Source organism: Equus caballus, chromosome 27 (assembly GCF_041296265.1).
Source record: "Equus caballus isolate H_3958 breed thoroughbred chromosome 27, TB-T2T, whole genome shotgun sequence".
Classification (NCBI taxonomy): Eukaryota; Metazoa; Chordata; class Mammalia; order Perissodactyla; family Equidae; genus Equus; species Equus caballus.
This window is the reverse complement of record NC_091710.1, coordinates 32,995,696-33,114,237: the sequence shown is the minus strand read 5'-3', so window position 1 is coordinate 33,114,237 and position 118,542 is coordinate 32,995,696. Positions and strand designations below refer to the sequence as shown.

Sequence of the window (118,542 nt, the reverse complement as noted above, 5' to 3'; positions counted from 1 at the left end):
CCTGGCCACATATGTGGCAGCCTAGAAGTGTCAGAGCATTACTGCCCCAAGAGCAGCCCTTGACCAAAGAAGGACAGGAATAGTTGGATAAACACCTCCGCTTCCTTGCTCCTTGATGGGCCAATGCTGCAGTCTACACAGTTTCTCAAAGGGTCCCCAGCAGAATGGAGCCTCAACTGCCCACAGCAGTACCTCACTCATTGATGCAGCTTTATGGGCCGTCTTAGGAGGGTTACCTGGAAGACAGACCCTGAAGTGAAAACGTGCCTGCAGGAAGTTTATTGGGGAATCCCCTTGAGACAAACACCTGTGAGGGAGAGAGGAAGCAGGAGAGAGTTGTTGAACTGCAGTGCAATTACAGCCTCAGAAGATCCCACAGGAAGCTCTGGAGTTAGGCCAGCCCTTCAGAGTTGACCCACTTGAGACCAGGATGGAGGACAGGCCGTTATAGCCACATGTTGACTTGTCAATGGATGTGGGCTGCCCCTAGGGAAGAACGTGAGGTGAGGCTGCTCTCCTCTGCTGAGACAGGTCCCTGGGGAGGGACTCAGCTAAGAGCCATCAGACACCATACCCCAGCAGCTAGGAGGATAGCAGGCCTGCAGGGGGATCTGGGCAGTGCAACACAACATCCACTGTGTAGGCTTTCCTCCCTTCCCTCCCTTCTCACTCTCTCACCATCTTGAGGTCATTTCCCAAATGAACCACCTCCCAAATGAACCCAAATTCTTGTCTCAGGGTCTGTTTTTGGGGAAACCCCAACAAAAAGAGGAATCGTCTGATCTGCGCTTTTGTTTAAGAAACCCAATCTGGTAGCAGTGCGTAAAATAGATCGGAGGGCTGAGAGACAGACTAAATAGACCACAGAAAAGATGATATCGGTTGTCCAGGGAAGAGGGATTCAATGAAGAGGATGCCTAGGGGAAACAAGAAAAGGGATGGAAGTGAAATGGCCATCAGTGAAAATAAGGCATGCAGAAAAAGGAATAGTATGCAGGTGAGAGAAGTTACTTTGGTTTCAGAAATTGTGCACTTGAGGTGCTGGTGTGCTATCTGGGTGGAATTTTCCACCAGGCAGGTGGATATTCAGGTCAAGAGATACAAACTGAAGAGTTGGGTATATGGCAGTGGTAGTTGAAACAATGGAAAAGATTGTTAAGGGAGAGAGTACAGAAATGGAGAAATCAACTAACAATCTCTGAGTATCTACAGTGTGCCAGACACTATGCTAGGCTGAGGGCAAGTCCTTAGGAAAGACCAACATTTACAAGATTAAAAAAGGAGGCAGATTGTTGAGAACAGCACTCAGCAATGGCGAATACCAGGTCCACCAAATACCACTCTTCCTTTCTCCACCACTGCAGACATCACTAGTTGATCACGACGATTTTCTCCACAGTGCTTGAACTTGCCTGCCAATCCTTCCCAAGGCTCTGCTCCAGGAAGGAGCAGTAATTAATGAGACTTGGCCCTTGAGTGAAAAACTGTTTGCTATCCTTGGAGTCATGGAAGCTAAGAGAAGAAAGGCTTGCACAAAAGAGAGGGTGAGTGGGAGGCATTTTCAATTCTAGAGAGGCAGAAGAGAACAAAGCCTGAAAAAAGCCAGCTGGGCTGAGGAAATAAAAGTCTTGTGGACCGTGGAGAACAGCTTCAGGAGAGCAGCAGGATAGCACTCCGAGGGCAGGATGGCAAGCAGATGCTGGCATTTCCACCTGCTGCCTGCTCAAGGGAGCACTGTACCAGGAGCCGGGAAGTTTAGGCTGTAATCGCCGAGTTCTTAGTAACCCACTGTGATGCCATAATCTTTATCTCGAGAAATAAAAATAATTAGGTTTGGAGAAGCAGTTAACAATTACGTTTTCTCTCTGTGGATAAAACTTTACTTAATTTTCCAAACCTGTTTTAAGGATACAATAAAATCTTATTTCCAAGATGCATTAGGTTGGCCCATATGCAGTATGCATTTGGTTTGCATATTCCACAACTGCATTTGGAGGACATTGGAAAAGCTTTCAAAAAATCCCCAAATGCAAGTGGCTGCCGATGCTGGAAAAGCATTTGTCAACAATATCTTCTGCTTTCTATATTTAAGACATTTGGCATAGAACACATGAGACAAAACCAGAGATGGCCTGGCGATGGCTTGGCAGAAGGAAATGGACAATGCAAAGGATTCAGTCCCAGGAATCATCTTGGCTCTGGCTTTAGCTTGGGTTTGACCCAGGGTGAGTTGCTTAACTTCTGTAGTGTTTTGTGTCTTCGTCTGGAAAATGTGAGTCCTGGCCCTGGGTGCTCTAGCTGAGAGAAAGTCTATGATTCATCTCTGGCCAATCCACCTTTACCCTCAAATTCATCAGACGCAGTCCTCATCAATAATTTATGTACACCTGCAGGTCAGTTCTGCATAGCATCAAATTTCCCTTCCTTGTTCTGCTTCCAGTTGAATTAAAACTCCCTGTCCCCTGCCATCTCATGACACCACCCAAAGTCTGTGAGTTTTAGGGGTCAGAGTTGCTGACATCTAAGGTGCTTTCAAAGCCCAGCATTTCCAGGAAGGCACCATCAATGTTAAGTGCTGGCAGATCTCTGGATTTCTTAGTATTCTCAAAAATGTGCAAGCTCCCTCGTGCTGTGTGCCCACGAGCAATTTGGATATACCTGCAGATCTGGTTACTGTATCAACTGGGCCACATCCAAAGGCCACAACACTCTGCTTCCTGCATTTCAAGTGTGTTCTTACTGAAAATTCTGAGGAATACCTAAAGAATTAAGCCAACTTCTGGTCAAAACCACTAAAGTCATTGGGTAAACTTGAAGGAAGAACACCGTATTGGATTGTTAGTATTACTCCAAATAATGAATCAGAGATAAGGATTTTGTGTCGGCCCATGCATTTCTTTGAATGTTGTGCAGTAAAGAGCTATGAAAGGACCCAGAGCAAAGGGGAAGCATCCAGACTCCATCCAGAAATGAGCATCCTTCAGAGCTGATACCTTAGCCCAGGGAGAGGTAAGCTCTGGGCACTTGCCTCCTGGACTTGTCTTTGGCTTCTCTGCTCTTTCCATTCTCATTTCCAGAGTCTGCTTCTTCTGTCCATCCCTCAAAGGCTGGTGTTCCTCAGGATCCTTCATCATTGTATTTATTCTTCAAAGGCTCACTCATTTTCTGGACTTAAAAATGTGACTGTTGCTGATGAGACTTCTGCATCCTCCTGGTCCCTGAGCATCCCCACTGGGAGCAGAGACACAGGTGGAAAAAGCATGAGTCCACCTGCCCTCCCCCCACCCCCAGTACGTGCTTAAGCTCAGTGAGCAGCACCATCATCTACCCCGTGGCCTGAGCTAGAAACCTGGATCCACCTCAGACTTCTCTCTTACCCCCAACAGGTGGTCAAATCCTTTCTGAGCCACTTCCCTTTTCCCTGGCGCCACCTTCTCTCCATGTCAACTACTGCTGCCTCAATTTGGATGTCCATCGTCTCTTTCCTGAACTATTTCCATACCTTTAGCTGATCTTGCCACCCCCACTTCGCCCTCTGCACGGCACTCAGAATGATCTTTCTCGAACGAAAATCAGATCATGGCTTTCTTTTGCTGTGCCCTTCTTTGGCTCTGTAAATGCGGTCCTTTATTTCCACGCCCGGAAACTTCTTGCATCTTCCTGTGGCTGCGTCACACCTGTAGGCCTCATCTGCTGCTACCTCTGCCCACGTAGCCTCTTCCTTTGTCTGTCTGGTGGGATTTTATTTATTCTCAAGACCCAACTCAAGTTGTACCTCCTCTGTGAAGACAACCTTCACCCCAGCCCACCCTCTTCTCCAAAAGCCACACTTTCCCTTGTTCTGACCTCCAGCACTTACTGGGGTTCCTCATGCAATTGCAATGGTTGGGACCAGAATCATCTGAAGACTTCGTCACTCACACGTCTGGCACTTGGGCTGGGAAGACTCTCAGCTGGGACCACTCAGGAGGCATCTCTTTCTTTCTCTGTGGTCTCCATGTCAGAGTAGACTGACTTCTCACATGGCAGCTCAGAGGTCCAAAGGTTCATGGAGAGAGAGAGGCAGAGAGAGAACCAGGCAGAAGCCATTTAGCCTGTTACGACCCACCCTCAGAAGTCTTGCAGTGTCACTTCCACAACATTCCATTGGTCCAAGCCATCACAAAGGCCTGCCCAAGTGAGAGAGGACGTAGACTCCTCCTCTTGATGGGAGAATGGCAAGGTTCTGGAAGAACATGCAAATCTGGAAGTGTTGTGAGTATTTTTGGAAAATACCATCTGCCACACTGTTAACAAATCTTCATCCTACTGTGAGTTCTTGGTTATCAGCATTTCATTGAATGAGCACCCTGGCAAATAATGCTTCTGCGTATCTGTGACAGATGGACTTTGATGCTGGAGAAGGCCCTCCAGAGTCACAGCAAGATACCCACACACCTGCTGAATCACCAGAGAGCCTGAGAATTTCAGAGTCACCTACGGATGATATTCAATTGCTCATTATTTGGAACTGAAAGAATTAGGGAGACATTTGGATTCTCAGTCAGCTCTGTTACAAACTAGCTCTGCGACCTTGGGCAACCTGTGGGATGCGGGTTCCTCATACGACAACTGGGAGCTGACCTAAATCCTGCCTGGAGTCATTCTGTGGTTAGACTGGTATAAACCTGATTTTGCCAAGTCCCAACAGTTATTATACAGATATTTTCCACAGTGTGCCTCTTAACATGGATTGCTTGTGGCCATCTCCTCTTGGTGGGGACCAAAGGAACCACGTGACTGTCAACCATGGACACCTGGCCTAGGCAGAAGCAGGGAGAAGTCAACCCAAGGTGGAGGAGCCACTGGAGGGAGAAAAATGTGAAGAGAACAAAAATAGAGAAGAGGCAGACTGATTAAAAGGTCGTTGAAGTTGGTGTTGGCTCAGCATCACCAGGGTGGGTGACCTCGCTGGGCTCCTTAGCAAGACAAGGCAACTTTAATAAACCTTGCTTCAGCTTGTCTTTCTCTCTTTTTTTCCCCAAGACAGGTGTTTCGACTCTTCTAGGGTACAGTATTTAACATAAATACACAAGGTTTGCCAGGCCAACTTATCCCGTGGAGGGGACCCTAGGGTGGTCGGAATTCAATTAGAATTTTCTTCCTGACTTGGCTTGAGTTGATACTGGCCACATCTGGTTGAAATGAGAGGCATATTTTTCTGTTGTGCAAATGGATAATAACACAAACAAAGCTGAAGAATTCAAAATCAACAGTGCATAAGAACGTAGGTGGTTCAAAATTCTCCTGGGATCTTAGGAAAAAAATTAATTTCTTTCTTGTCACTTAAAGCAGAATCAGGGTGTGTTTTTCGGGTTCTACCTTTTAGCCGGACCATACAGAGGGCCAGGAAAATAACTCTATAGAGAAAGAGTCCAAGGACCATAGTTTTAGAAGAGTAGCGGCTGTCTTCTAAAGTTGGCTTTGCAGCTTCGGTCGATTCTGCTGAGTGCTGCTTATAAGCATCCTCAACCTTTCCCACGGATTATTCATTTCAAACAGAAGATATTGGATGCTTTCCAGTAGGCCAGGTACTGGGGGCGTAATCACTAATATCATGTTCTCCCCTCCCAAGTTTATGATGTCCTTTTTATATTAGAAAGTAATACAGGTATATTAAGAAAAAATTGGGGGAAAAAACCCACCATTCTAATATAGAACTGCTGTTAGTATTTTTATGTATTTTTTTCCTGGGCACATAAAATATGTATGTGGTTGTAATAATACTGAATACAAAATTTGTATCCTACTTTCTCGGAAAAAGACCCGTTTATGAACACCAGCAGCTCGGATGCTCAAAGCTGAGAGAGGAGTTTCTCCAGAGCGTGTGGATAAGTCAGTGCAAAGGAAGGCCTTGGGGTGTTTTGAGAAATCACCTTCAGGGTTTTGTTTGTTTGTTGTTCTAAGATGTCCACCATCCCCCTCCCTCCTTCTCTACAACGCAAACCCAAAGCAATGTTGTCCAGGGTGAAAGAGCTGAGGATGCCCTGACACTGCAGGGGCTCGCACTGCCCACCGAGGCACAGTTTCTAAGGAGCTGGCTGCCAAGCGGAGTTCCCAGTGCTTCGTAAGGACACAGAGGACCTGGCTGGGTTGCAGGCAAACAGCACCCAGCGGTTGGAAGCTCTGCCTTCCTCTTCTTTTTTTCTCTCTCTCCCTTTTTTTAACATTTCTTTAGTGCTGCCCAGGGGGAGGTTATTATGTGAAGCTCCAGTCCTACTCCGTTGTATCTTTCAGGACTGCCTGAAGGAGTGCTGCCTCTGACACTAAAGAAGCCTTTTTCGCTTTGTTCAGATATCGGTTGTCAATAAATAAAATAATGAGTCTAAAAATAGCTTCGTGCTGTCAGGTTGTACGGGACCAGCTCCAAACCCTGAAAACAGTGCCAAACCCTTGCCACAGAGACCACGGCCTGTGAAGAAAGGGACCCCAACACCTCCGCCCAGAGCTTGTCTTCCTTTGTGGTCCTCATTTGATAACAGAGGTCCCCAGTAACCGATCCAGGTTTATGGGGCTTAGAGCTTGTGCACTCTGGGAGCCTTCCATACAGGAAAGCAAATAAATGAATAACACAAAACTCTGTGCGGGGATTTGGAAGGGTCCCAGGCAAGTGATAGGGCCCTTCGCTTAACTTCATTAGGTTCACGGTGAACCCACCCCTGGCGGTCACCTCCACAGCTCTGCCCTGGGGGAGGAGGTCTCCTCCTCTCTAATCTGCCCCAAGTGAGAGGGGGTCGGGATGGGGTGGGAGAAGACCCTGGTCCTGGCCCTTAGTGCTGAACACTTTTCCCCCAGGCAGGCTGGTATCTGCAAAATGAATGTAGGTAAAAAGGACAGGAAGAGATAGAGAAAACAAAGATGATGTAAAAATTGTTTGGATTCTAAGGTAAAATGTCTGAGTCTACATACAGGAGTAGATGCACAGAAGGACTTGAAATACTAACCCTGAAACCTCTTAACTACAAAAGCTACATCACGGCCCTGAAGAGCGTATCTAAGTTTTTATAAGCCTCGTCCCCTGGGCTTCCTGGTCCTGTGGTGTGATGGGCATCCCCGAATGCCGTGGTCTGAGGGAGGAGTTGGCCACTCCTGGCATCACTACAAATTCCTTTCCTTATCAGAACTCAAAACATTTTTGGATTTAAACCTCACAGAGGTTCCAACCCTTCAGGTGAGTTTCCGGCTGAGGTCGTCATGTGTTAAATGGACTGGTATAATAGGTAAGGTGCTTACAACAGGGCCCAGCACCTCGTCAGTGCTGAGTTTGTCAATATTATTACTAGTAGTCCAAGGGTGGCTGGCCTTGGGGATTAACAAAAGGCTTCCAATGGAAGTCCAGCTCCATTCATCAGCCCTGAGTTCCCTTTCCCACATAGCGAGAGTTGTGCCTTTAACTGTCCATCCACGAAGGGTGCAGAGCCCCAGGGGCTGAGACCATATACTGACACACACAACAAGCCATCCAAACACATGGTTGGGAGTGGAGGCTGTGACCTTTCAGAGGCTCTGTGCTTCCTAACAAAACCTAGGATCCGCTCTAACCAGGTGATTCCTATAGGGCTTACCCAGCCATATAACATTAGAGATTTCCTTTCTGAGACTATCAGGCTTCTTCTAAATCTAATGTAAGGCATTATCGCAGCATTTATTGAACTCCTACTATGTGCAAGGCTGTGGGCTAGAGGACAGGTGAGGTATAGGAGATCATTGTCACAAGACCTAAATTTCTCCTCTTTCATTTCTGATTTTATTTATTTGAGTCTTCTCTCTCTCTTTTTTTTTTTTTTAAGTGAGTCTGGCTAAGGGTTTGTCAATTTTGCTTATCTTTTCAAAGAACCAGCTCTTAGTTTCATTCATCCTTTCTATTGTTTTTTTTTTGTCTCTATTTTGTTTATTTCTGCTCTGATTTTTATTGTTTCCTTCCTTCTACTGGCTTTAGGCTTTTTTTTTTTTTCTAGTTCTTTTAGGTGCCCTGTTAGACTGTTTATTTGAAATTTTTCTTGTTTGTTAAGGTAGGCCTATATTACTATAAACTTCTCTCTTACTACCACTTTTGCTGCATCCCATAAGTTTTGGTATGTTGTGTTTTCATTTTCATTTGTCTCCAGGTACTTTTTGATTTCTCCTTTGATTTCTTCATTGATCCAATGGTTGTTCAGTAACAAATCTAAATTATTGTACACCTATTAAGTACCAGGCACCATACAATGTGCTTTGGGTCCATGAGCTCATTTTATGCTCAGAGCAGTCTTTAAGGTAGAAATGATTGACCCCATTGGATAAAAGGAGAAACAGAATCGAAGAGGTTAAATAGTTTTTTCAAGGTCATATTCTAATGGCTACTGGAGGTAGAATTCAAACCCTTATCCACTGCTTTAGACTGCACTTTTCTTCTTTTGCAACCACTATAGGTTACATCCCTGTCCTTAAAGGGATCATAGCCTTGGAGAAACAATCAGTTACTAGCGATCTTGTGGCTTGAGCATCCCTATGTGTCCTTAATTAGAAAGATTTTGAATCAAAATAAGTAACTAGATGTTATTATTTCCTGAATTGAAAAGCATATGGGATTATAGATGTTTCCTTGTCATTTAGAATCATTTTTATTATAGAAGTAATTTGCGTTCATTGAAGAAAATCTTTCAAATGAAGAAATTTATTAATACAAAAATAGTTAGCCATAATTGGTTTGTCCAAAGATAATAATTGTTAAAATTTTGGTGTACACCTTCTCATCTTATTTATACCTGATAATTTGTTCATAAAGTTGGGATCCTATGGCATTTTTGGCTTTATAATCTACTTTTCTAACTTAACATTATATCATGAATATTTTTCTGATATAGTTAAAGAACAGTTTGAATATTTAAATATTCTGTAAAACACAATTTTGATGATTTCCTGATATTTCATCATATGGTTAGATCATAATTTATTGATCTATTCCTTAATTTCTTTGTTACTAGAGACAGGGCCTTCATAAAGGAGTGTGCATTTTGTGTATTGTACAAAGGCTTCTGCCTGGGGGTAGGGGGTTTGGGGGGAGGCTGAAATGCACCTGGCACTCTGCTCCTTGGGGCATGCACATCCACAGGCTGCAGGGTGGGGGTCGGGGGAGGGGCAAACAGGGCAGAGAACATCTTTTTCTAGTTAGCACAAAGGCTTTGAGAGGCCAGCCAGCACCTTGATGATAGATAATACTCTGCTGAATTGAATAGAGAAAATTCTTGTGTGTTATCTGTTATTGGCAATTTCTATCACCAGAATCTGCTATCACTTACAATGACTTCTGTGCCTTTTTCAAATGAATAAGTTAAAAGTTTATATTACTGTAATTTATTTGCTTAACTATGAATTCCATTGCACAACTTTTTTTTTTTTTACAGAGCTAGTTATTCAGAATTATGGTTCTGCAGGTAATGAGAGATTTTTCTATTTCCCTTTTATTTCCACAATATGGTGTGTGGGTCTTTTAAATGTGATAGAATATATAACCATTAAAGATCATTTTTAGCAATGGCAATTATTATTGATTGAAAATATACTAACACAGTCTACCCAATAATGCCAAATCCTAGGTTTATTTAATTCCAGGGAACTGATGGGACTTTTGCACATTTGAGAGATGTGATTGTAATGCTGAATAGTGCTGAACTTTCCCCCAAACTGGTCTTGGCAGGGCAGAAGGTCATCACCGTTTTATAGTGTCCTGCTCCATTATAGGAGATAATGCAGAATTGTAAAGGGGAAAACTAGTGGTGGTGATGATGATTCTTTTTAGATTAAGCATTAAAATGACACTTATTTTGGAAATGTTTCTCTAGCTGCCTTCACCACAGGAAACTTGTTGGACTATAAATTACTTAATACATTTTGCATGTCCCTGAGTTTTGGCGAATGTACCGATCTCTTTATTAGAACAGCCATTTACATGATATAAATCTGCTCTGAGCCCAGCTCGGAGACCAGACACCGTGGTTTGGAGTTACTGCTGCTGCCCGGCCAGCATCCGGAAGCAGGCCTCCGAGGGGCTGCAGCTGACAGGTTTAATCCTCTGCTTTGGAGCAGAGAGAGGCTGCAAACGTGCAGACCAGGGCTTGGTGCTTGCCTAGGGTCAGACTTTCATCTTCAACCAAGAAATGCCAGGGAAATAGAGATGAACCATGACTTGATAGAAGGTTAAAGTGTGGACACTTGCCAGTAGACTGTAATAACGACAGCAACTTCATCTTAATTTTCCCATTAGGGAGGGTGAGTTTTAGACACTCTTAACAGCTAAAGAAACACGTGGCAGTAGCAATAGTCCATGAATCAGGGTGGAATCATGTAGTTCTTTGAAGAGCCTCAGTGCAATTTTAGCTCAATGTACACTGCAATAATAAATGTTGGCTTTCATATAGAAAATTGATGTAAGGCCAGCATTCTAAGTACTGTTCAATTGTTTTAACAGTTAGGTGAACGTGTGCGTGTGTGATGGGTCGGCCTCACTATAGCTTGTCAGGGGTAGGTATACAGAAATTCGTTTGTTTTCTTTCTTTCTTTTTTGTCTTTGTAAGGTTTGTGTGTCTGTGTAGTGCGTGGACCTGTGTCTTGGGTCTAGTTTTGAAATACTGGACACAGTGGGAAGGGTAAGCAGCAAGGTAAAATTTAGAGTCACTGACGAGCTGGGTGACTTTGGTGGGTCACGCCAGCTCTTGGATCCTCAGTTTCTGCATCTATAAAATAGGGATGCAGGATATCAGGAGGATTAAAATGTCGACGTTCTATAGCAGTGTGGGTCGCCATTAACACAGGGACAAGAGCACATCACCAAAACCACAAGACAAGACTGGGAATAGGTTCCTGCCACCCCCGCCTCCCAGCACTCGCTGTTGTCATGTACTCAACATACTGAGAGCCAGGAAACCTGAGCTCTGTCACATGGTTACTACCTATTAAGACTAAGAAACTTATGGAAACCCCAAAACCTACTTGGGGCTCAGTTTTCTCAATAATAAAACAAGGGGGAGAGAATGAAGGCTGTTCAGGGTCGTTCTGGAGATAAACTTCTCTGAGTCTAGAAATAAAGGCAGGGAGGAAACAAATGGGAGTTGCTTCCTCGCCTTTGGGGATCAGAAGTGATAATGACTTAGCGCTCAGCACTTTGGCCAATTCTGCTGGCTTTTCCCCAGCCAGTTTTCTTCCCCTCTCTGGTTTTGACCTTTTGATTTTGAGCTGTCAGGCAGTTGATCAACGATACACTTTGTATGGCTCATTTTGTCAATATAAGGTGCTAAAGAGCCACTTTTTCTTTTCCTGTAAACAAGCGCTTGTTTATGAGCCCAAAGGGGATTGATAAAAAGTATTGTGTTCTCTCTCAAACTAACACACACACACACACACGCACACACACACACAGAGTCATGATGTACTTGAGGTCCAAGAAAGAAGATGAGTTTTATTTACTTCAAATCTGCTACTCAGGCCCTTCCCTTGGGCAGGGTCACTGGGCTACACCCCAAGCCCAGAGTGACAGGCACTGTCCCTTACTCCTCTTTCTTAAAAAACATTCAAATTCTATTTCAAACTTTCTGCCCTTAATGATACCCCAGGGGCCTATGCAAGGCTTTAACAGTGTGCACTTACCAGTGCTTTGCCCTGGGTTAACTGTGTGTGTGTGTGTATGTGTTTGTTTTTCCAATCACAGAAAGTGGAGGGTAAGTAACTCACCTTAAGTTCATCCTAAACTGAAGGTCATTTACTCATGATCTCAGGAACAGAAAATCCTTTGTCTGTTTTTCTCCTTTGACCATGGACAATGTTGCCATCTGATGGGACATTTCGGTTGTGATGGTGCGTTAAATAGCTTTTGCTCTAACTCTGTCCATCCACCTGGGGATGCAGAAGGCCAGACCACATCCCTGGAGAGCCTCCTGGCCTCACGCCCTGCTTTCAGCCTGCCTTTCAACCACGTGGGCCCCATGGCAGTCTGTCTTCTTGAATGCCTCCAGGAGCCCAGATGCCACCATCTTTTCTCATCACCTGCTGCAACGTTGAATGGGAACTTGTGTTTCTGAAGTGAAGATTTGGAAGAAAATGTTATTTTCCCTAACACCAAAAAGTACCTCTGAGGACTTAGAGGTCAATGTGTGGATGAATATCCAGGTCTCTGATCCATGGATATTCATATCCACATATGTACCGAGTGTCTGATAAGATAAAAAATAGGGCAGGTGAGTAAAAGACTTAGGACCTTTCCACATGAGGACCATTTTTAAAAATCAAAAGGTGTTTGAAAAAAATGTAAAAAGGCAAGACTCAATTGCCTAACTACAAATCCAAAATTTGCACTGGAAAATAGATGGTAAGTTTTCCCGGCAACCGTAAGTCAGTCTCCTTAATAAAACTCGTTAATCCACATGCCCCCTACTCCTGACTGTAGCATTTACAATAAGACCTTTTATTCCAATTATGAACATAGGATATTGGAAAATATATTTGGCAAGCAAAACTTGTAATACTGTGCTCAAGAATTCTCTTATTAAAATGCACACAAACTCATACTGGAGATTTATTAGTCTTTTGTCTCGTTGCATTAAGTTCTTAAGCTGATTTTTGATATTACTCCTGTGGCATTTTAAGGCTTTTGTGCTTAGACTGCACATTTTTTTCCAAGCATAGATATTTCAAGATGAAGTAGGTAGCATTTTATAGAATTTCAAAGAGATAGGGTGGCTAAATGATGAATGAAGGTAGTTACAATCTAACAGGAATAAAATAGGCCAAGATTTTTCTCCTGAAACTGGATTTTTTTTTACACTTTTTTACAATAACGTGTTTTAATATTTTCTCCTCTTTGGGACAATGTATGTATAGCAGACTATGCTTTTCTCCTTATTTTTCTTGACTTAGGGTCAGAGTGACAACTGGAAATGAACGGGATCGCAAACCCTGGTTCCTTTGCTCCCTGCGTTCTTTCCTATCTGCTGGCATCTGTGTTACATTACTTCTGAGGACAAGTCAATGGCTTCCTTAAAGCTCTTCCTCTGTCTCCTTTATGTTCAATTTCCTTCCTTTTGCATGTCATTTCTTAATGGCTTTGAAATTTCAGTGTTATTTGCTCTCATCCCTTGACCAGCCTGCAGTGTTTCCGGAGGTAATCTGATGAAGTGGTTTGAATAGCTCAATTCGGAGAATAGCTAACAGGCAGAAGAAAGGATGGGTATGAGTAACAGAGACGGCTCAGTAAATCAACATATGTAGTGGGGGAGGAGACAGGTGTCAGGAAACATTGACCCGCCAGGACTAGGATTGTGGGGTATTAAGTATAGGCGTTCTTAGAACTGAGACAAGAATGTGGAATGAGAATCCATTGTGCTCTCTCTGGCAATCTTGGGGGTAGGGAGCCATCAATTTCTTGTTTCACTTTTATTACTTTTGGAAAGAGGAAGCGTTGTCTGTGTTTTTTGTGGTGCTATAAAATCAAATTCATATTGCCCTGAGCCCCTACTAGAGGCTACACGGCGAAGTAGAGGTGCAGCTGGGGACACTGAAGAGCACTAGCTATGGATAGGAGTGGTTGAAAAAGCAACTGGAAACCACAGTGGAATTGCTAACACAAGGTGGCTTGGCATCAGTTACCTGGTGAATGCTTGAGACCCGGAACAGGCCTTCTGAGGTCAGTGCGAGCAAGGAGGAGAGAGGCGCTGGGGCTCTGAGGATGGGAGAACATAGGTGACAAAGAGGAGAACTGAGACATTCCACGGAAAAGAGTGGCAGTGGCAGAGTAGATAGAGCCCCACCCAGCAGTCAGGGGACCTGGCTTTGCATCTCCTCTCCAGATCTCTCCTCCAGCTTCCTGTGTGGCACGGGGCAAGCAACATAACCTTTCTGAATTTTCATTTCCTCAACTGTAAATGGGGCATTTAATGACTCATCCATTCAAGGAATGTTTGTTGAGCACCTGCTGCGTAGCAGACGCTAGAAGTACGGCAGTGAGCAGCAGAGATAGGATTTACGCCTTCAAAGGGTTAGTCTTCCGGTGGAAAATCACAGGTCGTCAGGAGCCAACAATATTGGGAATTGAGTTCTATGACAAGGAAGTGGTAGGGGCCATGGGAATACCAAGGAGTAGAGGCTTCCTAGAAGAGGAAATGAGAGTGAAAGGTAAGTAGAGGTTGGCTATCAAAGGTGAGATGAGGGAAGGCCCTTCTGAACAGAGGGGCAACGCTCTTATTTGAGGGGAACATCGAGTTCAAAATGGTAGAATTACAGAGCTCTGACAGCGCCGTATTAGGAAGATCCAGCAAGTGCTACCACGAACAGTAGTGCTACTAACTAGCTGTATGAACTTGAACAACTTTCTTTACTTCACAAAACCTAGTTTCTGAATCTGTCAAATGGGATAATAAGGGCCCGTACCTCATTGGATAGCACGTGGATTAAATGAGACCATGTATGTCAAGCCTGGAGAAATGTTGATCACTGAATTATCATTATTACTACATCTTCCAAGCCACAGGGACCCTGTGAGTCACCAGACTCCTTGTCACCAGTGCCACTGCACACCTTCCCCACTCACTGCGGCCCTCTCTTGAGGGCAGAAAGTCCCCATAAGGCCAGTTTTCTAAGAAAGTGCCATGGGGCTAATTTGTGAGCAGTTGCTTGTACTGGCTTAGCTTTTCTCCCTATTTCTAGGGGTTACTGCTGGAGGTTCATTTCTCCTCAGTACTTCTCATATTTCTACACCTAGGCATTTCCTATGTGGAATCCAGGGAAAATGTTGGTATATGTGGCTCCATCCCTATGGATAACATGGCTTTCTATCTCTATTATTTTGACATAATGACTGATGAATAATGAGGATGACTAGGAAGCCTCGGAAAATAATGTGCTTTCGGCTGTTTAAAATTATTTTGGTCCTCTCGTTTCTCCTTGGCACTAAGGATAGCATTATTTTCTTATCCTCCATCCTTCCGCAAAGTACAAATCTTGCTTTTAGAACATGGAAAAGTCAATTTAGGCTTTAAATGTGTCCTTCTAATTCTTTAGTTATAGCAGAAGTAACTTCTCAGATGGTCCTATCAGAGAAACGCCACGCTCTAAAGATCTACTTAATTCTGCAGTGACTACTTCCTGTGTATTTGTTGAAAATTTGGCTCAGTTTTTAATTGAGTAAATACATTTTGAGGAACTGCAGACATGCTGGAAGTTTGGGCAATTTTGAGAATCAAATCATATGAAAAACTTAAGGGTCTTCAAGGATGTATTCACCTCTGGCCGTATTTCCAGTCCTGCCTCCCTGTCTTACCCCTCACCTGACCTGGAGTAGTTCTTACTTTACTCTTAAACCACAATCCAGAAGCAGCAGATCTGTGGAATGGTGTAATAGCAAAAGGGATTCACAATCATTTGTGCTTTTCATCAGTGACTTCAACAGCAATAATTCAGAATACACTCCATGCTTCAGTAATGCAGATCTGAAGGAAGCGGGAACTCAGACCGACCGACTGATTTGAGGCTGTGTGGTTCAGTCCAAAATTTAGCCGTGCATGGAATTTCATTAAACATGGAGCGCATGGTTTTGATACAATCCCCACTTTGTCCTCCACCCACACCACTGCTTTCTAAATGAGTTTGGTTGAGAGCAATCTATTAATCCTTCAACGATGAGAAAGAAAAGCAATGGAAAATCTGGCAAAATGAATTGTATATGAGTCAATGCTTGGACTCCTGGAAGTGGAAGACGTGCAGAAAGAAAAAACCCGTCTTTCAGCAAATTGAGAGCATTGATTGAGCTCTGCAAGGAAGAATTTCTTTTTAATTTTTCTTTTTTGATAGATGTCGGAGATATTGAAGTAAAGACAATAAATAAATAACATTGAGCAAGGAATCATTTCTACCAATGGCGGCATTAAAACTTTTACTGTGACTGCGTGTGGAATAGGCAAGTTGGAAGCTTATGAGTGGTTGCTCTCTTAAAACCTGTTCTAGTGGGAGCTGGCAGGGGACACAGGGCTGGGAGCTTCATCTGGCACAAAAGAGTGCGAACCCTATCTCAGAACCAAAGCTAACTTCCCCACGTGATCTTGTTTTCCGTCTCAGTCTCCATGCTCAGTCCTCACTGGCAGCCTCCCTTTTGATCCATTTGGTTGCTTGCAGTGGGTCCTGCACCCTGGCCCAGAGGCCCCACGTGGCATAGGCAGGTCTCTGTAGAAGGTGGCGCTTAGCTTTTCTTTGTTTTCAGTTTCCATCCCTCCCCCATGTTATTTTTATGACCTGTGCTCTTTCGTTCAGTTCTACCCAAATCCTACAGGTGCCGTGTTTCTGATTCTGTTCCAAGGACCCCTAATGTTGTCCCCTAACAATTAGGTTCATTTGTGGCTGATTGTGCCTCTGCACTTGGAATAAACATTTCATTTCACCTTTCAGGCTCTGACAGATCGGAGCCACCGTCCTCAATTACTTGTTTTATGCTGTAATCAGCATTACCAGGCAGCTTTTCTGAAAGATGGACATGTACTTGGATACAGATCTCTTACCCTCTGGAAGATTGTTGTTTCAAAACTTTATATCTGGAATCCAACCTGGAGATTCTGATTCAGTGGGTCTGGCATGGGGCCCAAGAATTTGTAGTTTTAACAAGTATCGTGGGTGATTCTTATCATCAGAGAGGCCTGGAAACACTGCTTTATTGTCTACTTGACTTTCCTGCTCTCATTCCCACCCCAATCACATAGACCTGCCCAGTACTGGCTGCGCATGCCTGCTGGCTTTGTAACGAAGCTATATGCTTCCCTCTGGTAGTTGGAATATAACATGGCAATTCTGAGCCCTTGTAACTTTTTAAAAATGGGATTTTGCCAGATCAGTCTTCCCACATCGACACCTTCAATTCGTTTCTTCCTTTATGAGCTTCTAATTGTTAAACAACTATGACGTCTACGTTTTTGTTTTTTTAATTTGGAATTTGGTTCATTAGAAAAACCTGATTCCTACCAGCTATGCAAAGTAGTGATGGAAGTTCTTGCTTTTTTATTTGTTCTTTTCAATTAAAAATTTGGAGGAAGGGGGGAAAACAGGGAGTGGTTTCATGGATATAGGGGTTCAATTTGCAAGATGAAAAGAGTTCTGGAGGCTGGTTGCACAGCAATGTGAATATACTGCCACTACAGAACTGCGCACTTAAAAATGGTTAAGATGGTAAATTTTATGTTACGCGCATTTACCACAATTTCCAAAAAGTTTTGGGGGAAGTATACACAGGTTTATTGTCCAGATAAAGGACAGAAATGAATATGTGTGGCTCCGGTGTGGCCAGGGACTGTGCTAAGACCTTTTTCACTTTTTCGTTTTATTAGATTATTTAGTCCTTAAACGACCCTGTGCCTGTTACACAGATAAGGAAATGAAAGGCCACTGAACTCAAAGGCCAGGCCTGCTCAGTGGCAGAGCCCAGGGTTCTGACCCAGCTCTGCTTAGCTTCACACTCACGCACTCTCTGGATGTAAATTTCTGCCCTGCCAGGTTTCCCTGACTCTTTCTAGAGCCTCGCAGAAGGCTGAGTCACATGCAGCCCTCCCAGGCTGGATCGGCCCTTCCTCAGACACATCTCTATGTAGTGTGCCTCTCCCCTGGGGTGTCCACTCTGGGTCCCCCCATCTTGCAAGTTGGTAAGATTTAATGTTGGAAACATGGAAAGTTTAACGCTTACCTTTAACAATTCTTCAGGTATGAGGGACTCTCTAAGGAGATTAGCTAAGGATGACAGAAGCCCTGGTTTGCGATGATGTATATACAGTTTACCAACACCCTTAGCCAATACTGTGTGCATAACCAGTGCCCGCCAAAGCCAAAGCACCCTGGGACTCGCTGTTGTGCAGGTGACAGTTCCAGGTGCCAGGCACCACTGGCACACCCTTAGCCTGCAATGGCTGAAGGCAATGGCTCTCTCAGGTCCCATGGGGACCTTTCTCTCCGTTGTCATGGCTGTCACAGCTACACCTCCTCTCTGTCCCCTGCGGTTGGAGCTGGAATGCTCTTGTTGACATACCAGAGCTTTGCCCCTAACTGGAAAAACTTCTGTGCGTCTGAGCGCAGTCACATCAAGTTTCTAATTCCAAGTCTGGTTTCATTAACTGTATTCCAATTACTCTAGGGACTGCTTTCCCTAATTTACTCCTACTCGGCTCTGTGCAACGGCTAGAACTTCTCTTAGGTACTTCCGCATCGGGACGCTCTTTGTGTCTTCTTTCTGTTGGCGCTGCAGTGGTGAAGGGCTAGTCTGCAATCTGGCCCCGCCCCTCCCCGAACAGAGAAAACCTCTCAGGCTGCGGGCTTCCTGGAGAACCCATTCCACTGGACAGAAAGTTTGACAAGTCTGCGTCTCACCGTCAAACATGACCTTCTATTTCTATCCACTTAACAGCTGTTTTCTGCCTGCCAACTAATGTTCTGCTGTGATTTCATCTTCGTAGAGTATAAACCACTTTACCTCTCCCAGTGCCAATTACTCATTTATTAAATGAAGGTCCCTTCTAGCCTGAGCGTTCCAGATTGCACTAATTTTCCTCTCTATTCCCAAACTCAGCAGCCCTGGGAGCGCCTCTCCTCACTTCAGAGACAGAGAACGTGCGCTCCCAGCAATGTTGACACAGGCCCTCCTGTGGCCTCTCTGACAGGGCCCCGGATCACAGCCTGGCAATTCAGTTTCTCGGAGCCAAGCTGGCTCGAGCCTTCTTGATGGGGTGGAGGCTGGAGCTTTGTTTTAGGAGGAGGCTCAGAGTGACCGAATTAAAGCCCAGGATAATACGGGACTTACTCAGAGCGACTGGACTCACGGGAGCCCGGATTCTCCAAGCTGTCCCAGTGTCCTTCAAGTCCCTACTTGTATACTGAGGTTACAGTAATACCACGAACACCTAAACTTGCCTGCACGGAACTTCTATCTTCTGCCGCCAATCAATGTGTTTCTTAGACAACTTTTTCCTCGGTCCCAGCTGGCTTTTGAGGAGTAATTTTTTTTCCCACGGAGCGTTAAGAAACGCTTCCTCAGCAAATTGAGAATAAGGAGGTATATGAAATGTTCTCTCTGACTGTCTCAGTGACTCATTCCAAAATGTCAGTTTAGAAGGCTTTGTAATTCAGATGGAAGCTTCAGGAAAATGACAACATATAAAAGTCTACAGGATCGTTCCAGAGCATTCAAAACTGAAAACTGCCAGAGCCCGCAGACCTTAAAGACGTGTGTTGGCAATGGATGGACCTGTGTCACAGATGCCAAATCCACGGGAAATACTCAAGATGGAGTCACTTCTCAGCCGAAGAATGTTGGAGAGCACTTGGCCTTTAGATGATGGGCGTGCCTGCAATGAAAGAGCATTAAATTTTAAAATCAAATCTTATTTTCCATTAACGTATTTATTTATTGAGTCCTTGTTGATTCTGTATTGATTTATTGATGGCAAATTTCATTCTTTCACATATTTATTTATTCATTCAGAAGTCGTCTCTGAGCGCCTATCCACTGTGTGTCAGGCTCTTGGTGAAGCTCTGGCATTAGAGCAGTGAACAAGAGAGATGCACTCTCTGACCTCTCAGAGCTTGCGTTTGAGAGGAGGATAATAAACTGACTAATAATGAATTGAGTAATTATGGATTGTGAAAAATGCCATGAAGCAAAGAAATAACATGGCATAATATTAATAGTCAAGCTAGGAATCACTGAAATCATAATTTGCCCACTCTTTGGTTTTCTGACGCTCAATTTTCCTTCCCATTGCACTTCCAGACCAATGGTTCTCTAACTCAAGCTCAAGTAACTATTGTTAGAAAATAACCCAGCGTATGTCTAAGGGGGCTGCTTTGCGATTGCAGATAAACAGGCCTCCTCACTAACTTCTCCTACTTAGTATCTGCCTTACATTTTGGAATTCTTCTAGGTAGGTTATAATTTTTTTGAAAATCACACGATGCACATTTTTTATTTATACTTTTGATATATGTATAAGTTACGGTTCAAGACAATTAAAAAGGGGTTTACATTTGACATAGCTCCGTTCAAATTCACGATGTTAATTCTCTGAAATCATAAATAAATAATAATAAAATAACCAACATCTGAACTGTGGACTTTCAGAGAACTTTATGATCTCCCCGTGGCAGATGACATCTTGTTCCACTTGCCCCTCCCTTCTGTCCTTTGCTCTGGCCCAGTTTTCCAGAACTCCCAGTTCTGATCTGGTTTTTCCTACTGATTCAGTGGATGCTGAGCAAAGTGTTTACCTTCTGTGTCTTTTTATCTCTAATTTGCCTCATTCGTCTGAATGTCGCCTGGTTTAGATGAGTCAAACCTTTAAAAACCCATATAAGGGTTTCTGCTAATTTTCTCTATCTTAGAATACAAGTTAGAATTGCTTGTGTGTTTTAGTACTGTCTTCAATGTTTTTTGCTGCAAAATAATTAAAAATTAATGAGATTTGTATGAATAAAATTCAACAATAGGGCTCCCTACCAAAAGCCCACACCAAGACAATGAATTCTAACTCGTGTTTAAAACAACCAGTCTGGTATTGAGAACACCGAGTGGCTCTTTTCAAGTGGAAGAAAGACAGGAGAGGTTTTCTATATTAATGAGCAGCTCTACTTTAATTCTATTGGGAGGGATGCCCATGGCATCTGAGCCTGTGTTATATTGGTTTGCAACATCTGTCACTGGCTTACATAGCTATTAATCTTTCATTTCATATTCAGACTTATCAGTATTCATTAAAAACTCTCTATTTGGGCAAGTCCTTCTGGGAAAAGTACCCTATCTTGGCATCTTAGATTTTTTTTTTCTTAAAAAGAAAAAATTCAATTTTAAACACGTTTTTCACCTGGCAGAAGGCAGCATCCGGCAGCAGGAGGTGGGAGCTAGTCATACGTGCAGATGACCGAGCAGCTCGTCTCAGGGGGAAGTTTAGTGTCGGTGGGAGAGGGGTTCAAAATTAAAATGTAAATTCACCATTTCCATTTTGATTCCTCACCTACAAGAAAATTTAGAACCTGGTGCAAATTGCATTCCATTAACACCGCCCACGAGTCTTGCATATTTTGGGGGGAGGTTGTAGAAAACCGGAGCCGGAGTGCCTGGATGCTTAGAACAGCGACTCATCGACTCACCTTCTGGGAGTCCAGGCACACACACAGCGTCTGAAGGTCTCAACAGAAAGCTAGGATGTCCTGCCCCAGCAAAAAATCGAATGATTTTCCATATCTGTAGCAGAAAAGTAATACAGCAGGGATTTCTTCCACCAGACTCTGTTTGCAGCTCTAGCGCATATTAAAAATGCAAGAAATGTGCAATGTGACCCATTGCTGCTTATTTCACATTTATAAAAGATGAATATTCCTAACGTTACCTGTATAGTAACTTCCATATATTATCATACTCATAGTCTCTCAATGATTCAGAGAGGAATTAGCGTACACTGAATTTTTTCATGTAGGCAAGGATATTAGAATAAATCTATCAGATTTAGTACAAATTGAGCCCACAGCCAAAACAATCTATATAAAGAAAAACCAAATACTGGGTCTAAATTAAAACTCTTTTCCTTTTGATGGAATGGTACCACCAGGCCTTCTGCCTCCAAGGAATGAGAATATAGAGAATAAACTTCTGAAATCTCTAAATCCCAGCAGAAATGCAGTCTTGCAGGAGAATGTGACAGTGCAGCAAGATGCCTGGGGAGGGAGAAGCTCTGCTTGTGGCTCTTGGAGCTCTCCCTCAGCGCTCTTTCCTGTCTTTGGAGGCTCCAGCAAGGTGAGCAGCTGCCCAGGAAACAGAATCATTTTTCCCCGTCCTGAAGGCCTGATTCTTCGTGTCCTCTCAGAGAACACCTGAGGGTTTCTGTCTGACTACAGACTTTGGCCAGCAGAATTTTTCCAAGTCGGCGGGGGGAGAGTCTGGGAGCCATATTCTGCTCCCTACCGCACCATTCTCAGAAGTCTTGACGAGTGGCCTGGATCTAGTACCATAAGCATGTGTTTTGTCAGCCGCCATTTTGAAGAGATTGACCCTCATCTAGACTGAGTTGCAGCCTAAAGCTGAAGGTGACCAGAAAGCAAGAAGAAATACAGTGAGGGAAAAAGACAAGAATTTTGCTTGTCCCTTTGTGTAAACTTTCCCCTTTCCTTTCCCTGGCTTTACCAATACCTAAACTTCTGAGTTCATTTAATTGCCCCGTGACTGGATTCCGTCGATGGTGTGTGTCATGGATTTAACCACCTTGTCTGGACTCAGCCTCAGGGAGCCTAGACATACTGTTCTAAGTGCTGTGACGTGCAGGCGTATCCCAGCCCAGCAAATTCCCAAGCTCAAAACCACATGGAAAGGGCAAGAGGGCAAGGGTATACTGTCTACGCACAGAAAAGTATTGCTTTGAGCATTTTTTGTTCTTTTTAAACTTTCATTCTGGAATAATTTCAGGGTTTAAAAAAATACAAAAAAGTACTGTATATCCTTCACCCACAGCCCCCAAATTTAACATGTTACGTAGTCCCAATTATGTGAGTACCTAAGTACAAGGATCAAAATCGGGAAATTAACCTTGGTACAGGGCGATCGTCTAATCTCCAGACATTCCAATTTTGCCAGGTGTCCCGGTTTTCTTCTTTTCCTGGTCCAGGATGCAATGGAGGATCTCACCTGTCCTTTCATTTCCCATCTCCTTAATTTCCTTGAATCTGCAGTGGTTCCTCACTCTTTCTTTGTCTTTCATGGCTTTGATGATTTTGCTGAGTACAGGCCAGTCATTTTGTAGACTATCCCTCAGTTTAGGTTTGTCTGAGGGTTCCTCAGGATGAAATTCAGGTTCTGCATCTTTGGAACGCATATCAGGGTATCAAAACATCCCATTACCGGTGACTACCCCCTCACATCTTTACTTAATGCTCAATTCTAGAATATATATAAACTAGTTTAACATCTTACTTTGTTCAATGCCTGGACTTAGTTACAAAAGTGAGAACTTACATGTGAACTTAAAAATGTTATTTAAAAAATCTTCGTCTTTCCTTCTCATATTGTCACCCTTAGTAACTCTACAGTAATGCAAATTTTACCTTTTATTCTTCCAGAGACATTGTAAGCTGTCTTATTTCCTACTTAGGATTCTATGTTTATTAAAGACTTTTTTCAATAACTCTTATAGGAGGAGAATTGGGATGGAATAAAAATATATTATCTTTTCTTTGATTTTCCTTAGAACACCCAAAACAGACCAAAAGGAGACTGTTACCCAGTCCATGTGTTTTCTTTCAATACAGTCATTTTGTCTTTTCATCCAGTTTAACTTTCTACTTAATAGAATAGGGAACCATCAGAGCTCCCAACATGCAAAGCATGGACTTCTGTCCGGTTTCTGAGCAAGTTAAGACAGTGAGAATGTGAAGGCTTTGTGGAGACCTGGAGATTTATGGAGATTACCCAGAGCAAGGATGCTATCCACATGTTAAAGAAAAGACAGCATTGACAAATGCAGCTTTCTTAGTATTTCTCAGTACCCTAATACCCTAAAATTGTTGGTCTGGGCCCTTTAAGATAGGCTGTGGAACAACATTGCTGCCACATCTATCATCACTGGGGAGCAGCTGAGATGAAATGAAATATTGTCAACGCAGTTTTTGCTCTGCAGAAAAGAGCCCACAGACCTCTACTCTGTGCCTCTATTTCACTTAAGCCTAGCATGCCAATAACAGATCTAAGTCAAGGCAGTTGACAACCTGGTTTGATTGCTCCAAGAAATTCATGAAGATCCTACATTTATTCAGTGCAGAGTTGATCATTTTCTGCAGGACCACCTCTGGCTAAAATAGGAACGAGTAAGAAGATTGTTTATAGAATGTATGAGCCTACCATCTCATATGCCCCAGGTATTTGTGCTATGTTTCTAACAATTAGCACAAGTAAGCAAAATCATTCGACACAAATGGGTTAAAATCATTGCCAAAACAAAGACTCTTATGCTATTAAAAAAAAAATTTAGTTGCATATCTGCTATAAGATTGCACTTTAAAAGTGAAAAGTCACTGTAAGGTTTAAAATAAAGAGACAGGAGAAGATATCCCAATGAAGTATAACAAACCCAGCAGGATGGCGAGATTCCCACACAATGTAAAATTAAGGACAAAAGGATCTAAATGGCACAAGATGACATTAAAAATAATAAAAGATACAATCACACAAAACCTATTACAGTCATAAAACTTCACGCACCATCATAGCAAAATGTATACAAGGCAATAAAACTATTAGAAAGCTTATGAGAATTTAATAGCTCTCAGTATTAATGGTAGATTTTAATATTACTCTTTCAGTATTAAACAGATTAAGTAGTTTAAAAATAAATAAGACCATAAATGTTTTGAATATATAATAAAATTAATTGTAGACATATAAAATTTTGTTGTTTACAGAGTTTTATCAAGTCCTCAATGAACATTTGCAAAAGTTGATCACGTACAAAGCCACAAAGAGAATCTCAATAAAATGCAAAAATTAGTAGTATTTTAGGGTATATTATTATTTGATTGTAGTATAATAAACTGGAAACTATTAGAAGATGACAAAAATGACCTAACAACTTAAAAATTATAGCAAAACCACCTTTTATCACACCTGTTGAATAAATGAGGAAATCAAAACTAAAATCCAGACTACTTAGAGATAATAAAAATGGAAATAGCACACTTCAGTACCTGCAGGTATTGATACAGCCAAAACCATACTCAGAAAAAAATTCATAACCTTAAATTATCTTGTGATCAAACAAGAAAGATGGAAAATTAACTAAAACTGAAATCAAGAAGGTATAAAAAATGATCAAAGTAAAGTTGGAAGAATAAATTAATAATTAGAAAAAAATATTTAAAATTGGTAGAACCATATAGCTGGTTTTTGAAAATATCAAGAGAGAAACTGATGGTAAGACTGGCCAAGAAAACACTTCACAAGATATATGCATACGATGTTAAGAATGAGAAAGGGAAATATGACTACAGATATAGCAGAGTTTAAAATTATGGGAGAAAGATATTTATACCATAATGGTTGACAATCCAGATAAAATGAATAATTTAAAGGAAATTTTAAAATATCAAAGTTGACAAACTAATGTACAAAACTTAAATGTACCAATAATGACAGATGGACAATTTTGTTAAAAATTTACTTCCAGATGTTATTAAACTTTGTCAGAGCATAAGAAAAGATGGACACTCACCAAGTCAACTTTTTAGGCTATCATAACCCAGGTTCAAAACCCACTAAAGATAGTAAAAATTGTAGACCAAATAAATTATAAATATATATGTGCAATTATCCTAAATAAAGTATTAGCAATTTAACCTAGCAGTTGATTAAAAAAATAGCATGTCATGATTCAAGCAACTTTTCTTTCAGGAATTTAAGAATTGTTCAGAATTAAGAGATTTATTAGTTATGTCTTACTTACAGATGCCTGTGGTGGGCATCCTCTAAGATGGCCCCCACTGATCCCTGCCTTCTGGTGTGCACACATTCTGTAGTCCCCTCTTCGTGAGTAACTTGCTTCTAACCAAGAGAATTCAGCAACATTGAGGGAATGTCATTTCCTGGATTAAATTACAAAAGATTCTTGTTAGCAGACTCTTCCCCTTGCTGACTTTGATGAAGCAAGTTGCCATGTTGGGGAGGTCCACATGACAAGGAACTGAGGATGGTCCTGGCCAAGAGCTAACTAGGAACCGAGGCTCTCAGAACAAAAGCCCGAAATGACCTGAATCCTGCCAGCAACCATGTACGTGAGCTTGGAAGCAGATCCTTCTCCAGTGGAGCCTTCACATGAGACCCCAGCCCTAGCCAACACCTTGATCACAGCCTCATAAGAGACCCTGAGCAGAGGACCCTGCTGAATCATGCCCAGATTCCTGACTCATAGAGACTGTGAAACAATAAATGTATGTTGTGTTAAGTGGCTAAGTTGGTGGTAATTTGTTAGGTAGCACTAGATAACTAACACTGATGCCTAGCAATCATTGGACAAAATTGATCAGCCATTTTTGCAAAGGGAACCTCCGTTTACTGGGCCTCATCTTTCCATAAAGGAATTTCTAACAGTAATGTGTCCTTTCTATCTTCCTCCCATGGGAATGTCTGGTGAGCTTTGGAGAAAAGACAGATTTCTTGCCTCTGCCCCTTCTGATCTATTTTAGATGTGCTTACTTGCAAGAGAGGCTCCTTTCTGGAATGCTTTCCTCCATGTGGTATTATATTTACTAGGGCAGCTGTGCCTCTGTGCAGGAAGCTTGCCATTACCTGCCTTTACCTGGGTGAATTTATTTCTAGGGGGAAGAATTAGGAAGCCACCTGAATCCATGCATCTACGTCACGTTCTCCAATTAGTCTTGCCATTAAACGGGTGTTTTGATCTTCATCAGCCTAATTCTTGTGTTCAGAATTGGTTCTAGACTCAAGATGGGGAACAGATAGGGTGTTATTCATTGGTGCCCTAAAACCCCAGCTAATGCTGATAAAAATTCTTAGTATACTAGGAATGGAAGGAATCTTCCTTAATATGGCAAAGAGCATCGAGAAGAAACCAATAGCAACCATTGATTAAACAGTCAATTAATAAAGGAATTCCTATAAAAGTGAGGAACAAGGCAAGAATGCCTCCTTATTACTAGCATCCAATCTGGTTATGGAGACTATAGTCAACAAAATAAGGGAGAAAACAAAATAAGATATACATAGGTTGCAAAGGAAGACATAAATATGATTATTTTCTAGAGACATATTTTCATACAGAGAAAATCAACCAAAAAATATTAAAACCAATAAGTATGGTCGCTAAAATGTAGAGAAAAAATGTATGCAAAAGCCAGTTGCTTTTCTTCATACAGTAATTATCCGTTAGAAAATTTAATGGAAAAAAGATTCATTCGCAATAACAATGAAACCATAAAATACCTACAATAGCCTTTAAAAGAAATGTGAAAAATCTGTTGGAGAAACCCATAAAACTTCTCTGATGGAAATAAGAAGAAGACAGACTTAAATAAATGGAGAGGAAGTATCGGAGGTCAGTGGCAGGGTACTCTGCTAGGACGATGTTTACCGTATTTCTCATTAGTTAACCAGTAGAGCAGATAATAGCACTATAGGATTCTTCAGGAAGTGATCAGAAAGTACCACAAACACGGCATCTAATTTCCATGGTAAACAACTTTCCGAACTACTCAATATTGTTCAACAGTTTTTATAGTTTTGGGATTTGGGCAAGAGCTCTGTCACACCTAGCCGCTTGACAATGTCATCAGTCTCCAATGATCCTTCCTCAACCCTAAAGGGCGGGACAGCCTCATCCTCACTGAGACGCTGGCGCAAAGCAGAAATCATCTACTCTATGTACCTTCTTTTGCTGGAAAATGGCTGTGTAGAATCGCGTGTGAAGCAAAGAAAGGGTTAACCAGGTTCGGCAAGCAACATTTTCTCCCGAAGTTCAAGAGTGGTTCTCATGGAGTCAGAAAGCTGGTAAGGCATCTGTCCTTTGAGCCGCATCATCTATGTGAATCCACAGCAGCTTCCAACAGCCCTGAACTGCTCTATAGAGCCAGTGCCAACAACATATTACTCCTCACTTAGTGGGTCTTTGCGCTCCAAGACTGCAACCTCTGTTTACTAGATTATCTCCTTTGGGTGATGCATGTTTTATTCACAGCAGCGGTGAACGTGCAAGACCTAAACTTCAAGCAAGCAGGGTCCATAATGTGTGAAGGTTCTATGGGAATCGAATGTATAATAAATCAGGCTTCCAAACATATTCCTTTGGAGTCAGCCCGGCTCTGCTCTTTCTCTCACTCCCCAGTGCAATCTGTAAGTACGTCCTGTAGGCTCTACCTTCAAAATATGTTCAGAGTTCCACCGCCTCTTCACCACTTCTGTCCTGCCCCAAACCACCATTACATCTTGCCTAGATTATTGCAGGAGCCTCCAACTGTTGTCCCTGCTGCCACCCAGGCCACCTTCCTTTTAAATGAAGGCCATGGCATGTGGCTTCTTTGCTTTAAATCCTCCAATAGCTTGTCCTTTGCTCAAAGCAAAAGCCAAAATTCATATGATGGCCCATAAGTAGAGTGACCATATAATTTATTCTTCAAACAGGGACATTTCAAGAGTGAAATGGGGACTTATTACAAATTGGCCCAGAACAATAGGCATAAACAGGGCTATCTCAGGCAAATGAGGTGGTTGGTCACCCTGCCTATAAAGCTTTGCATGATCTGTCCCCTTTCCTGCTATGTGTCAGCCCTCAACATCCACCAGTACCACCTTCCTCTTGCTGCTCTGCCCAAACAGGCCTCCTTGCTGTTCTTTGAACATGCTAAGCATGCTCACACCTCAGGGCCTTTGCACTTGCTCTTCCCTCTAGTTGGAAAGTTCTTCCTCCAGATAAGGGCATGTCTTAACCTTTCCTTTTTTCTAGACTCTGCTCAAATATCCCCTTAGTAGAGAGATGCTCCTTGACCATCTTGTAAATTACAGCAATCTCATTTCCACTCCCCACCCCCAAGGCTCCTTATCCCCCTCACCCTGCTGAATTTTTCTGCTGCTTTATCACCATCTGTCATGTCAGATATTTATCTCTCATTGTTTATGGTCTGTTTTCTCTTGTAAAAATGTAAGCTCCATGAAAGCAGGGAATTTATTTTGCTCATGATTATATCTCTAGCCCCCAGAACAGTGCCCAGCATGTAGGGAGCACTAAATGACCATGGATTGATGGAAAGAGTGAGTGGTGGAAGGGAAGAGCCATGTGGAAATCATGGCATTCTCTGTGGAATAGCATGACATTTATGTTCAATCCCATCAAATGAAGTAGGAATAACTTATCAGCAGAAAATATGGCCACATTATCTTTGTAACAAAAAATCATAGACACATATGTCCATAAGCAACATCATGAACAAAGACAGAACCCAGCAAACTATTATACCCATCCCCGTGACGCAGCGACTAAGTTTGCACGTTCTGCTTTGGTGGCCCGGGGTTTGCCAGTTTGGATCCCAGATGTGGACCTGTGCACCACTTGTCAAGCCATGCTGTGGTAGGCATCCCACATATAAAGCAGAGGAAGATGGGCACGGATGTTAGCTCAGGGCCAGTCTTCCTCAGCAAAAAGAGGAGGATTGGTGGCAGATGTTAGCTCAGGGTTAATCTTCCTAAAAAAAATAAAAGAAAGATGGACTGTTTCAAGCTTTTTATGTTTGTATTTGCTTGTATCTTGATTTTGTTTTCCTTTTCTTCTTGCAAGTGCTAAAGTTCTTATAAAAGGAATGTTGGAGAAAAACATATAATTTTGAACATTTTCTCCATTAGCTTGACTGTTTCGGAAGAAAGAAAGTCATTATCAGATTTCAGTCACAGAACATTCTGGAGTGTTCTGCTGGCTTGGAGCTTAAGAATTGGTGTACTAAATCACAACCAGTCCAACATGAATAGCCTTTCGAGATCTTCTTCTTCATCACACAGATAGGAAAATTGGGATCCTTGATGGTTGTGACTTGCCTGAGGAGGCAGGCCTCCAGTAAAGGTTTACTGATACGCCCTTTGACAGTAGTATTTGAGAATGCAACTATCTCCACATCCTTGCCGACACTGAGAATTGTATAAAATATTAGTCAATTTAATAAACGAAGATTGGCATCTCATTCCTTATAATTTTGTTATATTGTAATTTTAATTCATTTACTTACTGAGGAGATTGAGTACTTTTCCCACACATGTTTACTATTGGTGTTTTTTCTTTTGTGAATTTCTATGAATCTCTTGTGTCAATTTAATTATAGTATTAGTCTTTTTGTTCTTGAATTATCAGAACTCTTTCTATATGTAAAAGCTCTTATTGTGTTGTTGATGGTACTTTTGTTTCGCTTACTTTTTGATACAAAGAAGATGGGCACATAAATAATTTCCTGTATATTTTCTTACCTTTGATTTTTATATTTAGAAAGCTTTCTACACCTATGTGTGTGTGGGGGAGGGGTTGTATGTGTGTTTGTGCGTGTATGTGTATCTTTGCTGTTCCTGCTCTCACTAAGTGAGGCAAAAGTCACGTGGGTAATAGTTTGTCACACACACACCACCCTGTGCCTGTCAGTCAGTCAGGGAGTGAATCACACTCGCTTTCTTCGCGCGTGTCAGATTGGTGTGAAATGAATGCTGTCAGCAGAAGGTGTCCCGCTGTGGCAGCCCTAGTCCCCTGTGCTGGGAGGCAGCCAATTCCAGAAACAGGAATGATGGGGCTCATCAATGCATGCTTTTTTACCTCTCTTGTCCTTTCCACTTATCCTGCCATTATCCCAATTCAATTTCCTCCCCTTGCTAAATCGCCAAACCAGTTTGTAGGAATTAGGATTGATGTGTCCTGAGAAAAGGCAGCTACAAACTATACTGTAAGTTTTCCAAAGACAAGACTGTATTTTATTCATTTTTGAATCTTCAAAACCTAAAACACTCTAGATTATTACCTAAAGTGACATAATTTCGAACTTTGAAACAAATAAGGAATTTCCTTGAGAATGCTAACTAATGACTTCATTCGTATACTTGACCCAATTGTAATCAAAGTTGAGAGATTTGAGTCTGATGCAAAACAAGAGTAGGAAATAAACAGCAGAACAGCAACAGAAGGATGTTTTGGGAATCTCTTTCTCTAAAACAAATCAAGGAATATGACTCTTTTGGATTGCTTCTGCTTCCTTTTTTGGTCTTTACATGGGACATAGACCAGTTCATTTAGTAGGATTCTTCTGGATTTCTGATACTATCAAATTTGATAAGAAGCACTGAGTGAGACAAGATGCATTACAAGTGGTCATTCAGTCTTTGCAGTGTCCTTTTCCTATCTGAGCACATGGCCTCCATGTATGGGCCTAGTCCTGCTGCTGTCCTTCCCCCGGCAATGACCTTGATCATAGACAGCAGGGATTCTAGTACTTACAGAGATTCTAGAAGGTTCTAATACTTACATCAGATCCATTTTTGCTGGAGACTCTGCCTTTCTTTTGCGCCAGGGTCTCATGACCGGCATTTGCTCTGTTTTCTCTTTCTCTGTATCACTATCTTGCAAAACCTGGGGTCTTGCAGTCTGTTTAGAAGTAGGGCCCTGTGTTGCGCTCCACAGGAGTCCTGAGCTCCACCCTCTTCTCCATTCAAGGGTTGGGTCTATGCTTCCTGCTGCATTGCTTATCTAATGGCTGCCTGCTGGAAAGAGTCAGGAACCCTCCTCCCCACCCTACTGGGGAAAGGATACCCATGCCTCATGTCAATCACAGCCAGCCCCAACACCAAACATATTGCTTGCCAGCATTGGGCCTTGGCCTGGTTTATCATGTTCTCTCTACCACTCCAGGCTGTTTCCCCACATTTGTAGCTTGTTCCCCTCCCTCTCCCAGGGGCCAGGTCCAGGCTAGTTGTGGCCCCTTCCAAACTGCTCCATATGGCCGTGGCTAACTGGACTCTACTTAGCCATGCCCCGAGATACAGCTGTGGAAAACAAACTGAAAAACATGACATCAGTAAACAAAAGAAACTGACTGAGAGGATGCACAGTCTATAATGAGCAAGACGGTTTGCCTTTGGCCTTCACACTGAGCTCTTACAATTAGCCACCATTTGGAACACCGCTTGTATCTCCTCCATTTCTTGATCAAGATCTATTTGTCTTTCATTACAGGTCTTCTAAAGAACAGCTCAGCAGAATAAAAGGATAAGCAATTTAGAATGTGTAAATGATGCCAATTTTTTGGCGAGGCAGGGGAGATGGATCACAAGGCTGGCCTCTGCAGTTGCGAAATCTCAAAGTAAGATTTATTTCCTCCTAAGCTGATGAAGCTGGCTCTGTTTACTTGTGTGTCTGTAATTGCTCATGCCCCTTCAGCACTTGCAAACAACAAACTCTGGTTATTATAAGCAGAAAAGGAACTTATTGGTAGAGTACGGGATAGCTCACAGAATTAACAGGGAGGATGGAGAATCTGACAAGAACCAAGGGGAGCTGAATGGTTGGCACAGGCTAGATCACCACATAATGGGTACGGGCTGGGTTGGGTGCTTCTGCCACCACTACTGCTTGCATGGGTACCACTGGACCCTGAATGCTTCCAGTGGTGCCACCAAAATGAGTTCCAAATTGTCCCTGCTCAAAGGAGTCACTGCTCCAGACTCAAAATCTTAGGCAAGAGTAAATCACGGTTGTATTTTAGCCATAACCTCATATCCCAGCTGCTTTCCATGAAGGCTCACACAGAGGTAGAACTTGAGAAGGGGTTCAAATGGTGAGCAGCCAAAACATGGCAAGTGCTTATATTTCTCCTAACAACTTGCTTGAGAATACACGTCGTTGATTACTTTTCATGAAGGGAGATAGTGGGTGGGATAAAGCTTACTTTGCCTAGACAGGGAATCAAGCGGCTAGTCTTGATCCCTGAGAATCCAATGAGACAGATTCCTACACTCCTGCGTGAAGAGGAGCAGGGAAGTAGAAAATCTCTAGAAGGAGGTAGAGGCCTTGAGTTTCTGAACCCAACTCTGCCATCTAATTGCTTAGATAAGTTCTTTAATTTCTCTGGGTCTCAATGTTCTGACCTGTAAAATGGGGAGAATTAAGTGAGTCCCTAGGATGAAGCCTCGCACATACTAGATGCTCAATCAATGGTCACCATCCTTATTGCTGTTGCTCTAATTTTTATCACTTCAGTCCATTTCCCTGGACCACGCGGTCATATCAGCCTCTCCCCTCTCCTACAAGGGGCTGTCTGTCTGCCCTGTAGCTGCCAGGTAGAGTGTCCTGCTCAGACGCCTGGAGTGGCTTGAGAATGTTGGCTCCTTTGTGGAGAAGAGGTATAAGGTGAAGGGATAAAAAGTCAGCGAGTGATACATTGAAATATAATCTCTCCACTAGAACATTTGGATAGTTTGGAGATTGTGGTCAGAAAATGGTCAGTTAGTGGACCAGAAATGGTCAGTTATTTAGAGAAATAAAGGCATTTTTCTCTTCTCCCTTCCTCTAAACTCCCCCCCAAAACATTGAAAAATAGGCATAAAAACTCCATTTGCCACCAAAAAAAGGAAGAAAAAGAAACTGAGTCAGTAAAGCAAACCCACTAGACCAAGTTGAAGTCATATGCTCGTGCTATTAGTAATATTACTAAGTATTAATTCATACTGAGATTATTAATATTGTAAAATATTGATATGAGTAAAAGGACACAGATCAATAAGTCATTTGAGTTAATATAGTTAGCAAATGGCAGAAAAAAAATTCAAACCCAAGTCATCCAATTCCACAACCTGAGCTCTCAACCTATACTGTGCCACTTCTCTGAATGCGTCTCATTGAACTTGAGCATTCCCAAAACGTCTGAGTCACAACCTGAAAGATATATCCAGTAGCCACTTAATTAGATGGCCAGGTCACGGAAAAGACAGGGCACATCACTGCAGAGAGCAGTCGATGATACCCCTGAACAGGAGGGAGGTAGCAGAGAAGGAACAACCATGCTGATGACCCATTTCCTTTGTCCCAGGCCTTGTCTTCTGGCCAAAGGAAAGTGTCAGTGTGTGGGCCAAGGTGGTGGGGTAGCCTTAGCTACATCACAGTGTGGAAGACCTTCGGCCAAGGGCATTTATGGTGAACCAGACTCTTTTCCTGACCCTAGAACCCTGAAGACAGATGTGCTCCCTAGAAAAAAGGAGACGACAGATAGAGTGAGGGTGTTTGAGATGTCCAACCAGAGCTGGAGCTGTGGGCTGAACATCCCATCTCATTTCACCTTAATTTTTATTTTTTTAAAGATTTTATTTTTTTTCCTTTTTCTCCCCAAAGCCCCCCAGTACATAGTTGTATATTCTTCGTTGTGGGTCCTTCTTCTAGTTATGGCATGCGGGACGCTGCCTCAGCGTGGTTTAATGAGCAGTGCCATGTCTGCGCCCAGGATTCGAACCAATGAAACACTGGGCCGCCTGCAGTGGAGCGCGCGAACTTAACCACTCGGCCACCGGGCCAGCCCCACCTTAATTTTTTTTTTTTTTTAAAGAAAGTGGCCAGAAGTGAGACAAGGGCATGGTCTTTAACACTTGTCTAATTCCGGAGTTGACATAAATCAGCTGGCCCCAGAAGCTTTTCAGCGCATTAGAGAAAATTATCTTTTGACACAGGAAGGATGCAAAGTGGAAAAACGTTCATAAAATATATTGGAATCATCCTTCCCCAGCTTGTCCAAACTGCATCCTCTTCTCAATTTCAGGTTCTCGAGAACTTATTCTTAAATTTCTGCGCGTGCCTCAACCCACGCAGGGAAGCCGCTTCTCTCTTTATAAGGATGAGAAATGAACTAGAGTTGGAGGCGGAATTCACAGAAGCAGGAGGCCTCCTGTGTGTCTGTGCTTGGCATGGAAGGAGCCTGAGTGGGAGAATTGATATCTCACATCAAGAGAGATTTCCTGAAAGCTGTGAAGATGCCATCTGCAGTCCTCCAGCACCTTGACCACTTTGAAGGCGGCATCTTCTGCTCTTGGAAATACTGCATCAGCTGCCCAATTAACTGGAGGGAACAATTAGCCACTAACTTCATTGTTCTGAGAGAGTTCCTATGGGATGTGTTCCTTGGCCAAAGCCACATCACAAGGGGAACAGCTGCTGACTTTTTGGGCAGGGGTCGGGGGGCGATGAGGTGGGTGTACTCACCATCAAAGGCTGCCACATATCAATAGATGTTCTCAAGAGTGTTGGAGATAATCATCTAATTAGATAACTAACCCTCGAATGGCAGAGAAGAGGGAAGTTGAAACAGAAACTGGAATCTGCCTCACACTCACACTGATGGGCTTAGTGTCTGTCCTCCCCTAGATGGTCAGCCCCATGAGGTCAGGGCCCATGACTGTCTCAGTGTCATTATACCTCAGTGCTTCTCAGAGGGTGTTATAGATTTAAATGTGTCTCTTCCAGATTCATATGTCAAAGTCCTCATCTCTGTGAATGGGACCTTATTTGGAAGTAGGGTCATTGCAGATGTAAACAGTTAAGATGTCATATTGGAGTAGAGCGGGCCCCTAATTCAATATGACTGGTGTGCTTGTCAAAAGGGGAACGTTTGGACATAGATCCACATACACGGAGAACACCATGTGAAGTTACGTTGCCACAAGCCAAGGAATTACCAGAATCTGGAAGAGAGACCTGGAGTAGATCCTTTCCTAGAGCCTTCAGAGGGAGCATGGCCCTGCCTTACTCTTGGATTTGCAGCCTTCAGAACTATGAGACAATAAATTTCTGTTGTTTAAATCACATAGTTCTTAGTACTTTATTACGGCAGCCCTAGCAAACCAATATGAAGGGCCTGGCACGGAGAATGATGAACATTTGTTTAAATGAAAGTATAAAGAATTGTCTTCTTCCTTACTAGCTGTGCGATCCTGATGAATGAATTTTATTCCACAATATGAAATGGAAGAAATGTCACTTATTTTATTTCTTTAAATCAAACGTATTCTGCTCCCCGTTCCACCATGTTGGCATTGGTAGTAACTTTAATGTTATGATGTTTCCTCCTCTGCTCCACATCCTAGAGTGTTGTGAAAAGGTCCTTGGCATCTTAGACCATCCACAACCTTGGGAGGGGACTTCTGTTCTTTGAGCACATGGAGAACCAAGCCTGCGCCAAGCTGGGATTCTCACTGAGGCTGGTATCCTGGCCTCCCCAAGAACACCGCAGAAGTATGCTCCTATGGGGTTCTGCCATTCCTCCACGGTGTAGCAAGTTTCGGTTGATTGTCACAGCTCTTGAGACCAAGTCTCTCCTCACCACCCCTTGCTCCCAAATTCTGTTCCTATTTTAAGTTTGAGGAAGGCTTTGCTCTTATATCTTCTTCCCTTCTCCTCTTTCCAAGGCACTCACCTCTCCCCTCACTCCCCACCCCCCAGAGATATCTGAACTAGCTTAGGCTTTCCAAAACCAAAAACAGCAAGCTGTGCTTTCCCTTGGCAAGACAAATGCTTCTGAGGCAAGTGAATGCAATGGCTGAGCTGCCATCTTCACTGGGAATGGCAAACTTCAGTGTGAATGAAACACGAATTAATATCTGAGGTAGATTGTGTTATTGTTCCCAATTATTCACTCCTTCCTTCTAGAAGAGGGTAAGACATCCCTGCCCAGAGCTATATGAGCTGCTGTGCTCCCTTGTGAAAAATAGATATTCCTTCCCCCACTGATGTCAGGCTTGGTCTGAGACTTGCTTTGGCCAATGAGATGTGAGCAGATATGACATGGTACCCATCTAAACGCTGTTTCCACTAACTCCTCTTACTTTTTTCCCTCTGCTGTGAGAATAGTATGCTCCAAAAAGAGCCTCTCCTTCAGCCTTGATTCATGTGGAACAGACCCATAGCCAACTTGCAGCCTGGTAGTCTGGAGCCAACCCACAGCTGATGTGTAACAAGAATGAAAAATAAATGTTTGTTATTGTAAACTACCAAAATTTGGAGGCTAGGGTTGTTTGTTATCATAGTATAATCTAGCAAAATCTTACTAGTAAAATATTAAATAATTATCTATCCACATTGAAAAAGCTGCTTCCCTTCTCTGAGCCTCCATTTCATTACAGGTAAAGTTGATTGGTTGGGCCACTTGATATCTTAGATCTTTTCTAGTTCTTATCTTCTAGGATTCTAAATCAATACGACCAGATCCTTCTCCGTAGGGCTCATCCATGAAGGCATCTGCTAACCTCTTTCTCTCTCCTCCCCATTGCAACATTTGTTCTAACTTAAATGTCTATGACAAAACAGGGAAACAACATGGTAGAGGGGAAAGAACTATGGCTAAGGACACTTGCAGACTCAGTTCTAATCCCAGTAACCAATTACTATCTGTTAGACCATTGGTAAGAGTTAAGTCTACCTACCCTCATTTTCCCAACTGTGGAATAATGATAGGATTGTGATGATAATATAAGATAATACATGTAAAGTTTCTAATACAGGCCTTGTCACATATTAGATATTCAATAAATGTTAATTCTCTTCTTCCTTTTAAATGTCTTTAAGAGTTTCTTCACCCAAGAGGATTTGTAACTTAATGGAAATCAATGGCCTAAGACAAAAGGAAGAAATTCTAAAAATTCATTTCAGATATCAGCTGTAGATAGAGAAGGCAATGTTAGGAATTCCCGAGTCCCATACATTACACATGTCGGGGGATGTGTCATCTATCTCTTCCACTTACTCCCCGTGGTCAAACTTGTTGTGACTAGGATGGGGAAGCGTAATTCTGTCCCAAGGATAAGCAGTGAATAGTTGCAACAGAAATACACCTACTGCAAGGGGTCCACACCCCTTTCTTAAGGAAGCTTAGAGAACTAAATAACTCAAGAAACAGGGAGTGGTGAGGTAGATTAAATGCTGTTAGGAGGTTGAGTAAGATGAGGTCAGAGAAGGGACCGTTGGGTTTGGAAATATAGAGGTCTTTTGTTTCATCAGTAAGTCATTCTTCTAAGCTGACATATTAAGTACATATGAATGTACGCTCTGTGCTAGAAGCACATCGTAGCAACACTACTGTCAGCTTGCCCCCTGAAGAACAATCTCACTACTTCTGTATCCTGAAAATGGAGCTGATTAAAGATGCTCTGGAGCAGCTTGTGGGTCCAATAATCAAAGGTATTTGGCTACAAAAATAGAAAGTGTTAAATTGATTAAACAAGGAGGCCATTGCCCTGAGCAGGTTCTAATACCTCAGCAGCCTATTAAGCAGACTAAAACCTAAGCCTGTAAACGCTCAAGGTTAAGGAATCAAAACCTAAGGACAACCAATCACAAACAGCCAGCAGGCTTCTCCAAACCAGACAAACGATTAAGCTGCAGCCAATCAAATGATTTTCTTGCTTTGCTTGTGATTTTTCTCTATAAAAGTCTTCGCCCAGCTCCAGTGGGTGGAACGCTCTTAACCACTTCCAGTTTGGCGCTGCTCGGTTTGAATCAATGTTTACTCAAATAAACTCTTAAAATTTTTAATATGCCTGTTTACCTTTTAACAAAGGTAATTTTGATTTGCCCAGTCGTAATTATATACATGCTTTGGGAGGAATTGTTGGCCAAACAAACAGTCACAACTATACTTTCTGACCAAATTAGTTTAAGGGATTTTTCTAAAGACAAAAGAAAGCATTGATGAATAAGTTTACATTTCATGGAAGATGCTCTACCCTCCTTCTTCCTATTAGTCAGATTTTCCTGGACCAACCCTCACACTCCCCCCGGACCTAAGTGTTTGCTTGTTTGAGAAGAAGCTGTGCATGCATTTACAAAGTTGGGGGTGTGGATGGCTCTGGTGAAGCAATAGCCATGGTGTGGAGCTGAAATGCTGACTTCACGTATTTTTGATTTAGGACAATTATAGGAGTCATTTTGATATTTGTCAAGGTACCTGAAAAACCTGAAGTTTCTCCATCTGATTTCTATCTACCTTGACACCTTGAAAGAATTGTTCTTTGAAAATGTAAATCCTGACGCTTTGATTTTTTTTATATTTTAGACTATTAGGGATGGTAAGGAGATCTTCAGGGTATTTGGGTTCAACATTCAAAAAGAAAGTAAGAATCTCTACAACCCTGACAAATTTAGCCTCCCTCTGAATATATCTGGAGATAAGGGAGCTCATTGTCTCACTGCCCGAGGGACAAAACCAACTTTCAACTGATGGAATTCTAATTTTAAGGAAGTCCTTTCTGATGTTTAATTAAACTTGCCTCCTTGTAACTTCCATCAAGTAATCTATGATGTGGATAACGTGTGCATATTAGTCAGGGTTCTCTTGAAACAGAAATAGGGTATATATGGGAGTGTATATATATGTAGATGAGAAGATTTATTATAGGAATTAACTCATGCAGTTACTGAGGCCCAGAAGTACCACAATCTGCCATCTGCAAGCTGGAGACCCATGAACGCCAATGGTATAATTCAGTCTGAGTCCAAAGGCCTGAGAACCAGGAATTCTGATGTCTGATGTCTGATGGAGAAGACCAACATTCCACCTCAAGAAGAGAGAGTAAGAATTTTCCCTTCCTCCGCCTTTTTGTTCTTTTGGGGCCCTCAGTGGTCTGGAGGATGCCCACTCACACTGGTGACGGCAGATCTTTACTCAGTCTACTGATTCAAACACCAGTCTCTTCCAGAAACACCCTCACAGACACACACCAGCTATCTGGGCATCCCTTAGCCCAGTGAAATTGACACAAAGAGTAAACCATCACAGTGTGGTATAAAAAATGTACTTGGTCTTTATCCCTGGCCCCTGGCACAGAGCTCCTAAGACCTTCTGGAATTTCCTGGATGATAGGAGTGTGTTTTGCTTTTCGTAATAAGCCTCTTTCTATCACACCTGTGTTAATGCTAATGAGGTGACTTAAGGTGGGACCCCTAGATAACTTCAGAATGCGGGGGTCCAGTCAAACACCAAGCCAACATTAGAGGGTTGAAACTTTCAGCCCCACCACCCTGACCCCTGGTGGGGGAGAGTGGATGGAGATTGAGCTCAATCACCAACAGCCAATGATTAATTAATCACGTCTATGCACTGAAACCTCTATAAACACCCACAAATGACAGGATTTGGGGAGATTCCAAGTCAGTGAGCACATCCATGTACTGGGAGGGAAGAGTACCCCAACTCCATGAAGACAGAGGCTTCTGCACTCCGGACCCTTTCGAGCCTCACCCTATATACCTCTTCATCTGGTTCTTCATTTGCATCCTTTTAATAAGTTGTAATAGCAAGTATGGCATTTTTCTGAGTTTTGTTAGTCATTCTAGCAAATTATGAAAGCTGAGGCGGGTAGTTGAGGGAACCTCTGAATTTTTAGCCAAGTCAGAGAGAACTGCAGGTCTGGTACTGGCATCTGAAGTGAGGGCAGTCTGGGGGAACTGAGATCCTTTAACTTGTGGGATCTGATGCTAACTCCTGGTAGTGTCAGAATTGAATTGAATTGTTGGACACCCGGTTGGTATCCAGAGAATCAAAGAATAGGATGAATCTGTTCCATCTTTCACATGAGAATCCTTCGAATATTCTTTAGCCTTCTCTTAGGTTGAACATCTTTAGGTCTCCAAACTTGAGATAATTGATCAACAGCTCATCATCCATATCATCCTTCTCCATCACTCATCAGAAACTCTAGCTTGTCAAAGTCCATATTAAAAGGCTATATTTAAAATTTAGCACATTTCTCTAGTTGCGGCCTAAAGAGGACATTATAAGTACCCTAGGCAGGTTAATAATTTTATGCCCCTTCAGATGGACATGCCCTAAATATTTGTCTGTTACTTGGAGTCAGGCTGGGAATGTCAGCCAGCAGAGCTCTGGTCCCCTTTTATTGCTGATCAGTTCAGTTCTTGCCCAACCGTGTGCACCCTACCCAGAAAACACAAATCCTATAGATAAAGGCAACTACCTCCTGGAAAGCCAGTTCGTGATGCTCAATTATAACTCAAACATGTCCTCAGAGAGCTCAGATCTCATGCCAGTGAGTTTATCAGAAAGTGTCAAGGAGTTCAACCAAGAATTCTGGTAAACGACGTTTTCTCCATGTTCTTACACATCCCATGACATTGGAGCCCTGGACATCGGCATGGCTGACACACTCCTTAATCCAGTCCTCGATCTGACCACTTATTTTCTGTGTCCTGGGTTACTATATTGATTGTGTCAATTTTTAAAAATCCTAACACAGTATGGCTCTTAGGAGACTGTAGTTAACTTAAAGACAGATTTTTTTTTTACATGAATTGTCAACCAGTCTCCTTCATTCTATATTTATGTGTTTGACTTATGAGCATGAATAAAGAATTTTACATTTAGCCCAGTTGACTTTTGCTTTGTAAGATTCAATGAACCATTTTAATTTTGCCAAAAGCATTTTGAATTTTTATTCAAATTAGTCAGTATAGGATATTCTAGGCAATTGCATTGTCTCGCTGACAAAGACTTGGAGGTGGAAATTCGACCACTCTGTTAGGGAGATTTCTCTCTTTAAATTCTAGACCTGTGCTATCAAAACAGTAGTCACTGGCCTCACATGGCTTTTGAACACTTGAAATGGGGCTAGTTCAATCCAGATGTGCTATAAGTGTAAAATGCATACCAGATTTCAAAGGACAGGTACAAAAAAAGGAATGTGAAATACCTCACTAATTTTTTAAAATATTGATTACGTGTTGAAATGATAATATTTGGGGTGTATTGAATTAATTAGAATGCATTATTAAAATTTCTTTTGCTGGTTTCCTTTTACTGGTTCAAATGTGGCTAGTAGAAAATTTAAAATTACATTTGTGGCATGCATTTGTGACTTATAATATTTGTTTTAGACAGTGTTGCTCTAGACAGAGCTTGAAGAGTTGCTTAGACAGAGGTTGAAGAGACCTCTAGCTTCCCTCTGTTGTAACTGGATAATTGGAACAAACTCGGGTTGGGCGGCAGGCAGCGGAAATTTCAATACAAGGCCCAATGTGGTGTTATGTGAGTGGAGGTGGTATGTGAATGGAGGTGGGAGTGGGAGGCAGAATTGGGCAGCCAGAGAGCAGCCTGTATGTACGTAGCGTGTATGTAGGAGGCTTGAAAAAGCACAGGAGATGAGGCACAGTGTCTGGCAAGGCAGGGAGAGGACACCCAAATTGAACAGCAATTTTCTACAATTCCATGCAATATGCTGGATGTTGGGTCAAATGACAGTTTATCCACATGACTCACCCCACAGTTTTGCCCCAAATCCATCCAATCAGGAAAGCCTAGGTTGCTTCAGTCTAGCCTTGTACCTCCTTAACTAAGCCCAGCCATTCTTTTCCAGCAGAGGGAGGAAAGAGGAAGTAGAGATTTGTGCTCTGTGGCATCCCCTCTTCTCCACCCACGCAGAGCAGACTTTCACCATTGGTGAGCCCAATGTGTGGTAAGCATGCTGTATCTCATACAAACAGAGAAAGCAAAATCCAGCTAGAGTTAACGTAGCTAAACGCCAGCACCCACACCTCTGTGCTGAATTTTTAAAGTAGGAAGGCAACCAAGTAGGCAGTGACACTCAGTGTTCCACCTGTTTCCATTAACCGTCAATTCCCTTGCAAACAGGAGGTATTAGTCCCATTTAAGATGGGAGCCATGAGTGTGGCAGACATTCACATTGGCAGCTAAGGGCTGAACATGGCCTTCAGACATATTTTGTTTAGTTTTTACAACGTTTTAAAAAATTGACCCAACCTTGGAAAATCAGAACATCTCATATTCAACTCGAGAGTTTGAGCTTCCCTTGAAAATGCCTAGGATAATGCTGGGTCAGTATTCCCACAGGGTAACAATGGGCAGAAGTGGAGTACCAATAGCCCCATTATCCCAGGCCTGTGTTCGCCCCTGCCAGGATCCCCGGGGCATATGCACAAACACCACCAAATCCACATATTGGAGTCATCTAGCCGGTTCATGAAGTCATCTGTGTTCACCACCCCTCGGTCTTCCTACTTGGAAAGCTAGAAGGGGTATGCTATCGAGAAAATAGCATGACACAGGTTTTTCCATGATGACTTTATTGCCAGGACATATGAGTTAAGTGAGAGTGGAGGTTCCAGAAGGGAGAGATTAGGATGCTGGATGTTGCTGCTAACTGGATGTGTTTCCAAGAGGTGGAGCAGAAAGAGGAGGACAAAGTATAGAGTTGGGGAGAGGGAATTCTCACTCATCGTCCGAGTTCCTCTATAATTCACCTCTGCTGCCCACCCAGGAGAGCTAGGAACAAGGGAACCTAGTTAGCCACTAGCCGAAAACCATGCAATTGTTTCAGCTTCCTTACGTGAGCAGACTTACCATTTAGAAGGATGTATTTTTCCTACTAGTAAAAGGAAAACACAGTGTAGCAAGAGCATGGGGTCTGCATGTGTGAGAACGGGTTGCACAATGGCTGGCTGGCCTAGCCCGCTGAATGGAGGCACACCCTGCTCTCCAGGAGATAAAGAGCAGGCAGATCACGTCCTCATGTGCTCACACATCCGAGGTTTAAAGAGCAGGTTAGTACCATACCCCCGTGTAGACTCCCGGGACAGAGGAGCAAGAAAAAGTCTTCCCTGTTTAAAGCAATCACCCCCTATGGTATTCCACATACTCGACTTTTATTGTAAAGTAACAGAATTTTAAAAAAATAGCAGAAAAGGGTATGGTAACCCAAACACAGCAGCAGCTTTTTTTTATTTAAGCAAATTGGATCAAAAGATATTGCTTAAGAAAGACCTGCGTTTCCTACACATTCCTGAGGTAGCATCTAGATAGCTTTTGTAAACTTGAGTCTACTCTGGTTGCTGATTTTGGCCTAGATTTCTTTTCGAGAAAGAAAAGACTTTTGAAAGTCCCTCAGCCCGTGGTGTGTTTTCTCTCCTGAGCAATGACTAATTCAGGAGGCCAATTTTAGCCACACTGGGAAGGGTCAGGTCTCACATGTTCTGTAATGACCAGTTTATTTTGAGGACCAAACTGAACCTTTTTAAATGACCGTGCCCCTAGCTGAGATCTAGTTTCTCGCTGACAGTGATCATAGTGTGAGCTGGCCATTAAGTCATATGTTTGTGTGCCTATTCATTTGAAGCGGGGAAGGGACTGAAAGAAAGACCTGTTAGAAACTGAGGGATTGACTGAAATTTGACTTGCATTTTCTTATAAATGTGTTCAGTGATTTTCCCCTGAATCCCATATCTGATAAATGCAATCTAAAACAAACCAGTGAAAAACAAACAAAAATAGCTAGTCCATTTTACTCTTGTCCTTCTGTTCTTTTTTATTTTATTTTTTTATTTTTTTGAGGAAGATTAGCCCTGAGCTAACATCCACCACCAATCCTCCTCTTTTTGCTGAGGAAGATTGGCCCTGAGCTTACATCCATGCCCATCTTCCTCTACTTTATATGTGGGATGCCTACTACAGCATGGCTTGAGAAGAGGTGTGTACATCCACACCTGGGATCCGAACCGGTGAACTTGGCCGCTGAAGCAGAACGCGCAAACTTAACTACTGTGCCACCAGGCCGGCTCTTTGTCCTTCCATTCTTGAAGTTGCTCTTCTCCATTTTCCTTGCCCTGAGTCCAGCCTACAAGGATGTTCTGAATTCACATCTGTTACTGCAGCCTTTAGATCTGAAAGGGTCAAATTTTTTCCTTTAGGGCGCTACCTGGGCATTTCTATACCATCACCCCATGATCGCCTTTGCTCTGCTCTGTAAAATTCATGATGTTTATCTTTGAACTTGCATATGTATCGTCTGCTCATCTAAACTCTAAGCTCTTTGAGATGAGTGGGTATATCTTGTACCTTTTTGTGTCGGCCACAGTTCTCTGGACAATGCTATGCACAGATTAGGTTCTCAGAAACAATTTGCTGAAGGAATGGCACAGTGACTGATTTGGAGCACAGAATGTTCATGAAATGGTGATTATCTTTGCTCCTGTTACAGGTGAATTCAAGGGACTGGATTATTTATTCAAACAGTAACTCAGAACCAGAAAATCACCTGTCTAGAGCAGGTCTTCTCAATCCACAACCCGACAGATGATATCCTCCACAATGGTGTCATGGCTTATATTTTACTTTTCCTGGTTCTATTCCCTTATCTGTGCTCTCACAAATACACACACCCCACACACGTACCACATACACCTCTTTGTGCTTCTATATTCTTCCTTATCTTCCTTTCTCTAGAAATATTCAATTTTATAAAAGCTAAACTCAGTGCCTTAGGTCAAACCCATCGAGTTGGTATTTCCCAGGACCACAAATGTAAGGGGTAGATTAGTAAGGTCAAAATATTATTTTTTAGTATTTTAACTAAACAGATATCTAGAATTCAAGAGTACCAAGGCTTCATGCATTGCATACATTGCTTTACCTCTTACACTAATACAAATTTTATAAGCATTTGAAAAGCCAAGAAAGGAGAGACCTCTTGGGAAGGGAAAATCGATTGCAGCATCCTCTGACGGCACCCTGGGCTGTCTGGGCATTGTGAACAATGGAGGCAATTGAAGGATTCACATGAGTAGCTGATCTTCACATCTTTACAAGGCATCTTCTGGAATAGCCCAGTGCTGGGGTTTCAGTGAGTCCTGAGACTTCCTTCCTTTGGCACAATTTTCCCATCACGATGGGCCCTGGTTCAAGATCTCAATATTACACATGCCCAGGCAACTTTCATGTTTATTCTCAATGTTTTTTTTAAAATAAAATAAACTTGTTCACTCTCCTCCCCACCAAAAAAAGAAAAAAAAAAAAACCCACTATTACTTCAGAGTGCCTCTTATAGGCTGAATTGTGTCCTCCGCAATTTCATACGTTGAAATGCTAACCCCCAAGTACCTCAGAAGGTGACTGTATTTGGGGAGAGGGTTATAAACAGGTAATTATGGTAAAATGAGGTCATGTGGGTGGACCCTAAACCAATGTAACTGATGTCCTTATGAGACAGATGTACAGAAGGACAATCACGTGACGACACACAAGATGGCCATCTACAAGTCAAGAAGAGAGGCCTCCAAAGAAATAAGCCTGTTGACACCTTGATCTCGGACTCCTAGCCTCCAGACCTTTAAGAAAACAAATCTCTGTTGTTTAAGCTTCCCCAACTGTGGTCCTTTGTTTGGCACCCTGAGCAGACTAAGACAACGCTCCTCCTACTCATTTTCTCCACATCTCTGAGACATATATGCATTTTGCAGGTAAAAAGGACCCCATGAAAGGATACATCCAAACAGGGATAAGTGGGGATTGTAACAATCAGTTTTTCCAAAGTCCTATACAACACTGTTTTTCATTCTACATTTTAAAAAATTCTTATTTTAAACAACAAGCTTGATTCCTGTGGAACAGCAGTTCTTGACCCCAGCTTCATGTTGCAATCAACTAGAGAGATTTGGAGGAAAGTTACTGATATCTGGGCTCCATCTCCAGAGATTCTGAATGACTGGTCTGCGTTGGGTGCCCTACTCCACCCCAGATGATTCTAATGCATAGAAGAGGTGAGAAAAATTGCTTTAAAAATCAGTTGATTGGACAAACTCTGAGAATTGAAAGTTTACAAAGAGAATCATTCTATTTCTATCTTTTATGTGTGAAGTGTGAAGAAGATTGGCCCTGAGTTAACATCTGTTGCCAATCTTCTTCTTTTTACTTGAGGAAGATTCTCGCTGAGCGACATCCCTGCCAAGCTTCCTCCATTTTATGTGGGATGTCGCCACAGCGTGGCTTGTGGAGCAGTGCTAGGTCTGCTCCCCAGATCAGAAGCCGTGAACACCCAGCCGCCAAAGCAGAGTGCAGGAACCCAACCACTATGCCATTGGCCGGCCCCTATTTCTATCTTTTAAAAGACTCATATTTCATAAATCAGTTTATATTACTCCACCAATATAAAATGTATTTCTTCCTCCAAATGTCTCTCCAATCTTTCAGTCCCCAGATCACAGGGAGTCGAGATTGCACCATTTAGTGAGAACAGAAACTATTTACTAATTGCCTCACCACTGATCAATGCAAGTTACAAAATGGCAGCTAGAGTTTTAGGGAGTATTTAGAAATCCTCAAGTTCCAGGAAGCATCTATGTCTAGAAGAAACTCCATTTGGATAGCGGTGCTCCGCATCACCCCAATTAGCAATGCAGCCGCACAAGCCCTGGGGAGAACTGGCTTAATTTGGAGAAGCCGGGTTGAGGGCCAGTTCTCCGGAACCTGGCGGCAAGGGAAGGTGCCATGGCTGCCAATTAGCCGGACCTGCCTTCAACCCGTCGCTGCTTAGTGGCAGCCTTTTAATGTTTGTTGGTTTTTCATTAAAGCTTGATCCGATTCTGCGGATTTCTAATGTCCTTTTATTTGATAAGTCAATCCCAGCCTGGCAGTGTCACATACACAAGATGTTTAAACAAAGAGTCTTGGCAGAAAGTGACTTTCAAAATCAGCTCTGTAGTTCTAGAAGACAATAAGAAAAAAGAAAAAAAGGAAGAGAATAGTGGAGAGAGTTGCAAGGCCCTTCCTTGAGGCTGTGAAATATCTGAGGGGCTGAGAGGCGTGGCTGCTCATGGGCCATGGGGTGGGGAGGGGGTCGGGAGACGGTGGGGAGGAGGGCGTCTCATGCAGTTTTCCCCAAAGGACAAAAATCTTAATGCTATCTTTTTCTACAATAGCTTTGAGATTATTACCACGGGTCTTTAAGGAAAGGAAAATGAACAAGAAGGTAGCTTCTCCTGTCGGAGGAGAGAGAATTTACAATAGTACATCAAAGCTTCATTTTGATCGTCATCGGCAGGCGCCACCACAGCGGCCAGGTTGGACAAAATTGCTTCAACTGGCCTCTTGAATTCTGATTGGCTAGGCAATGTAACCTGGCTAACCAATCAGATCGAGTCTCTCTGGGGCAACTCCAGACTAGCTTGAAACGGAACCTCACGATTGGCAAGCTTCCCACTGTCGATTCATCTTGTATTTAACGAGGTATGCTGGCTATAATTTCTGGCAGGAGCTAATAATGGAAGTGCTTGCTAACAGCCTCATTGATAACTTGCCCCATGCGGGACTGTTCTTCCATCTGTTAGAGCCAATGTTGTTTCTGCTGTGACAAAGTGGACTGCCTAGGGCTGATGATCTAAGGAGTTGTATCACCTGCCAAGATGGCCAAGGGCACAAAAAAGCTTAAGACCCTCTGTCTAATCCTCTAAGGGCTGGGTAGTGCTTTGTTTAATGTGGCTCAGTTCTTACAGCTTGAAAAATCCTGTTCCCAGGGGTTCAACAGCAGTGTCTATTAATGCCAGCCTTATTTTATATATATATATATGATTTTATATATGTGTAATATATATGTATGTATGAAATCACTATACATATCTTGATATATACATATATCTCAATGTACATATATATCTTGAGATATATATACACATAAATATACTTGAAAAAACAATAGTGTCTATTAATGCCAGCTTTATATATAATATATAATTATATAAAAATATATAATTATAATAAATATATATAATAAGCAAGACTTTTCAAGTTAATATATATGTGTGTGTATATATATTTCTTTATTTAAAAGAAATATATATATCTGTCAACTTCAAAAGTCCTGCCCCCAGGGGTTCAACAACAGTGTCTGTGAATGCCCTTCTTTACAGGCTGTTTCCCTGCTGTTCCCTCTGCCTGAAATGTGTTTCCCTCAGATATCTACGTGGCTCGCTCTCCAACTTCTTCAGGTCTTTACTCAAAAATCGCCTTCTCCCAGGCACACAATCTAAAATTTCAACCCCTCCCTCACTGCCCACATTTCATCTTATAATTTTCTCTCCTAATCACTTAACACTGTTGAATGTACTACTCATTTTACATTATTTATCTTTTATTGTCTGTCTTCCCTCACTAGACTATAAACTCCATGAGGGCAGGGATTTTTTGTAGCTAACACATAGGAGGCAGTCAGTAAATATTTGCTCAAAGAACACAACAGTCATATATTTATTGAGGACGTGCTGTGTTCGAGGCCCCGTGCTCTTTGCGATGGGACATACAAAGCCCTCTAAGACAGCCTGTGCTTTCTAGAAGCTCGCCACCAGTTGATGAGGAAATGAGAGTTGACAGTACAAAACAGTTACGGCAAGTGTCAAACGAATGGTCCAGATAATAATATGAGCAGATTCAGAGGAGGGAGAGACTCCGAAGAACCTATGTAGTCAGGGAGGGCACTGTGGGTAAGGTGGGCCTTGAACTTGACCTTAAAAGAAGAGAAAGGTGTTAGATGAGTGTTAAAGAAGTGGGAGGGTGTTTTGGGTGGGAGCTTTGCCTCCTTCAGTAGCTTTGTAGATAAGACACACAGCTTTGCCAGTGTAAAAGCCAAAAGGAGCGCTCTGCTCACGCCCCAGCCTCCCCCATGGGCTCGTTGCCATCTGGCCATCCTCAAAATAAATGTGCATGCGCCTCCTGAGTGTCCTGGTCACCTCCAGGCTTGGAAAGCTGTATGACTGCTGCTTCTGTCATTGAACGACCAAGGGAAACATTCGTGCTTCCCTAATGCTGGCCTCCCGGGGGGAGTGTGTTTTAGGAGATGGGCAGTCTGATTGAGTCAAACGGTACACACATCACGGGCCAGTTAATCCTGGGACTTTACCTATCAATGAGGTAAGGATATCTCATTTAAAGGCATTTCTGGGTAGCAAGTAGTTCAGTATCACTGAAGTTTACAGATGACTAACGTCTGTTGTTTTGAAAAACCAAAGCTTAAGAACCTATTGGGTGCATCTCTTGAGGAACCGAATTATAAAAATACAGAGGTGTCCTCGGGGTGATTAAGGTTGGCTGGATAGTGAGTTGCTCACTAAAGCCCCTCTGAGCTCTATGGGTTTCTTAGTTCTGCCTGTTTTAATAGCTTTTTGGTTTTTTGTCTCTATCATCAGTTTCAGCCTGTGAGGTATCATTTCTCATTCTCAACTTTTGTTTCTAATTATCTACACACTGGGAATCCAGATGAAGTACTGTATTTTAATTATTACTTTAAAAGTACATAGGCTTTGGTCAAGGTCTTGGGAATACTCTTCTGAGCCAAAGATGTGCCCTTCGGTGCCCGGGATGTGGGTCATCTCTGTCAGTCACTCTCCCTGTTAGCCGCCCGGAGGCCCTTTTCCTTGAATCCTGATATCTAGCTGTGGTCAAGATGAGTGAGGTTGTCAGACTGCTAATTCCTGGACACATGAACTATTACTAAGGTTTTTGTTTGGTTTAGTTTCATTTCTTAGATATGAGGAAACCAAGGCCCATAGAGATTAAGTAACTTTGCTGACGGTCGCAGAACAGGTCTAAGGAGCACTGCCAGTTTCTAACCTGGACAGTCTGGCTGGAGAGTCTACGCTTTAACTTCAAAATGCTGCTTTTCCTGTATAAGGTTATTATTAAGCCCAGTTATAATGTGATGCTACGTAACAAGTGATACCTACATTAATCGTTCAACATATACGTAGTAAGTTTCACCCCGAGGCTATAGACGTGCACACAACACGGAATGTGCCTGTGGCCACGTTCCAAGCTAATGACAGAGAAAAGACTGGCTGCTTCTCTAGGCTGCATCTTTGTTTTGTGGTTATTTTTTCTGGTACAATTCTTTTCTGAAATGTTTTCCTTCTTAAGTACATTCCTCCTGGGTATCTCCTGGTTATTTTTCAATATTTGATATTCTTTAAAATATGTGTCTCTGATTCGTTTCCAAAGCGCCTCCCTCTGGAACAACTACAGATTAAATAACGGCAGTGTATATAGTAAATTCTTCCTGCTCATATTAAGTTCTGCACAGCTTCAATTAACATTAACGCAATGTTAAATATTCTGTTTCATGTTATCATCTAGTAAGTAATAGAGGAGGAATAAGTTTTTAAGGCTGAGACTTCGTAGCTATATTTAAGAATTCCTCAGATTTTATCATGTCTACCTGTGTTACTCCACTTGAATGACAGCTAAGCCATCCTGGGAAAGATAGTGATCAGATAGATTGTCAATGGGGACAGCCTCACAAACCCCACAGATGTGGAGAAGACAGCACAGAACACTGAGAGACCGCCTCAGGTTCTGTGGCTTACAGAAGTGGGCAAGGCTCTAGTATACTGAAGTCTCTTTATAGGTACATCCATTTTTTTTTTCCGGGGAACCTGATCCAAGATAGTAGTATTTATTTTGTTAGTAAATTTTGGCTATGTTCTTATTACAAAAATAATGCATATTCATTGTTGAAAGTAAGAAAATCCATAGAGTAAAAAGGACAAAATAAATAATTCTAGACTCCAAGGGTGACCATTGTTGACTTTGGCAAATATCCTCCCATTCAGAAATAGATCTGCGGTAACTGTTACACTGACGGTTTTAATCCAATATGCCACCATGGAATAAGATAGATCCTTTGCTGTCCCCCAGGTCAGTTAGGTTCTGATGACACCTCAGCAGGTTAGACTCTGGTCAACTAGTTTCCCCTGAGGGCAGGCGTTGTTAAGGAGAACAGACTGCACTTGCATATTTCAAATGCTTCCTTTACCTCTCCGCCTTGCTAGAAGCACGAAGGGACTTTTCTCTGACATTTACTGTGGGAACCTGGTCGAGCTCCTGGAGTTAAGTCTCACAATACTGTAGGGGCCCCCCATGACTGGGTCCCTCTGGAATTTTTAACTCTCAGAGTTGTCCACACTGAGCCTCCAGCAATTCCTCAACTACAGCTCAGGTTTTCCTACCCCAGGACTGGGTTCCCAGCCATTTCCACCTGTAAGTCTCTGTTCCTAGAAGCTGTGACTCCCTGTCTTCTCCTATCCGTCTCCCCAATCTTGCGGACTGGATTTGCCCTGTGTTCTTCCATCTCTTATGGATCCAAGAAGAGGTGTTGACTTTTCAGTCTGTTCACCTTTTTAGCTGTTGTTAGGTTGGCACGACAACTTTCAACCTCCTTACACATGGGACCTAAAACCAGAGCCTGCCCCCAATTTTCAAGAGAGAAAATAAAATACACTTTTTAAACTTTAATTTGAATGAATTAGGATTCCTGGGAGAGTGTTCCAACATTTCTTGAGATAGTTGGTGTTGCAAATCTAGGGTTGGAGATTTCAGGTTTGAGATCTTGGGTGAGAAAAGAGTGATCTATGGAAAGGGAAGAAATTCTAGAGGTTGGGGAGAAGGAAGATTGAGAAGCGAGGGGGTGGTCAGTGAAAGTACACAAACTCCCCACAAAATGGGATCTCTATAGGAATATGAGTTTTTGTTCTTTAAAAAAAATTTTTATTGAGATATAATTGACATGTTACATTGTATTAGTTTTAGATGTGCAGTGTAATGATTTGATATATGTATATATTGCAAAATGATCACCATAATGAGTCTCATTAACATCCATCACCACACATAGTTACAAATTTGTGTGTGTGTGATGAGAACTTTTAAGATCTATTCTCTTAGCAACTTCCAAATATACAATACAGTGTTATTAACTAAAGTCACCATGCTGTACATTACATCCCCAGAACTTATTTGTCATATAAATGGAAGTTTATACCTTTTGACCACATTCACCATTTTGCCCACCCTCCACTTCCCACCTCTGGCAAACACCAATCTGTTCTCTGTATCTGTCAGTTCATTTTTCTAAAGATTGTACTTGTAAGTGAGATCATACAGTGTTTGTCTTTCTCTGTCTAACTTGTTTCACTTAGCATAATGTGCTCAAGGTCCATCCATGTTGTTGCAAAAGGCAGGATTTGCTTCTTTCTTATAGCTGAGTAGTGTTGCATTGTATATATGTATATATACACCACATCTTCTTTATCCATTCATCTGTCAGTGGGCACTTAGGTTGTTTCCATGTCTTGGCTATTGTGAATAGGTTCAATGAACATGGGAGTGCAGACGTCTTTTCAAGATAGTGTTTTTGTTTCCTTCAGATAAATACCCAGAAGTGGATTGCTGGATCATATGGTAGTTTATTTTTAACTTTTTGAGGAACCCTCATACTGTTTTCCATATTGACTAAATCAATTTACATTCCCACCAACAGTGCACAAGGGTTCCCTTTTCTTCACGTCCTCTTCTACACTTGTTGTTTCTTGTCTTTTTGAAAATAGCCATTCTAACAGGTGTAACATGATATCTCATTGTGATTTTGATTTGCATTTTCCTGATGGTTAGTGATGTTGAGCACCTTTTCACGTACCTGTTGGCCATTTGTATGTCTTCTTTGGAAAAATGTCTATTCAGTTTCTCTGCCCATTTTTAATTGGATTGTTTGGTTTTTTCCTATTGAGCTGTATGAGTTCCTTATATATTTTGGATATTAACCCCTTATCAGATATATGATTTGCAAACATTTTCTCCCATTACATAGGTTGCCTTTCATTTTGTTGATGGTTTCCTTTGCTGTGCAGAAGCTTTTTAGTTTGATATAATCCCACTTGTTTATTTTCGCTTTTGTTGACTAGTTTTTATTCTCTTTTGTCTGCTTTTGCCACATTGTGACTGATTCTTCTTTTGTAAAAGACAGGGCACTGGCTGCTTAATTATGAAAGCATGACCACAACACAAACTCAGCAGGAAGCTTGTGGGGATACTGCTTCCGTTTAGGGTTAGGCCCACCAGTTAGGGCTTCTCTCTCTCTTTCTTTTTTTTTTTAATTAATTAATTTGTTATTGAGGTAACACTCTCCACTTTCAACTAAACGTATGTTAATATTATAACAGATATTTAAGAAGGGTACGATGATAATGGGAGACTCCTTTCATACAAACCCAATCTCCTCCAGATCTGGAATCTCAATTAGAAAGAGTAGACTTTAATAAAAAGTTTACTAAAAATGTTAAATTACTAGGTAGTAGAGGCTTTCTTACTCTTTTCTTTTTTTCTAGGCTCTGACCTCATGGGAGAAAAGATCTCCTATTTGGAGACAGTCCTGCAGCGCAAAAGATTCTCTCTCTCTTCTTTGGTGGGCCCTTAGAAACCTTCAGGTTATTTGAATCTTAAAGTAAACCGTGTTGTGCAATATGTAAGCAATCAGGGAGATTTTTCAATGGAAATTATACAATTTTATGGGACTTGGTCTACACTTTCTTCCTTTTTAGTACAAGACAATTCAATAGGTCCATTCATTCCTCTCCTAACACACATTCTCTTGCATAAACAGTTTCAAATAAGTCATTTGCATAAAGATACATGCACCCCTATGTTCATCGCAGCATTATTCACAGTAGCCAAGACTTGGAAGCAACTTAGGTACCCATCAAGGGACGAATGCATAAAGACGATGTGGTATATATATGCAATGGAATGCTACTCAGCCATAAGAAATTATGAAATCTGGCCATTTGTGACAATCTGGATGGAACTAGAGGGGATTATGCTAAGTGAAATAAGTCAGAGGAAGAAAGTCAAATACTGTATGATCTCGCTCATAAGTAGAAGATAAAAACGACGACAAACAAACACAGATTGGATTGTTGGTTACCAGAGGGAAAGGGGGGAGGGCAGAGGGAGAAAGGGGTGATTAGGCAGGTGTGTGTGGTGATGGATGGTAATTAGTCTTTAGGTGGTGAACATGATGTAATCTACACAGAAATCAAAATATATAACGATGTACACCTGAAATTTATATAATGTTATAAATCAATGTTACTGCAGGTAAAAAAATAATCAGCCATTTACCATTTAGCAAGTGTTTTCTCCTCTCCTGTGATTTGCTTCTGTTTCATTTAAAATAAACTCTCCACTTGCTTGGAAGGTATGACTAAGATTCAAACTCAGCCCTCTTGGCCTGTTCAGTTTTGCTGTAAAAGATGAATTGCAAAGTAATAACTGAGCAGAGCCAAAATAGTCAATGCAATTACCTTTTGGTACATTTTTGTGCTAATGATATTTGAATCAATATGACTAAAGAACAAAAATAAATGTCAAAGCAAATACCAAAGAATGAGTAACCTACTGCAAGGTTGCTAGAATCATAAGCCGTTCCCTGTGCTCTAAGATTGCTCCAAGAACCATGTCAATATACTAATCTCATGGTAATGAAAAAGTCTAAAAAGCCAGTACTTGTTTTGTCAAAGGCACAAATGTAAATCCAACTTGGTTTATGAAGAAGTTGACACAAAGTTCTGATGGTGCTCAAGCTGGGGCGGTCAGCAATTATTCTTAAAAGGAGATTTCTATCAAGAACTTTCTTCTAAAACTCAAAATACTCTGGAATCATTAAAGTTGGAAAGGATTTAAGAAATTATCAAATTCCTTCATTTGGAAGCTGTGGCTCACAAAATTTAAGCAACTTGTCCATGGTCACATTGCTGGCCTGTGCCTCTTGCTTAGCCCAGTGATCTTTAAATTTGCTTATCTTGACACTCTTGTGTTAAGTGTCATGCCAATTCTCTCTCTTCCATTTTGTTATCAAAGAGCTCCTCCCTTAAAAACTACTGTGAATGTTGGGGAGGGAAGAGGTCTTAAATATTCTGATGCAGGGTCGGTGAGCCTAGGAGTCGAAAGAAAGATTTCTTGGGCTCTTAAGATCTAGCAGTAGTGCTCTTTTATTTAGAGAATAGCGTGGAATAGCATGGGGACAGGACCCATGGACAGGCAGAGCTGCTGCGTGGGGACAGGACCCATGGGCAGTCAGAGATGCTGCTGGCATGGGGAGCTGCTGCTGCTGCTGCTGGCATGGGACAGGACCCATGGGCAGGCAGAGCTGCTGCCGGCATGTTGCTGCTGCCACTTCTGCTGCCGGCATGGGGAGCTGCTGCTGCCGCCGCTGGCGTGGGGACAGGACCCGTGGGCAGTCAGAGCTGCTGCATGGGGACAGGACCCACGGGCAGGAGGAGCTGCTGCTGCTGTCCCCGCTACTGCTGCAAACATGGGTGGAGAGTAAGGTTAAATTTAAGGCATAGGTATGTGAGTTATCCCTTTACAAGACAAAAAAAGTTAAAATGGTACCAGTACCAGTAAGGTCCGGCCATTGGGTGGTCCCACAACTTTTAGATAAGAATCAAACCGGATTGAGTAAATGGCAGAAGTCACCGCTTAAATATTATCTTCAGCTGAAGACAAAGGAGGATTTTGGGGGTGGGGGGAGTGGGGGGGGGGTCAGTTACATGAGGTTGCCAGACAGTAAACAACTTAAGTCCTTGCCTTCCCCATTAAGAGTTTCCAGAGATAAGGCCATCCCCCTTCTTCCTGGCACGGAGAAGAGGCATCTTTACAGATAGAGGTGTCCCTTAGAAATGTAAATGTTTCCCAACAAAGGGCAAGCAAATTCCACTCCTGGGGCCTGCTTCTCATCTGCAGTTTTAAAATTAACCAGCCTAAAAATCCTCATCAATTCTACATTATAATGTAAGTTAGTGTTGGAATAGATGTCCCCTTGGCTCTGTCACATAAATGAGTAAGGTGAATTCTACCCAGAGACTCCAGGCCACAGGCCTTTCAGTGACGCCAAATTGGCAGGAGAGCCTTTGTAGGAACTTGATAAGGGCTCACAAGGTGTTCAGTGAAAATGACACAGTCCAACACTGGGGGCCTCAGAATACAGGACCACCACAGCCTACACAGGGACAAAACAAACCAAGGAAAAATAGTATCCACCATCCTTTAAATAAGAAGGCCAGGCCCATATCAAAAGCCAGAGGATAGAGATAGAAAAACTTGGATTCCAAAGACGGGAAAATGGAGAAGTCTATCAGAAAAATGGGTAAGGAAGGTGACACCAAAGGTGACCAGATGTTGTCAAAAGGCTGGGAGTGAAGGACAGGCACTTGATCCCAAGCAGGTTGGGTAAATGGGGTGGGCCAGCGGGTAAACCTTTAACCCAAAGGATTATGTAGGACCTAGTGGAGAAATCTTGGTCCCAAAGTAGAGTCCTAACTCTAGCCATGATTTGTCTCATTCATTTACTCGTGTAATATTTATGAATACCCACTGTGTGCCACGCACTGTCTTAGGTACTGGGGGATGTCAATGACCAGACATAGTAGGAACTTCTGTCAGAGAGACAGACACCAAATAAATCACTACACAATCATTTATTTACCTTTGTGGCAAAAATTAGGAAAGGAAAGCACAGCATACAGTGAGAATTCATAAAAGAGGCCACTAACTTTGCTTGAAGACAAAGGGAAAATTGTAGTATAAGCTTTTAAAATGGAAACAGATATTGAATGAAAGTTGGTTAATTTGCTTTTTCTGTCTATAGCTGTACGAACTGTTATTAATCAGTAATATCAGATAAAAGCATGTGCCTGAACTGACCATGTATACTAGAAACCCAGTGATGGGGGCCAGAGAAAGGGGTTCCACTGGGGGAGCCAGAGAACACAGGAGCAGTTGAGTTCCCCACCCTGTGGGATGACAAGCAAGAATGAGGCTCCCTCTGGCTTTTGCTTACAGCCTGTAAGGAAATAGATTGCTAGACTTGAATAAGGCTGCATTTCAGCATGAAGTCAGTCAGTCTGACCTCAGTGCCCCAGTTCTGATTCCTGCCCTGCATTTGGTGTCCCTGTACTGAGGACCACTGTGCACCCAACTTTCTTAATCCTTAGCCCCAGGAACCTACTTTCTCTGAACTGTTTCCAGATTTTGGATATTGCTCACATATGTGCTGGATCTTTGCTGTAAGGATCCGGACCAGACAAAGCCTGGGCTCTTATGAGGTAGTAAGTGTGTCTTGCTTATCACAGACATGTGGACTGATCCTTCCGTTATGACTTATCTTTGGATTCATGCTCCCACAGTCAAACCCCATAGCTGTGTAGAATTCCCAAGGATGCCCACACTTGTAAGGTCAGATGCTGGAACACCATGCCTTAACATCTAAACTGGATTCTTTAGGATCTCATGACTACGTGTGACTTGGCCCATAGTCACCAAGCCCTGCCCCTAGCATGAGGTCCTGATGAGGCCCCCACTACTAGCTGAAACTGCGACATCAGAAATGGTTGACCAGAGTCCACAGGTTGCATGTGAAACTCTCTCTGTGTTGTCAGAGGCTGATTCTGAGATACCCATGTGTGAATGAGAGGGTGTTGAAATAGACTGAAGCATTCCATTTGATGGTGAGCCCTGCAAAAAGCACGTGTGCCATGTGGTTGCCCAAATGCCTTGCGCTGCCCTAAGAGAAATCTAGAATGAGGAGTTATAACCCTACACTGCTTGGAACAGTGCATATGACATATCAGATCATATCTGGAGTGCTCTGTACCATGGTGAACAGAGCATTTAAAAAAGGATTTAGGCAAACTGGAAAGAGTGATCAGACTAGCGAAGGGGTGCAATCATTCATGCGAGAGAAGCTGAAGCTGAAGGAAATGGGAGGCTGGCCCGAAGGAAAGAAAACTGGGAACTGCTTTCAAATGGTAAAAGGGCTGCGGCAGGGGGGTTAGACTTGCTCTGAGTTGTCACAAGGGTGGACGGAAAAGCAAAAAGAAGACAGATTTTCAAATCAATAGGAGCAGAGTTTTCTAATAGTCTAATTTTAATAGGCTGTACAGAGACAGCTCCCCGGTCGCTGCAGGTGTTGGAGCATAGAAGGGACGACGAATGGAGGGATGGAGTAGAGAGGACTCATGCATCTGATGGGTACTTGGTCTAGAAGATTTTCAAGATCCCTTCTGATCCAAGGATTCTGATTCTAGACTCTATGGTCTGACCCATCAAACTGCCACTCAAACCTTGATTCCCATCCATATTTACCGAGGTTTTCCTGACAATCCAGCTGAGAGATGTTACCTCCATAGAAAGTTAGCTTGACACTGGGAGCCTTGCAGTGAGCTGAGAGTAGTGTGAGGTCTCCTCCAGCTCTGGGTGGTGCAGCCCTGCAGCTTCAGCTGACAGACCTTGGTCCTCAGGGTCCATGCCAAAGACCGAATACGCATTTCTGATTGGTCATTTGAAGTTAACCCAAATGCATACTTTAGGGACACATTTTTTCCTGGGTGTGTGTGATTTCCAAATGGGGACTTGTGTTCTGTAGAGACTGACGCTCCGGCTCTGAGGATTCTCCTCTGCTCTATTGAACTAAACCTGGCTAGAGTTGAGAATAGCCACTGTCTAGTCACTTCAAATGGGAAATTTATTTTCTTCAAGATCATGAAAAGTAACCTGGAATGTGTTTTGCTAAAAACAAAATGAAACAAAAACATAAACCCAGCTGTTTTGCCCAAAAAATCTCTTCACTGGATATGAGAATCTTTAGGGGAGGTTTTAGGGATTTTAAGACTTAGAAAGGATAGTGAGAGAAGGAATAGAGAGAACTCACATAAAAAGAGATTGAAACGTGGAGATAACTTTCAAGAGAAGAATGCCAGTCTTGTCGAGGGAAAGCACACAGGGCTGTCCCTGTAATCGTGTTTACACGGGCCAGCACTAATAACACTTATGCTAGCTTTCCCCCTGCTAAATCTGTAACCTGAATCAACATTTAACCTAAGTAATACTGAGCACACAAAACAAATCCTTTCCTGGTGTAAACTGTGCCTGGCTGAGTTAGTAACAAACACAATTAGCTGAAAGGTCATGGGATTAGGGGAAGATGGTGATGAAAATCAAGTCAGAGTTAGCAGCTCTGGGTACACCAAGGCTGGGGTGCTGATTCCAAAAAAGAAAGGGACTAGTTCTCGTTTCTCTCAAGCTATCTGTGGATACGTTTCCTGGACCTTTTCCCCTAAGTCTACCGAAAGAAGCGTACACTCTTAGCCCCTGCCCAGGTGAAGCCCTAGCTGAAAGGAGACGTCGCTGGTCGTTCTGGAGATCTTTTGACCCACACTGGCAGAGTCAGGACCAGTGTGGCTTTGAAGGAAACTATGAATGTGCCAAGTTTGTCCAGAGGATACTGATGACGATGATGCTACTATTTACTAAGAGCTTGTTGTATGCCGGGCGCCTTGCTAAACACAGTAAGTATAGTATCTCATGAAATCCTTACAACCAACCTGTAGGGCAGATATTATAGTTCTCATTTTCCAGTGGAGGAAGTGGAAATTCAGAGAATTTAAGTTTCCTGTAAGGTCACTCAGCCGATGAGTGGTGGCCTGAGCCTGTGGCTCTCAGGTCATCTCCACCACAAAGACCAGCAGCCTTCCCCCAGCTCCCTGCCCTCCAGGCTCCTTGCTGTGGTGCTTCCCAGGCTGGCTCTACCCTGTTCTTAGCTCTCAACCCCTAAGAGGGCTCTGTGGCAAAGGAGAAAGAGCCTATGAGTTAGAGCCAGACAGGCTGGGTTAAAAACCCAGCCACCACCTACAGTTCTGTGATCTTGGATCTTGGGCAAATTACTTAGTCTCTTACAGCCTCAATTTCCTCATCTATAAGATGTCTTCTTTTGCATAGTAGGCAGTTTTTTCAGGCATCAGATTCTGAAATGAACAAGTAAGCAGAAAACAAAGTTAAGTGTGTCCTTAATAAGCCCTTAGGGAGGTGCCACTTGGAGCCCCCAGTAAGTGACAGGTAGCTTTCTCCACTGGGGATGCAGAGGTGATCAAGACAGGCAAGGTCCCTGCTCTAACGGGGCATAGCCGTTTGGTGGAAAGTGAGCATCATCACACATTGCGATATTAAGCGCTATTTGAAGACTTCGACAGGGAATCATGAGGAAAAGCTCCTCTGAGGAGATGGCATTTCAGCGGAGATTTGAGTGACAAGGAGGAGCCTCCAGGCAAAGGTGAAAGGAAAGAGCATCCAGGCAGAGGGAGCAGTTAGGATCAAGCTCCTGGGGAGAGAATGAGCCAGAGCGGAGCAGCTAAGGGGCGAGCGTGGCAAGACGAGGCTGCCAGTTAGGCGGAGAATTACATCATTTAGGGCTTGTTTGTTTTCCAAGTGTTCTGAGCAGGGGTAGGTTGTGAGCTGGATCCCCTTTTCAAGCTGTCTCTGGTGCTGTGGGGAGGCTGGATGGCAGGGTGGGAGGAGGAAAAGCAGGGACAGCCGTTAGGAAGTTGGCCATGGCGCAGGTGTGAAATGCTGGCGGTGCAGAGTTGGGATGGCAGTGGAGATGGGAAGTAGCAGCAGGTTCAGTGTCTGCTCTGGAAGGAGAGTTGATGGGGATAGCTGGTGGGTTGGATGTGGGGTGTCGGGACAAGAGACGGATCAAAAATAACTCAAGGTTAACCATTATTTGCCGCTAAGTCCAACACAGGTTGGTTTCCAATGCCCAGGTTTTTCGCCAGTGCCGATAAAGCTTCTTTAGTGGAACACCCGGTGAGGTAGTTGTCTTCCAAGGGAGGGCCATATAGAATGGGGGAGGAATGTGTATCTCTAAACACTAGTATCTCTCTCAGCCTAGGGAGCTGCTCACACTAGGAAGGGCTCACAGGACAAGACCAGGGAATGCATGCTTCCCTCATTGCACTTACTTGGGGGCGTATACTCTTCTACTGGAATGGCAGGGATCCCCTGGTGTCCATGGTATGTAAATTTAATTTTATTCTCCATCTCTCTTTTCCTCTCATTTTAAATTGAGATCAGTTCAATGTGCCTGATAAACATACAGTGACTCCATAATAATGAGGATGACACCCTGCGTCAGCTCGCGTCTTCGTTAGAACTCAGAGTGCATTGCTTGGCACGTGTTAGCCAGTTGTTCAATGTTGTTCCTCCTCTGTTTTCTTTTTCTAACCCCAATATTTTCTTCCCACCTGCCCCAGTCAAAGTACCTGTTCAAGCTCTCATTCCCTCAGGAGTCTGCTCTTGTAAAATCTTATAAAATAATTCACATCAAATCATTGATGAGTGTTTATGAATCCTTTCTTAGGTGAAATAAATAAATCTGTAGTTAATGAGCGCCTTCTGAAAACACCATGCTTCAACCCAAAGTGGAATTGTAGTTGTGGAAATGTAGGCATTGTGGGATTGTTAGAGAAGAGGATTGTGGGGAGGGAGGCCTTTCGGTGCTTAGGCATCACTGCACGCTGGGCCAACAGCCCCATCCGTAGGGATGCAACAGAAACAATAGTCCCACTGCAGCAATGCTCTTTGGGAGCCAAGGCCTCCTTGGTCTGGGTGTGCAGAAGAAATGTCCTGGAAAGGAAGAGAACTTGGTAGTGCTTTCTTAGGAGAAATAAAACTTCAACGGGAGTGAAAATTTGAGCAGAATAAAAGGCAAGTAAGGCTGGCAAACTTGAGGCCTCCTGTGGTGAGCTTGAGCCTCTGCAGAGGTCTAGGTTTCCAGCCGACCAACTTGCTCTCAGTTAAAAATCAGTCTGGCCCTTCCATATTTTCTTTCACCATCCTTCCATCCTCACTCAAGCCCTAGGAAGAAAAAGCTACTATCCTGGCTTCTAGTTTGTATTTTGGTAACTACCTGAGAAGATGTGCTGTCTGCTTGGTCCTCATGTGTAAAATGGGCATAATAATGCCCTCATCCCATTTTGTGGTTGTTATGAAGGTTACATGAGGCTCCACACAGTGCTGGCCCATTGGGCGAATCCACTAAAAGTTGGGTTCCTGCCTCCTTACCAAGGAACCTATGACTAGTTTCTAGTAATTTGTTCATTCAGTGACTATTTATTGAGTACCTACTGTGTACCAGGCCCTGTTCTAAGTACTATAGGATACTGTAGAGCTAACAGTGAATGAGACAAAGTTCCTGTCCTTATAGAGCAAGGACCTGATAAGTAAATAACTAATATAAGCTCAGATTATCAATGAAGATAATCAGATAAGACAATGGGGTAGAGAACTATGGGGTTGGGGGCAGGAGTGGCCACAGAAGACCTCTCTGGGGCGATGAGCTTTGTGCTGAGATCCAGGATTCAGGAAGACTCTCTGTCCTAGCTTCATGATTTACTACACCAATGATCACATTCAAATAAAACTTTGATTAAAACAGAAGCTCAGGGAATGATTTTTTGATTAACTGAATTTTCTAGTCTCAACTCTTAAGCTCTTTTTGTTTTGACTATTGTTATGCGAGAACATTTATAAGTACTAATGTATTCAGTTCATGTTCCTGATGAAGTAACGTAGCAGAAAGAAGTATAGTAGAAAGAACTAAAAGAGTCTTGAAAGATCCGAAGGTCATTGTTTGGAGCCTAATTTACTGCTTCAGATATTGATGCTGTTAAAAAGAAAGTGTGGGCCAAATTGGATACAGATTCCACTTATAACCTAGAAGTTCTTTTTAAAATAAATCAGTGTTACTTTTTACCTAATAAGCAAATTGTAGGGAAAATTATGAGATATCTTGTATTCTCCTGGCTCTTGGTGTCTGAGTTCTTCTTCTCTTTCTCTTGGTCCTCTTGGTCCATATCCTCAAACATCCATGAGTTCACATTTGGTTTTGGTTAACAAATCCATGGTCAAAAAGTCATTTGAGTGTAGGCTAGAAAAAGTGATGGACACTAGCTATTGTGTTAGTTTCCTATGGCTGCTGTAACAAATTACCACAAGCTTAGTGGCTTAAAACAGTATGATGTATTCTCTTATAGTTCTGGAGGTCAGAATTCTGATGTGGGTCATATTTGGCCAAGATCAAGGTGTCGGCAGGGCTGCGTCCCTGTGGAGGCCCCGGGAAAGACTTTGCTTCCTTGCCTTTTCCAGTTTCTGGAGGCTGCCTGCATTCCGTGACTCGCAATCCCCTCTTCCTTTCTCACGGCTGGCAGCATAACATCTTCAAATCTTTGGCTACAAGCCCTGCTTTCATTGTCACATCCCCTCCTGTGATTCTGAACTTCCCTCTTACCTCCCTCTTCTAGCAATCGCTATTATCACACTGGGTCCCTTGGCTAGTCTAAGATCATCCTCTTATCTCGAGATCCTTAATTTAATTTTTTGCACTTTTTCCATGTGAGATAGCATTAGTCAGAGGTCCCAGGCACCGCAGTCACAGGTTCCATTAAGACGTGGACATCTTTGGTGCTGGTAGTGGTGGTGGGGGGGCATTATTCTACCTAACACAGCTGTTACCCATCCAAGGGAGATTTGTTAACAGAGGACCAAGCCAGGATTCACATGCAAAACTTTTCACGCTAAGCCGGTGTTTTAAACCAGTCCTCTAGAGTTTCCCATAAGTGATCAAAGCAATAAATATAGTGACTCCAGGACCGACCCATTACCAGATCATGTTTCAGGCCACAGGTCCTGACTGGGGGGTTGGAAACCTTAGCCTCTGGATCCAAGTTGCATTTCCGTATCAAGCTAGTCTGGGGGCCCAGGTGTAACTTGCAATCTCAGTAGACCCTGGAGTCCCCACGGACCACATAAGGTTAAACCCAGGACCAGGCAGAGTGAAGGCATTTCTGGGGTGGCTGGCAGGGCTCTTTGCATAGTTTTACGCAGGAAACCAGAAGTTAAACTTATGTATCTGATCCCTTAGATCCTTGCAGCCCTGCAGAGACCACTGCTTTGTGTAGACAAAGCTAAAGCCAGAACTGGGACTGAGTTACAACCAGGGAACCATGGTGTGGCAGCTGGATTGCTGAAGACATTGAGCCAAGACAGAGCCACCCTTCAGTCCCTGGGGAATCTGGATCATCTCTATATTCAGGGCCAATGTAGGCCAGCCAGTCAGCTCTGCATCCTCAGGCAAAGGAACTGGAAAAAGAAGCCACAGACCATGCTTGCATGTGTGTATGTGAATTGACCTTATCTTAGGGATGAAAAAAAATCTCTGTATATACTTTTAGATAAGGATGGGCCTTTAGATAAGAATGGTCTGTAATTCAGACCAAAGTGTCTCCTCTGTTTTTCTTATATAATCAAATCAAGTCAAATATGTTTAATCCTGAAACTAAGGAAGAGGCAATAAATTGGAAAACTCTTTGGCCAGCTCTCAATTTTGGTATGCATTTTTTTTAAAAAACCCAAATTTTAGTCTTTTCGTTCATACAGGAATCTCAAGTTTCCTGTATGATTTGCAGCTTTCCCAAGATTATAGTGTATCAGTTCTTTGAGAATGCAGCTTCCTGTCTCCCGCCCCCAGTAGATTCATTCACAGATTTACTTTTTTTTAATTGATTGACTGACTCTTATATGTTTATAATGGCTTAGGTTGTAGAGCACAGTTCTTGGTCTTATTAGGTTTATCATTTAGAAGGGGAGATCAAAGGTACTTTGAGTTGCAGAACCACGGGCTAGTGAAGTGAAACCCTTTGATGTTTCTGCCCCAAAGGAAAACCTTGTGAGAGAGGATGGTGTCTGGGAGATAGACACTCAAACATTCATTAGCTGAAAGCATGAGAACATTGGTCGGGCCCCAGGATAGGCCATGAGAAGACCTGGGCCCGGATGATTCTCTGAGTGGTAGTTTGCAGTCGTGTGGTATAGAGGCAAGAACAGCTCCTGGGAGTTAGAGACTTGGATCCTAGGTCTGCTCCTGTACCTCATAACATGGTCTGAACCTCATCTTTCCACCCATGGAGCTGGAGCTTCAGATGATGAGCCAGGCCTTCTGTGCTCACTCTGTTCCTCAGCCGTCCTTCTTGGTGGAGTCACAGAGTAACCCAGAACTCACTTTAACAAACATACCGCCATCCAGCACTGGTGGGAAATGAACTATTCTAATCTAGAAAGTGCTGTGATTTATTGAGTGGTACTACCTATGCCTTACATAGAGGGCGATTTACAAAGAATTAGAATACAATACATATGACTTATAAAACTAAAAAACTGTAAGCTTATACATTCCCTTGATTCATGAAGGATTTCAAGGCCTAATAGCTGATCCTATCTATTTGTGAAAGGCCCAGCATCAGGTTATTCTACTTAAGGTAAGCCTCTTCCTCTTCCTCCCACTAGTTATAGAACTTAGACCTTGAAAGAATCTCCATTGGCGTCCAAGCCTAGATGAAGAAAAAATTGAAGCGTATTTCTAAGCTGACAAAGCTCGTTCATGGAGAGCCAGGAAGGAAACCCAATGACCCCTATTCCCAAGGCCATTCTATACCTTGCTGCCATTCACAAAACTTCACACAACAAATATATGTTATGCTTTGTGGTGACCTGGCACTGTTCTGGGCACTGAAGATAGAACAGTGGGCAAGCAGCCAGCCTCCTGCTTTCAAGGACCCCCCCCATCTTCATGGGGCATGTAGAAAATAAATGAACAAGATCACTCCAGGTGGGCACAGGCGCTATGAAGAAAGCAAATCACAAGAATGTGACAAAAAATGATTGGGCCAGAATGAGTAGTTTAGACTTGAGTGAAGGCCTCTCTAGTAGAAGCTCTTCAGCTGTCTTCTTAGACTCACTCGGAACTCTCTTAGGAAAAACCGCCGTCCAACAGTGATGAGAACTGCATTGTTCTAATCTATAGAATGTTGTGATTTTCTAGATGCCATCTGAGTTGAGGCGTGAATGATAAGAAGGAGCGAACCACACAGATACCTGGGAAAGCGTCTCCCAGGCAGAGGGAACAGCAAGCGCAGGGGCCCAGTGGTGAGAACGATGAGGAGACAAAGTCTGGTGTGGCTGCAGTTTGGGGGCCATGACAGAGAGTTGTATGAGATGAGGTCAAAGAGGTTGAGAGTCCAGAACTGCAGCGGCCTGCAAGCTGTGGGGAGGAGTTTGGGTTTTGTTTCACATGCAATCAGGAGACTTTGGAGGGCATTGAACAGGGTAGTCACAGGGTCCAATGTATGTTTTTAAAACATGGCTCTGGCTGTTGTGCAGAGAATGCACATAGAGGGGCAAAGTGAGATGGGAGACCAGTTAGGAGGACGGTGGGGGAGCGCAGGTGAAGGTGATGGTGGCGTGGACCAGGGAGGCAGAGATGGGGATGGAGACAAATGGAAGGATTTAAAGTGTATTTTAGAAGTGGCACCAACAAGACTGCTGATGGGATATGAAGGAAAAGGAGAAATCAAGGAAGCCAGTGGCTGCAAAGACTGGCGGACAAACAAGGGTTTTAGTGGGGATGACAACTTCAGTTTTAGATATGCTAAATTTAGGTTGCCTGTTGACATATTGCTTTAAATATTCTCTAATTTAGTCTAAACTTTGCCCCTATATCTCTGACTGAATTGAGTTTTCTGTGTTATGCTCTAGAAACTTGTCTCTGGCACCTGCCTGTGATTCTTGGACAAGCATCAGTTATTCTTTAATGGCAACAGTGATGGAACAGACTTGAGAAGATGTCCTAATTTCCCATTTGGAGAAGCCACTCCTGGTCTCTGGTTGTGCCCAGCTTTTCTTTCCCTTTATAGGAGGGACCACAGGGCATGCATCCACATCTCAGATGGGAGAGGCGATGAGGCCAGGTAGACCATGAGAGCCAGATGGCAGAGAGACAACTGGGTCTAGACCCCAACATGTGACCCTCAGGAGCCTGGATTGGGTGGTTAGCATTGGGCTTCTTTCTATTTTTGTTGGGGCAAACAGTGGATAATCAAGGAAAAAGAGACCATATGAGATGAAATGTTTAGTTTGGAGAAACTTGAAGTGGGAAGAGAAAGCCGGCAGTTGTCTGCCTATCAGGAGAGAGGTGAGGGGATCAGGGATCCCTTTGCATCTGATGGGAAGAACCCAGATGAGGGGCGTGGAGGACCAAAGAGATGAGCTCATTTCAGGGACCAGGAATCTGGAGAAAGGATGCATTCTAATTGAGTTGATGGAAGATGCAGGTTAGAACTGCGAAGAGACGGCTTCCCGCATAAGCAGGTGGAAGAAGACCTGGGCTGAGGGGAGAGGGGAGATTTCAAGCACTAAACAAAGCAGTCTAGTTTTGTTTGTTTTTAGATTTTTTTATTTTAAGCACAAACTAAGGCAATCTCTAAAGGCACTGATCTCAGTGCTCAGACTGTATATATGATTTTTTCCCAAGGATCTTAATATCACTGATATTCCTAGTGTCATCACACAGATGAAATTTAGTGCCTATTCACTAATTTCAATTTGTGAAATGGAAAAGAGTGTGGTTCATGGATTCAGAGAGCCTGGGTTTGAATCCCGACCCTGCCAACCCCCAGCTATGAATCTAGACACGCTACTTAAATTCTCTGTGTCTCAACTACCTCATCTTTAAAATGGGGGCAATGATAGCCCCTACCCCATAGGGTTATTGTAAGGATAAAGGAGTTAATACGTGTTGAGCCCTTGAAGTAGTTCCTGGCACATATTAAGCCCATTAAAATACCATTTCCTGTAGGACAAAGAACAGAGGGAAAAACGGGGCAACACATTGTAGCTTCTTAGCCTCCCAACTCCTTGTGAGAGCGAGGAAGAGGTTGAAGTGAACATAGGTGACCTTCATCATTTCATCTTGGGGTTCTGATAGAAGTGATTTCCACCAAACTGGGGACCCACTGGGTCATCTCTCTGCTACATTAGACGAAGAGGAGGGTGAGTACGTTAGTCACGTATACAGCATGTGGAAAATAGAGAAACAGCAGCGCATTGGCCACATCTGCCTCCTAAAAGTGTTGTTAAGTAATTCACCCTGCCTGAGACATAGGCAGATGGTGAGATCCCTTGAAACACCACAGTGAAATATCTGGAGGTTTTATAGATTAATTGCATTAGAAAAGAGGTGTTAGAAAAATCCTGCATTAGAAACACTCAATGCCTGATCTTTACCCTTTAGTTTATGCCATTTCTCTCCTGAGGGAACAAACTTTAAAAAATTATTTTAAAATGTGATACTAAGAATTATCAATCCATTAAGGTAAACAAGTGCATTCTAATTAACAACCGTTTAGGGGAAAAGAGCTTGCTGCTGCAAGGCCAGATAAATGCTAACCCAAAGCTACAGGAATTGCGCTGGCAACGTGGTCCAGCTCAGTTATTTTGTCCTCACTCAGCCAAGTAATTGATGTCTGATTATTTTGCCTGGTGAGTGTTGGTGGAAAGGGAGTGTATTCTCCCTGGGCAGGACCGGCATCATGAGCAGCTTCTGGACTGTGCCTCGAGGAACAAAAGAATGTACAGGGCAGGCTCATCGAGTGAACATGTCCCCAGAACTGTGAAAACAGAGACAGGGCATCCCCACGTATTCAGAGCAGAGACAGTCGCTGGTCACCTGTCAGTCCACTTGCTAGGAAGTACCCCAACGACTGTACAAGACTTACCCCAAATCAGCCTCTTTGACTTAGTAAAGCTTTTCCAGTTCTAGATGTAGAACCCGCTGAAGCTACTACCCTGCTTGGTGAAAGAAACTAGGTAGTGAGGTTTCCTCTCCTGTTAGAAGATGTTGTTATGACAGTGAACATTGCTAAAAAAGCCTATCTTTAAATAATTGATTGAACACTTCGTTTCATTCTGTTTCATAACCTTGATAGCTCACTGGTTATTTAATGAAGGATTTGTAAGTGCTGTTACTTCACATTCAAGAAGTGCAGGAGAAAGTATCCTTCAGATGCCCATCTCGAGTGTGGGGGGAGGATAATTTCTAAAGAGGCGTTTGATTAGGGAGTCTAATCACAGTCCAGAGACGTGGGATTTCAGCATGAACCCCAACAAAGAAGTGAATTATGCAGCTGATTATCCTTGCACATACAAATAAATGCTAGCCATTCAAATTGGCTTCCGTTCAAAATTGCTGTTTGTTTAACTTAAATAATACCATAGCACTTATTGATATAAACATCCTGTTTGCTAGAAAAGCCTTCATAGAAACAAAGCTCCAAGAGTCTAGCAAATACTGAGACTGAGAGGCCTCAGAGAAATGTCTCGCCGTATTAGATATTTCAAGGAGCCTAGTGGGACAGCCGACAACTGCTGGGCTCTGTCTTGCTTTGGTGACAATTCAGCAGGCAGAATTCTTAGATACCCGCCATGTCAGCAAATTGTTTCCGCCCCGAGAATAGATAACACGATATGGTCAATAGAACCTATGCTGTCAGGATGAAAAACACCCTTGTTGGTTTTTTAGGGTTGAAAGGTGATGACCTTCCGGTTCAACCCAGAAAGCTTATGACCCTGTGTGCCCTAGGTCACACAGTCAGTAAGGGGCAGACCCAGAATGTGAAAAAGCGTTCTGGACTGTTGGTTCAGTGTTCTTTCTACTTCTCTGAGCTGCCTCTTAGGGCACACATTTGAATCACTGGAGTTTTTAAAAAGCTGACAGAAATATTCAACTCGCTTTACACTTGAGATAGGCATCTCTCAAGCGCAAGGGAGAAAAGCCCCCATCGTTCAGAGCCCACCTCAGCCAGGTTCCAGGATGGAACTGCTGTGTTAGGATGGGGTGAGGGGGCAGGCAGCGATTTTGGCAAGTCTGCAAGACAAGCTGGAAATGGCTCTAGAAGGTCCTAGTGACCATGAGAGTGTTGGGAAGTAATCCTGGCTTGTGGCCCACAGACTTCAGGAACTGAGCGACAAGGAAGAGACACTCCTTCTCTTTGGTGGGGGACAAGATGGGGAGATAGATTCCCTTCATCGGGGGAAATCCACAGAAAATCCACAGCAAAGTCAGCTTTGTGGGCGTGTTTGTTTAACTACATAGCAGGCACTTACTGAGTATTTACTATGTGGAAGGCATTGTATCTTTTCATGAATTGATTACAAAAGGAGATGTGGGTGGATTGAATTAGGGATTGGAGAATAGAGGTTGTGCTTAGTATAAAAGTCACGTGCGGTAGAGTTCCATGTCAGGTGCAACAATGGACTCAGAGCGGGAACAGAGAGGGGATGGCACCTGGTCTCAGGTATAAATAGGAGACAAGGCCACTTTCCTTTATGTTTTCAGTTATAAGTCTTTGAAGAGGAGGAGGAGCATGCTATCTACTACTTAGAATTCTCAGCGCCTTCTAGAAAAGTATTCTGTACATCCTAATCACAGTAAATATTTGTTGAGAAATCAACTAATGAATTGGTGAAAGAATGATTAGTAATATCTCATTTATTTGAACTCTTTGGGGAATTATGTTGGGTTAGGTGATTTTTCCAGTTAACTAAGACTGGAATTCAAACAAACCAAGCAAATAATTACAATGTGAGGTAAATTCTATGAAGATAACTGCTAAGGTAGAGAATAATGTTAGAAGGGAGGTGGGTATTCCTGTAGTGGGGTGAGCCGTGAAGGCCTTGCTTCAGAGGTGACAATTAAGCCTTATCCTGAAGGACCAGGACAGCCAACCATGGGGAGAATGCCTTGCTCCTTTTAGCAGCTCTTTCTACCCCACTTTCCCCTCACTTTCTTTTCTAAGGTCTGCCAGCAAATATCAGAAACACGCGATTGTTAAATCATTAATCTCATGTTCACAGAAAGCAGAGATGTTGCTCTTAAGGGAGTTTCAGTCCCTTCTCAGGTGAAAATATATAATTTTTACGTCAGTTGTTTTATTCAGTGTTCATCTTACTGTGGAAAGACATGCAAAGCACTGAGCACCAGGGGAATACAAAATGAATAATTCATGGTCTCCTCTACCTTAGGAGCTGTGTTAGTCAAAGTGAGCTAGGCTATGTTGCAGTAACAAGTTAGCCCCAAATCTCAGCGGCTTAGTGTTGTAGTAGTTTATTTCTCCCTCACACAATTTCCAAAGTGGGTCGGCAGCTCTCCTGGGTAGCTCTCCTACAAGCAATTACTCAGGGATCCAGGCTCCTTTCATCCTGTGATTCTGGTCTCTATCCACAGAAGGTGAAGAGAGGGCTGGAGGCTCATCAAATATTTTTAAAGACCAGTCCTGGAAGATGCTTGTACCACTTCTACCCCAGCCCATCAGTCAGAACCCAAACACACATAGCCTCAAATTAACTGCAAGGAAGACTTGGAAATGAGGTCTTCCTGTGTGCTCAGACAGAAGAAACGGGACTGATGAAAATGTAGCTGGTCTCCACTCCAGGGAACTCTTAGTTTAGTGGCCCAGAAAGATCAGCAGACACTAAAGAACTTTTATTCGGGGCTGAATATCAAAAGCATTACACAGAGGTGGAAACGAAGACAGGAGCCCATAGAGATGAGATTGATAAATTCTGATTAATCAACGAGGGATAGCTGATAAGGGAAGTCTGGTAGAGGAACTGGGTTTGATCAGGGTCTTAAAAGATGAGTAGGTGTTTAAATGGTAGAAATAAAGGAGTGACATTAGACATAGGCAGAGATATGTGAAAGTTCATCCCAGCCAGAAACGGTGAGGATCTGATAAGACTGGAGGAAACAGGAGTGGAGGGAAAAGAGGGAACAGATTCCCAAGGATCTTGGATGTTTCGTTAAGTAGTTTGAATTTTGTTCTGTAGGCAATAGGACACCATGGAAGCTTTTTCACATAGAAATGTTATCAGAGTTGTGTTTTAAAAAGAGAGACTTTCTTTTCCAGGTATTTGATTTATTGTTGGCTGAGGTCGATGGAAGATTGAATGACTGATAATTGAGGATGTTACTATTTCTTAACAGGCACCTCTTTTCTTTTAAGAATTAAAAACACTTTATATGGGAGCCAGCCCGGTGGTGCAGCGGTTGTTTGCACGTTCCACTTCGGCAGCCGGGGTTCGCCGGTTCGGATCCCAGGTGCGGACATGGCACCGTTTGGCAAGCCATGCTGCGGCAGGCGTCCCACATATAAAGTAGAGGAAGATGGGCATGGATGTTAGCTGAGGGCCAGTCTTCCTCAGCAAAAAGAGGAGGATTGGCGGCAGATGTTAGCACAGGGCTAATCTTCCTCAAAAAGAAAAAAACACCAAAAAACCCACTTTGTATGTATTGGAGGAGTTCATTAATCCACAATTTCTTCAAGAGTAGCACAGATGAATCAAATATCCCTACATGACCTACACTACTGAACTGAGAAAACCTCATGCTGACGGCGCAAATGACGTTTAAGAAGAGGTGCAGGTTGCATCATTTGTCAGCCTTGCAGAGAACTCTGTCCAAATGCTACTGGGAGAACTGGAGCAATGTGCCAACTCCACAGGGGAGCTCAGAATACTGAAATCAGATTGCAGGCATTTACAGGGTTCCAGCTTTCAACTCATTTCTGATCAGCTAATAAGAGCCCTCATCTTTAAATTTTAACCTCAAAGATAAATACCCCTTTCTTCCTGCATTCTTAATCCTATTGCTGCTTTGTAGTTTTGATAGTTAAATGTTTTTCTCTGTCACAGGACTTGTCTAAATGCTTAGAAATTTAGTTTAAGTCGTAACATAGATGAAGTTTCTTTAGTTTCCTTGGAGCTCCCCAACTAAGGTCCCAAGCCAACCCTTTTCATTCCCACATCTCCAATCTGGAGAATAATAGAAAATACAGAAACATGAAAACCTTGATTTTAGGTCCCTTTTCTTCAAAGAAGTTTAGCACACTTCACTTGAGTAGAAGTCACTATTGATTCTCCAACCAATGGCCAGTTCTTTCCTTACTCCTTGCTGTCACAGCCCTGATTTTGTCCAGAAGTCCACTTTTTCTTAACCTGACTCAAGAGTAAACCTAAGTTAATCTAATCTAATCATGGCAACCTTGTGCCGCATGTCAGTGATGGATTTAGGGTGACCCAGTCTGGCTGATGAGGCATGAGTTCAGGCCTGCCAGTCTTTGAAGGGCAATAATGCCAGTGCTGGTTCCTCATCTTCCACTGGATGCTGTTGCGTTGGGATAGGGTGCCTGGAACAGTGGTGGCCACCTTGCAGCCCTGGGAGAACCCAGCTGGAGCAACCTCAGTGTCCTGAGAATGACAGCAGGAAGGTGCGAAGAGTCTAGGGCTCTAGTGGCATTGCAAAGTCACTGGCTTTTAATCAAGCCCAGAGGTGTTCCACACCGAGACTGCTTTTATGTGAGATGATTTGTTTTCTCTATTTGTTTAAGCTGATCAATTTGGAGTTTTTTGTTACTTACAGCATAAGCACTATAACCAATAAAAGTGGTAATTTTCATCATTTCTTACCTTCCCAGCAAGGAAAGCAGATGGTCAAAGCAGAGCCCTCACATTACATAACTCTAGGCTATAACATAATCAGTGCCCCTGGAGTTAGACAAAGCAGGTTCCAGAAAGCAGGCAGCGAGCAAATGGCTTGATCCAGGTCACAGAGGGGATCAGAAAGAAAGCCAGGAAGGGTCCGGCCAAGACAGTGGCTTCCTCCTTGAAGGTCAGCTGGAGTGTGGAGCCGGGCACTCCTGGCTCTGATTCTTTTTGCCTGTAGACTTTGGCTACTTCACTCACCATCTTGAAGCTTTGGCTTTTCTCACCTGTCAAATATGTACCTTGCGGGTTGTTGTGAGAATACAAAATAGAGCCTAGGAAGTCATCTAGCATGGTGCTTATGGGCCCACACAAGATGGGTGTTCAGTAAAGGACAGCTTTTATCTTAACTAGAGTGATGATTCACAGGCTTTTTCTCCCTCAGATCTTTGGGCAGCAAAGAACCTCTCAGCCATGTCCCCTCGTATTGTCACTGACACCACAAATTCATAGGGCAGAGGGAAGGATAGTGTTCTGAGAGTGAGACTCAGTTCTCAGCTCTGATTAGTCATTAATTCCTGCCTGACACCACGTCCACACAGCTCCATCTTGTACCTGTGAAAGCTCATATGGATCAGGAGAGGTCCTGGGACCACACCTGAGAAGACTTCTTCTGTTTTTCCCCAGCTTTATTGAGATATAATTGATGTGTACCACTGTAAGTTTAGGATGTACAATGTGTTGATTTGATGCACGTATGTATTGCAAAATGATTGCCACCATAGTGTTAGCGAACACCTCCATAACGTTACACAATTACTATTTCTTTTTCGTGGTGAGATCATTTCAGACTTACTCTCTTAGCAAGTTTCAAGTATATAATACAGAATTATTAACTAGAACTACCCTGCTGTACACTAGGTCTCCAGAATTTATTCATCCTATAACTGGAAGTTTGTGCTCTTTGACCAACATCTCCCTATTTCCCCCACCCCACCACGCCCCAGCCCCTGGTAACCAGCATTCTTGTCTCTGTTTCTATAAGTTCAACTTTTTTAGATCTCACATATGAGTGATACCATACAGTATTTATCTTTCTCTGTCTGACTTACTTCACTTAGCATAATGCCCTCAAGGTCCATCCATGTCATTGCAAATGGCAGGATTTACTTCTTTACTTTACCTCTTTTCAGGATTTACTCATGGCTGAATAATATTCCTTGCGTGTGTGTGTCTGTACATATATATATATATATATACACAGACACAAACACACACACACTCTCACACACATATGTATAGCACATCTTCTTTATCCATTCCTCCATTGCTGGACACTTAGGTTGTTTCCATATCTTGGCTATTGTGAATGAACTTGGGAGTGCAGATATCTCTTTGAGATCCTGTTTTCATTCCCTTCGGATATGTACCCAGAAGTGGAATTGCTGGATCGTATGATAGCTCTATTTTTAATTTTTTGAAGAACCTCCATATGTTTTCCATAGTGGCTGTATCAACTCACATTCCCACCAACTGCGCAAAAGAGTCATGAGAGCCCATTTCCTTTAGCTGCATCGCCACCTAAAAACTTAGAGGAAAATTGGGTTTATAAGAGTCATTTCAACTGAGGGCTGTGCTACTTACACATACGGCCCATTAATTCTTTTCATAACTACTTGTTAGCCTCCAGTTTGAGAGAAGGAGAATAAAAAAATCTGGAATGTTCTCTCTTGGAATGATAATTGCTCATTAGAACCCCATTTCGTTATAATTGTTCAATTCATTATGCTGAGCACTTCATTAGAAGCATTGTAAAAATTCTGACGACTTGAATATGTTACATCGAATAATGAAATGAATCTGATTTAGAGCCCTACTGTTTCTTGAGGGCATTTTCTAAGTAATACAAGTCTGAGAAGCCAGAAAAGTCAGAGTCTCTATATTTTCTTCTGGGGGTCATTATTGGTGCTTTTAAAAAAATCATTTTGAAATAAGAAGCTTTCTTTAGAAAAGAAAGAAAAAAATAGCCCATAAACCTGAAATAGTCACAATGAGGCCACATTTGTCTTTACAAATACAAATAGCTCAGAATTATCTGCAATTAATAGTAAACCAAATCTTTTTATAGTGCTGTTAGGGACTTTTGGGTAAAGATAGCAGATTGAACATTTTCATTTATCTCCCCTTCTTCTTGAAAGCCTACTAAAATGACAGTAATGGGAGCTTACAAAGGGAATAAACCCACAAGGACAAAGAAAATGAAGGAGACAAGAGCAACAAAATCCTGGAAGTTGGAAACAGAAGGACAGGGGCAAGCGACTTTGCAGAGCCAGGAAAGCAGAATCCTGAGCTGACAGAGAGGGAAGTGAGTGGCAAACTTGTTGGACCTCAGCACTCCCAAAGTACTCAGGAATTGGTGTTTCCAGTAGTTGAGGGTAAAAGTGGGGCTCTAGAAGGATCATCTGGGAATTTGGATCCCCATATCTCTTCCTTCATACTGCCTAGCTCAGGGACAGACACTCGTCCCCACCCGCAAGACTCAAGAGGTTTTCACCTCTGGAGACAGTGAAACATAGGGTCTCTGAACTGGAGGAATCTAGAAATAGTTGATGGCAAGAATACCATAATAGGGTCAGCCTGGTGGCATATGGCATAGTTGTTATGTTCGCATACTCTGCTTCGGGGGCCCAGGGTTTGCGGGGTCAGATCCTGGGCGGGGACCTACACACCGCTCATCAAGCCATTCTGTGGTGGGGTCCCACATATAAAACAGATGAAGATTGGCACAGATGTTAGCTCAGGGCCAATCTTCCTCATCCCCCGACTAAAAGAACATCGTAATAAAACAGGGGATCAAATGGACATTTATGTACCTAATGATGAGACCCTCCCTCCAAGCCCTGTCAGGCTAGCAAAATACTGGCAGCCAGGCCTAGACCCTGAGCATGAGGTTGGAAGACCCTTCTTTGAGAAATCTGACCAACCCAAGGTATTTAGGAAATATCTACAGATAGTGAGCTCAGGGAGTCCCAAAGAAAAGAGCCAGTCAGAGCAGTGGTTCTCAAAGTGTGGTTTCCAAACCTGCAGTATTGGCATCATCTGGGAACTTTCTAAAGATGCAAATTCTTGCACCCTGCTCCAGACCTACAGAATCAGAACCTCTGAAGGTGGGGCCCTGAGATCTTTGAGAACCACTGCTCTTCCGCGAAGCTCACCATGAACACAAAGTTTCCCTTCTTTATAAATATAAGCAGACAATCAAGGATGAGTAGGTATCAGAAGAAAGATGGAGAACAAGAGAAACTGAAAAAATAACAATCTTGGAGGGAAAAAGAGACAATGCAGGAAAAAAATTAAACTTGGAAAACAGCTAACATTAATACCCTGGGAGAGAGAAGGATAGGTATTTCATTCATGAAACAAGAAGAGGTTGCTTTTTTTTTTTTTTTAAAGAAGTGGTCCTTTAGAAAACAACAAAAATAGACTTTTGAAAATTAAAAACTAGGGCAGTAAAATGAAGAATTCAACATAAAACTAAAAAGTAAAACAAAGAGACAAAAATGTAGAATATAGGAAGAAAAAAGAGAAAAATCTGAGGATTAGTCTAGGAGAGTGGTTGAGAACTGCTGGTCCAGGAGGACAAACATACAAATAATAAGAGATCTGGACAAAGGAAGCGAAGAGGAGGGAATGTTTAATGAAATAATTGAGAAATGTTCCCAGCATTGAAGAACATACATGCACAGATTGACAGGGCCCACCCAGTGCCCAGCCAATGGATGAAAAGAGAGTCATACCAAGGCACATCATTGTCAGATTTCAGAATGGGGGAATAAAGAGAAGATCCTGCAAGTTTCTGGAAAGAAAAACTAGGCACATATTAAGGATTAAGAACCAGAGTGTCTTCAAACTTCTCAGGAGCAGCAGTGGATCCTGGAGGACAGTGGAGCAAGTCTTCAAGATCCTTAAGGAAGATCATTTCCAAAGTAGAATTCTATAGTCTGGTAGACAATTAATCAAACGTGGGGCCAGAATAAGTATAATTAAATGTGCAGGTAGAATAAAGACACTCAAAAACAGGCCATGGTTTCAAAGCTCTTAGGCTGAGAGGTTACATTTTGTATTAAGAACTGGATAGTGGTCACTGTTGAAGTACCAACTTCTCGTTCACAGAGACACGTGTCAGAGAAGTGTGTAAACTTTGTGATGACTGCTGTTTGGTCCCTTTGCCTCTATTCTCATCTCTCTTCCATCCATGCTCCCTCCACCTGTGACCAGAGTTCTCTCCCCTGAAGACACATCTCTCCAGCCTGCCCCAGTATCCTTAAGATACTAAACACACCTTTTTGTTCTCAATGAGGCTTCCTCTTGTCTCAGACCTACAATTTCTGTCTTGGAGGGGCTTGGGTAGAAATCTGGATGGAGAGTAAGAGGCCAGCCCTGGGGTCTTGTCTTAAAGCTGCATTTAAAAAGTAAGCACTTTCTTAAAACTTGCATTTCCTATCACTTTAAATAAAGTTCTTCAAGACAGTTTTATTTACTCTAAACATAAGGTTAAGAAAATATTACTTGCTCCAATCAAATGTTATTTTTATCATTTTTTTTTGGAGTGGGTAGAGCGTGAGCTTGGAAATCAAACCCACCAGGCACAGTTCAACTCTCAGCTCTGCTGCTGACTCCAATGTCACCCTAACCTCTCAGTTTTCTCATCTGCATAACAGAGGTAATGCTACCCTCTTCGTAGGGCTGTGGTGGGAATGAAATGATCTGTGCCTGTGCCAGCACCTGGTGGCACGCCCATCTCATGGTAAGCGCTGCATCATCAGTAACTGTTAGTAATAGCTGTGAATTTAATTCACAAAGTCCCCTTGCACTGCCTGTTGTGAAGGCTCACGGTATATAAAGCAGAGCTGGGGGGCCACTCTCATGGACATTGGTACTTTGATTTTATAAGCAGTGTCTACAACTGTTTGGAAGAACCAAATGGTGTGTAATTATGATTATCCCTTCTGTCATAAAAAAAATCCTATATAATTTTGTAAATTTGAATGTAGTATTAAATTTTTTTTCTGAGGGAGATTAGCCCTGAGCTGACATCTGTGTCAATGTTCTTCTATTTTGTTTGTGAGCCTCTGCCACAGCATGGCCACTCATGAGTGGTGTAGGTCCATGCCTGGAAACCAAGCCCAGGCCACTGAAGTGGGTTACACCGAACTAAACTACTAGGCCATTGGGGCTGGCCCTGTAATATTGATTTGAGTTGCCTGTTATTATCAGTTATAAAGATTTTCCAAGTTATAAAGTTAACCAAGGATGAACTGGTCGCTTCAGTGGCATGGGGGCTCATCACTGTGCCAGGGGTGGCTCCAGGATGGGGCAGAGGACCACTTGGCTGGAATGTTGCAGAGGACGTTGAAGGACCAGCGATGGTTTGTGTTGGTGACTTTAAGTTTTCTGAGGTTCCAAATGTGCCTCACAGGGCTCTAAGCAGCCTGGCAATTTATCATTTTTGCTTTGAGTTTCTTCGGTCTTACAGACTACCCATCAAGTAATTGAGAATTGATAAATAAGCATTAGAAGCAAGCCCCCTGTTGACCAACTTTCAGGTTTCCCTTGGTGAGTTTTCTTGAAACTCAGTTCCTGTGTATAATTTTATTCATCCAGCCCTGGGGAAAGACCTCTCCCCTGAACTTGGAGGAGGATAGCAGACACTTCCTAAACTCAACCCTAGGGCTGCAAAGTCAGGGCGAGGAGGCAACAGTGCTCCTTGTAGATAGGAGCCAGCAGTCACAGAGCTAACACGCCAAACCTACAAAACTAATAAAACTTCCATGTAAATAGGAAGGAGAAGGACAAATGGCTGCCAGGCCTGTGCATTTACTGACTCAACGCCAATCCCAGGCCACAGAGCTCTGTACACTAGATGCTTCGGTTGGACTGCTCGAGTATTGACATAGTCTTGTAAACTGAGATCCTTCAAAAGGGTAAAAAGAAAAAATAAATTTAGAGAAACGTTTGCATAGAGGTTTCCCTTGGGTTCCAGCTGCCCGACTGAATTACCATCAAACCATCGCCCTGGAATAGGGTCATGAGGGTTGGTTTTCCTGGCCTCACACAATGAACACAGTCAATATGGATGCTGCCTGCTTTTCATTTGGAAGAAATTTACATTTGATCCTGCCCTCACCCCACAAACTTCTACCCTCGTATCTGCTTGACTCTATCATTCTTAGGCCCATATATTTGCAAAAATGCTTCCACTGTTCTTTTCCCTGGTGACTGGCCTATAAAATTTCTCTCCCTCCATCTTCTTTCCATCCCAAGCAAAACTCACATTCTTGAGTTCAGACTGGCATCAATAAGGAGTTTGGAGGGAAAAAGCCGAGTGTACTAATTCATACCAAAAAGCAAATGTCTGATAAATCCTTGGAGCAGTCCTAAAACTTTTATGAATTCGAGTATCCCAGTTATACAGTTTCAGGTTGGCACTTCATTCACTAAGACCAAGGGCACGAAAGAAGTTTTTACATCATTAGTGCTACCTCCCTTCCCTGGGCTCCTTGATCCGATAGTAAGGAAACAGCATCTGGGAATAGCAGATGATACCGCTAGTCTCCAAATATTCAGAGATCCACAGTCAGTATAGACGAGACTCATGGGAGCCTCTGTGGACATGCAAGAGACTGCAACCCAACACAGGGTCCTCACATTCTCAGTCCCTGTCCTGGGGCCTCCTGAGATAGGGATTCCCAGGGATGGGCCTCCCACCCCAACTCATTCTGCATTCTCCTCTCCTCCCTACCCTCAAAGCCCAAGGAGGAGCTTCTTTTCGTCCTCTGGGAGTGTGGGGAAAAGGAGCACCTCTTGATGATGGAGTTTTGACATTTGACTCATAAATGTTAAAACCTGTCAAAGGCTTGTGATGTGTTGCTACTGTTCTAAATGCTTTAATTCATTCATTCAACAGGAAGGTATTAAGTGCTCCCTATGTGCCAATCACTTCAAAATACTATTTAGTCATTCATTCATCCAACATTTGACCTCTTATATACCAAATATTGTTTTAAATGCTATTCATTCATTCAGCAAGTGTTTACCAAGAGACTCCTGTGCACTGGGCACTGATCTAGGCTCTGTAGCAGTGAGCCAGGCAGAGCCTCCACCGCTATAGAGATGAGAGTCTACTGAGTTGCCAGGCAATGCGCAAATAGACAAACAAGAACACACGTGTATATCAGAGGGTGTTAAGTCCTACTGAGAAAAAGAAAGCAATTGAGGGCACAGATGGTGCATGTGGTAGATACTGCTCTATTTAACCCTCATTGATGAGATGGCATTTGGGCAGAGACCTGAAGGAAATGATCGAGCAAGCTATGATAAAACCAGTCAGAGGAAACAACATACAGATACCCTGAGACATAAGCATGTGTCTCATACCTGAGCAAAACCACGGAAGGCAGGAGTGGGGTGAACAAGAGGGAGGATGGTGCGTAGGGTCAGAAGGAGCTGGCAGAGAGACTGCACAGGGCCTCCCAGGGCTCTGGGAGGAATAGGCTGTTACTCTGAGTTGGACGGAGAACACACTAGAGAGCTTTGGCTGTAGGAATGACTTGTTTTAAAAGCATCCTCCGGCTGCTCTGCTGAAAATAGACTGTAAGACATCAGGGTGAAAATCAGCAGACCAATTCAATGGCTAGTGCAATAATCCAGGCTAGAGGGATGGAGACTCTGCAGTAATAGCAGCAGAGGTGGTGAGAATTGGTCAATAACTGGTTATATTTTGAAGGTAGAGTCCACAGGCTTTGCAGATGGATTGGATGCGGTACGTGAGAGGAAGAGGGAAGTGAAAGATGATTCCAAGGATTTTGTCCTGAGCAGCTACAAGGATAGAGTTGACAGGTATTGAGATGGGGGAAATTGCTGGAAGAGCTATTTAGGGAAAGGGGCGAGATAGGGAGTTTGGTTTCAGATACCATGAAGTTTGAGATGCTCATGACCTGTCTAAGGAAAGAACTTGAGCTGGCATCTGGGTGTTAGTCTGCAGTTCAAGGGAGGAGTCTAGGCTAGGAATATAAAAGTGGACAGAGATGGCATTTCAAGTCACAGACCAGATGGATGAACTGAGGGTGAGCATGGTTAGGGGAGAAGTCCCAGCATGGAGCTCTGGGGCATGCCACTGTCCAAAAAACGAGGAGGAATCCAGAACAGAGATAAAGAGGTGGCTAGTGAGATAGGAGGAGAACCAGAATAAACCGTTACACTGGAAGCCAAGCAAAGAAATGATCAAGAAAGAGGGAACAGTCAGCTATGTCCAGTGCTGTGGACAGGTCAAATAAGATGAAGCCTGATGAATTTCCACTGGGAAATTGCCAGTAGTCCTAAGCAGAGCTGTTCAGAGGAGTGATGAGGACAGAAGCCTGATTAGAGCATGTCAGGAACAACAGTATTTATGTGTTTAATTTCCGAGGTGAGCTCTATTATTATTTCTGTTTTACGGATGACAGAACCGAGGCACAGAGAGGGTTGGACCCAGCTGGGACTGGAAGCCAGACCGTTGGCTCCAGTGGACATGCCCTTTGTCTCTACTCTGTGGGCTTCTAACCTGAAACTCGCGGATGGCAGTGGAGAGGGGAGAGAAGCCCGCTGGCATCTGAGGACAACAATCTCTAGGTAAAGGGGGCAATGGAAGGAAGAAGAGGGAATGTGATTTCGCCCCCCTCAACTCCATCTTTGCTTTCGGAGAGGAATGCTGCCTAAGACAGCCACAGGGGCTGGACAGGAAAAGGTACCCTTTGCTTTTTCAATGGAATTTTATATTTCTAGAAATTAATTCAGAATCTTTAATACGTGCTAAATGTTCTTCCAGGAAAGATGTGACGTTAAATTGTCATTGATAATGACAAGGACAATGGGTAAGGTTTGGTGCTTACGTAGAAGTGTCTTGCTGTGAACTCTGCATTCACCAAACTTTATCCATGAACCTACTGCAGTCTCCGGGTGATGAGCAGCAGCAAACTCCCATAATTGGTTTTGTTTTGTTTTCACTAGATGAACTTTCCTGTTAGCTATGTTTCCAAGCCCGTGAACAGAATTCAGGGGCCTCTGAGAAAGACCTGGCTTGGAGGATGGAGCGGGGAGTGCAGGTGACTGAAGACCAGGCTTGCTGGAAGGTCAGTGTCCCGCAGTGACCTTGTGGTCCTTCCTGGGGTGGAGCAGAGGGTGAGGGGACAGAGGAAAATACTCCACTCTTCTTCCTGTTGCTCCAACTTCATAGCCTTTTTCCTTAGGACCTGGCAGGATGTTCTCCAGCAGTTACCCTCTAAACCCTTAGCCGTGGACACTCAGTTGTCATTTACTTGGTGATGGTGGGTGGTGCGTGTGATGGCAATCTGGATTCTTATCCTTATCGAAAGGAAGACAATTAGGTCACTGATAGGGACACCTACAGGAGACACTGCAAGGCAGTTGGGAGAGCCCCAAAGACATGCGTCCCCGTTGTGCAGGTCTTCACGAGGCTGGTCTTTGCAGCCTCTCAGATGGCGGGCTGGACTCCTGACTGAAGTATACAATAACGTCAGTGAGCCCCCCGTTCTCCTGCTCATTTGGGAGGGGTCTCACCTGGCTCCTTTGGAACCAGGGTAAGGCAGGACCACCTGGCAGACAGGTGACCATTCACACTTTCCAGGCTTGGGAGAGAGAAATCAGCTAGACGGAGACCCTGGGCCCCCGGATCTCGTGAGCTGACATCCTGGGCTCAGTGAGTTCTCTTTGGTATTGAGCTTCCAGTCTGAGCATTTTGAGCAGTTTCAAAAGGATTTCCCGGTGGTTACAAGGGTATTCTCTTTATAGCTATTTATTCAAGAGTAATCATTTTTCTCTATGTGTATTACACACACGTGTGCACGTGCACACACATACACGCACACACAATTAAAGTATTTCTCCTTCCCACTTTTCTTGTTTCCTTCAAAAGAAAACTTCCCTGAAAGGGGCCACAGTTTTCAAAATGAATTATTCAAAGCTGAATGCACAGACCATCCTTGCAGAGGTCAAAGTTGGTATAAAACCGGGAGCTTAATTTTAGCCAGTAGAGCACTTCTGCCAAGCTTTCTCTTCCTTGTTCTTATCTGCAAATCCAAAATATCATCACTGTCCTAAGGAGGGTCTCAATCTCCCCTCCCAAGCATCCCAAAGCAGAGCAATTTAGTATGCCTCATGCACATGAAAGAATCATGGTTATTCTGCTAATCTGGTGGACATGACACTTAACCCACAAGTTCATCCCCTCCATTGACAGAGAAAGAAGCCAAGGCTCAGAGAAGTAGCATGACTTGCTCTCAATCACATAACTACTTTTAGGAAAAACCAGCTCTCCTCACTGTGAGATATTTACTCTTGCCTCCATGACCCCCATGTAATGCCTAACTGTTCCTATGTGTTAATTCAAGTGATGCATTAATGGAAGGGCAAGAAGTTCAAGCCACCAGCATCAAAGGGATGAGAGTTGACGTGAACATCCAGGAAATTTGATATGCCTGGACTCATTTGAAGGTGTAGTTTCTGGGGGCTGAGAGAACTGAAGAGCTTGTTTAGACTATTAAGAAAATGAGAATCTAGGGGCTGGCCCAGTGGCCGAGTGGTTAAGTTCGCGTGCTCCACTGTTGCGGCCCAGGGTTTCACCGGTTCGAATCCTGGGCACGGACATGGCACTGCTCATCAAGCCATGCTGAGACGGCATCCCACATGCCACAACTAGGAGGACCCACAACTAAGAATATACAACTATGTACCCAGGGGCTTTGGGGAGAAAAAGGAAAAACTAAAATCTTTAAAAAAGGAAATGTGAATCTAATCTTTACCTGCAACAAGCAGGATTGGGAGCCAGTGGGCAGAGCACAAGGGGAGGCACCATGGCCTGTTTCAGGATGACTCCTCCCTGACAAAATGATGCTCAGAGAGAAAGCTGCTTGAAGGAAGGAATGTGTTCCAGCTATCTAAAATTCCTTGATTATTTCTTCTAAAAGATACTCATTCTATGGTAGATTATAAATATTTGGAACTCATGACTTAAATATTTGTTGCTTATGCCATGCCCAGTGTATCGTAGGCCTTCAAGTTTTTGTTGAATGAGTGCAGATGATTCATGCTAAACTAATATACCGATGATACATTTAAATTTTTAAAAAAAACCTTTTTCTGATGTATTAAGCTAAAGTTAATATGATAAACTATAACAGGAATAAAATGTATAGGCATTTACTCAGTTTCCAAAAAATCAACAGGAACAAGATGAAAGATATTTGTTTCAACAGCAGTTTGAATGAATAAGACATGGGAGCTTTTTACAGCTCAGAAGAACCAAATGTGTGACGCACATACTAAAGAGTTGATGCAATAATGAACTGTTTTAATGGTAAGACAGTTTCTAGATCAAGACTGGACATTATGACACTGTGCTCTTGGGTGATTAAACCCTATCTGAAGTATTGGAGTTGATAATTAGGTGTCACTTAATTAGGTGTCATCTTAAGAGAGGCACTGACAAACTAGACCGTGTTCAGAGGATGGGGGTGGGGTGGCAAATGTCTAAATGCCATGACATATTATGCCTTGAAAGAACTCAGAGTGTTTAGCTAGAAGAAACAACCAAAAGTGACACCAAGATTGATTATATGATGCATTGAATTTCATCAGAATGTTATGACTATGAAGCAACATCCATAATGTGGCACGGAAGTGCCTGGGGTAGTCAAAGGTGCTACCCTCAGCATGGGAATCCCTGCTCCCATCACCCAAAAAGGCTTTAGGGTATAAATTAGAACTCTCTCCAAACCATCGCTCTCCATAAACAACGGGTTGAAATTATCCTTACCCACAAATAATGATTCTACATATTTTTTTTGCCCAAATAATCATGGTCCTATCAGAGATGTTAGATAATTCCACCAGTGGATGTTTTCTGTGGCTTCAAATCATTAATGAGTTTTGACTGCAATGAAAGCAATAAATAAATGCTCCTTGTCTTTTGACAGTGACAATGATATCCACTCACAGAGCTGCTTTTTCTCTTTGGGTATAGGTTTTTAATTATGTATGAATTCACCAAACCACATTTCATTCAATTCATATATTCCTACCTGTTTTTAAGGGCCTTTATCAAATACTTTATCTATGAATTCCCCTTACCTGCTAGGATACTAACACCATGAAAAAATAATGAAGTTAGTATTGCATGACTTGCTTTTGTGGACTCTCAGATCCTTATTTTCTGAGAAGCTTCAATTCTTCTGTTTAATATTCAATTTTAGAATTTTGCCAGGAAATAACAATCATCCCATTTCCACTTTTGAAATTCACCTTTTTGAAATTTGGGAGATCTTGTTCCCCACAATGTCTCTAAGATTATGACAAGGGTTTTCTGGGATCCACCCTAAGTTCTTTCTGGACTGGTGAGAACACATCTGGATGGGGGAAGACAGATTAACGTGGAAGAGGCAGCTTCGTGGAGCAGATGGCGGTGGCCACCCGGGGCACCATGCCAGCAGGATTCTTACACCTTGGCCAGGCTCTGCAGGAAGTCATGCCGTCATCAATGCATCATTGGTCCAAAGGGAAGAGTGGCAGTGTGGGGACCCAGTATTTATGATCTAGAACTAGATGTTTTCTTCCTATTTCTTTACCATCCTGAGCTTTATTTTCCTTCTCAGCATCTTTGTTTTACTCCTTCCATTTGAAGACTCTTCACATTAAGGGATAAAACTGAAGAAAAATCGGAGGTGGTAGTTGTGTGGTTTATTAGTTGTGAGACTTTGGACAAGTTGCTTAACCTTATTTTGCAGGTTCAATTTGATTCTTTCTTAGACTGAATTTAGCCAGCCCTGGTGGTCTAGTGGTTGAGATTCCATGCTCTCACCTCTGTGGTCTGGGTTCATTTCCCCATCAGGGAACCACACCACCCATGTCAATTGTTGTACTGTGGTGGCTGTGTGTTGCTGTGATGCTGAAAGCTGTGCCCCTGGGATTTCAAATACCAGCAGGACCACCCACAGTGGACAGGTCTCAGCAGAGCTTCCAGACTAAGACAGACTAGGAAGAAGGATCTGGCCACCCCCTTCTGAAAAATTTGGCCACGAAAACCCTGGGAATAGCAGTGGAGCACCATCTGATGAAGCGCCGGAAGGTGGAAAGACCCACCTTCAGAGGAAAGATCCACGGGCAGAGCTCCCCTCTGCTGTACACAGGGTTGCTAGGAGTTGGAATCGACTCAAAGGCACTAACAACAAAAGACATAAATCTATGTAGTTGTGACTGTCTATACCATCTTGGACTCCTTAAGTTCTCTTTCTGTCCATGGATCCACCAAATGCACTTATTACTCTTTTTTTTTCCCCATAGCTTATTTTATTTCCAGTTTTATTAAGATATAATTGACATATAACATTGTATTATTTTAAGGTGTACAACATGATGATTTGATATATGTATATATTGCAAAAAGACTACCACAATAAGTTTAGTTGACATCAATCACCTCACGTAGATAAATGTTGGCAGCAATGTGGAGAAAAAGGAACCCTTCTGCACTCTTGGTAGGGAAAGTAAATTGAAAAAGCCACTATGGAAAACACTGTGAAGTTCCTCGTACGATTAAAAATAGAACTACCATAGGATCCAGCAACCTCAGTTCTGGGTATATATCCAAAGGAAATGAAATCAGTATCCCAAAGAGCTATCTGATCCCCATGTTCATTGCAGCATTATTCACAATAGCCAAGACGTGGAAACAACCTAAGTGTCCACTGATGGGTAAATGGATACTCTTTCTTTTTAATTTTTAAGATTCCTTCCTTTAAAAATCTCTCCAGACTCACTTACTCACATAATCCTCTGTAGCCTACTCTACTTCAGATCAGATTCTTGCTCCCACCTCACCCCTTGGACTGGAAACCTTGGGTTGTCCTGTGGTTTCCCGGACGTCTTTTGCCAGGACCATGGTTGGGAGTTCCCTGTGCTCTCTGCCCATGGTCTCAGGCCAACCCCTGTTCACTCCTGTCCTTCCCTTTCCTGACTCCCCCACCCAGGCTGGACAGCACAACTTCCTAGAGTGGTAAGGTCAGAGAGTGACATTCAACTTGCAATCACGCAAATGAGGGTGCTTAAAAACCTGTAAAACCTCTAAATGGCTCCATCATTACAAAATATTCTCAGTCCTAAAATGCAATATATTTTAAGACAGTATAAATTCAAAAAACGTTTTCAGGGAAAAAAAATAATAAAAGTGCACTTGGATTTACAAGACATTGGATTTCGGAAACATTAAAATGTTAAAATAAAGGGTGTCTTATTATTGATGCCCGCCTGCCACTTCCGTGTGTAACTGCTTGTTGAACAGCCTGGACGTGGTAGGGTGAAATCAGGAAATAGCTCTGTGTTTCTCCCACCACAGCCACCCTCAAGCCCATTCGGTCAGCTGCCCTTCCCCACACCTCAGTGTCATCTTGAGCAGCTGTTGCAGTGCTCCAGTCACTTCCAAGTATTAGAAAGTCCAGTATAATCCTAATCAGAACTTCACCCCTTCATCCAACAGAAGCTTCTCCTCTCTCCCATCCAGCAGCTCAGCTCAGGTCAGACCTGCTCCTTCTTCCTACCCCTCCCCTAGTCTCTCCGCTACTTCCTGTTCCCTCAGGGCCGGGGCCAGGCCAGGGGCAGGGAAAGGGGCCTGTGGTTCTGTACTTTTCTCTGAGCTGTGTAATGCTCCCTTTCATTGCTGATGTACACATATTGGAAAGTTCCTATGGGATCCTTTTGTCGGTTTGTTATGTACACCTCTCCACCGCTATTGCTCCCTCTTTCACCTCCCTGCACATACTCTCTCAGATGCTTGTGGATTCTGCACCAGGATGCCACTCCCCAGCAGGGCCATGCACTTTTAATGGCCTCGTACGATGCCCCTCGACTCTTCCTCTCTGCAGTTTGCTGCTGGGATCCCTTCACCCAAGCAGGCAGCCCTCTTGGCTGTGGCCCTTGCCAAACTGGGGAATTGAGGGCATTCCTACCACTGCCCTCTCTCCTCTCCCAACCGTGAGCGGGAGCATCAGCCGGTCCCCTACCTTCAGGCTGCTTCAGTGGAGTCAGGCCCCAGTCTCATGACCAGTAAACCCAAGGGCTGAATTTCAAGTTCTCTCAGGAGCCTTCCTGTGCCCGTCCAGCCACAGCATGGGGAAGCCTCGAGAGTTTGGGGAGATCAGCTAGGGCTTGGCCAGTGAGTGAAGTGTCAGCCACCACTTCCTAAAAATAACTCTAATCTCCACCAGTGGTTCTCTAGAGTCCTTCCTCACTTGTCCTGGGTGGTGGTGAGGAAGCCTGGGTGCCTGGGTTTGAATTCTGACTTTGTCCCTTACCAGCTGTCTGACTTTGAGCAAGCTGCTTTAATTTTATGCACTTCCATTTCCCCACCTGTAACATAGGGATGAAAATAGTACTGGTTGTTGTGATAATCAAACAAGTTCAAACATGAGTGTGTAGAACAGAGTCTAGCACCTGATGGAGTTTGAATCGCAAGACGTTGTGCTGCCCTTACTGTTTCTCGAGCTTCAGCTCCTCCTGGCCTTTAACTTCTCTTCCGGGTTCAGGCTACTCGTTTGCACATCCCTCTGGATGTGGTCTCCTTCTAGCTTATGTTCATGTCCTTCTAGAGCCCAGCTCAACAGAGTCCACTCTGCAACCACGTAGCTTTCCCTAGAGACCTGCTCTTGTCTTTTGCATCAGCAAATTTGTTATTATTCTGATTTTCAGAGAGCCTCATACCCCATCTTCCCTTTTAGTGTCTCTGCATGGCTACGTTTGAAATGCATACTTCCCCCTCTGAAATCCCCTTTCTAAAAATATAAGGAGCACATCTCATTATGTCCAGTGTTCCCTTCAGAACACTCATATTAAGTTCAGAACAGTAGTCCTTGTGTTGCTTCCTCACTCTCCTGAGAAGTAAATTCAGGAGTAAAAACAAGTCAAAATTTAGCACAATTATATTTCGAGGAGCTCTCCAACTAAAACTGATTTTTCAGTGCTCTCTACCTTTATGACAGTTTCCTAAGTAGTAACTGCAATGGGATATTAACATAATCCTCCTCCAGTATTGAAATTGAAATCTGAGTGAGGCCCCAAAGCTGAGAACTGCCCTAAAGAGAGAGCTGGATCATCTGTGTAGGGCTGGCAAAGGGATGGTCCCAAACTTGTTCTGTCATCCACCTCAATAGTTTAAAAGAGGAGGCTAGGAATTTATTAGGAGGTTGAACCAGCTGGTGGCAAGGATTAGTTTGAAGAGAGTTGGTGGTGTCTGGCATTCCCACCACTCCTGCCCCCACCCCAACCCACCCTGGCTTGGGAGGACGGGAGTGGATATTTCGCCCTCACCTTAAGCAAAGCAAGAGACACTTCAGAAACCACTCAGAGAACTTCACCTGTGTAGCCCAGAATTGCGTGGGTGCAGACTGGCATCTGCCTTCCATCTGTAAAGCTCAAAGAAAAGATTGTGACTGGAGCTGCCTCTCCCAGGGAGCAGGATAAAGAGACAGAGCTTGAGAAGCGAGGGTACCCAAACATAAGGGTGTACCAGGTCTATGGGGTAGGGAAGTGAGTGGCCAGCTGGATACAACTTTGACTTCTTTAAAAGGACTGCAGGTTGGAGATCTCCATGATGTTAAGCGAGGTGTCAAGGGAAGACTCCCAAAGAACCCACGCAAGCGCTACACAGGAGAAAGAATCAGCCTGACCCAGATTGCAAGGATTACAACCAAGTGAGTCCTTTCTGACTCCTTCCCTTTCTCCATTTCTCCAGTTCCAGGGAGGCTGAATGGGGAGGAGGAGTGAAAATAGAGATGAAGTCAACCATGACGCCCTACCCCACCGCCAGCTCCTAATCTTGTATCAGGCCCAATCTGGCGAGTAGAAAGGAGTTTAAATTGCATGACAAATTTGAACTCTGGATTGAACTGGACATTTTTATTATCTGAAAAATGAGGCTATTTGTTAATTCCATAGGCCCTACCTGAGATTTCATCCAGAAGCAAAGACGAAGCATTCGATTTAGCACAGAAAAAATAGTATAATTGCTTTCTGCTTGCACTCTCTTTTGAGTCCAGCTCATTTAATGAACCAGTGACTCAGTAATAAGAAAGCAGAGTCCATATCCTCTGTCTAGATGGTCTGTGGACATACAGGATGATTTGGTTGTGGTGTTGGATGCATGATTTTCACATTAAGAAGTTCCTATACATTAGGAACCCGCCCCCAGATTGATGACCTTTTAGTCTTCTCTCCTAGTTTTGTCCATATGCTTTGGTTGTCAATCATCATGAATAGAAGATGGTACAGGACCAGGGTGAATTCCTCTTGCCATCCTCAGCAAAGAGCTGAGCACTTGGCCATGAGAGGCGTATGAAATATTTGGCAAAAGACGGAACCCAGGGACTGAGAGGGAAGCTTAGCCATCCAAGGCTGGAGACAGGTCCCCGCAGTGGGGAGCTCCCTGTCCACAAGTTCAGCACTGCAAGATGTGGGAGGGTGGGTGGGGGGTCACGAAAGCAAGCAGGTGAGCAAGAGCTTGGGGGCGGGAGCTCCTGTAGAGTCGCAAAGGCTGGAGTAGGTAGAAGGTCAAGGTGGGTGGGGAACTGGGAGGTGGCGGTCTGTGTTGGGAGGAGCTGAGAATGTTATAAGGGCACTGGTGTAGGGTTGCCAGACTTAGCAAATGAAAATACAGGACACCCAGTCCTCTGCTTTATCTGGCCACTCTACTCTAGAGGTTCTGCTGGACCAGGGGAGGGAGGAACACTATCTTTAGCATTTGCTATTGTGGCCCGTAGAGTCACTCCAAATTAAAGAGAGGGAAACAGAGTGGAAATCGGTTGTTCTCCTTGTGCATCTGAGAGAGAGGGAACATTACAAATAACAAGATGCATCAACTATTATCACCAGAAAACGAAGTTAGATGGAAGAAATATTGTGTGCCTTGGGGATGAAATGGACGCGAGAGAGAGCAAATTTATGTTATCTGCTTTAAAGAAATATGGCCTAGATATAAATGACTCTAAGAGAAGTCATATAACAATGTAAAATATGTTAAAAAGTAACAGTCTTTAATTTAATTTTGAGTCAAATAATTGGGTTAAATTTATTCCTTGTGCATCACATAATTTTAACTTTCATTATGCAGAGCTGACTATGCCATTTAAATTGTGAGATTATGTTAGGCACAATGAATTTTAATGGTATTTACTATTTGCTGGATATTCCTAAAAGGCCGAACATCTTGAAAAGTTTGTTCAAGTTATTTCAAACCACTTTCAGAGCCTTGTTAGCAAGCGAGAGCTGAGCTCCCGTCAACAGAGGCTTTTGAAAAACTGACAGACACAAGTGCTGATCTGCTCGCAGTATCAGGAGCGCTATTTTCATACCAACAAATTCATTTGCAAGGGAGGTTCTTGCTGCCACTTAAAGGGCCCCCATCGCGGGCACCTCCCAGCTGTAGTCCTGTGATGCTGGGCAGCACCAGACAGGTGCTTAGAACAAAATAAATCTTCCTCCACCTCCCCGGTTTTTGAAGGGCTAAGCCTCTGGGTGATTGAACACCAAGTGCCCCACTTACTTCCACCACTCCAGCCCCTCTTAGATGAGCCGTCAGCATCCTGAGAAATGATGCTGAACATACTCTAGGATAACAGGTACCAGGGCATCGATGAAGAAATCAAGAAATTTCAGAATGCAAATACCTGTGCTGCTGGAGTTAAGGAGAGAGCTGACATATCTTGCGGATCTGAAGGGGAGCCCAAAGCCCAGATGGGTGAAGTCATTTGCTCAAGATCCACTAGACAGTGCCAAGGAGGTGTTCCTGAGACCCGGACTGGAAAAGTTACCTTTTTATTTGGTATATTCTTAACATCTAGTTGCAAAGTCCAGGTTTGTTTTTTATTGGGTTTTCTTAAACTGAAGTGCACCTATATTTGTGTTGCCTTCAGCACCTTAAATTATAAGTTTCTGCATGAAAAATAGTGTGGTTTCTCTAGAAATTTCTCTGACAGGAAGTCTAAAACTGTTAGTTCTTCACAATCCCAAAGCCGTCATTGTGAGAACCAAGGTAGGTCTCTCTGCTGATGTGCTATTCCTGAGTTTGGACTTCTAACATGACCCAGCGCTCTTTCCTTCTGTTCAGATACCGAACATCCTGAAAACAGAGCTGCGTTCTGCCCACTGTAGTTCCCACGATGGCCTCAGCGCAAAGTGCCAGCTGTGTGAGCTGGTGACCAGGAGCAGGGTCTCTGCCTAGAGAGGTCTACACCTGAGGAAGTGATGGATGGGAAACTGAGTGGAGATCAACGGAAGAGCAAGAACTATCTCTGTGATTACAATTGAAGATGAATTGGCCTTGTTGAACTGTAGAGGTTGGGACCAAAGTATGAAAGAAGAGGACTTATAATTGGGCACTTGCCTCTGGGAGGGAAAAAGGAGATCGCAAACCTGAAGCTGTGCCATGGGCTTGGCTTTCTGGGCAGGCGAGCCCCCATGGGCACTAACCGTCTCTCCCCTCCCTGTCCCCACTGTCTCCTGGCTGGTCTTCCTGGCCAGACGCTGGAGGGTGATCTGCTCTTTCATATTGCAGTACATGACTCATTTCTTCCTTGCCTTCTGACTTCCTTTCTTTCATTCCTCATTCTTAACAGTTTTACCAGCTATTTAAAATGCATACTCTTAGAAAATATAATGCAAATGCATGGAAAAGATGGAAACGGTGGGAAAGGAACACAGAGAAAATTGTCTTCCTTCCACCCCTGACTCTTGACAAAAGTTCCCTTCTGAAGGACGCACCACTGATACTAATTTCCAGAGTATACCTTCCCAGAGAAATTATATATATATATCAGCAGAAGTACCTATCTATCCATGTGCGCCATAGATGCAAGCCTGTCATGTGCTTCCTGCAACTTGCTATTTCAGGCAGACTCCTTCTAAAACACCATCCTGCTTAAAATACTTTAATAGATCCCAGTTCTCTGCAGAATAAAGCTCAGTCTCTTCCTGGTCAGAGCATCTTTCACAATCTAACTCCCCAAATGAGCATTGCCTTCCAGTCCGGTGCCCCTCTCCCTCCAGCTCCCTCCTCCTCCTCCTGCCCCACCCAGGTTTCAGCCTCAGTGGATCTCCAGACCTATAAGTCTCACTGCTGTTAGTTCCTTGGTCTAAAGACACTTGCTTTACCTCTTCTGCTTGTCAAAAACATTCCTTTTTTTTTTTTTAAAGATTGGCACCTGAGCTAATATCTGTTGCCAATCTTCTTCTTCTTTTTTTTTCCTTCTTCTTCCCAGTGCCCCCCAGTACATAGTTGTATATTGTAGTTGTAGGTCCTTCTGGTTGTGCTGTGTGGGACGCCACCTCACCATGGCCTGATGAGTGGTGCTAGGTCCGTGCCCAGGATCCAAACCAGCGAAACCCTGGGCTGCTGAAGTGGAGTGTGTGAACTTAACCACTTGGCCACAGGGCCGGCCTCTCATTCGCATCTTTAAAGAATCAATTCCACATGTCACTCTGCTGTGAAGCCTTCTCCAAATTTCTCAGCCACGTTGACTGTTCCCCTTCTCTAAGGACCCTCCCTGTCAAGTTCTGTATCCATCAGTGGGTAGTTCATTTATTCTCTGAACACCCTTGAAATGCCAAATGCTGTGCTAAGGGCAAGAGAGACCACAAGAAACAACACAGTCTCTGCCCTCAAGGAACCTAGCAGTGAAAAGCGACACACTATGATAGCAGTGTGTGATGAATACAAGGTGCTGAGATATGTAGAAAAGGGGCCCTTCGTGCATACTGGGCTGGGACTAGTTGGGGAGGTTCCTAGGGGAGGCAGAACCTAAGCCAATGCCTAAAGTTCTAGAAGGATGAGCCACGCGAGGAGTTGTGGAGAATGGGGAAGAGTCGAAATGTCCCTGAGGAGCCATGTCGCACCAAGAGAAAGGCAAGTGCAAAAGTTAAGGAGCACCAGATTTCATGTGACATCAAAGCTCTCAATCAATATGGCAGGAGGCTAGAGCTGTGAGGGCAAAGTCAGGTAACCAATGGAAGACAAAGTCTTGGGTAAATGATAAAGTACTCTTCAAACAACTGGTGTAGGAGTAAGTGACTCATCAACTCTGGCAATTGCAGATTCATAATCTTTGACTTCCAATTTGCAGCAGCCTCTGAAGATTTACAGAGGATTGGAGGAAGGGCAAAGATTGTCACTCAACATGATGGCCTTTGAGTACTTAAATTATAGATATTGACAAGGTGCTGCCGGGAAATTTTGAAGGTTAGCATTTTGGTGAATTGCTCTGTAAAACCACGTACATATTAATAATGCTAAGAGCGGTAGGGATTAGCCTCTTTTGAGGTCTTACTCTGCTTCTGACACTATTGTAAGTGCTGTATGTATTAGAATCTATTTAATCCCAACTACTTAAAGCATGGGTATACTATTACTATTCCCATTTTATAGATGAGGAAACTGAGATACTGAGAGGTTAAGAGGCTTTCCCGATGTCGCAGAACTTGTTCATGGTGGAGCCAGAATTGAAATCCTAGCAGTCTGGTCAGAGCCCATGTTCCTAACCACTAGACACCACTGCCTCTCCCCAGCTGCAGCTGGCGGGTGTTTGGACGAGCCTGCTGCCAAGCCTGGTGACCCAAGCCCGTTCCAGAAAATGAGTCCTGGAATAAAGGACAGATCGACAGTAGGTGGAGTGTGCATGGCCTGCCCTTGGCATCCTGAAGCAGCCACTGTCTGAAAATAACAATTTGGGGAGTTCAATTAACAGCACACTTGCAGGAACACCAAGAACAAGAGGAACTCCATGGGTGAATGACTTGGGGACAAAAATCAGAATTGAGGGGCCTTGGTTGCCATCTTTCAAGCTGCCATGGACAGCAACAGGCAGAGCTGAATGTGCCCCGTTTTGGCAGGAGAGTGGTCAAGATTAATTACCCAGATGGATCGCTTTGCTCAGAAAAAGCCAGCAGATGGTTTGATGTAGTGACTTCTGCAACCATAAAACCAGGAGATGTATAGCTATCTCTGTGCTAAATGGGGCCTTGAAGAGATTAACCTCACGTATAAAGTGAAAATGATATGCATGAGTTTTACCAGGTAGGGGAAACAACTCGTGATCCTTGCAAATAATCATTTCATGCCAAGGATGCTGGATTCAAATGTCAAACTATGGAAAAGCTTTCTTGAAAGACAGCCTATGGGACTGTGGGAGAAGTGCTGGATTCTGATAGGCAGAAGATTAGAATTTTATGTCAACGCCTTGCAAAGATCCCTGAATACATAAGCTTTAAGGAAAGGGGGGTAGGTTGGAAGTTCTGTTTATTTTATAGCCAAGATATATCTTCAAAGTGAATGTGTGTCAACGCCATCAACCCAGCTGGGAGCTTTGTGACCTCCACCCACTCCCAGGGGAAGGTGAGAGTGAGGCCAGTTGGGGGTTGCAGGCTGGGCTGTGGTGTCTGGGTTGGCGCATCTTACTGCCTCATCAGCCTTACTCGCTGGTCCTACACTGGGCTGCATTTCTGCCAGCCGCACGCGGCATTTCTAAGGTGAAGAAAGATGTTCAAGTCACAGCTCTGCTGCTGCCTAATGGTATGATGTTGGGTGAGTCAACATCTCTGAGCCTCAGTTTATTTGTTGATGAAATGGGATAACAATCCCCCAGAGATGTTGCAAGGATTGAGATAGTGATATGAAAAAGCTGCAGTCACCCTGACATGCTAGCTGTCGTCGTTAGCAGGATTTGAGGCGTAATTCACCTGATATCCTCCTTCTACTGCTGGTCCTTCACACACCGCTTTGTTTCATTTGTTTTTACCACATTTTATTGCACTAAATTAGATATACCGTAAAATTTACCATGGTAACCATTTTTAAGTATACAGTTCAGGGGCATGAAATACACTCACAATGTTGTACACCCATCACCACTATTCATTTCTAGAACTTTTCCATCATCTCAAATTGAGATTCTATACCCACTAAATAATAACTCCCCTCCCTTTCTTCCCTCCCCTAAGCCTCTGGTAACCTCTTTTCTATTTTCTGTCTGTATGAATTTACCTCTTCTGGATATTTCATGTAAGTGGAATCATATGATATGAAACCTTTTATGTTTAGCTTATTTCGCTTAGCATAATGTCTTCAAGGTTGATGCAGCCTTGAAACATGATGCATGTTGCAGCGTGTGTCAGAATTTCCTTCCTTTTAAAGCTGAATAATATTCCATTGTATGTGTATACCATGTTTTGCTTATTATTCACCTGGTGGTTGTTTCCACTTTTTGACAATTGTGAATATTATTCCTATGAACATTCATGTAAAAGTACCTGAGTTCCTGCTTTCAATTCTTTTTTTTTTTTTTAAGGAAATTTGACTTTTTTTTTTTTTTTGAGGAAGATTAGCCCTTAGCTAACATCTGCTGCCAATCCTTCTCTTTTTGCTGAGGAAGATTGGCCCTGACCTAACATCTGTGAACATCTTTTCTATTTTATATGTGGGACATCTGCCACAGCATGGCTTGATGAGTGGTGCATAGGTCCACACCCAAGATCTGAACCGGCGAACCCTGGGCCACCAAAGCGGAACATGAGAACTTAACCACTGTGCCACCAGGGTGACCCCTCAATTCTTTTGAGGATATACCTAGGAGTGGAATTTCTGGGTTATATGGTTATTCTATGCTTAACTTTTTCAGAAACTGCCTGTTTCCCACAGCAGCTGTACCATTTTGCATTTCCATCAGCAATGTACAAGAGTTCCAATTTCTCCACATCCTCACCAACACTTGTTATTTTCCGTTTTTTTAATAGTAGCCATCCTAAGAGGTGGAAATGGTAACCTCTTTTGCTTTGAAGGGTATCAGTTACATCTCCACGGCATGAGAAACCCTAGAGTAGATACGGTTGTTTGCCTATCACTGGAACTCTGGCATGTCGGGGAGGGTTTTGGGTACCAGGAGTCCTTTCTGCAAGAGTTTTTACCCAAAACAAAATGGTTTTCCAGGGACGAACTGGGAGAAGGACTTGGGGCTGTAATCAGTTGACAATTCTGTCCGTTTGTTCATTTATTCATCCACTCATTCATTCATCCCACAAATATTTATTGAATGCCAATTTGGGTTGTAGGGAACAGGGAGGAACTGTGCTACATGCTGTGGCAAGTAGATCTCAGCATCCACAAAACGGAGAATTGGAAAAGACCTTAAGAATCATCTTGACCAAACACCTGCCCCATTCAGGAATGTTCCCTGAAACTAGAGAGCTAGGATAGGGCTCAGGTTTCCAAGGCAGTGATTGACCAGGAATGATGTAGTCCAAGCTGTGAGATGAAACTCCTCTAACTTGCCGGAGAATGAGTTTAAAACAAGGGCAAGCATCTGTAGGAAGCTCTCTTTTTTTCCAGCTCACTAGACAGTCCGGTCACTTGATCAGCTGGTGAGATCTGGACACAGTAAAACAAGTGTCAAGCAAACATGATTAGATAAGCCCTGAGTACTCACACAGTCCCTGCATTGTGATAACCTCCCACAGGAATGTCACGGACAGGCTGTGTGTGGTGGGAGATACCACTGACTTGGAATTTGAGAGCCAGGCAGGAGTGTATTTGATTTCAATCTGGGAAAATTCCAGAGCACTGAATTTAGAGGATTTATGAACACCATCATATCCATACAATTGGATTTCATCAACAAACACAGACGTTTTCTAGCTCATATTGGGACATTTCAACTATATTAAAAGGCAAAGAGAAAGAGATGGAAACAGTGGTTAGGATGCAATTCACAGATACAGTTTCCATATATACGTTTATTTTACTCTGGTTACACTCAAGCCTCAGGAGTCCACAAATAAACTGGACTCACAGACAGCGTCATTTCTTCAAGTCACGTTCTCTCTGTATCCTGTACGCCCTCCAAAGCCACACAAAGGAGCAGGACTGTCCTCATCTGCATCCCTCAGGCAGAGAGCAGAATTTTCCCAGATCCGGGTGAAGATTTGCAGGAAAAGCTTCCCAATCTTTGTGAACATCATCACAGTCCAAGACGATGGCTGAAAAATTAGACTAAATACTATTACACTAAACTTTCCATTAGTTGGATGTCATTCGATTTTCATTCCATCTATATTCTTGGTGATCTTCTGCATTTAATATTTTACTGCCATTTTTATGTACATAGAAGTACTTCACAGAAGTAATTAATATAAGTATTTGTAAGGTCTTTCCATGTAGGACAATTAGTTTCAGAACATTCTGTTGGGTGCTGCAAGGCCCTTAGTTGTGTCTAGATTCCTGTGCTTATATAGCAGGATGCAGGATCTTAAAAGGAAGCAGAAGGCCAGCCCCAGTGGCCTAGTGGTTAAAGATCAACATGCTCCACTTTGGCAGCTTGGCTTCGTTCCTGGGCTGGAACTACACCACTCTGTCTGTCAGTGGCCATGCTGGCAAGTCTTCCCCAGCAAAAAAAAAAAAAAAGGGAAGCAGACAGGCAGACAGCTGAAGACTAATGATTCCCCTGCAACTTGGGTAAGTGAAGAGGATTCAATTGGTGCTTGAGCATCCTCGCTCCCTATCTGCCCCTGACTGCTTTCTATTCCTCACTCTGGGCCCTAATGGGAAGCTCTTCCCAGCTCTGCCCTCTCCTCTTCTTGCCCGTGACTCAGCAACCTGGAGCTGCCCTTCCATGTTCTCCACCTGGCTTCCTGCTGCAACCCCAGCAAACATCTGCATATTCAACCCACCCAGTTAGCCTGGACCTGTCTCAGAGTAATTCCCCCACAGTGGCGAGGCAAGGAGAACCTAAAATCCTGCAACATAGTTTAGGAGGATTTGTACCACCACAGACATTTGAAAAGAAGTAAGGCATCAGTTAAGCTTAAAATCAAATTAAACACGATCCTGCCACACAGCAGCCAGCCAATTGAGATTACAGTCACAAAACCAATTCGGGATTCAGTGCGGTTACTAAAGGAGGTTGTGGAAAAGAGAAGCGATACAAACAACTATCTGAAAGGGATTGTTGAGGGAATTTTTGAAAAACTTTTCCAGTTTTATTGAGATATAATTGACATACAACGTTTTATTAGTTCTAGATGTACAACATACTGGTTTGATGTATGTATATATTATAAAATGATCACCACAATAAGTTGGGTTAACATCCATCACCTCGCATCAATACAATCTTTTTCTTGTGATGAGAACTTTTAGGATCTACTCTCTTAGTACCTTTCAAATACACAACACAGTATTATAAGCTAGAGTCACCATGCTGGACGTTACATCCCAGGACTTGTTTATCTGATAACTGGAAGTTCGTACCTTTTGACCACCTTTGCCCACTTCCCCCACCCACAGCCCCTCATCTCTTTGAAGGAAATTTTCATGGGGGTAGTTTACACAAGGCCACCTTCCAATGGTGGGATTTACTGATTGCAATAGTCTCCAAGATCAGGACTGACAGGAACAGTCTCAGTTGTTCTCTAGACCTGACAGCTTTCAGTCACATGGGGGTGGATGGGGACCAAGTTCCTATGCCATGAGTGAATCAAACTGAAGAGGAACAGGGCCAATTCTGAGAAGGGCTGTGCATGTGTCCTGCTCTCTAGGAGCAACTATTCCTGTCTGGAGGTAAGACGAATACTCAAGAAGCACACAAGGTACAGGGAGGTTGGGGGTGCCCTTTTTACCTGCATAGACACTTCTCCTGATTCCATTACTCGTGCTGCACTGTTGCAGTGCATAGGCCTCTCTGGGCCTGGAAAACCAAGCCTGGTGACCCCGGTACCACCAGTGCACATCCTGGAAGTTCATGGTACACTCAGAGATGAGCGAAGCCTTACAGTGCAATGACTGCAGATTCTAGTTGTTGTTTTCTGTCTGCATAGAACTTGTTGGGGGGGTTCCCCCTAGGTTTGCACTTTCGTGAGCAGGAACCTCTTCTAAGGTCACCCCCTCAGCCGCCATTCATCCTCTTGGGAGGAAGAGAGGAAGTCAGTTGTCTGGTTGATATCCTGGGAGAAGGATCTGGGCCTGCAGGGCTCAGCTCTTCCTGGTTCTTGTTCCAGATCTGCCTACAGGCACAGAGGATCCATCCTGGTGCCCCTGTGCCTGCAGAGGGGCCCGGCCCTGTGGGAAGGCCTGCTGAGCTCTGGTCCATGCAGACATTTCAGAGCAAAGCGTTGGCATAACCCTTGGGCTGCAGATCTGCAGCCACACTGGCTAGCCAGCTTGTTTGTAGTAAAGCTGACACTTGGATCTCCAACTGTTGACTGTCTGTATCTTTCTCTCTATGGATTTTGAATTCAGGTGGAGAACATGGGTGTTATGTATAAGCCCCCACAATTCCCAAATTGCGACAGCCAGAGGAAACTCTTTATCCTAACTGTCCCCCAATTCAACACACGTGTGTGAACACACACACTCACACACACACACACACACACACACACACACACACACTTCCCCCTCCTGTCGTAAAGTTCCCCACCTCCACTCTCTTCCTCTCAAGGTCCCAGGTACCTGACACATCAGGCTGGATTATCTGGCCTGAAGGGGCTCCTGGTTTCCTTCCTCTGAGGGAAACGTGTCCTTGGTGAGATGCCATGATCACGCCCTTGCTCGGATAGTGTGGCTGTGCCTCTTCCATCACATGGACAGATAGATGTCACTGAGACCATCTTCTGTGGGAGACCCAAGAGCTCTCAGAAGCCACCTCCTCTTTGTCAGTCCTGTCCTCAGTTCCATTCAAGATTCTGGGCCATCTCCCTCAACCACGACGCCAGGAGCCCTGCTCTGCCCAGCAGGACTGGCCGGTCATTTACAAAACAGAAGTATTTTCTGGCATAAAACTAACCACCAAGGAAACAAAGCTGCCTTTGACAAGAGGTCAATGTCAGGTCAGATAAGCACAGCCTGGAATTTTCAAGTATCTGCTGTAGCTGGTGCCCCAATCTCATCTCTTTCGTGTGCGAGGCTGGGTACGCTGATGATTTTCTGACAGCTTCCAGAACCCGAGGCTCTGTTAAAGATAGGAGGTGAATGCCGAATGTTTTCCCCGAAGAGGGTGGTGAAGGGAAGTTTACTCCCTGTTAATATGTGGCTCCTGATGCCAGTGACTACACTCCTTCAGCTGCCAGAGCCCAAGGGGGCCCAGAAAAGGGCTCCGACTTAGTTCTCCATGCTCCCCAGCCCTGAGAATTGCTGAGGGCCTTCAGGATATATTTATTGAAGTTCAAATGGAAACTCATTTAACGGGCCCCACAGGGTTACCAGGTGCACTTGTGCATGGATCTAAGTCATCACCCTTGGAGTTGTGCCCAACCAGAGAGGCATATGCAACAGCCCTGGGGTCATGCAGGGGAGCTAAGTGGCAGACCAGCATGTCCCCATAGAGTGGCCTTATGGGGAGGTTTTGCCACAGGCTGGGCTCCATCACCAGTTTCAGAGGTTTGGCCACCTCATTTGTGAGGAGGATAGAGGCCTCTCTTGGGGAAGGACCCACCGTAGCCATGCTCACAGAGGCTGCAGTAATTACAAATGAGAACTAAACCAGCCACTCAGGAGGACAACCAGGGTTGGGACACGTTCTCTCTGGACATTGCTGAGACAGGCATAGTGGACACTCACCCCGCGATGTTCCCAGCTCTGTGATCGACTATCCCTTTATCTGATGGGCATATTCTTTCCTTAGAGATGGATAAGCAACATTTCTAAGTCCCCGTTATTCCTGACTCCTGCAGGGCTGGAGGCAGTCTCTTAGATGATTCGCACCTCTTGCTTTGATCCTCTGTGTGGAAGTTTTACAGTTTAACTCACAGGGTAGCAACCTGAATCCAAATGATTTGGGTGGCTCTGAGGGACTCAGTTCATCCCAGCCTCCAAGTATACTGAGGCTTGCCATCATCCCTACCGGCTCCACTGCTCACCAACCCGTGAACACATCATGTTCTTCTACCGTTGCGTGCATTTACCGATGTTATACCCCGCATCCGGCCACTGCATCCCCTGCAAGTCCCACTTCCTTCAAGAAGCCTTTCCTGACCATCCTCCCCCTTACTGATCTCTGGTCCTCTGAAACTCTACAGTACTTAGAGATAATGGAACATAATTTAGCCCTTAATTGGATATTGGCTAGTATTGATCTCTGTCACTTCCTGTGTGTTCTACTTCACCAACTAGACTCTAAGCCATTTCAGACTACAAAATGTATTTCACATTTCTTCAGCCTCCTCCATCATGTCTAGCACATTGAGAACATTTGGAGGTATCGGATAAAAAGAGGCACATTAAATAATTTTTGCTTCTCCAAATTCCACCATATTTTCTATGCGTCTCAAATCCCCTCCTCCACGAGAGTTTCCCCAACCGTTTGGGTTCACACCGATTTCTTCTGCCCTTCCTGACCACCCTGTATTGTCTGAGCCATGCGTTTTGTCACTCAGTTCTGTTCTGTCACTCAGTTCTGTTCTGTCTAAATGTATCCTCTGCTTTAAGGTTTGAGAGTCCTGTCTGCACAATTGTATTCAGGGTTCGGGCGATGTCAGCTCCAGACTGAGGTGGCACATCAAGGCCTGTATTAGGATCTGACCCACACAAGTCTCAGCCAATGTCCGTTGCTGCTCTGAAGGTTGCCCTCCCCAGCCTCTCTACTCTCACCTATCGAGGAGCAGCCTTCAGCATCAGATAAACCTGGACCTGATTCCCAGAGCTGTCACTTACGAGGTGTCCCTCCAGGCAACACCACGCCTGAGTTCTGTAGGCCTCCATTTCCTCATCTATAATATGGAGAGGCAGAGTAAACCCGTCACACAGAGCTATCGCGACCCTTCAGCGCCATCATCCAACACAAGGCACATAGAACAGAAGAGCAGGGTCTTTTGGAATCAGACCACGTGACCTTGACCAAGAGACTTTATTCCCTAACCTGCAGTTTCCTTGTCTGTATAACAGAGATTGTCGTGGGAACCTCATGGGCTTCTTGTGGGGATGATACCAGATGATATTAGATGCTTATATGTTATTATTATAATTAGTAGTCATAGTTTTTAAAAACTGTTATCACAGTAAGTGGCACATGGAAAGTGCTTAATAACTGTTATCTTCCTCATTTGAGGGGCTTATGATCGCCTTGTTTCTTTCCCAGTTATCACTGTAGGTCCACTGGCCCCTTTTTCCACATATGCCACCCACCCAGCTCAAATCAGGGCTTGCACTCTCATCGACTCTTTTCCCTGTCCACCAAGGCAGTCCTGGGAAAGCAGAGGCTCAGCATCTCCAGCTGCACAGCTTTCTCTCGGCCGCCACCACAAGTTACCCTGTATCTCTAACTCCTTAATCCTACAGAAGAGCTGCGATAAATTCTTACTCGAGGCTGGCATGTAACAATTTGTAGTGTAATAAAATCTGCAAGATTCTTCCCTTAGCAGAAATTTTGACAACAGCTCTTTTCCCAAAGGACAGCGCAGAGGATGCCTATGCTAAGGAAAAATGAGCTCTCCCGGAGAAAATCGCTCTCCACCGCACAGCGTGTCGGAAGATCAGCATTTTCAGGAGCTTGGCTTGGCGTTTCGAATCCTGTGGCCGCCGACTGTTTCGTGTATAGGCCGTCAGCCCATCCTGATTGTGCAGGATGATCCAGGTAATTCCTGGAGAATAGCAACCTTCCACCTTTGGTCCTGCACTAATGCTAGAAGGCTCTCTGACCTCTCAGTCCTTCATCACCTACAGCCGCCACTGGAAGCTACAAAGTCAGGCTCTGCACTCGGAGCCCTGGCCAAGCTGAGACCTTTAGTGCGTTTAACTTCTGAAATTCTTCCTTCGGTTTCTGTCCCTTGTGGTGTATTACTTAGTTACTATCCATACCGCTTGGGTAGTGATTTTTTTTTCCTTTTTTCTCCCCAAAGCCCCCTGGTACACAGTTGTATATTCTTAGTTGTGGGTCCTTCCGGTTGTGGGATGTGAGACACCGCCTCAGCGTGACTCAATGAGCGGTGTCATGTCCGCGCCCAGGATTCGAACCGACGAAACCCTGGGCCGCCTGCAGCAGAGCGCACAAACCTAACCACCCGGCCACGGGGCTGGCACCCTTGGGTAGTGATTTTCACGCAACTAAGCGGGTTCCACAATTCACTCCTGCTTTTCTGTAACGATGAAGAGACCCACTGTATTCCCGCTTAACCACGTTGGCTTAAATTTGCGGACTGCCTCCAGGTGAAGGGAGAGGGTATAAATAGGCAGCGTTGCTATTGTTCATTTTTACTGTGGCTCATTCTGCCCATTTAATGTTTGGATTTCAGAAAATCAGGAGCTTTTAATTGTGTCAAGGGCAGGGCCAGGAAACTGCAAAGGAGCCATGATGATTTAGGGGGAAGAAGCAAGTCCAGATGAACCGAGAGATGGTTCTGGAAACTTCACCATAACTAAGCATAATGTGCTACAAACCCAGAAGGAAGGACTAATGAAGAAAAGCAGCACAAACAATTGAAGCCACGACTAGCTGCTAAAGGAAAGGAGGGATAAAGAGAATGTTAAAATCACTGATAACTCCTAAATGCATTTACACTTGCCTATGAAATGCAGCCATGCCCAGAAGCACATACTAGGTCCTCAGAGTCACAGATGACATTTGTTGCTTCAAGAGGCTCCCTGCTGACCAGTAATATATCACCAACCCAGAACTGGTCTTGGAAGAGGGGTGGATGAGAATGATTCAGGAGGTCTGAAGTAGGAGCCCCATTCTGCATTTTAACAGACACCCCGGGAGGCTCTGATGCCCGTGGTTTACAGACCACTCTTTGAGAAACTCTGGAGTAGATGACTACAGGATTTTTCAGCTGTGTGTATTATACACACAATCTCTAAACATTCGGGTCTTTGTATATCTTACGCATTCATCGCCTGTGTGTACATACGCAGGGAGAGACTATACACCATCTGTCTCTCTGCTCTATGTATGGATTCCACATGTGGCTCATTTATCATAAAACAATTGAATTTTATAAGTTTCAGTAAAATCAAATAAATATAGTGTATGGATTTGAGTATTTTCTTTCCTTACTGAGCCCAGAAAACGAATTTAATTTAGAAAGGATGACGGGAATCGCAAACACAGCCCCAGGTCTCTGAGAATGAAACAGACGTGTCTGTGTGCTCGGCTTCAGAGACCATTTCAAACCAACTTGGGGATCTTGTCGTGGCTATTCTGATGGCTTCTCTTTCTTTCCAGCCTCAAACCTGGGGTTTGACCTCCCAAGTCAGATGCCTTGTGGATGTGCAGGCCCTGGGAGGCTGTGACTGCCCTCCTCAAGTGGAAATGAATTTTTTCTCCTAGTTAATCACTCACCTTCAGGGATGGCAAAGAAGGTTCAGCTCAGGGGCTGATTCAGAGCGTTTTGCAGAAGTTGCCCAAAGGAGTGGGTAGAGAAGGATTTTGAGGCTCTATATGGGCTCCAGATGAAGGAGTGTGACCTAAGTCCCTATGGGGTAGAATTGGATCACTTTTCTGTCACCTATTTGGCAGTCCAGCCCTGGGTTTTCTCTTTAAAGATCTACTCTTTTTATACATATTTTTAGAACTAGAAGAGAACTTAGAGATTTAGTAGATAATGGTTAGAACGTCGCTCTCCTGACTCCAAATTCCATGTTCTTCCCAATAACTCGGTTCACAAGCATTACCCAGACTACTGGGGATAGAGACTGTAGAAGGCTGCAAAATGTCACCCCCCCTGAGATCCATCCTTCCAGGTGGCCTCATATTTGTAGCAGAGGCCTTTTCTGTCTAATCCAGACAAGCTTCACTAAGGGTAGTGATTTGGGGCGGAATATGAGAAAATAGTAATCCCAAACCATGCTACTGGGGGTTCCTGGGGGAGGACAGGCCTTACCTACCCCAGCATCCTTATTTCTGAGTGGCATTTTCAAGTCTTTGGTAACTTATCAGAGATGCTCTGCGCTGGTTGGATTCTTCCACCTCCTAACTCAAGGTGTAGATTTGTCAATTTGCTGGTTCTAAGGCTATGTATGCTCATGAATCAACCTACAACAAACAGCCTGTGATGTAGATGCCTCTGCCTCTTCCTCCAGTTGGGAGGAACCCAATGAAGACAGTTTCCCAAGAGCTCTTGCTGTTCACTATTATGATTCATTGACTTAATTGGGGAGTGGGGTAGAAAGAGTGAATAAAATGGAAATAAACATTATGCACACCCAGCATTTAACTTCTTTGATTTCAGACAGGCTGACTGAGTAGTCAGAATCCAGGGGATATGAGTGGAAGGTAGCATGAAAGACTGAAGGAAGGGAAGCTAGTTATAAATGGATGAAGCTGAGAGAAGCAATGAGCTATTGGGTAGTAATACTGTCCTCGTAGCATTTCCATTGCATTATTTTACTGTAAAGAAGAATCAATAAAAAGATGATGCTCAAGGTTTTCAATTTAGTGAATCTCATCTAGGACCAAATACATCTGACAATAGCCTGACTTTTTAAAATGCAAACACTGTGCTCAGATTTATTAATTTTTATGTTATGAATATTTAAATAAGCCTATCCCAATGGAATCATTTTACATCGAGCTCATGCACTTACATTTTTAATGAAATGAGTAGTCAACCATTAAAAATAAAATATTGATGTGAATTGTTAGACTAATTGATTGAGGAAGAAAGTTATTATGCAAGCAATCAGAGATTTAAGAAAAATGAAGAGAACTCAAACCACCCAATTATTGTCGGCCCTTGGCATTAAGACTCTGTCGAATATCTCTCTCTCTTTTTTTTTTTTTATGAACAATCGCTTTTTAAAATGTCTAAAGAAAATTATCTTTGTAAATCAAGCCTCAGGTAGAAAAAGTGAGTCAAAAGGTAATATGATATTCAGAAGCAGAACTTAACTGCTTAGTTCCTGCTACAAAATATGGAGATGGGGAATGGGGGTAATTTTCTTTGTAATGCAGGCTCCAAAGCGGCTTTTTCCTAGATTCTGTATAAAGAACAGCAACACAAACTGAAGATACATCTCCTCTGCATTTCAAGACACCTGTGCTCTTATCAAGATGTGAGTAAATATAATTTTTCAAGTCACTTTAAAGATTACTAGATTAAAGACCTTTCGAAGGTCTTTTAAGTGGAAGAATTATTGTTTAAAGCAAACCCTGGCATTCCTTCTTGCAAGTATGATTTTCTGTGTTTGGGTGTCTTAAAGTGAGGCACACTTTTCTTTGAATTGAAGGTTTAGGCATAACTAATGAAGACTGCTTAGCTCTCAAATTCTTTTTAGCAGCTGCATCTATAAAGGAAGAGCACAAATTTCACTGCCACCCCACATGGTTGGCTGGCCAATGAATTCCTAACTTCTGCTCAGTTAGGAGTGAGCTGATAAACAGAAATGGCAAAAAGAGCTATAACCTATTCAAGAGAAGACTGAGCTCAGATTTCGTGCCAAATACCTCTCACATAGGTGTTTGATGAGCAAGGCATGTATTGAGTCAACAACAGGAGGCCCTGTTATGTCGCATGGTAGGTGCTAGAGGCTCCAAGAACAAGAAAAGACGGGAGAAAGTGAGTTGCTGGTGTGTTGTAGACAGGAATAGAGAGACTAGAGGAATAAGAGAATGGAGAATATTGGAGAGAAAATGGTTAAAGTGAAGCACTAGGGAGGGGAAGGAGAGGGGGTCGGGGGATGTGGGAGGAGCCAGATATATGGGGAGCAAAAACAGTGGACCAAGTGAGCAAGGAAATATCCAGAGTCTGGCAACTGGTGTCATTTAGTGCAGTGCTTCTCAAGCATACGAGTCCCCTGGGGAGCTTGTTAAAATGCAGAGTCTGAGTCAGTAGATCTGGGCAGGGCTGCAATTCTGCATCTCTACCAAGCTCCCAGAAGATGCCAATGCAGCTAGTCCACACCACACTTTGAGTAGCAAGATTAGAGGATCGCGCTTTCATCTGTTGGAATGTGAAGAATGTCCATACCGATGAATGAATTATTTATTAAGAGCCCATTGTGTACCTAGCAATCTGCTAAGTACACTGAAGAGTTTAAAAGAAGATGAGAACCCCTGGTGCAGGAACTTAGAGTCTTACAGAGGAGATAAGACATGCAAACACAAACCCACTAGAGGAAAAGAGAAGAGACTGTGTATCTGAGAGTGTACGTGGGGCCGGAAGTCTTCAAGAAGAGAGAGGGATCTGTCTAAGCATGATGGAGCTCAGACAGGCAGAAAGGAGAGGGCGGGACCTTACAGTGAGATGGACACAAAGGGGAAGTGTGTGGAATGCAGGCGCAAAGAACTACAGAGACCTCTGTGGGGCAACCCCATACAGTGACCTTCTCTGGGGTTGAAAAGGCTGAATGTTATGCTGGATCTGAGTTCAGCTGAAAAGGCTGGTGTGTCTCCTGAGCCCCTAGCACCTTACTGGATTCAGTAATGATCATTCAGTAAGTGAGTGACTCATTGTCAGAGCTTTCAACGAACCACAGAGCAGCCACCATGCATATACTAATACCCCCTGCCACAGGTATTCAGGTTCCAAAGATGAAAAAAAAAAAAGGATTCCCACTGTAACAATGGAGAAAAACATAAATCATGACTGTGGCATGATGACCTATTTAAGATATTCATTTCTTATTTGCTTTTGCTGCTGAACGGAACAAAAAATATTAGAGAGAACATTTTCCTTCTTGCTCCCTCCTTAGAAAAACAACCACGCATTTGTGTTAAGGTTCAGACTCTCTGGGTTTCCGAGGCCTGGCAGAAGCAAACCTTGCCCATCTTTGGGAAGATTGGATCCGCTCTAGGTTATGCAGGAATTGCCAAAGGAGGAGAATGTCCCGCACCCACATGTCCCAGAGCTAAATCACATCGGCCTCATTAAGTAACATGGGGATAAACACAGGTGTCTTGGTAACTCAGTCAGGGCCAGGAGCAGTGAGTATGTCTAGGGAAGAGGAGATGGCTTCACCCAGGAAGGACTGACATTTGGGCTGAGCCTTGAAGAATGGGGGGTAAGCTACCAGGTGACACAGAGTTCAGGTCTTCTAGAAGGAGGCAGCAGCTCTAGCAGAGGCATGGTGAAAGCCCTGTGTTAAGAGAATGATGTGCTATGGATTTTAGTTGAAACCTTGGGCCCGTGAGGGGTTGTAATGGGAAGTGAGCATGGAAAAGTTGACCGAGGCCAAGCTAAGGGAGATCTTGGACGCCAGGTAGAAGAGTGTAGGCCTCATCTGTGTTGGTCAGTGGCGTCTATTCATGACTCTCCCATCTTACTTGGATAAAATATGATTGTACACACATAATACTGGCAGTCGGTGTTGGGTCATGGTTAGGAAAGCAATGATATCGTCACCCAAACTTCCATTAGAAATCTTTGTCTTCATTCAGCTTTTTCCTGAATTATGTGATGATGAAGGAGTATGAAACTGGGACGAGTAAACCACAGATGATTTCTGGCTTCCTTACTAACTTGCTGTCTAATTTTTCTCAAGAGGCAACTTCTCCAAACCTCAGTTTCCCCTGCTGCCCTGGGAGTAAAGCTCATTCTGGCACACCAAACTTAGCAGTTCTCATGATGAAGGTTCTTGAGAACTTCCTGTGTGCTAGTCACGCGCCTTGTCTACCTAAGCCCCAACCACCCCGTGAAATAGGCTCTGTTATCAGCCCTTTCACAGTTGAAGAAACCAGTGGATCTAAGTAATTGACCTAAGGACACGCATGACTAATAATTAGCAAAGCTTCTATTCAAACCCAATTCCGTCTGATTCCAAACTCAACCTATACTCCATTTGGCAACACCCCACTCCCCCAAGACGGCATTTCCAACAATCACCATTTCAAAGAAAACTTCAAACTCAAAATTGTTTCAAAGTACCCTTAAGATGTTACCTTATAATCCACACGCTGCTGGGAAGGAATACAGAATCATCTAAAGCTGGACTGCAAAGAGCGTATAAACCACTGGGTTCCTGCTTCTCTCCTTACACAGGAGAAGACTGGCGTGCAGCCAGGCTGTGGCACTCACTCAAAGTCACACAGCTTGTCCTAGTAATTTCCTATTATATTTTAATGTTTCAAGCACAGTGCATTGAATAGGGCCTCTGATAAATACAGCTTAAGATTTTTTGCACTTACTAATTTTCTATCCTTATAGTTGAGAGCCATTCTCTTCACTTGGAGTTTTCTCATGATTAAGATGGGTATACTCTTTAAGAGAAAAAAATGGTGATATTAAGCATAAAATACGCTTGAAAAATTAAGACCAAAACAGTATCAAGAGTCTTAAAACTATTTATACTCTTTTATTTAGTAATTCACTTCTTGGAATGCCTTTTAAGGAAATAATCTGAAATTCACAGAGATATATGGACGTGAATGTTCATCTCAGCATCACTTATAAAAAATTTTTAAAAATAATAATAAAACTAGAAACAACCTAACTGATCAACCTCAGGACAATGCCCACAATATAGAACATTATGAAGCCATTAAAATTTGTTTATAAATGACTTCAATGACATGAGGAAATGCTAATTACATAATCTTAAGTGAGAAAAAATGATGAAATAACATAAATAGCATGATCTCAACAATGTAAAAAGCTACATAGAAAGTAGAGAATACACCAAGATTCTATGGGAATTTCTCTATGGAAGGGGCAGAAGTATAGGATTAGGAATAATTTTACCTCGGGTCAGCCCGGTGGCATAGCGGTTAAGTTTGCACACTCCACTTTGATGGCCCAGGGTTCACAGGCATGGACTTATACACTGCTCATGAAGCTATGCTGTGATGGCATCCCACATCCAAAAAAAGGAAATGGAGGAAGATTGGCACAGATGTTAGCTCAGGCATAATCTTCCTCTCTAAAAAAAAGAGAATAATGTTACCCTACCTTGTTCTCTAAACTTATCATAATTTTCTAAATTTTATATTAGAAAATGAGTTCCCTTTATAATCAAGAAATAAACTTTTTTTAAAAGGCATGGAATATCTTGAATAAGTAGCAAAGATGATCTCTCATGAAATACTTGTTTTATTTTTCATTTGGAGCTGTCATCCTACATTGACATAAAGCTGTATATTATGACGCAGAATAGACAAGATAGGGGCCAGCCTGGTGGTACAGCAGTTAAGTGCAGATGTTCCACTCCGGCGGCCCGGGGTTCGCTGGTTCAGATCCCGGGTGTGGACATGGCACTGCTTGTCAAGCCACGCTGTGGTAGGTGTCCCAGATATAAAGTACAGGAAGATGGGCACTGATGTGAGCTCAGGGCCAGTCTTCCTCAGCAAAAAGAGGAGGATTGGCAGCAGATGTTAACTCAGGGCTAATCTTCCTCAAAAAAAGAAAAAAAGAGAGAAGAGACAAGATAGTTTCAGGAACACCAGGAACTGGTTTTGAAGGCCCTTTTCAGAGTGTGGCTCAGAAAAAGAAACCTGTCTTCTGAGGTGAAAGATCTGGATTCATGGGACTGCAGAAGTAGTTTACAATGCGAAGGGACAAGACAGGAGAGAGGGACAGGCAACAGGAAAGTAGCTTGCCTTAAGATAAAGTGATTCTCATGGGAGAAATAAAAGACATTCAAAGAACCACCCATCGCTCTGAGAGGAAACTCAGAGATGAACCGATCAACTCCCTCATTTTTTTCCAGCTTTACTGAGATATAATTGACGTATAATATGGTGTAAGTTCAAGGTGACAGCGTGTTGATTTGATACATTGGTATATTACAAAATGATTACTGCCATAGCATTAGCTAACACCTCTATCCTGTCAAGTCCCTCACGCTATAGATGAGAAAACGGAATCCAAGGAGATTGAGTGACTCTGTGAAGATCACACAGTGGGTGACCAAGACCCCCAGACCCTAGTCCAGTTTGTTTCCACTGTCAATGCTGCCTCCCAAGCTTTAAAACAAATGCCTAGGCACTTTAAATAGGCATCTGGAGGTTGTTATTATAATGGAAACTCTGAGTTGCCACTGTTCCTCTCCATGATCCCAGCCACAAGCCTGAAATACCAGACACTGCCAGTGCCAGCTGAAATCACACTTCTGCCACTCTTGGCCAATTTCTTTCTGAAATGGTTAGATCCCTGATCCAGAGGTCAGTGGAGTGTCTGGCCAGGATCTGTGGAGGTAATCTGGATTTCTGGACTTCATGAAGGTGAATGGGAGAATGCCACACAGTGAGCATCCCATTTTCAGAAACTTGGTTCAGCGCCCGGCTACACTGGGAATGTTCCTAGCCCACTTTGCGGAAATTACTCAACTCTTTCCTGGCCTTAGGAATAGACCACGAAGAGATGGTTGCGCTCAAAAATAGAGCAGTAAGGAGAAGTTGGGATCTATGATGATAGCAAGGAGCCCCACTGAGCAGAACAAACCTCTAGACACAGTGCAGAAAATCCTATTAGGGTGGAACCGTTGGGTGTGGTAATCAGTGGGGAAAATTGGTTGAGATGGAATCTAGCTCCCTCCCTCCGATTGGTAGAAATGGAGACCCACCTTATTCCTCCCAGGAAAGTGGAAGTGCCTTAAGCTTTCTAAGCTGGCACACACCTAAGACTGGTGGGAGTGGTGATGTCAACATCGGACTCTTGCACTTTCTGCACTGAACCCTGTCCTGCCCTGTCTTGCCTGTGGATGCGCCTACCTAGGTCTGGTTCTGTTGGTGCCTGGGATCCCAAAACAGCAGTGGCAACGCCTATAAGCAATGTCATGTTGGTGAAGACAACAACACAGGTGTGTTGACAGTGACCAAAAGGAGCAGGGAGGCGTCTCTTTCAAGGCTTGAGGTACAGAGTAACCTAATGGTGATAATAGAGGTCACCAATGTGTTCAGCTACTAGGAGGAGAATTTGAGTGTTGCTTTCATGTTCTGTCTGAGGAATGGAAAGGAACAGAGCTAAAGGATTGCAACAATTATACTGGGGAATACTCACAATAACACCTAACAGGGATTTATAAGAATTCATTACAGTAACAAAAATTAATTCAGTATGTCTTACATGGCATTTATTATACAGGTTACACATATGTAGCCCATATGTGGAGGATTAAGCATCATATAAAAAAAGATAAGGTTTCTGCTCTCAGGGGCTTTCAGTCCAAGGAAAGATAGAGAACAATTATTTGTAAGTGTGATGGATAGTACAATGGGGAAGTACAGGGCACCCTAAGATCACATAACAATATATATGAACTTAGGGGAGCGATCAAGGTTAAATGAGATACCATGTATAAAGTGCTTAGCATGGTCCCTGGCATAGATTAAGCGCTGGATAAATTGTAGCTGTTGTTTTGTTATTACTAATGGCCTGAAAACATGTTTCAAGGAGACAACAGCATTTTTGGACTTGTGAATTGGAAAGGAAAGTCTGTGATCCACATGCCATTCATTCATTCATTTGTTCATTTAATATACTTTTTTTTTAGCTTGTATGTGTAAGATGCTGTACTCAGTGATAGAGATACAAAAATAGGTAAGAGTCTCTACCCTCAAGGGGCTCAAATTCGAATAGGGAAGAAGAACATAAACAAATAATTGCAAAATGTGTAATAAGAAATATATTACAAACACAAAGATCAGCGAGTCCAATTCTACCTCTCAGGGTCCAAGAAGCCTTCACTGCATAAAGGAAGGTAGTTGAGTCTAGAAGGATAAGTAGTTGTTCTCCTGGGGCCCTTGCTTTCTTACCAGTTCTCTCCTGGGTGTGGAGAGCTTGGCAAGGTGACTTTTCTATTCTTGTGTTCCTATTTCCACGTTTGACATCTCAGTCCAATCAGCTGATGCACTGAGGAAAAAAAAAGTTGGAAAGCGTTCACTGCCAGGCTATAGCTACAGAATTTTTGGCCAGAAGAACAAATTCAGAACATGCACATTTCTTATAGAGGAATTCACTTCCACAATAACCATAAAATGGTCCATCTCCACAAGAACTATAACTCAAAAAAATGTGTGATTCGATCAAAGTTTCAGCAAATACTCCAATTATCTGGGTATTCGTGAAGCTGAGAGATTTCTGTCTCCTGATCCCTGTGACAGTTGACAAATGTTCGTAAGAGAATGCTCCCTGGCCTCACAGAGCACATTTTCCAAGCTGTCATCGTTAGGCAGAATTCTGCACTCTGACGGCCTGGGCACAGAGCCTCAGCATCCTGGTGGCAGAGTTCGTCTAAAGTGTCTCACAAGGGAGTAAAGGAGAAAAGAATCAACACTTAAGGAAAATTCCATTGTTCTCCTCAGACAGGAAACATGACGGTTTTGTTCCTTTAAGCCTGTCTGTGCCTGAGCGACTGAGGCTGTCCCCGCTCTGCAGCCTCTTCTCTGCCAGGAGCTTGGGCCAAGTCAGAGGCAAAGTGCAGACTCGGCGAGTTGACTGAAGGCCCAGAGAAGCACAGAGCCATCTGACACCTTCGCATGGGTGCCTGCATGGACCGCTCATGTGAAGAACCAAGTAATTGGGTCTGTTAGGCCCACGCCTGTGGAGCGTTCTCTCATCTCTGACCCAGTCACCCCACACAGCAGAAGGAAAAGCTAGTTCCTGCTACTTCTAGCTGGTGCAGCAATCAATTGGAGAAGAGTCCAACTTGTCTCTTTTCCAATTCACATCCAAAGCAAACAAGCAGACAAACACAACTCTAGCAAGATAGGAGAAAGAGAAAGAGCTTATTCCTAAAGGGAAGCAGAATGGTCAGAACAGCTATTCCATGAGTATTTCTCTCTCAGCTTTCTGAATCTTGACCAGCTCTCCCTTCCACCCCAGGATCTGTGCTTCAGAGAGAAAGCCCATACACCAGGCAAAGGAAACTAGATGGGCAATGTTTCTTTTCAAATCATAAGAACACTTGTGAGCCTGATCAATCTGTGAAATGTCAATTTCATAAACCAAACTATCTGATATTTCATATGCTCACACTCTGACCCAGAGAAAGAAGAGTCCAGAAGAATCTGCTCTAGAAAGCCCATCTCTGCAGATGGACTCGGCATGCTTAGGGGACGCAACGTGTCCACCATAAGATGCTCCAAAAGTCAGAAGCAGTCAAAGTAGAGAAGGACGGATAATCCTGGGGAAAAAAATCTCTTACCTTAAATGCTTCCTCTTTCAAGAAAGTTCTGCATTGTGGCTACAACACGGAACATGAGGAGCACCCCATTTAACTATTTATTCCCATCTTTGGCTTATTGGCTCCCCGAGAAGTGAAGACTCAGAGAGAAAATTATAGGCAAAGCCCCTCTGAAAATTTCACGCAGAGCCAGAAAAGCTGGTAGATTCAGGAAGGATTTTTATCAAGATATTAACAGTGGTTATCTCCAAGTTGCAGGATTATATGGATTTTTCCTTTCCTTTTTATATTTTTCTTGATGGTTTGAAATTTTTCTTTATAACAAAGTTGAACTATGTTACAATCAGAAATAAAATAAAATACACATATGACCATGGTTTACTCCTCCTTCCGGAGACCTCAGTAAAATAACAACGTGGGAATAAACTCGTAACAGTCAAGGTAATTGGAGAAGACAATGGAGGAGAGATCCCAATACATTTTCAGAAAAAGTAAAGAAAATAAACGCCTGTTGATGGATAATCAGATCAAGGAAGCCATATTCCAGAATGGTGGTAAGGGTAGAGGGGTGAGGTTGTAGAGATTTTCTGCAGATGAATTGACCAGTTGGTGGCGCCCCACACTCTCCTCACCCATCCTGGAGTTTGGAGCCTTGGCAGCTAAACCTCCAGGCAAAAATCAGAGCTTCCTTCTCTGCAGATGTTGAACGTTCTTTCTGAGAATCAGGGCGTCTAGACTTCGGTGTAGCCAACTCCTCCCCCCCCCCCCCCCCCCCACACACACACTTTTGACTTCAAGAGTTTTCTAGCCAGACTCCTCTTTCTGCTCACACCAAAGTGAAGCCTGCCCACTAACAAGCCCCATCAAACAGTGGCATGGTACTGGGGCATGGGGGAGTGTCATGAATGGAATCCATTTACCCTGAGGGCACAGCACATGCTTCATGACATTGAGCCCATAGTATAATTCTAGCTCAGTGCTATCTCAATATTTATGGAAAATATTGATTAATGTATGTACCAATAATTTCAGTTTATATTAACATAAAGTTTATTGGGTTCCAGCTTTGAAAATCAGCCTAATAGAACACAGAAGACTGAAATATGGTTAGAGAAAAAAATGTAATATGATCAACTCTGACAATGTAAAAACAAATTCCACATGTTAGAAAATGAGAAGGATATGGGGAGAAGAAGGGTGGAGCACTCATATCTTAATCTAATTTATTTGGAAATCAAGAGGCACTTTCTATGTAAATCGATACAGCCATTGTGGAAAATAGTATGGAGGTTCCTCAAAAATTAAAAATAGAACTACCATGTGATCCAGCACTCCCGCTACTGGGTATGTATCTAAAGGAAACAAAATCACTATCTTGAAGAGATACCTGAACTCTGTGCTCATTGCAGCATTATTCATAATAATCAAGACATGGAAGCAACCTAAGAGTTCACCGACAGGTGAATGGATAGAGAAGATGTGGTGCATGTATATAATGGAATAATCTTCAGCCATTAAAAAAAGAAAATTCTGCCATTTGCAGCATCATGAATGAAACTCGAGGATATTAAATGAAATAAGTGAGACAGAGAAAGACAAATACCACATGGTATCACTTATATGTGGAATCTAAAAAAAAAGCTAAGTTCATAGAAGCAGAGATTAGAATGGTGAGCGCTGGTTGCCAGGGGTTGGTGGGTTGAGAAAATGTCTAGATGTTGGCCCAACGGTAATAAACTTTCAATTTTAAGATAAACAAATTCTGAGGATCTAATGTATAGCATGGTGATGATAGTTAACAATGCTGTATTGTGTACTTGAAAGTTGCTAAGAGAGTAGAACTCAAATGTTCTCATTACACAAAAAAACTAACTATAAGAGGTGATGGATGTGTTAACTAACCTTACTGTGGTCAATATTTCATAATATATATATAAACCAAATCATTATGTTGTACACATTAACTTTACACAACGCTATTTGTCTATTATATCTCAATGAAGCTGGAAAAAAAAAGAAGCAGTTTCTAAGGGTGATGGAATATGAAAATATATGTTTACATTCTCCAAAAGGACAAAGGAAATAAATAGTAGAACAAAAATAATTGTCAAAAATTGGGAAGAGGAGAAGAGGGGAGGAAAAAGTGAGTTAAATCCTTTGAGTGACTAGACAATGTCTTGGATTAGTAAGTCAAGAAATAGTATATAAATTATTTAGAGTCAGGTTTGTAACCACGAGAATGAGGAGCAGAAAGCATTTACCTCCAACAACTAGGGCTGAGCACGGGGAAGGGTGGGTGGGCAACTGTAGTTTTTCATTATAATTCCTTCTGTTGGTTTCTTTTGTTTTCTGTCTTTTTTTTCAATGTTCATGATAAACCTGAGGAAGGGGAGGAAGGAGGAAAGGGAGGGAGGGAGAGAGAGAGGAAGGAAGGAGGGAAGAAGGAAAAGAAGCAAATGCCAAATGCCATCAAGAGATTACCTCTTACTATAGCTAACCACTGATGTTCTGTCAATGCCAGGCAGCACGGGGTGTTAGATGGTATAAAATCAGTATGATTGGTTGGTTTTTCCATCTCCTTCTGAAAAGGACTTGACTCTCTGACAGTCACCACTTTTGAGTTGAGGCACAAGGTATGGCAGCACCTACGTACAATGAGATCTTGTGCCTTGGACTGGCTCACTGCCTCTCCTGGTTGGTCATTGACTGTCAGCCTCTTCTTGACCCTGCCTCCTACAGACTCACCCAGCCTGGACTCGGGACTCTGCCTGGACCTTCAGCTTCTGGCCTTGTTTACCTCCACACCAGGCTCCTCATCCTGGCTTTGTCTCTCCTCATTCTGGCCAGTTGATCTAAGGTTGATCCATAACCTCCAGGCCCAACGAGCATAAGAGAAGAGAGAATTCTTGTTTAGCATGGATTTCCTAGAAGATGGGTGACCGAAGGACACTCCCTAGCAAGGAATCCTGTGCACTAGAACCAAGAATCACGCAATGAATAATGGATAC

At 43.3% G+C, this 118,542-nt stretch overlaps 2 long non-coding RNA genes across 6 annotated transcripts; one reads left to right on the top strand and one right to left on the bottom strand.

Moving 5' to 3' along the window:
- The first annotated feature begins 49,092 nt into the window (after positions 1-49,092).
- On the top strand, positions 49,093-96,803 carry LOC138920969 (uncharacterized). The gene is made up of 3 exons (XR_011433101.1): positions 49,093-49,284; positions 82,453-82,574; positions 92,612-96,803. It is a non-coding gene; the product is annotated as an uncharacterized lncRNA (long non-coding RNA).
- Positions 96,804-97,560: 757 nt separating this feature from the next.
- Positions 97,561-118,238, bottom strand: LOC111770871 (uncharacterized). Of its 5 annotated transcripts, none has more exons than XR_011433097.1 (6): positions 118,016-118,238; positions 114,165-114,261; positions 111,154-111,331; positions 110,601-110,672; positions 100,997-101,495; positions 99,504-100,603 (listed from the first exon to the last, which is right to left on the bottom strand). It is a non-coding gene; the product is annotated as an uncharacterized lncRNA (long non-coding RNA). The 5 variants fall into 5 exon arrangements; XR_011433099.1 differs by having other exon boundaries at positions 99,504-100,448; XR_011433098.1 differs by having other exon boundaries at positions 100,997-101,157.
- Between the last annotated feature and the right edge of the window lie 304 nt (positions 118,239-118,542).